This window comes from Zingiber officinale, chromosome 6B, assembly GCF_018446385.1.
Source record: "Zingiber officinale cultivar Zhangliang chromosome 6B, Zo_v1.1, whole genome shotgun sequence".
In the NCBI taxonomy this organism is placed as follows: domain Eukaryota; kingdom Viridiplantae; phylum Streptophyta; class Magnoliopsida; order Zingiberales; family Zingiberaceae; genus Zingiber; species Zingiber officinale.
The window spans coordinates 47,332,862-47,477,040 of record NC_055996.1 but is presented as its reverse complement, the minus strand read 5'-3'; the positions used below and the strand labels follow the sequence as shown (position 1 = coordinate 47,477,040).

Sequence of the window (144,179 nt, the reverse complement as noted above, 5' to 3'; positions counted from 1 at the left end):
AGTTGCCGGGCCCAAACAGCATGATTATGTATTTTCACTTATTATGTATTAGATTTCAAAAACTCAAAATCAATTATGCTAGTTGAGTTTGTTTCCAGTTACAGATTTAGTTTCAGTTAGTTTAGCCTATATTCAGTTCAGTGTTTATTTGGTTGCTTTGCCATGATTCAGTGCTTATGCCATACTTATATGTTATGCCTTACGAGTTCAGTATACCATGTCTTAGCAAGTTCAGCGCATATTTTCAAATAGCATGATTTAAAAGCATATTGCATCGAATGCATGATTTTGTGAGGTAGATGGTTTCTTACTAAGCTTTAAGCTTACAGATTCTACTTTTCCTTATACTACAGATAAAGGTAAAGGAAAGATGGACTAACAGAGGAAGCTGGAGGGCAATGCAAGGATGGTGTGTGTGGCAGGAACCGGAATCAAAGGTCCTTAGGGGACTTAGCAAGTTTAACCAATTAGAACTCTAGCAATTTTGACTTTTATACACTTTCAATTGTTAAATGTGTTTAGTGACTTAAAATGCCATGAACCAGTGAACCTTACTCTAGCTTAAGTCTAAAATTGTTATTACATGTTGTTAAAATAGTTATCATGCATGGGATAGTTGATAGGTGGAGTCTTGGCACAACCCAGGGGCTGAAATCAGAGTTCAGATTCGAAATCAGAACTCTGATCGGTCTCCAGACCGATCAGCCGACCGATCCAGACAGATACAGTATGCTACTGTATCCTCATGGATCGGTTAGCCGACCGATCCAGAGGCGAACAGAGACATGGGAGGTGAACTGATCAGTCTACCGACCGATCAGGGTGCTCCTGGATCGGTCGGTAGACCGATCCAGCTGCGCCCAACGCAGCAGACGCACGGAGGCTCACTGATCGATCAGTCCGACTGATCAGTGAGGTCCTGGATCGGTCGGCAGACCGATCCAGGTGCGTACAGAAGCGAAAGAAGAAGAGAAAGCTTTTGGATCGGTCTGCCGACCGATCCAGAGACTTCTACCGTGCCAGTATCAAGCTGGATCGATCCCGTGATCGATCCGACAGCCCAATCGATCTATGGATCGATTGAAATTCCTGATTACAGCTAGCAGGTCACCCGGGAGGCATAGGTTGTCTCCCCTAGCAAGTGTACGACTCCTAGGTACACCCAGAGCATTAAGTTTTGATCAGTTTAGTAGAAAAATTTTAATTAGCCTAGCTTTCCGCATAGTATAGTTTAGCAATAACTGTAGCGATTCGCCTTACAGCCTAGTACCCAGAAGGCGGGTCGTTACACAATCAGTCTATGGACTGAGGCAAAGCTTCAAGGTCTTAGAACATCCGGTCTATCAAAGTAATCCAAACCTATGGATTTATTTAGTAACCGGATAAGTCTTGTGTATATAGAAGGTGTGATGGAAACGTGGTGGTATTTCTTGTACTATACGTAGATAATATTTTTGGTAGTTGGAAACAATATCAAAATGTTGTCAGAAGTAAGGGTATGGTTATCCAAACAATTCGATATAAAGGACTTGGGAGAATGTATATATTTTTGAGATCAAAGTAATAAGGGATCGCAAGAAAAGAATATTTTACTTATCTCAAGCTTTATACATCGAAAAAAATCCTTGCTCGTTTTAAACATGCAAAACTCCAAGAAAGGTTTCTTACTTTTTTAGCATGGAGTAACTTTATCTAAAGATATGTCTCCGTAGACATCAAAGGAGATAAAGGAAATAAAGGCAGTTCTTTATGCTTCGGCTGTCGGAAGCCTAATGTATGCTATGCAGGAGATCAGAAATCTGTTTTGCCAAGGGCATAGTTAGTAGATATCAAAGTAACCCTGGACAAGGACATTAGACTGCAGTAAAGTATATATTAGTACCTTAGAGGAACTAGAGATTATATGCTAGCTTACAAGGCAGTTAATTTGGTCCCTGTGGGTTGTACGGATTTTGACTTCCAATAGGGACAATAATAAGTCAACCTCGGGGTTTTGTGTTTACTTTAAGAGGTAAAGTCATAACTATGGAAGAGTGATAATCATAGGTGTTTTTCTAGACTCCACCATAGAAGCTTAGTATATGGCAAGCCTCTGAGGTGGCCATAAAAGTTGAATGACTCAATAACCTCAAGATAGACTTAGATATGATTTCTGGTTTGACCAAAGATTATTACAATTTATTGTAATAATATTGGTGCAGTAGCAAACTCGAAGAAACCATAAGTCTATAAGGCAAGTAAACACAATAGAGCGCAAGTACCACCCAATACGAGAAATCATATAAACGAGGAAAAGTTGTTGCCGCCTAGATTGCATCAGGTGATGACCTATAGATCCTTTCACTAAGGTCCTTAAGGCAAGAGCTTTTGATGGGCATGTTGAAAGGTTGGGAATCAGATGTATGGCAGCAGATATAGCAGCTTAGTCTTTTAGTATAAGTGGGAGATTGTTAGGATGTATACTAAAAGCCTAGCTTTTGGTATAAACATTTATCTAGAAATAAGAATCACATTGTTCAAATGACTACATTTATGATAAATGTAGTTATTCAATTAATTTATATTGTAGATAATATGGTGTGTGGTGTCACACACAGAGGATCATGTTATCAGTACCTTATAAATTTTAAACAGTAGCTCACGACCATGATGGAAAGGAACAAACCATTGGAAGGTCGTAGTGTAATTAGGTGTTAGTTTATCTTAACTATATAATTACACTGGTACACTAAGAGTGTATTGAGTAGAACCATTAGAGGTCGTTTCTTTTATACTGACTTTTTAAAGGAACAAAGACATCAGTTATTATGGAAGTGTGTGCTCTTAATCCTAATATAATAATAAGCACATATATTTGATATTTATTTCTTTAATTTATCAATGGGTGAGATTTAGTTTGATGAATCAATAAACCCGATAAGTTGGGAAATGATATCACTTATAGTGTGTGTTGTTAATTATAGAAGGAAACTGTGTCCTAGTAATCTAGGTTGAGAATGTCCCCAAGAGGAGCTCAAAAGGATTGTCATGTTAAACCATGCAGGTGGACTTAGTCCGACATGATGATGAAGTTGAGTGGTACTACTCTTGGAGCTAGATATTAATTAAGTGAGTTGTCAGTAACTTACTAAATTAGTGGACATTTGTTATCTTAAACATAGGGAGACTTACACACTCATAATAAGAAGGAGACCAAAATGTAATTTGTGATTGGTGCGGTAGTTCAATAATAGTTCTTTAGTGGAATGAATTATTATTGATAAAATTAAGTTGTGTGTTTGGGGCGAACACGGGATGCTTAATTTTATTGGGAGACCAAAACTAATTCTTCCTCTCGGTCCCTATCGTAGCCTCTTAATTATAGAGTACTATATCCACCTATACCCACCTTCTTACCCATCCCATAAGGGGTCGGCCAAGCTAGCTTGGAGACCAAGCTAGGACCGGCCAAAGTTTGGTTCATGGGTGCTTCAAGGTGGCCGACCCTAGCATGGGTTCAAGCTTGGTGTGGCCGGCCCAAATTAAAATAAAAAGGATTTTTATTTTTTAAAATTTTTCTTATGTGGATAACATGTTTTAAAAGAGAGTTTAAAAATTTAAATCTTTCCTTTTATAAGATTCTACAAAAGATTAAGAGAAGAGCTAAATCTCTTTCCTTATTTGTAGATTAAAAGATTGATTTTAATTTTGGTAAAAACTTTCCTTTTTAACCATGTTCATGATTTAAAAATAAAGTTTAAAAAAAATTAATAATTCTCTTTTATTAGTTTCTACAAAAGATTAAGAAAAGATTTGATATCTTTCCTTATTTGTAGATTAAAAGAGATTTTAATTTTTAGAGATAATTTTCTTTTTATCCACATGTTTAAAAGAAAGATTTTAATTTATTAAATTTCTTTTTTATAAACCAATCATGAAGGGATTAAATTATTGGAGAAATTTTTATAAGTTTCCGGAAACAAATTAGGAAGGTTTTAATTCTTGATTGAATTAAATTTCTTTTGATTGGAGGTTTGTTGTGTGGCCGGCCATGTTGATTAAGAAGAGGAATTTGATTTTAATTAATTAAATTTTCTTTTTCATGACAAAGGAATTAAGGAAGTTTTTATTAAAGTTTCCTTATTTGCCAAAACCAAGGATTATAAAAGAGGAGGTAGAGGAGCCTTCATGAGATGAACTTCTATTCTTTTTCTTTCCTGTCCTCTTTGGTTTTGGTGGCCGGCCCTATTTCTCTCCTCTCCTCTTGTTGGCCGAAACTCATCTCTTGGTGGAGCTTTTGTTTGTGGCCGGATCAAGGAAGGAGAAGAAGGAGAGAAAGCAAGCCTCGTCTCTAACATCCCTTGGAGCATTGGTGGTGGCCGAAATTCTTCATCCTTGGAGGAGTTTATTGTGGCCGAAATCTAGAAGAAAGAAGGAAGGTGGAAAGGTGGTTCTCATCTCGGAAGATCGTTGCCCACACAACGTCCGAGGTTAGAAGAGGAAGACGGTAGAAGATCAAGAGGTCTTTCTAAAAGGTATAACTAGTATTTTTCCTTTCCGCATCATACTAGTTATTTTTGGAAATAATACCAAATACAAGAGGCATATGATTTTAATGTTTCGAATATGTTTTTCGATGTTGTGTTCTTTTGTTTTATTTTTTCTTGTGATTTGATTGTTCTTTTCGGTTAACCTAAAGTTATTTTAGGAAATTAAATATTAGCTTTCCATAAAAGGTTTTGTCTAGTCGGTGGTGGTTGCTCCCATATCTAAGAAGGACGTGTGCCTCGCCACGTCAGTACTGGGAACCAATTATGGAAAATAATATTTAATGGAATTAATAACTTAAGGTGATTTGGGTCGAATGTGTTAAGTTCCGCATGAGATTCAAGTCAAAACCTAAAAGAACAAATAGATTAAGTTTTGGATCAAACGTGTTAAGTTCCGCAGGCGATCCAAAATTTAATTTAGAAGAACACATGGTAGCTAGGAAAAGGTTCAGACCTTTATACAAAATTTTTGTACAGTGGAACCTCTAGGTTTTTCGGGTAACAACCAACAGGTGCCACTCGTGATCGTTCTATAATTAAGTAGTTAATTATGGATGACCATGATAAACCTAGAACTTGTTGGGCTAGACACACTAATGAGTCTCTAAAAGGCGTAAAACAAGTTAAAGAATAGGATTCTTAGATCAAGAGATAAATGTTTGGTTGGAACACACATAAGACAAATATGGAAATATTTGTCGCAATGGAACCATGCATGGGCCAAATCTCTTATGGAAGAGTTGGACCATATTTGGTTTAATCATGAATTAGTCATGAACTAACTTAGATTAGTTGTGAATCAAACCAAGGGTTTAATGGGCTAATTTTTGTTTAAGGGATAATGGGTTGTGGGCTTTGTAATCCAACTCATTAATAAGGGCTATATATTGATTTGGTTGAGAGAAAATTATACACATGAGGTCATTAATTGGCTTGTATGGGTTTTGGAAAACCTTAACTCAATTTCTCTTCTCCTCTCCCTCTCCCCTCTCTCTTTATCGCTACCAACAAGGGGAAGCCCTTCCCCTTGTTGTCGTGACCACCACAAGGGAGAAAACTCTTCTTGTGTGCTTCTCTTCCTCCTCCTCTTGATCCCTCTTCTTTGCTTGTAGCTAGTAACTTCTGAAGGAGAGGCTTGTACTCAAGGAGTTGTCTTGAGGAGTCAGCGTGGATACAAATAGAGGCGAGGTTCGACAACATTGCTACGGTTGATACCCTTCTTGTTACATGTTATTCGTAAGGTACACCTAGCGTAAATATACTTTCCATAAAAATTTAATATCCTTGTATGAGTGTGGTGCGTGTGATGTAATAATTTAGAAATTATTATTGTTTTATTTTTTGCCGTGCATGTTTACGAAGAGTGTTTTAGCACACACCACATCGAGCATATCCTAGCAGTGGTATCAAAGTCTGATCATGCTTCGACATAATCATAAAATTATTTTACAGTTCATAATTTGTGTTGTAATTAATTTTGAAATTTTTCTGGAATTATTAAGATTTTTCTATTTTTTTGGAAAGTTTCCTAAATTGTTAGGAAATTCTATCTTTAAAAAGTTTCTGATATAATTTCAGAAAATTAAATTTAGAAATATTCTGTTAATTTAGAAATATTCTGTAAATTTAGAAATTATCATTTTTGAAATTTTCTGAAATTTTATTAAATATTTTATTTTTTAAAAATATCATAATTTGTTAGGTAGTAGCAAATATGGAAAGATTCTGAATTTTTTTTAAAAAAAATCCAGATCTGAAATATTATAAATTAAATTATAGAATTAATTTTTTAGGAATTTTTGGATTTATTAAAATATTCTATTTTTAAAAAGTTTCCTAAATTGTTAGGAAATACCAAATTTAGAAAGATTTAAAAAATCATAAAAAATCTAGATTTGTGATATTCTAAATTAAATTATAGAAATAATATTTTTTAGAATTTTCAGATATATTAAACTATTCTATTTTTGGAAATTTTCCTAAATTGTGAGAAATACAAAATTTAGATTTGAATTATTATGTAATAAATTAAGAAATATTAATTATTTATTTCTTAAATGATTAGGAAATAAATTTAGAAATTTGTTTCCAAAATAATTGAAGATTCTTGATTGATAGAAAGATTCTAGATGAGATATGTTAATTAAATTTAGAAATTGGTTTTCTAATTTGATTAAATAAATCTTGATTTATTAAAATTATATTTATAATATATTTTTATTTTCAAAATAGAATTATATCATATGTAAATTTCTGCCATGAACATACCATATTGTATACCATGTAGATGCATTAATTATGACATTATTAGTTTTGTCATGTCTGTGATGTGATTAGATTTTACCATATGTTTGATGTTTCATACTATGAAATGCCATGCGTGTGATGTGTCGTATCATCATTTATGTCATGCGTGCGATGTCATCATTTATGCAATGCGTGTAATGTCATGTAGATAGAATTTTACACGATGTAGATGAGACTTAAATCCCTTATTCAATATTAAAACCTACATCTTCTGTAAATATGGTAAGAACCAGAGTTTAATTTCTTGTTTGACTTGTTGGCCAAAGTCAAGCTCAACTTGAAATTAAACATGTTCAAACTATAAAGATGCAATCTCATGATTAACGGTTTGGTTTTAAACTTAAAGTGTTGATTTGTTGTGCCAAAGCCTTGATCAATGTGGATAGAGGTGAAGTTGGGTGATGTGCATTTGATGTATACTTGTTAATGTGTTAACAACCCCATGTTTATGCGAAAATCAATTAGTTGCTAGCATAATGTGATAGTTTCATATAAGTGATATGCAATCGGTAAATATGTTATATACCGCTATAACTAAGAATGGCTTATTAGCCAAAGTCAAGATTATTCTTATCTATGGTGGATATCAACCCACTTGGAGAAAACCTACCATCTTCCGAATTTAAAATAAGGGTATTTGAATTTGATAAATAAGCAGGCTTTTATGTAAATTGTTTACATAAATAAAATCAAGTCTCTTATACATTCTGATTTTTGTATTTCTAGGTTAATCATTTAATTATGACTTCTGTTAATCTGCATTTAATTTTGGACTCGAATAAACTGTCTGGGCCAAACTTCTTGGACTGGTTTCAAAATTTGACAATTGTTCTCAAAGCTGAGAAGCTAGCTTATGTCCTTGATCAATATCTTCCCACCAGTCTTAATGTCGACGCAACTGCAGACCAACTATTGGCCCTTCAGAAATATAAAGATGATTCTGTACTTGCTAGTTGCATCATGCTAGCCGATATGACTCCTGAATTATAGAAATAGCATGAGTATTTGGATGCTTATGATATTATCTATCATCTTCATGAGCTATTTGATGAGCAAGCTAGATCCAAAAGGTTCGAAGTCTCTAAGCTTCTCTTTTGCTCAAAGATACAGTAGGGTTCGTCTGTAGTACAATGCGTATTAAAGATGAATGGCTACATAGAGCGTTTAACATCACTCAATTATACAATAGATCATGAGTTAAGTATTGACTTAATCCTACATAATTTACGAAAAAAGTCATTCACAATTTATGATGAACTATCAGATGAACAATTTGGAATCGACCATCCCCCAGATGATAAATATGCTCAAGACTGTGGAGCCTTCTGTTAAGGGTGAACAAAAAACTCTGATGTTAGTAAACTCCTCCAAGAAAGGTTATAAGAGGAAGCTAAAATATCAAGCTAAAGGGAAGAGCAAAAAGGCCAAGACAATAGAACTAGCACAAAAGGGCCTATGCCATCATTGTGGCAAGATGGGTAATGGTAAAGAAACTGCAAGATGTATCTTGAGTCCATGAATAAGAATAAAGCATTCGATTCCCCATCCTCTTCAGGTATTTTTCATTATTGATTATTATGCTATGTAACGCCCTGCCTTCTACTAACTAGGTTGTGAAGCCGATCGTTACATTATGTTGTACTAACTCATGTGCGGAAAGCTGATCTGATGAAAATTTTGCTGAACTAATGAATATGCTTCTGTTAATCGCTATACTATCTGAACTTAATGTTTAAACTATCCCTTGAATTGCTGTGGCTATGCTAGAAAGGGTGTTCTAGGTCTTTGCTGTCATCTGGAGCTGAACTAAAGTCTTTTCAGCTAGTACTAGGCCTCTGATCGATCCACGGATCGATCCAGCGTGCTACTGTGCACGGAGGCTAATTTGGATCGATCGGCTGATCAATCCTGGTAGGGCAATCGATCCAGTGATCGATTCAGGACCCTACTATACGCGGGAACTAACGTCTGGATCGATCGGCTGATTGATCCAATATGTCCAATCGATCCAGTGATCGATTCGACGACGCGCTGTACGCGGGTTCAACTCGGATCGATCGCCTGATTGATCCACAAACCTTCTATTCGCGACGAAACTCGGCTGGATCAATCGACTGATCGATCCAGACGCATTCTGTTCGCGGGATAAGCTGCCCAATCGATCAGCTGATCGATCGAGAAGCCTCCAATCGATCGGCTGATCAATTGGGGTTTCTGATTTCATATCAGAACCTGATTTCAGCCCTGGTTCAAGAAGAAATCTCATATACCAACTCTGAACTAACTAAAATGCATTCTAACAACAATAATCTAGCATTCTAAACATGGCATGGTGCATATTTCACTAGTTCATGACTTTTAAGAAAACTGAAATACGAAACTAAAAGTAACAAGGTTCTAATAGTTAGACTTGCTAAATCCCTAAGATCTTCATTCCAAACTCCTTTTTCACACACACATCTTCGTTGCATTGTCCTCCAGCCTCCGCTAGTCCATCTTTCCTTTACCTTTATCTGCAGTATAAGGAAAAGAGTATCTGTAAGCTTGAGAGCTTAGTAAGAAACCATCAACCTCACTAAAACATGCATACGATGCAATTTATGTTTTTAAAGCATGCTATTTGAAATATATATACTGAACATGTAAAAGCATAGCATGACGTACAAACAAACTAGTCATGGCAACAAGCGCTAACATATGCTATCATATGGTATCAATAGAAAACTAAACTGATACAAACAAACTGTACTGAGCTAATTCTAAACTAATGCTAAAGCTTTACTGAATTCACATAACTATTTGTGAAGTTTTGAAAACTATTTCATAAATAGATTAAAATAATAATCATGTTGCTGATGGGCCCGACATCTGTACGTGCTATGCGCGCATCCCTAACTAGACCTAGGTTAGCAAGTCCAGAATTTAGTGAGGTTACTAGGTTATCTGAACCTAGGGATGACTGTGGGAGCCCAACCCAATGGATATCTAATCCAGTACAATGCCACTGCTAAAATAAAATACTGATTATAGCTGAGTTCTTCTTATATTGATATTTCTAGGTTATCTGAACCTAGAGGCGACTGTGGGAGCCCACCCATTGGACCGTAGTCCCATATAAGCTGTACTAAAGCTAAACATACTGAATGAATGCTTCTATCGCATTTAGCTAAGCTAGTAAAATGCTTAAGTTGCATTTTAACCGTGCTAATAATTTAATCGAACACTTGGTATGCGCTAATTCGCATCCTTTGTGTCGAGAATCTACATACTACTAAAATGAAGCATAATATTCACACGGAAGCTACTTATACTGCAGGTGAGGGGTTTCTTACCTCCTGCTCTAGTTTTCTTATGAATCTAGTCGCTAATTTTCCGTTGGAGACGATCTTCTCGATGATTTTCTCGCGTCCACGCGTTCTTCTTGCGGAGAGAAATGTCCTCGTGTCGGAGTCATCGCCGGAAGGTGCTCCTGGAACCCTTGAGACGGAACCCTAGCCCTTGGGGCTTGGTGCGCCGAGAGAAGAAGAGGAGAAGGGGTCGGCGTGTAAGGGTTTTTGAGGGAGAGGAGAGTCACGTTAAAAATAACTCTTCACTTAATTCTTCCCTATTTATATTAAGTGGGTAATTCAGCCCAACTCAAATATAAATATAATTGTTCCCCTTTCCTTTCAGCACGGCCCTGTTGGGTTCACTTGGTTACTAGAGTTCACCTTAAGTCATAGAACCCAATAGGTCTCGGGTTCAATTCTCGCTTAAGCTGTTTTACGATTCTATTTATTTTTGCTACTTCTGCTATTCTAAAAATTTTGTAAAAAAATATCCTAAAATTTCAGAAAAATCATAGAATATTTCTAAAATAATTTCGAGAATTTTCGGGCGTTACAATCCCCCATACCTTATAAAAAGTTCATCCTCGAACTTAGAATAACTCTGGGTACTTCTGTCTCATACTAGCTTCTGTCTCCCAGGTTGCCTCTTCTGCTGTGTGATTTTGCCAAATGACTTTTACTAATGATACCTCCTTGTTCCGCAATTTCTTAACTGCTCGGTCTATTATCTGAATAGGCCGACTATAATAGCTGAGGTCTTCGCGGACTGGTACCGACTGGGGCTCAATCACCTGGGTGACATCTGGAATATGCTTCTTCAGCATAGAGACATGAAATACATTATGGATGGCTGACATCTCCTGTGGTAGCTCTAGCTCATATACTACTTTGCCAACTCTTCTAGTGATAAGGTATGGTCCCACATATCTGGGACTTAACTTACCCTTTTTCCTAAAACGCATTACCCCATTCATGGGAGCTACTCTGAGGAACACTGTATCCCCAACTGAAAACTCTAAGGGTCTACGCCGTGTATCAGCATAGCTTTTCTGGCGGCTCTGAGCTGTCTCTATCCTATGGCGGATCTGCTGTATAGCTGTTGTGGTATCTGCTACTAGATCTGTTTGAAGTTCTAGTTCTTTCTGTTCACCACTCTCACACCAGCAGATTGGAGATCTACACCTCCGCCCGTAGAGAGCCTCATAAGGTGCCATACCGATAGTGGCCTGATAGCTGTTGTTGTATGCAAATTCTGCTAAACTCAGATATTTGCACCAACTTCCTTTGAAGTCTAGGGCACATGCTCGGAGCATGTCTTCGAGTACCTGATTTACTCGCTCCGTCTGACCATCTGTCTGAGGATGGAAAGCTGTGCTGAACTTTAACTTAGTGCCCAATGCTATCTGTACACACTCCCAGAAGTGAAAGGTGAACCTATTATCTCTATCTGATATGATGGTCTGTGGGACTCCATGTAGTCTGACGATCTCCTTGAGATACAACTAAGCTAGCTGTTCCATGGAGTAGGATATCCTGATAGCTAAAAAGTGGGCTGATTTAGTTAACCTGTCGACTATTACCCAGATGGTATCAAAACCATTCGTGGTTCTGGGTAGTCCCACTATAAAATTCATAGAAATGTCTTCCCACTTCCATTCTGGGATCTGGATAGGCTGCAGAACTCCTCCTGGTCTCTGGTGTTCTGCGTTGACCCTCTGACAGGTCAGACAGGTGCTAACATATCTAGCGATGTCTCTTTTCATCACGGGCCACCAAAAATGTTTCTTCAAGTCCTGGTACATCTTGGTGGAACCTGGATGCATCGCATAAGGAGTCCTGTGAGCCTCATCTAAAATCTTCCTCTTTTGTTCCTCCTGATCTGGAACACAGAGTCTGTCACCGAAGTTTAACACCCCACTATCGGACACTCTGAATTCTCTACTTTCTGATTCTGCTAACCCTTGTTTGGTTTTCTGAATTTCAGGATCCTGTTCCTGAGCTGTCTGAATGTCACCAAGCAGGTTAGATGCTAATGTCATAGTAGAAAGCTGCCCCACTATAAGTTAGAGACCAAAATATGTAATCTCTTTCTGTAGGGGCGGTGACATGGCTGCTAGAAGGTAGCATCGGACTTTCTGCTAAGTGCATCTGCTACCTTATTGGCTTTTCCTGGGTGGTAGAGGATATCTATGTCATAATCATTGACCAGCTCTAGCCATCTACGCTGTCGCATATTCAGATCCTTCTGAGTGAAAAAGTACTTCAGACTCTGATGATCTGTATACACTCTGCACTGAGCTCCATACAAGTAATGTCTCCAAATTTTGAGAGCGAACACTACTGCTGCAAGCTCAAGGTCATGAGTAGGGTAATTCTTCTCATATTCCTTGGGTTGTCTGGAGGCATAGGCGATCACCTTACCTTCTTGCATCAGTACTGCTCCTAGTCCCAACTTAGAGGCGTCACTGTAAATGTCAAAGCTATCTGTGTTGGCTGGTAGAGTCAAAATGGGGGCACTGATCAATCTCCTCTTTAACTCGCTGAAGCTGTTCTCACAGTCCTCTGACCACTGAAATTTTCTGTTCTTTCTGGTAAGAGCTGTCAGTGGGGAGGCTATTCTGGAGAAGTCCTCTACAAACTTTCTGTAATAACCTGCTAGTCCCAAAAAGCTCCTGATCTCACTGGCGTTCTTGGGTCTTTTCCAGTTACTCACAACTTCTATCTTACTGGGGTCTACCATGATACCATCCTTTGAGATGATGTGACCCAGGAAGGACACCTGATCTAACCAAAATTCACATTTCGTAAACTTGGCGTGCAACTGGTTCTGCTGAAGGGTCTGCAATACTATTCTCAGGTGCTCTGCGTATTCTTCCTGAGTTCCTGAATAGATAAGAATGTCATCGATAAACACAATAACAAATCTATCTAGGTAGTCCCTGAATACTCTGTTCATGAGGTCCATGAAAGTAGCTGGAGCATTTGTCACGCCAAAGGGCATGACTACGAACTCGTAGTGTCCGTATCTAGTCCTGAATGCTGTCTTGGGTATATCCCCTTCTTTAACTTTCACCTGATGATAACCTAATCTGAGGTCTATCTTAGAGAACACTGCTGCTCCCTTTAGCTGATCGAACATGTCATCTATTCTGGGAAGAGGATACCTGTTCTTGATGGTGACTTGGTTCAGTGCCCGGTAGTCTATACACAGGCGCATGCTCCCGTCCTTCTTCTTCACGAACAATACAGGTGCTCCCCATGGTGAGTGACTAGGATGTATGAAGCCCTTGTCAAGCAGCTCCTGTAATTGCTCCTGAAGTTCTTTCAGTTCTGCTGGAGCCATGCGATAAGGTGCTTTGGAGATAGGATTTATACCGGGAATGAGTTCTATCTCAAATTCAATCTCCCTGTCTAGTGCTAGGCCTGGTAATTCCTCAGGGAAGACTGCTGGATAGTCACGTACGACTCGGACCTCTGCTAGCTGTTGGTCCATGTCCTGACTGGCATTGACTACATGCGCTAAAAATTCCGTGCATCCTGAATCTAACAATTTCTGTGCCTTCAGAGCTGAGAGAAATTTCTTGGTCTTTCTCTTTGGTTCTCCGATGTACTCGAATTGCACTCCTGCTTCAGGTTGGATTATGACTTTCTGTTTACGGCACTCGATAGAGGCACCGTATCTGATTAGGAAGTCCATTCCAAACATGGCATCGTAATCAGTTATATCTAGCACTATCAGATCACAAAAGAGTTCTCTGTCTGCTATAATGACTGGCACTGCTCTGAGCCAGTGCGTGGATGCCATAATTTCTCCTGAAGGTAGGGTCGTCAGAAACTGACTACTGAGTACCTCTAGGGGTATCGCTAACTTTTCAGCGAATGCCTGGATACTATGATGTAAAATACTAATCTGACCTGTAACAACTGTCGAGGCATTCGCTACGTCTTCTCTGGTTAAGGAGTAGATCCTTGCATTCGTCATAGCTGGAGGGGCTTCTAGTCTTCCCTGGCTGATGTGTGGACCATCTAACACGGCCTGCATCTGATGTAGCTGTGCTGGCTGTCCTCCATACTGTATCGGCTGTGGTTGAGGAAGACTTGTCTTGTTCGGGCATTGCTTAGCCATATGCCCTTCCTGTCCACATTCAAAGCATCCTCGTGTGCCCTTGCGACAAACTCCTGGGTGAAATTTCCCACAAGTAGCACATTTGTGATAACTAGGCTGTTTGCTGGCTGGTCCTCCCTTTGGGTAACTCCCTGGTTTGCGCTTGTTGCTGGAGTTCCTTTTCCAGTTAGAGCTGTGGCCCTGTTGTTTCTGAGTACCTGAGCCTCCTTGCCCTTTGAACTCTGAGAGGACTTGCTTCTGCTGCTTGATATTGTTCTGATTGTGCTCAGTGGTCAGAGCACTGCTGACTAGTTCTTCGGTGGTTTGCGGCCTATGCACGCCGCCAGCCACGTTCATCGCTATTTCCGGCCTCAGTATCTTGAGCATCAACCGGACTCGTTCTTTTTCTGTGCTGACTAGTTCAGGGCATAAACGAGCCAATCTATTGAATTTCTTCACGGCTTCCTCGACTGATAGGTTGCCCTGACGAAACTCAGTGAACTCGTCGTAGTGGCGGTTTGTGACCCGCATGTGAAAGAACTCTTCGAAGAATTCTTTCGCGAAGTCAGCCCATGTCATCTGGTTCACTGGGCGCTTCGCTCTAATTCTCTCCCACCACATACGTGCATCTCCTGTCAAGCAGAAGGAGCCGCACTTCACCTTTTCATGCTCTGGCCAGTCCAAAAGCTCCATCGTACTCTCCGGTGTTTTGAACCTGGCTTGAGCATCCCATGGTTCACTGGTGCCTGAGAAGTTCTCGGGCTTGACTCTCTGCCATTGGATCAGATAGGCTTCTCTCTTTGCCTCTGCTGCTGGGGCTACTGGTGCTGTAGGCTGGACTGGTGGAACCTCTATAACTACTTGGGTTGCTATGTTTGGTTCCGGGGTGACAGTGGGAGTATTCTGCTGATTAGCCTTTAAGGTGGCTATCTTCTGTCGCTGTTCTTCAAGCTGCTTCTGTAACTGAGCCACTACTGCTGTAAGGTCTTAGGGAGGCACTGAACTGCCTGCCTCATGCTGGGGCTCAGTAGCTGGTGCCCTTCTAGCTGGGCGTCCTCGTGCCATTTCTAAAGGAACAAAGGATGTACATAACTAAAGCATCATGTTTACATAGCTAATACTATCATGTTAGTTACTATCACCGATAAGCATACTCTAGTTATCTACAAACATGAAAGCAATAAACATAACAAAGTGAGAGGTATTCTTACTTGGAAGCTGCAGGTTCAATGCTGATGTGTGTGTAGGAAGTATGGAACTTTGCTCTGATACCACTCTGTAACGTCCCGCCTTCTACTAACTAGGTTGTGAGGCCGATCGTTATATTATGCTGTACTAACTCATGTGCGGAAAGCTGATCTGATGAAAATTTTGCTGAACTAATGAATATGCTTCTGTTAATCGCTATACAGTCTGAACTTAATGTTTAAACTACCCCTTGAATTGTTGTGGCTATGCTAGAAAGGGTGTTATAGGTCTTTGCTGTCATCTGGAGCTGAACTAAAGTGTTTTCAGCTAGTACTAGGCCTCTGATCGATCCATAGATCGATCCAGCATGCTACTGTGCACGAAAGCTAATTTGGATCGATCGGCTGATCGATCCCGGTAGGGAAATCGATCCAGTGATCGATTCAGGACCCTACTGTATGCGGGAACTAACGTCTGGATCGATCAGATGATCTATCCAATATGTCCAATTGATCCAGTGATCGATTCGACGATGCGCTGTACACGGGTTCAACTCGGATCGATCGGCTGATCGATCCACAAACCTTCTGTTCACGACGAAACTCGGCTGAATCGATCGACTGATCGATCCAGACGCATTCTGTTCTCGGGATAAGCTGCCTAATCGATCAGTTGATCGATCGAGAAGCCTCCAATCGATCGGCTGATCGATTGGGGTTTCTGATTTCATATCAGAACCTAATTTCAGCCCTGGTTCGAGCAGAAATCTCATATACCAACTCTGAACTAACTAAAATGCATTCTAACAACAATTATCTAGCATTCTAAACATGGCATGGTGAATATTTCACTAGTTCATGACTTTTAAGCAAACTGAAATATGAAACTAAAAGTAACAAGGTTCTAATAGTTAGACTTGCTAAATCCCTAAGATCTTCATTCCAAACTCCTTTTTCACACACACATCTTCATTGCATTGTCCTCTATACTCCGCTAGTCCATCTTTCCTTTACCTTTATCTGCAGTATAAGGAAAAGAGTATCTGTAAGCTTGAGAGCTTAGTAAGAAACCATCTACCTCACTAAAACATGCATACGATGCAATTTATGTTTTTAAAGCCTGCTATTTGAAATATATATACTGAACATGTAAAAGCATAGCATGACGTACAAACAAACTAGTCATGGCAACAAGCGCTAACATATGCTATCATATGGTATCAATAGAAAACTAAACTGATACAAACAAACTGTACTGAGCTAATTCTAAACTAATGCTAAAGCTGTACTGAATTCACATAACTATTTGTGAAGTTTTGAAAACTATTTCATAAATAGATTAAAATAATAATCATGTTGCTGATGGGCCCGACATCTGTACGTGCTATGCGCGCATCCCTAACTAGACCCGGGTTTGTAAGTCCAGAATTTAGTGAGGTTACTAGGTTATCTGAACCTAGGGACGACTATGGGAGCCCAACCCAATGGATATCTAATCCAGAACAGTGCCACTGCTAAAATAAAATACTGATTATAGCTGAGTTCTTCTTATATTGCTATTTCTAGGTTATCTGAACCTAGAGCTAGGTTATCTGAACTTAGAGGCGACTGTGGGAGCCCACCCATTGGACCGTAGTCCCATATAAGCTGTACTAAAGCTAAACATACTGAATGAATGCTTCTATCGCATTTTGCTAAGATAGTAAAATGCTTAAGTTGCATTTTAACCGTGCTAATAATTTAATCGAACACTTGGTATGCGCTAATTCGCATCCTTTGTGCCGAGAATCTACTGTTGGATCGAGACGCGCTAGAGGGGGGGTGAATAGCGCTCGTGGCTAAAATCGTTCTATTATCGGAATCGTAAAAACTATCGGAGAAGTAACGCAGCGGAAAGTAAACAAACACACAGAAAGACAAGAGAATTTACTTCGTTCGGAGCCTGTGACGACTCCTACTCGAAGGCCCGCGATCCTTGATCGCTTTCCGTGGGCAACAACTATAAGCTCGACAAGAGTACAAGTATTACAGTTAAGTATAATGAAAAAGTACAGTTATACCGACGACAATATCGTAATCTGAAGATTTCGGAGCTCCGGGTCGTCGGTGTCTCGTAGCAGCACTTCGGGATCGTCTCGTGAGCAGCTTGTAGCAGAAAGATTGCTTGGAAGTTGTTGTGGAGAGCTGCTGGTCGAAACCCCTTATAAAGGGTGTTCAAGGCGCCTTCTACTGTTCACCAAGGCGCCTTGAACAGCCGAGTCAGCCGGGGAGATGAGGAGCGAACTGGTCGAATCTTATCACAGACTCAAGGCGCCTTCCACTGTTCACAGGGCGCCTTCATCTGTTCAAGGCGCCTTCCACTGTTCATCGCAGCCAGCTCCAGCCTTGCATCCGAGGCGCCTCCAAGCTCCATGGAGGCGCCTTGGACACTGTTCATCCGAGGCTTTAAGTTGCTCCTTTGCACCTGCAAGATACGTTAGTCCCAAACACTACCCTACAGCACAAAGTTTAGCACATAATATAATAAATATTATAAATGAAGTATTTAACAATCTCCGGACTGTCCGAGTCTGACTTCAGGTTTCCAACCGGAAACCCTAGGTCGACCCGACGCCTATTGTTCCCTCTACGGGGAACGCGTCCTCACCTACTCCACTCAGGAGATTTACCTGTTGCCAGTGCGATCCTCCAGATCGACTGGACTTTTGCTCAGCACTCGACGCTTCCGGACTTTCTGCTGGACATCCGCTTCCTGGCTAGTCCAGACTTTCACCTAGTTCGCGACACCAGGACTTTCCACCTAGGGTTACCACCCCCTAGGATTTTTGCCTGAAGCCATCGACCTGCCAAGACTTTCCGCATAGGATTACCACCCCCTATGACCTAGGGTTACCACCCCCTAGGGTTTTCACCTGCCTAATCGCAGCTAGGACTTTTGCCTAAGTATCACTTAGGACTTTCCTGCAAGCTCCATGAACTTTGTTAGATAACACCACCACTTAACTTTGAGCCCTTTGCCATAATCAAAACTCAGGTTCGATCATCTGGTGCTCACTGCACCAACATCTACATACTACTAAACTGAATAATAAAATTCACACGGAAGCTATTTATACTGCAGGTGAGGGGTTTCTTACCTCTTGCTCTAGTTTTCTTATGAATCTAGTCGCTAATTTTCCGGTGGAGACGATCTTCTCGACGATTTTCTCGCGTCCACGCCTTCTTCTTGCGGAGAGAAACGTCCTCGTGTCGGAGTCGTTGCCGGAAGGTGCTCCTGGAACCCTTGAGACGGAACCCTAGCCCTTGGGGCTTGGTGCGCCGAGAGAAGAAGAGGAGAAGGGGTCGGCGTGTAAGGGTTTTTGAGGGAGAGGAGAGTTACGTTAAAAATAACTCTTCACTTAATTCTTCCCTATTTATATTAAGTGGGTAATTCATCCCAACTCAAATATAAATATAATTGTTCCCCTTTCCTTTCAGCACGGTCTTGCTGGGTTCACTTGGTTACTAGAGTTCACCTTAAGTCATAGAACCCAATAGGTCTCGGGTTCAATTCCCGCTTAAGCTGTTTTACGATTCTATTTATTTTTGCTACTTCTGCTATTCTAAAAATTTTGTAAAAAAATATCCTAAAATTTCAGAAAAATCATAGAATATTTCTAAAATAATTTCGAGAATTTTCGGGCGTTACATGCTATTTCCTCAGACACTTAGATATTGGATATTGGTTGTGCATCACATATATGACATACAGAGGTTAAGGAATAGCAGAAGATTCGTCAAGGGAGAAATAAGTCTGCGAGTTGAGAATGGAGCAAAATTTACTGCAATCGCCATCAGAACATACTTGTTAATGTTTTCTAGTGGACTTGTCTTAGAACTAGATAATTATTATTTTTTCCAGCATTAATAAAGAACATTGTTTTTATTTCTTCCTTAAATAAAAAAGGTTTCCATTTAACTTTTAGTAACAATTATTGTTATATAACCTTAAATGGTGTTCTTTATAGCACTAGAACTTTATGCAATGACATCTACGCGTTAGATATATCTAGTGGCGTACTCAATATCGAAAAGAGCAATAAACGTGCTTGAATCGATAATCAATTAACCTCTTACTCATGGTATTGTTGCCTTGGCCATATAAGCAAGAAATGTATATCCGAATTGCAAAAGATTGCAGTTCACGAATCATTTGAATTAGATACATTTAATACATGTGATTCATGTTTAAAAGGCAAGATGACAACTCATGCAGTAGGAGGTTATAGCTACTTCATTAGTTTCATTGATGATCACTCTCGTTATGGATATGTGTATCTAATGAAACACAAGTATAATAAAGCCTTTGAAAAGTTTAGAGAATTCAGAAGTGGAGTAGAGAAACAACTTGGTAAAAATATTAAGATATTTTGATTTAATCTAGGTGGTGAATATTTAAGCCAAGAGTTTCTAGATTATCTAAGCGATAATGGTATATTATCTCGATGGACTCTGCCTTATACGCCACAACATAATGGTGTATCGGAAAGGTGTAATCAAACCTTATTAGACATGGTTAGATCAATAATAGATCGTACAGATTTTCACAAGACCTTTTGGGATTATACACTCATGATAGCTGTTTACTTGCTAAACAGAGTCCCGACGAAGGCAATCTCAACTACTCCATATGAGGTATGGACCAGTAAGAAACCCCTCATATCTTATTTGAAGATATGGGGATGTCCTACTTATGTGGAGAGGACAATATCAGATATGTTTGATGCCAAGTCTGATAAGTGTTTATTTATTGGATACCCTAAGGAATCTAAGGGTTGTCAATTCTATCACCCCTTGGAATAAAAAGTATTTGTTTTAAGGCCTGCTTCCTTCCTAGAAAAATAATTTCTCTTACAGGAAGCAAGTGAGAGTATGGTTGAACTTGATGAAGTTAAAGAGACTCTAATAAACACTAATGAGATGCCTAGTCAAGAACTACAATCGATTATAACACAACCTCCTCGTAGATCAGGTAGGACATGCAATATTCCTGAGAGATATGAATCTCTTGTAAGAGAATCAAATGATGTGTTACTTATTGAGGATGAGGAACCTACTGATTACGAAGAGGCTCTGAATAGTTCAGAAAAGGACAAGTGACTTACAGCCATGAAGTCGGAAATGAATTCTATGTACGAAAACCAAGTTTGGAACTTAGTGGATCCACCTGAAGGCATTATGCCTATAGCGTGCAAATGGGTTTTCAAGAAGAAAACTAACATGGATGGTAATATTATTGCCTACAAGGCAAGGTTGGTAGCGAAAGGCTATCGTCAAAGGCAAGTCATGGACTATGTTGAAACTTTCTCACCTATGACCATACTTGAATCCATTCAGATACTCCTGACCATATCAGCTCATCATTATTATGAGATATGACAGATATATGTGAAAACAACTTTCTGTAATGGAAATCTGCTCGAAGATGTGTATATGACATAGCCCAAAGGCTTCACATCTATCAATAAGAATAAAGTATGCAAGATTCAATGGTTCATTTATGGACTAAAGCAAGCATCTAGGTGTTGGAATATCCATTTTGATCATGCGATCAAACAGTTTAATTTCTCACAAAATCCAGATGAACTTTGTGTGTATCAAAAGGTTAGTGGGAGTGTAGTCGTATTCCTAATATTATATGTTGATGACATATTGCTTATAGAAAATGATGTGCCAATTTTATAATCAGTTAAAGTTTGGTTATCCAATACGTTATCCATGAAAGATATGGGAGAAGCAACATACATCCTCGGGATAAAAATCTATAGAGATAAATCTATTGGGACTTTCGAGCCGTAAAACCCGCTTTTTGCATTGTGAAAACCTCGAAGTCTTGCCACGGATCCGTGCAAAAATAAATAAAATTCATGTACATGTTTGTTTATCCTAGATCTACCTTATATCTACATGATAAGAGTAGTTTTACCCTTGTAGCAATGCCCTTCGCTTCTCCTGCTCGTCCAAACGGTTGCCGGATCTCGTAGAGTGTCAAGTGTACACTCCTCTACACGTATCCACACGGACAAAAGGTGGAGAGAACCACTTAGAGTGTGCTAGCACCCTTGAGAGGTTTTGGCAATGGAGGAGAGGGAGAGAACAAGAGAAGAGAAGAGGAAGAAGAAGAAGTTACAACAAGCACAAATGCTTGCACTAATGTGGCCGACCACATAAAGGAGGGTTTTAAACCTCCATGTAATACCAAGAGTCATGGCTCTTGGTCTTCCTCATGAGGTGGCACACTATGATGTAGCCTTGATGATGTGGAACACCATCATTGGCCGGCCCCATGCCAAGTCACAATGAGGTGGCATTTGGTCAAGTCAAACTTGACCCTTCATCTCCCCTCTCAAGTCAAGTTAAACTTGACCTTTTTATTTCCCATGGTTGATTAAATCTAACCATTGATTCAAGTCAATTTAATTTAATAAATCTCTATTAATTGGTTTAAATTGACTCAATGAATCATAATCTAAATTAGACTAATTCTACACATGAATCATATTGAGTCCAACTCAATTAGTCTAATTTGGATTACCCTTAATCTAATTTGGTTCATCACATGAACCTAATCCTCTTGGTCCATCATATGAACCTAATCTCTATCTAATTGCCCTTTGTGTGTGACCCTATAGGTTCTTGTAATGTTGGCAATGCTACTAAACCCATTAAGAAATATAAGTAATGAGCGGTATCTAGCAACACATCATTACTACCCAAGTTACAAGAATGTTGAGATCCAACATCACCTTTGTGACTACTAATTGTGACTCTCACAATATGTGACAATGTCCTTCTATCCTTGACATCTAAATTGATCAATTGAGGCATAGATCGTGTCATCCTCTAATCAATTTATGTCTTGAACTCCAAGTAGACTCACTCTAATCAAATGAGCTCAATATCTCATATTGACTCATTTGGGCATGGCCATGCACTTAGTGGTCTCACTCTATCAAGAATCATGATGTCACTCCCGTCATATAGGAGGGATAGATCCCATATATATCACAAACATCCCTCCGCATAATTTGTTACATACCTAGTAGTCGCCTTTATAGTCCACCCATTTACGGGTAACGTTTGACGAAGCCAAAGTATACAACTCCTCATGTAGGGAACTATGGTGACTTCAGGTCCAAGGACTGATAGTCATACTAATAGTCACATGAGAAAGTATATGACACTCATATAACTGTTGGAGTGTATACTAAAAGCCTATCTTTTGTAAATATTTATTTTTGAAATAAAAGAATCACATTGGTCAATATCTGCATTTATTTGTTAAATGTAATTGTTCAATTAATTTATATAGTAGATAACATGGAGTGTGGTGTCACACTCAAAAGATCATGTTGTCGGTTCTCTATAAATTATAAACAGTTGCTCACGACTAAGATGGAAAGGAACAAACCATCAGAATAGTCGTAGTGTAATTAAGTATTAGTTTATCTTGATTAATAAATTACACTAATACACTTTAAGTGTATTGAGTAGGACCATTTAGGTAAGTTCTTTTTATACTGACTTAGTAAAAGAACTAGACCTTAGTTATTATGGAAGTGTGTGCTCTTAATCCCAATATAATAACAAGCACATATATTTAATATTTATTTCTTTGATTTATCAAAGGGTGAGGTTTAGCTCGATAAATCAATATGCACGATAAGTTGGGAAATGATATTACTTATAGTGTGTGTTGTTGATTATAGAAGGAATCTGTGTCCTAGTTATCTAGGTTGAGAATGCCCCCAAGAGGAGCTCATAAGGATTGCCATGTTAAACCCTGCAAGTGGACTTAGTCCGACATGACAATGAAGTTGAGTGGTACTACTCTTGGAGCTAGATATTAATTAAGTAAGTTGTCAGTAAATTACTTAATTAGTGGGCATTCATAATCTTAAACACAGGGAGACTAACACACTCATGATAAGATGGATCCCATAATGTAATTTGGGATTGGTGCGGTAGTGCGATAATAACTCTCTAGTGGAATGAGTTATTATCGATGAACTTGAGTTGTGTGTTCGGGGTGAACACGAGATACTCAAGCTCATCGGAAGGCCAAAACCAATTTCTCCTCTAGGTCCCTATCGTAGCCTCATTATAGCCTTAAGTCCATCCAAATATAAGGCTCTTCTTGGTGTCCAAGAAGTGGCCCGGTCCAATGCTTGGTGACCAAGCAAGGGCCGGCCACATCCTCTTATATAGGGGCCGGCCCTTTGCTTGGTGACCAAGCATGAAGGGGCCGGCCACAATATTCAAACATGGAGGGTTGTTTTTGAATTTTTTAAATCTTCTCTTTGTAGAAAAGTATAAGTTTTAAAAGAGAGATTTTAATTTTAAAAACTTTCCTTATTTGAATTTGGCCACATGTTTTAATAGAGAGTTTTAAAATTTTTTAAAACTTTCATTTTTTAACCATCCTCATGGTTTAAGAAAAAAAAGGAAGATAAGTTTTAAAATTAAAATTTTCTATCATCATGTTAAAAAAGGAAATTTTATAAGAGAAGTTTTAAATTTTAAAACATGGTTTTAATTTTTAGAACTTTTCTTTTTTAACTCCTACTTTAGGAAAGAGAGCTTGTAAATTTTATAAGAAGATTTCTTCTTGTAAAATTTTTAAAAAATATATTTCCTTTTCTCTTGATGAGGTGGCCGGCCTCCTTGCTTGGTGCCCAAGCAAGGGGCCGGCCATAATTAAAATAAATAAAATCATCATCAATCAAAATTGGTGATTAATTCAATTTGCCTTTGGCAAGTAAAGGAAAAATTAAAAGGGAAAAGGAAAAACTCTTGGATGATTTTATTTTTGTAAAAAGTTTTTCCTTATTTGCCTTGGGCAAGTAATATAAAAGAAGAGGTAAGGGGGCTTCATGAGACACAACTCTCATTCTTTTGCTTGGTGATCTCAAGTGGCCGGCCCCTCTCTCCCTTCTCTTTTCCCTTTTGCTCTCTTCTCCTTGGTGGTGTTGGTGGCCGGATTTTAGAAGAAGAGGAAGAAGCTTTTGGGTGGTGTTCATCTTGGAGGATCGTCGCCCACACGACGTCCAAGGTGAGACGAGGAATACGACAGAAGATCTTGAGGTCATTAGCTTACAAAGAGAAGGTATAACTAGTAGTTTTCTTCCGCATCATACTAGTTATTTTCTTTGTAAGAATTCTAAATACAAGAGGCAATTAGATCTAGTTTTTCGAATTTGTGTTTTCTTCTTTTTTGAATTTGTGATTCGATTGTTCTTTTTGGTTAACCTAGAGTTATTTAAGGAAATTAAATATTAGCTTTCCTTAAAAGGCTTTGCCTAGGCTGTGGTGGTTGCTCCCATATCCAAGAAGGCCATGTGCCTCGCCATGCAGTCCTGGAAGCCAATTTTGGAAATTAATATTTAATGGAATTAATAACTTAGGTAGATTTGTATCAATAGTGTTAAGTTCCGCTTGCGATTCAAATTTAAACCACTAAGAATAGATAAGTTAAATTTGGAATCAATGATGTTAAGTTCCGTCTGCGATTCCTAATTTAACTTCTAAAGAACACAATATGTTATTTAAGGAAAGGTTCGACACTTGTACAAAAAAATTTTGTACAGTGGAACCCGTATGTTTTCCTAGGACTAACCAACAATAACGATCCATGATACTTTCTCATGGCGGGTCATTCAATATACATTCTCCAATGCATACCCATGTGTCAACTTGATATCTCTATATCCATGACTTGTCACTACAACAAAAACCCTCATAGACATCGATTTTCCACCGATGTCTATTACATTTTCGACCGATGTCTATGAAGGCGATGTAAAAGGTCTGCCATTTTAGACATCGGGTTAAAACCGGTGTAGTATCACTTAACGACATCGGGTGTAAAACCGATGTAATATTATATGTTAATAACACCAGTTTTGGCAACGGTATACGGCCGATGTAATATTAGTTAATGACACCGATTTTGCAGCGGTGGAAAATTGATGTAATATCAGTATTGTTTAACGACACAAATTTGATTTCCGAAATAGTGAAAAACCAATATTATCACCAAGCAAATCATAAAATTAAGTTAATATTATTAATTCACTAAGAATATCACAAATAAAAATGCACCGATGTATCTAAACACACCAAGTCAATATCTATATAACCAACACATATATATTCTTCTTACAACATAAAAAGATAATAGATATTGTGCACATCAAGTCAGTATCCACAAATTACACATAACTATTCTTCCTGAGGGTGACAACTGATTGGTGATTCTTTGTAAAGGTGGCTTCCATCTTAAAGGAGCCACTGGAGGCTTTGGGAACTTTGCAACATCTTTCTTGGTTGTCCTCTCACCATTTAATTGATTCTCCAGTTCTCTTACCTGAATAAAATAAAACAAAATAATCTGTTATAAGGCATCTTAAAAGGTACCATGCCATTTGGTTAAACTCGCACCTTTGGTTCATCAGGAGGATCATATTGGCCAATCCAGTCCTATGGCCAATCAACAAGATGTGGCATTAAGATTAGACAATGCATGAATATAAAAGTAAAGTTTAACTTACCACAGCGGGAATATCAAGTCCATGAGCAGCAACATCAGTGCAGAGCAGTATATACCCTTTTCGGCTTTGCAGAACTCAAAGAATGTACTAGTTCGTTTCTGCTGCTTCTGCTTTCCATGGATATCGAGACAATTGACATGAATGTATCTGAGAAGCTCAAAATGGTACTTGACCGAATTGCATGAGGAGAAGAAGACCATTATCTTCTTCGAAAGGTTCCTCTTAAGAAAAGCATACAAGACCAGAAACCTTTTATTGCTAGGCACGACACAATAGCCCTGCTGCAACCCTTCGACAATCACCTGAGAAAGATGAATTCGTGTCAACCTTGCTATTGACGAAACAACAGAATAAAAACAATGATAAAATAAATCTGGAGATTACCTTCGACCTTCCATCATCAACACCTACATATACAAGCTTTTCCTTAAATGACAAGTTCGCAAAATCCTCAACCTGCAATTTTTTTTTATAAGTTAAAGAAAATGAAAACCAAAATGATTATGAATAGTAGTTAGAAAGAAATAGAAACCTGCTTAGTTTGGGTAGCTGTAAATAGAGCAGTTTGCCTTGTCTGCATATTAGGGAGTGAATGTGATAATTATAAAACATGATGCCGACTTTGCAACACTCCTGTAATAACTATAAACCGAAGGGAACTAAATAGCATACCTTTGGCAGCTGCTTAAATATTTGCTCCATGTCTTCCTCAAAGTTAGCCTCCAATATTCAGTCGGCTTCATCGATTATAAGAAACTACATTTGGTGCACCAACACCCAAAATTAGTATCTCAATGTCAAACAAAGGAACATATGAAAATAATTATTGATCTCGTGGTTAGGATTAAACATGTTAGCAAATAATCATTAGCATGGATATGCAATAAGATGAAACACGCAACTAGTTGGAGAACGTAAGTAGAGCTCATTAAAGCAAAAAAGAAAAGAAACAACAGATCATTTAGTAAAAGGAACTCAATGAGTACTAAGGGCATTCAATGGAAAGATATACAATTTCAGTATGCAACCACTTCAAACTACATCCAGTCACCTCCACTTTGCCATTCTAGTATCTTTCTCAATATGGCTAGCATGCTGTGCTGTGCTTAGTTACATTCAATTTCCAAAAACAAATTTCAATAGAACAATGATAAATGAGATTTTCAAAAAACTCTGCTGCCTAAAAATGCAATACTAGAGTTCTGTGTGCTAAAAGAAAGAACAATTCCTCAATCCAATAGTCAACGGTTAAGGTATTGTTTAAATCAGTTCCTCACTACTTTTTCTACTATCATTCCATATAATTGCATAATTTATCAAAACATAAATGACCAGGAACCAAAACACTGAAAACAAGAATAAGTCAATAATTTAGATACATGGGATCAAATGCTTTACAAAAATAAACCATTTACCATAATTTTACTTATTTGCTCAGCTTTTTTGATCTGCAAATTTGAAATAATCTGTTATACGGCAACTGATTTGAAAGAAGCTAAATATAGTGATGCATGGTGTATAGTAGATTATTATGATTTTTCTTGGAATATATAAAATAATTTATTCACACTATCTTCAAAAAGATTCTACTTATATTAACATAATAAATTTTCAAAAGAATAAAATGAAATATTCTTTCATCATTCTTAAACCTCAAATCTAAGCAGCATGGAGGAGGCATGATTATAATTAAACTTCCACATAATCAATAGATGTGAATTCACATTTTGTTATCCGAATACATTAACACTAATTTTTTGAAAGGTTCATTAAACATGAGATTGAAAAGGAACATGAATTCTTCCAAAAAAAAACAATGCTCTAGCTCAAAGGAGGTGCAAAATGTGGGCAAGAGAGCACCTAGAATGTTGGCCTGCATATTCCTTGACCTCTTAGATATAACTACAATCTTAGTAAAAATTAAACAGAATCAAAGCAAAAGGAATAATATTTATCCAACTCCAAGGCATCAAAAGAAAATCAGAATATCAATGGAAGAAGTAACAAATAACATTTGATCTTCATATACTTCAGAACAAATACTATGACAAATTGGCAAATAAAAACAAATGTCACATAATTGCACAAATAAAATTGAAAAAGAAAACCACCGTTTATACAGATAAGACATGTCAATTCCTCACCCAAGTAGAATCCTTTACCACACTTTACCCCAATATTAATAACCATTAAATTGATGGGATAAATGACCAAGATCCTGATACAGATAGTAAAGGGTAATAGCAAAGTGTATAAATACAACCTGATTTAGATTAGGAATACTGAGAGAATGACCAAAATATAGAGAAAATATCAGTGAAATTTGTAAGGTAATCAAGTATAGTATTTCAAGTTCTCTCTGCAATCTATCTAAAACTTACAAAAATTATATTAGTAATTTCTTGTTATCAAAGAGGTTGAGATGAGACATGCATAAGACTTACAGAAAACTAGGTGTTATGCAACTTGTATTAGAACAATCTGCCAGCAATGTGTCCTATTCTTCTACAAAATAAAATTGTTATTATCTTCTCAGAAAATGGGATAATATGAAAGAGTACCAAAGAATTAACAAGAGATTAATAGAAGTGAACTGATAAGAGTTAAGACTACTGATTTACGAAGGAAAACATACTTATACAGAGGATCCAAATGCAGAAAAATAGGAATAAGCATTACAATATAATTCTTACAAACACAGGAAAATAGGAACAATAATTAAAATTGAATTGTTAATCACATCAAAATGTCCAAACCAATTCAAGTTTATCCAGTACTGCATATAATACAAATAATCATTTAAGTAATCTTCATCGTGAAATCTTTGTAAACATGAATTGCTAAAATTCAATAACCACCTAAATAAAACCAATAGGGAGGAGCTTTAAAAAAAAGGCAAATCTACCAAAACAAAGGAAAATATCTTTGTTTATGTAAAGTAGATACTTTTAATTCCACATTTCTTGCATGTTTGGTTGCTTTCATCTACTGGAAATTGACAAAGCAGAATCAATCAAATGAGAAGGTAAGCAGAAAATATTTTGTAGCAAATAGTTGCTTACATGATCATGAAGTGGAGATATTGCACAAGCATTCACTGGATGTTCTATCACATACATCTGTAGAGACAATGAAGACAAGAGGGTGATTTTCAGTCCAGGGAGGTGAGAGTATTTATGTAATTAGCATAGCACACTACAAACAGACAAGACACTATGGTGTAATTTCTTATTTCACTTTCTCTTATGAAGTTATAGTCGAAACACATGAACTTATGTTCAATATCCTTAAAAGCATAGCAAAAATTCTACTCCTGGACAAAGAACCCTAATTGTCCCTCCAAAAAAAATGAAGCAGAAGCAAAACCAATCAAAGATTTCTACCTCTGACCTGAGAAGCGAAGTCAAAACAAAGAATAAAAGTAAATACTAAAAAATATTAATAGATCTACGCCATCGCCTTAATTTAACAAGCTTTAAACCCCTCAAAAGAAAGTCTAGCCATCAAAACAACCAGCGCGAAGAAATTCCATCAAGGAACTCAAAAATCCCAACAGATCTAGCCTAGAGCCAACCGATTTCCTCCAAGAAAACACTAAGAAACAAGCTAAGCATACAAGGATCAATGAGAGATCACCTCCACGTTTGATGAGAGCCGCCATGAGTGCAGACGATGAAGGAGCAGCCCCGAGAAGCCAAATCCGAGCACCAGCAGTGAAAACAGCAACGGAATCAAGATGATTTACGGGGAAAAGACCGCCGACGAATCAACGGAGAAACCAGAAAGCATGAGGAGAAGAAACCCTAAGAGATGGAGCAACCCGCGAGAGGGCAAAGACGGAAGGGAGAGGAGAAGAGAAGGGGAAAGAGGATATGGATGTGGTCGTTTGGGAAAGCGGGGCATTCCGCAGACCTCACAAGGGAGTTGTGTGTTGATCCTGATCGGGAGAGGAAGGGGCGTCGATCTAGGAAGGGGAAGGACGACGCGATCTAGGAAGAGGAAGGTTTAGGTTTGGAGGGAAGAGTGAAGTGTTGTAAATTTTGGCTAAGTATTGGTGGAAAAATTAAATTATTTTATTTATCATAGACACTGGGTTTTAAAAACCGCTGTTAAAATCGGTGTCTATTAATGAAAAAAAGCGCTCATAGACATCTGCTAAAAAACTGATATCTATGAGCGAAAATCTGCGATCACAGACATCGGTTTTTGGAAAAACTGGTGTAAAATACTTAAAGACATCGGTTTTTGCTTAAAATCGTTGTTGTTCCACCGATGTCTATGAGGGTTTTTCTTGTAGTGTGTGAGATCAAATCATCGAGTTGACCTACATGCTAGTCTCATCGTATTAACATTGTCCCTGAATGTTAATACTTGACTAGGAATAATTAAGAGTAGTATTCTCTATATCATCTCATTATCGATTCAACCAATCGATTGATATAGATAAGAACCTTCTACTCAAGGACGTTATTATACTTAGTTATTTGGCACCAATACAAGTAAGTATATTAACCAAAAAGAAATGCCTTTATAAATATATAGGAATATGATACATCGAGTCCATACAACAATCATCACATGATTGGCTCTAGGGCTCTCACTAAAAAGATCAAGAAGGTTGCTTGGTCTTTCACAGTCGACATATATAGACAGAGTGTTAAAATAGTTTAGCATGTCTGAATCTAAGAAAGGTTTCATACCTATGAGGCATGGAATTCAACTTTCGAAGTCTATGTGCCCACGCACAGAAGATGAGAGGATTTGCATGGATAAGATACCTTATGCGTTTGCAATAGGATCTATCAAGTATACTATGTTATGTACAAGACCCGATGTATCATATGCTCTAAGTGTTATGAGTAGATACTAGTCTAATCTAGGAATGGATCATTAGGTGGTTGTCAAGATGATCCTTAAGTACTTAAGAAGAACTATGGATATGTTCTTAGTTTATGGAGATAGTGATATGACCATACGCAGATATACAGATGCTAGTTTCTAGACGATCAAAGATGACTTCAAGTCCCAGTCTGGATTCATATTCATATTAAATGGAGGTGCAGTTAGTTGACAAAGTTCCAAGCAAGATACTATTGCAGATTCTACTTGTGAGGCAAAATACATTGCAGCTTCGGAAGCAGCAAAGGAAGCGGTTTAGATCAAAAAGTTCGTTATTGAACTTGGAGCGGTTCCATCTATTGTTGAAGCATTACCTGTTTACTATGATAACAATGGAGTCATTGCGCAAGCAAAGTAATTGAGGTCTCATCAGTGATTAAAACATGTGTTTCACCGTTATCATCTGATTAGGGAGATCGTTAGTAGGAAAGAAATACAACTTGAGAAAATTCCCACTGAAAGGAATCTAACGGATCCTTTGACAAATGCTTTACCATAAAGCAAGTTTGAGAGTCACATCTATGCTTACAGTTTAGGACACCGTGGTGATTAGCTTTAGGCCAAGTGGGAGTGTTACAATTTCAGGGATGTCCTAAGACAATCGCCTTTTGGTTTTTTTCTATTTATTTGATAAGTATAAATTCACTATTTGAATACATATTATATGTTTGATTGTCTTAAATGAATTTACTGAATATCTGTAATATAATTCAAACATGAGAGAATTTGTGATTGGATTGCAACTAGTGATTATATTACATGGGTAATTATAAATATATTGAAAATTTCCTAGTCGTCGAATTGATGCATTCGGAAATCATCAATTCTGTAAAACTAGCACGAGTTATACTCCTTGGTTCAACCAAGCAGGTATTTTCTCATTGGCTAGAGACATTGGGATGTCGAGAGTTAAATGTGGATGCTAGTTATGGTAACTAGTTCATTGGAGTGACTCGCTGTAAGACTTCATATGGTTCAATATATATATATATATATATATATATATATATATATATATATATATATATATATATATATATATATATGAAGTTTTTACTATAACACGAGTGCAAGTTTCCTTCAACTTGAGGTATACAAGTCATCTTGGTCATGGAAACTTATACTTTGACATCTTAAGTAAGCATCTCATTGATGTATGGACCCAGGTTGATTGGATATAAGTTGAAGTATCCAAAGGTGTTTGGATAGCCTACAAAGGATTCACCGCTCCTTGCGAGGAGACGTATAACCTATGGTCACTCGTTAGGATTATTACTCAAAGTCTTTGGCCAAAGCATCACATGTTAAGAGTGCAAGACTCTTATACACATGTATGAGTAATTTGAATCCATAGAACGAGGAAGTATTACTTGGGCTAGGTGTAACGTAGTTAGCCTAGTGGGTACAAGACACATAGACCATGTTCTGAACTAAGTGTCTATAAGACGAGTGAAAGGAACAAGACACGACTCACTGTTGTTGCTGAAGGGTTTAGAATTAATTCTAGAATCAACTATGATTTTTCATCTAATTGGGGATCATGATGTACTACTAGGTGTCACTCAGGATCGTTCTATAATTAAGTAGTTAATTATGGATAGCCAAGATAAACCAGGAACCTATTGGGTCACATGCACTAACGAGTCTCTAAAAGAAATAAAACAAGTTAAAGAATAGGATTCTTAGATCAAGAGATAAATATTTGGTTGGACGATACATAAGATAAATATGGAAATATTTGTCGCAATGGAAGCATGGATAGGCCACATCTCTTATGGAAGAGTTAGACTATATTTGGTTTAATCATGAATTAGTCATGAACCAACTTGTTTTAGTTATGAACCAAACCAAGGGGTTAATGGACTAATTTTTGGTTAAGGATAATGGGTTGAATTTGGTCTTTCTAATCCAACTCATTAATGAGGGCTATACATTAATTGGCTTGTAAGGTTTTTGGAAAACCTTAATCCAATTTCTCTTCTCCTCTCCCTCTCCCCTCTCTCATTGCCACCGCTAACAAGGGGAAGCCCTTCCCCTTGTTGCCATGACCACCACAAGAGAGACAACTCTCCTTGTGTGCTTCTCTTCCTCTTCCTCTTGATCCCTCTTCTTCGCTCGTGGCTAATAACTTCCGAATGAGAGGCGTGTACTCAAGGAGTTGTCTTGAGGAGCTCAGCGTGGATACAAATAGAGGTGAGATTTGACAACGTCACTACAGATGTTGCCCTTCTCGTTACAGGTCATCCATAAGGTACAAAAGGGCAGCCCGGTGCACGAAGCTCCCGCTATGCATGGTCCCAGGGAAATATTCATTGTACGCAGTCTTACCCTGCTTTTTGCAAGAGGATGTTTTCAGGATTCGAACCCGTGACCTTTTGGTCATACAGCAACAACTTTACCGTTGCACCAAAGCTCCCTTTCTCATCCGTTCCATAAAAAATTAATTTTACAATCTTGTTTGACATGTTGTATCCTTGTATGCGTGTGGTGTAATAATTTAGAAATTATTATTGTTTTATTTTCCGCTGCAGATGTTTACGAAACATGTTTTAGCACACACTGCATCGGGCATATCCCAACAAAATCTATACCATTACAACACAAATGTGCCCTTATAATATCAATATCTTTCTTTTTAGATTACCACATCTTGCCACTACAACAAAAACCCTCATAGACATCGGTTTTCCACCGGTGTCTATTACATTTTCGACCGATGTCAATGAAGCCGATGTAAAAGGTCTGCCATTTTAGACATCGGGTTAAAACCGATGTAGTATCACTTAACGACACCGGTGTTCGAATCAGTTATTAACCGGTGTAGTATCACTTAACGACACCGTTTTATCAACGGTGTAAAACCGATGTAATATTATATGTTAATAACACCAGTTTTGGCAGCGGTATACGACCGATGTAATATTAGTTAATAACATTGATTTTACAGCGGTGGAAAACCGATGTAATATGGGTATTTTTTAACAGCACAAATTTGATTTCCGAAACAATGAAAAACCGACAGTAACAAAAAAAATACACAAATATTCATAAATTATACAAATATTCTTCATTCAACAGTATCCATAAAATACGCAAATATTCACAAATTACATAATAATCTTCTTACAACAGTATCCATAAAATACCCAAACATTCTTTTTACATCAAAAGCTAATAGATATCAGAATCAAGGTAGAACATTCTTTTAACAACACATCAAGGTAGAACAGCACTTCAAATGTAATCTAGCATGCATTCAGCCCACTCGAACCGCACTTCATCAATTTCAACTCTGGAGTACTTGAGATTTGTAAACTGTAAAAACACATAAATAATATATTAGTAAAGATGCAATTTTGAAAGATGGAAATGGTAAAGATGCAATTTTGAAAGCTGGAAATGGTAAAGATGCAATTTTGATTTATTTATTTTTTTTTCAAATATCTGCTCTAGCTCTAACTAGGCCAGTCTAGTTTTTCTTATCTCTATCCTTCTAACACTTCAAATCAAGCATTTTGAAAGATTTTCAGTCTGATTTTACAATGAGAACTACCAATAAACTAAATTTGGAATGCAAAATATCTAAACCAAAGAAAGTCTCTTTCTAATTGATACTTGCAACAAAGATAATCTACAATACTTTATATAAAGTTAATTCATGATCAGGACCCAATAATCCATCATATGTCAAATAACTAAAACAAATGTGTACATGTATCAAATAAAATAGACTACTGAGTTTTTAAAGGCTGTTGTGGAAGACTATTGTTCATAATGCTTAATTCATTGAAGGATAATTGCGCGCATCCGCATACACACCGATGCACATATACATATGCAATTTAGCACAAAAAAATCATTGTAAAATCTAAAACTTTCATATATGACACTTAGTATATGCTGCTTAGAATATAACATAGATAATTTGCTCCTTCTAATTAAAGTGTAGAGATTGATAAGAACCGACAGCATCATACAACAAATTACTAGGCGTGATAATGGTTGAACAAAGAAATATGACTACACAACAAATCCAGTGAAGGAAGCATAGAAGAACAAAGAAAATGTTCATAGTTAACAAGAAAATGAAGAGATATACTATTTATTGTACTATCCTCTGATGCTATCTTCCAAATCTCATAAGCAAGAATGCAACTGTGCCCTTTGTATACACATGGCTAATAGACATAATACAATAAGGAGCAAAAGCTATAAAATTCACCATCACCACGCAATCAATGAAGCAGGCAAACACAAGGTGGGTTGATATGCAGTGAAAGTGTTAATTAAGTGGAACTGTAGCAAATTACCTGTTTCTATGTTGCATCATCAGTACAGTTAGCCATGTGCATGAATATGGAGGTCTAAATCTCTGTACAGGAGATTTGGATGGTTAAGTAGTTTCTATTACTGGCTTTTACTGTAACAGATCAACTGAAAAGTGTATATCTGGTTAATTTGCAAGTAATGAAGTATTCACAATCATGAAGATATTTAATGGTCTTCTTTCTTATCAAGAGCAAGGAATTTTCTTGATGCAAACTAGCCAATTACTGTAATCATAGGGCACTAGGTCACAAAACTCAAAAACATCGATTATGATAGGACGCTGAGATCCTAAGCAGCAATTTTACTTCAGAAAAACCTTGGAAACGATCCCAAATTCAAGAACATAAAGATCCTAACATGTCTCACTTACATCCGTCAACTTTGCCTTACAGCACAGCGGACAACAAGAGTGGTGCATGATCGCCAATTGCACTAGTGAAGGTTCTCCTCTCTTTTTCTCTCAAATTTGATTGGCTGACTATTTATCCTAAAAGCTAAGTTGTTAGGAAAGAGAGAAAGAGACTAATATATACATTGATATCCTTAATAATCTTCATCTCTTTCTCCAATTCTAATTCCCTCTTTTCGGCCACTCTAGTTACTTTTGAGGGTATTTTTACTAGACTTTGGTTGGCTATTACTGATCTTATTCTTCAGCCAAACCAGCTGATTAGATTGACAAATATTCATTTATGAATCTCTAGTAGCACAATCGAAATCTGATTAAAGACAACCTTAACAGATTGTCCACACTCCAGATTCTGCGAACCACCATATTGTCAATTGAAGCAAAAAAAGAAACATGATAGCATCTAATAAAGTAGGGTCATACTTGATGGTAGATGTACAAAAAAATATTGGTTCTCAAAATTCAGAAAATACACTTAAACAATAAAAAAAAACTTAGTTTCGAGTCACAAAATGAACCTTTTGCTATGAAATAGGAGCCCAACATTTAAACAATCAAATTAAGATTAGTATTGAGTCATGGCCTAGCCAAACTCTAAACAAACATGCTAAACAAATCTTTCCAAGAAACAACACTCTGCTATCTTTAATAAAGATGGTTCTTCTCATTAGTTGATACCAAAGAGGTTGCAGTGTTGAGTGAGCGAGAAAACAAGTGTGTTCGGTCAGTGGAAAACCATACCTCCTGACTTGGATGATGCTCTTCTCACAAGATGCACAAGTTAATCTGTAGTATGCAATCCCCCTTGTGCACGAGCTTCAACAATTTGATTCTGAATAAATTGCCAATTGCTTTCTTCTCCATATTCACGTAGTACCTTTCCCACTTCCGCAGCAGGCCAAGAATTCAATATCTCTTCAGCTGTCAAACTTGCCTGCATCAACACTCTTATTAAATGTTTCATTTTCATGACAGAGCACTAGAAGAAAGATACTTTCTTTGGAGAACAAAATGGCTTAAACTAGAGATGATTAATCACCTTTAATCGCTGATTTAGTTTTCCTACAGGCAAGTAGTAATTAGGCAAGTAACCTACTGAATAAATCACATTCATTCTACTTTATTGTAGGGGTGAAAAACTCACACTGCCTTATATCCTAATTCAATAATCAAAGTAAAATAGTTCATCTAAGAACTCCAACCTGAGGATTCATGCGCATATCCAAAGGTCCATCACCTTGCACACTAAATCCCCTTAGAGTCATCCACCTTTTAAATAGCTTACCAACTTATTAGATTCAAAGTAAGTTCTTTTCGACAATTCATCAAACATGAGAAGTGCAACTGAACAATAACCTGCATGGATGAGATTCCAAGGTCCATCAAGATGTCGTTCACCCCAACGTCAAGCAGGTTCTCATCGACGCCGCCAAGCACCGACTTGATGTACTTGAAGTTTCTGACATGAGTGTAAGCTTTCAACTTGCTGCCGCGCGAATCCACGGCCAAGAGCTTCTCTATCCGAGCCCGGGCCTGGTCATGGATTGAAGCATCCATATCCATTCCCACGAACAACTCCAACTCCGGATGGGCATCTACGATCTGCAGCAAAGAATGGCACGAAGCGAATCAGGGATGATGGGAGTGCTAAGGAAAAAGGTCAGAACTTGAGCGAAGAGCTTGGGATGGAGAAGGACGAACGGACAGCAATGGAGTGCCCGACGTTCAATTCGATGGAGGATCTCCAACTGCCGGAGCCACCGTCCAATGGCGGCGCGACCAAGCTGATTGATGTACTGGCCGCGCCTTTACCCGGTACCAAGCGGCAGTGTCGCCCTAGCGTGCGCCTTGGGGAGATTGGCGACCAGCCTGCTGCCATTCCCTCGGATCCCCTAATGCAGCGGCCTAAACAGTGGAAGCTTTCAGCTCCCGGATATCACGCCAAGCCCCATGTTTTCCACCATAGACTGCCTTCCAAGACTCGTCAAATTGCTGCCAAACTTGACTCTCGCGGTGATGACGGGCCGGGCACCCTCCCTCCTCTGCTTCCGACTCTGCCCAACGACGGAGTTCTCCTCTCTGTCAACGATAGCCTCGACTCGCTCGTGTCGGGAGTAATTAAGGTCCGGCATGATCCGAAGCCGTGGCGGGGTGCAAGGCGGGTTCGATCAAACTGGGTCTTGAAGGCGGATGAAGGCATGGAAGACGCAGATTTCAAAACTGGTGGCGGAGAGGATGCTGCAAATGATGGGTTTACGGAAGGGTCTGATAGCCCATCTCGCAGGAGGACCAGGGGAAGGGTTAGGGTTTCGGATAGTAGGGGCACTGGTCCTGTTGCGGAAGGGGAAGCCCCTTCAGATATGGATGGGGGTAGAATGGATTGACCCGAACGGGTTTTGCCATTCTGAAGAGGATGGCGGAGTGCGGTCATGGCTCAAGGAACTGAGACTGAGTAGGTATGCCCCTGTTTTTGAGATACATGAAGTGGATGACGAGGTGCTGCCATTGCTGACTCTGGACGATCTGAAAGATGAGATCCCCATCTATCATAACAGCGGCGGGCTCCTCGTGGATCCGTGTGGCTTCCCAGTAGGAGCGGCCAGGAAGTGAGGGCGAGAAGTGGAAGGACTGCCCCCATCCCCACTCATAGATGTCTGTGACGAGGTTGTAGAAGGTGTCGACGAAGGTAGGGACGTTATCGTCGTCGGACGCGGCGGGGGGCGATGCCCTCCTTGGAGCGGAGAAAGAAGGACCAATACTGCTTGTACTTGTCCTGCACCTTATCCCGCATGATCGATCTCATCTTAAGGTTCACTGTCCGCTTCCCTTTCACTTCCACCGAGCCCATCACCCACACGAACTAGTAGACCGCGACAACGCCGATGACTGCCGCCGTCCACATCGCCGTCGAGAGATCCATTGCTCGTCTTTCAAATGGTAACTCCTAAAAGGAGGGTGCGGAGGATTAGGGTTTCGATTTATGGTGGGCGAGCAGAAGCCCAAAAGAAAGCGCGCTAAGAAAGTCCGCCAGAATTTTGGTTCATAGACACCGGGTTTTAAATAACCGCGGTTAAAATCGGTGTCTATTAATGAACAAAAGGCGCTCATAGACATCGGCTAAAAAAACCGATGTCTATGAGCGAAAATTTGCGCTCATAGATACCTGTTTTTGGAAAAACCGGTATAAAATACTCAAAGACATCGGTTTTTGCTTAAAACTGTTGTTGTTCCACTAATGTCTATGAGGATTTTTGTTGTAGTGTACACATGGGAAAGGTATTGCATTCTGATCATTAGTGCTTTAAGTTGCAAAGTGCAAGAAAGACTCTACCCTAATCTCATATTCATGTGATAACCTATTCTTTGACATTCAATCTTTGTCCATATTTCGTACAACTAAACAACCAACAATGAGTCAAATCTTTCAAAATAGTTATAAAGATAGGATACATTAAATTAGTAGTACAACCAACAACACAAAATTATTCTAATCAATTATACTAGAATATATTTATCAATACGAGAAAAAACATAGTACCTCAAATGGGTCAATGTAACCGAGTATCTTAAAAATAATTTCAAATCATCCAAAATAAAGTTTCTTCATCTGAAATATGCTAATTTAACTCATAAAAAACTAACCCATGTAGCATTAAAGACACTAAAAAGAATGAAAAAGATATTTCAATTAATACTCCACTTAGATAACAAAGAGATGATTGCTTAAAGATAAAAGTATGAACTGAAAGCACCAGCAAGTCTTGGACGAATACCAAAAAGTTTTACTATAACCTTTACCAGCTAAAAATCCCCATACTATCATACAATTTTATAAATATCCCTTCATTAATAATTTGGTAATTCCTATCAATTCCTTGTCCACACTACATAAAAATTCTTTATTTACAGCATGTATTATGATTCACTAAATGGTATCTGCTGACTTACAGAATACAAACTATACTTTTGACCTACTGAAGTAATAAAGCACCGAGTGGCCACAATTGTTTTTCCAACCAAAGAAAAATAATCAACTAAGGGCCTGTTTGATATGGAGGATTAAAATAGGATTACAATTTAAATTCATATTTGACTGGTTTTTAAAAAAATCAATGATAACTACATAGCCTGATTAAAATACTGTAGTAGCTGGAAAATCAATCCCACTTCGAAGAAGGTATTAATAATCCCATATTGATCAGTAAACCTGATAACTAGTTAAAAGGATGTTTTTACCCTTGCTTTGGTGCTTTCCTTGCTCTAAAAATTATTAATACTAGGGATATTTTAGTCATATAATTAATAATCCGTAATTTTATCCTTACCATAAAAATCATACCAAACAAAAATAATTTTATCCTAGTTTACTAAATATCCTCATTAAAAGATTACTATCATGCAAATTTATAATCCCTCAGTAATCCTATCACACAACCAAACACTACCTAAAGAAAGAAAAAATGAAATCAAAAAGAGAAGATTAAGTGAACGCACGAACAGGGCTAAAACCACACTATATGCGTGTTAGGATTTTCGGGCCGCAAAAACTACTTTTTCACGTTGCGGAAACCCCGAATCTCCCATGCCACTGGATCCGTGCGAAGTTTATAAAACAAAATTTCATGTACGAGTTTACTAAAGCCTAGATCTACACTAGGAGAAGGAATTTTACCCTTGATGCAAAGCCCTTCGCAATCCCGCTAGTCCTCGGTTCGCCGGATCTCGAAAGTGTCAAAGTAGACACTTCTCTATATGTATCCACACAAGCAAGAGATGGAGAGGTCAAACAAAAGGTGTGCTTGCACCTATGAAGTGTTTGGCCAAGAGAGGAGAGGGAGAACAAAATTGAGAGCAAGAGGAAGAAGATGGAATAAATGTCTTGAATGAAAAAATCAATCTCATTCAACACTAAAAGTGGCCGGCCACTTCAAGGCTTGTAACCCCCATGGAATATCAAGAGTCAAGTCTCTTGATCTCCTCCATGAGGTGGCATTTGGTCAAGTCAAACTTGACCAAATGAAGAAGCCTTGATGATGTGGCATTGGTCAAGTCAAAGTCAAGTCAAAACTTGACTCTTCATCTTCCTACTTGAGTCAAGTCAAACTTGACCACTTCTCTCCCTTGGTTGATCTAATCTAACCATTGGTTCAAGTCAATTTTAATTTAATGAATCTCTATTCATTGAATTAAATTAATTAAATGAGTCTAAGTCCAAATTAGACTCACTTAACACATGAACCAAATTGAGTCCAACTCAATTAGCTCAATTTGGATTATTCTTAATCCAATTTGGTTCATCATATGAACCTAATCATTTAGGTTCATCAAATGAACCTAATCTCCATCTAATTACCCTTTGTGTGTGACCCTATAGGTTCTTGTAACGTTGGCAATGCTCCTAAACCTATTTAGAAGCATAAGTAATGAGCGGTATCTAGCAACACAACATTACTACCCAAGTTACAAGAATGTTGAGATCCAACATCACCTTGTGACTACTAATTGTGACTCCTCACAATATATGACAAGTGTCCTTCTATCCAAGACATCTAGATTGAGCAATGTGAGGCATAGACCGTGTAATCCTCTAATCAATCTAAATCTTGAACTCCAAGTAGACTCACTCAATCAAATAAGCTCAACATCTAATGTTGACTCATTTGGGCATGGCCATGCACTTAGTGGTCTCACTCTATCAAGAATACCGATGTCGCTCCCGTCATATGGGAGGGATAGATCCCATCTACATCACTCACATCCCTCTACATAATTCGTTATATACCTAGTAATCGCCTTTATAGTCCACCCAGTTACGGGTGACGTTTGACGAAACTAAAGTACATAACTCCTTATGTAGGGATCCATGGTGACTTCAGGTCTAAGGACTAATAGTCATACTAATAGCCACATGAGAAAGTATATGACACTCATATAACGATCCATGATACTTTCTCATGGCGGGTCATTCAGTATACATTCTCCAATGCATACCCATGTGTCAACTTGATATCTCTATATCCATGACTTGTGAGATCAAGTCATCGAGTTGACCTACATGCTAGTCTCGTCGCATTAACATTGTCCCTGAATGTTAATACTCGACTAGGAATGATTAAGAGTAGTGTTCCCTATATCATCTCACTATCGGTTCAACTAACCGATTGATATAGGCAAGAACCCTCTACTCAAGGACGCTATTATACTTAGTTTATTTGGCACCAATATAAGTAAGCATAATAACCAAAAACAACAAATGCCTTTTTATATAAGAATATGATACAATGAGTCCATACAACAATCATCAAATGATTGGCTCTAGGGCTCTAACTAACAATCTCCCACTAGCACTAGTGCCAATCAGTGTAGGCTTTAAGCCCCAATGACCTAGTGTGACCATCATGCTTCCTCTGTGTCAAAGCCTTGGTCAAGGGATCTACGATGTTAGCCTCTGTAGGTACTCTGCAAATCTTCACATCTCCTCTCTCGATAATCTCTCGAATGAGATGGAAGCGCCGTAGTATGCATTTGGTCCACTGGTATGAGCGAGGTTCCTTAGCCTGTGCTATAGCTCCATTGTTGTCACAATATAGCTCAATAGGGTCAGCGATACTAGGAGCCACCCCAAGTTCAGTGATGAACTTGTGGATCCAAACTGCCTCCTTTGCTATCTCTGATGCAGCAATGTACTCAGCCTCTGTCGTAGAATCTGCTACTGTGTCCTGCTTCGAACTCTTCCAACTCACAGCACCACCATTTATGCAAAACATGAACCCTGACTGCGATCGATAATCATCCTGGTCGGTCTGGAAGCTGGCATCACTGTAACCCTTTACAGCTAGCTCGTAATCGCCTCCATATATCAAGAAATATTCTTTAGTCCTTCTTAAGTACTTAAGAATATTCTTGACCGTTATCCAGTGACTTTCACTAGGATCTGACTGGTATCTGCTCATCATGCTCAAAGCATACGAGACATTAGGTCGAGTACATAGCATGGTGTACATGACAGATCCTATGGCTGAGGCATAAGGGATCTGATCCATGCGGTCTCTCTCCTCTCTAGAAGAGAGACCTTGAGTCTTCGAAAGACTCACACCATGTGACATCGGCAGAAATTCCTTCTTGGAGTTTTGCATGGAAAATCGAAGGAGTACCTTGTCAATATATGTACTCTGACTTAGGCTAAGTAATCTCTTAGATCTATCTCTATAGATCTGTATCCCTAGAATGTGGGATGCTTCACCTAAGTCTTTCATTGAGAAACATGTCCCTAGCCAAGTCTTGACAGACTGTAGCAAAGGGATGTCTTTCCCAATGAGTAGTATGTCATCCACATACAATATGAGGAAGACAACTATGTCCCCTACAACCTTCTTGTAGACACAAGGTTCATCTTCATTCTTGATAAACCAAACTATTTGATTGCATCATCGAATCGAAAATTCCAGCTCCGAGAAGCTTGCTTTAGTCCATAAATGGACCTATGCAGCTTGCATACTCTGCCAGTATGCTGTGAATCTACAAAACCCTCAGGTTGTGTCATGTACACATCCTCAAGTAGGTTTCCATTCAGAAACGCGGTTTTGACATCCATCTGCCATATCTCATAGTCATGGTATGCTGCAATAGCAAGCATGATCCGAATGGACTTAAACATCGCTACTGGAGAAAAGGTTTCATCATAGTCAATACCATGAATTTGCTTGAAACCTTTAGCTACCAAGCGACCCTTATAGATAAGTCCATCCATGTCAGTCTTTCTCTTAAAGACCCACTTACACCCTATGAGTTTTACCCCTTCAGGTGGATCAACCAAAGTCCATACTTGGTTAGTGTACATGGATTTCATCTCGGATCTCATGGCCTCTAGCCATTTCTCAGAATCTGGTCTCATCACAGCTTCCTGATAGGTGTTAGGCTCATCCTCTATGAGCACAACGTCATCATGGTCAGACAAGAGAAATGAGTATCTCTCAGGCTGATGACTTACCCTATCAGACCCGCGAAGAGGTATGTCTACTTGAACTGGTTGTTGTTCCTCAACTCTTCGTGGAACAACATCATCCACAACACTTTGTGGTTCCAGTTCAACTTCCATCGAGGCTTCAGTGCTATAGTCCACATCTTGAACTTCTTCAAGATCGAACGTACTCCCACTAGTCTTTCTAGAAACAAAGTCCCTTTCAAGAAAGACCCCAGTCTTTGCCACAACTACCTTGTGCTGACTGGGAATGTAGAAGTAATATCCCTTAGTTTCCGTGGAATATCCAATAAAGTAGCACTTGTCAGATTTGGGTCCTAATTTGTCTAAGACTTGACGTCGAACGTAAGCCTCACAACCCCAAATCCTCATAAAAGACACCTGGGCATCTCTCCCAGTCCATATTCTATATGGTGTCTTTATCACGACCTTGGATGGAACTCGGTTGAGTATAAAAGCTGCCGTGTCTAGAACATAGCCCCAAAGAAATATAGGAAGATATGTGTGACTCATCATAGACCATACCATATCTAATAGGGTACGATTCCTCCTTTCGGATACACCATTCCACTGTGGTGTTCCAGGAGGAGTGAGTTGGTATAGAATCCCACACTCAGCTAGATAGTCATGAAACTCATGGATAAGGTATTCTCCGCCTCGATCTGATCGAAGTATCTTAATACTTTTACCAAGCTGGTTCTGTACTTCATTCTTGAATTCTTTGAACTTTTCAAAGGATTCAGACTTATGTGTTATCAAGTACATATAACCATATCTACTGAAGTCATCAGTAAATGTGATGAAGTACCTATAACCACCTCTAGCAGTGACATTGAAAGGGCCACATACATCACTATTTAAAAGTCCTAACAAATCAGTTGCTCTTTCGTTGTGCCCACTAAAGGGAGTCTTGGTCATCTTGCCTAGTAGGCATGACTCGCACATCTCATAAGTTTCAAAATCAAATGAGTCCAGCAAACCATCCTTATGGAGCTGGGATAAGCGCTTGTCATTTATATGACCTAAGCGACAGTGCCAGAGATAGGTTTGGTTCATGTCAATTGACTTGAACCTCTTGGTATTTATGTTATAGATAGGACTTTCAACGTCTAGAATGTATAGTCCATTCATCAGAGGTGCACTACATTAGAACATATCTTTTAAATAAACTGAACAACATTTGTCCTTTATTATAAAAGAGAAACCTTTCTTGTCCAAACAAGAAACTGAAATTATGTTCTTAGTTAAAGCAGGCATATAACAACATTCATCTAATTCTAATACAAGCCTAGAGGGCAGAGATAGATGATAAGTTCCTACAGCAACAGCAGCAACCCTTGCTCCATTGCCTACTCGTAGGTCCACCTCGTCCTTCGCCAATGCCCTGCTATTTCTCAACGCCTGCACATTAGTACAAATGTGAGAAGCACATCCGGTATCTAATACCCATGATGAAGAAATAGATAGATTGACTTCTATAACATATATACCTGAAGTGGAAGTCTCACTTCGCTTCTTCTTAAGATCTTCCAGGTACACCTTGCAGTTCCTCTTCCAGTGCCCGGTCTGACCCAGTGGAAACAGGCAGCATCCTTGGTGACCCCTCCTTTAGGCTTCAGTGCCTTGCCTTTGCCCTTGGCTTGGGACTTTCCCTTGCCTTTGGGCTTTCCCTTGCCCTTGTGTTTCTGAACCATCAGAACAGAGTGGGGCTTAACCTTCTTAAGGTTTAGCTCAGCAGTTCTCAACATGCTAAGCAGCTCGGCAGTAGCTTGTCAATTTCGTTCATGTTGTAGTTTAGAACGAATTGACTATAGCTATCCGGCAAGGACTGCAAGATCAGGTCAGTGGCCAGCTCTTGGCCAAGTAGGAATCCCAACCTCTGTAGGTTTTCTATGTACCTAATCATTTTGAGTACATATGGGCCTACGGGAGCCCCATCTGACATCTTGCACTGAAATAGTGCCCTTGAGATCTCAAATCTCTCATGTCGCGCTTGTCCTTGATATAGTTGACGAAGATGTTCAACCATATCATAAGCGCCCATTAACTCGTGTTGCTTCTGAAGCTAGGAGTTCATGGTCGCGAGAATAAGACAGGGCACATCTAATGTGTCATCTTGATGCTTCTTGTAAGCATCTCGGTCAACTCGCGTGGAAGTGGCAGGAGGAGCCTTCGGAATGGGATGCTCCAGAACGTACAGTTTACGTTCTTGGGTGAGAATTATTCTCAGATTCCTGTACCAGTCCAGGAAATTTGCTCCGTTGAGCTTGTCCTTGTCAAGGACAGAACGCAGAGAGAAGGTGTTCGTGTTTGACGTCATGGTTATTTACAACAGAAAAATACAAAAAATAAATAAACATCATATTCTTTTAATCATTTAATTAGGTCTTTAACTAAATGATGCTCCCACTGAATTCTATAATTCAAGTGGGACAAGATCCACATCATACTATGCCTTGAGTTAGATTTGGCTAATACGCCCAAGATTTAGTATGATCGGTAGGTAACGATTTACCAATTACATTTTTATGCAACTCTTGTTTATAGGATCATTATCCGCAGTTATATTAAAACTTGAGTTAGCTTTCGCTAACACACCCAAGAATTAATATAAATGTGATTTATTACCTATCTTTCCAACCGTTGGAAGAATGCCTATAGTTAAACTCGATCTAATTGAGTTAACTAGTTACTCAATCTAATTGAGTTGTACTAACCCATGCGTTGATAGGCGGGACCAAGATTGTCCCTCCGTACCCTACCAAGATAATATGTGTTGCTCTGCTTTGGAAGATTCAATAACACATGTGATCGAGGTAGTGATAGGTATAACGACATGGTAGGCATTTTAGAGTTGACGCGATTGAGATCTAATCTAATCGTAGGGTGCATCTTGTACACGATTTAGATCTAATCTAATCGTTAAGGCGCTAATTAACTACTTTACTAGCATGCATCACACATACACACACAAGCAATTAATTAAATTATTTGTGATTAGTCATGGCCCTACTACGATCTTCTCAAGCCAATGAGAAGATCGGATGGTCAACAGCTTCTCAAGCTCCTCCCTTTGACCACCTTGTGTTGCTCGCACCCTCCTCGTAACGCCGTCTCGAGTGGACCTTCCACGGCTCTAATTTTGTACATTACAATTTTGAAACTCGAGTTACATTCGAGTTTAAACTAATTTACAACAAGAATAAATAGAGAAAAGCACGACGCACATGTCGCGTATCAAGTATACAGCACACAGAACACAAATGACGGCGCGCAGGCCATAATATGAATTACAACACAATTTTCAAATCCAATTAGGGTCTTTTGGGTCATGACTATCACAAAATAATACATAATTCTAAATTATGTATTTTCTATAATTTTTTGTAATTTTTACTACAATTTTTACGTGTAAAATTCCCGGCGGTCCCTTTTAGCGGGTTTTCGGGCGCAATCGAGGAACGAATCCCCTTGCGGGGCCAGGGGCAGTACCCCTACCCGCGATATAACCATCACGAGTGTTCCTTAGAGAACCTACAGTGCCTTAGCCCGCTGTCCCAAAACATTTTGGAGCGAAACCTTGCCGTTTCGAAAAAATCTTCTCGGTAGTCGAATCCTACAAGTGTCGAAACACTTGTGCTTCGCTTCTACGAGAAAAATTCCAATAAAAGCCATAAAAACCATAAAATCACAGAAAGTTACAGAACTGATATTTAGCTAAAAAATATAAATTAAACTCGTACAAGACTTCACACGTGGCTGTGATACCACTGTTGAGATTTTCGGGTCGCAAAAACCGCTTTTCGCGTTGCGGAAACCCCGAATCTCCCATGCCACCGGATCCGTGCGAAGTTTATAAAACAAAATTTCAAGTACGAGTTTACTAAAGCCTAGATCTACACTAGGAGAAGGAATTTTACCCTTGATGTGAAGCCCTTCGCAATCCCGCTAGTCCTTGGTTCGCCGGATCTCGAAAGTGTCAAAGTAGACACTTCTCTATATGTATCCACACAAGCAAGAGATGGAGAGGCCAAACAAAAAGTGTGCTAGCACCTATGAAGAGTTCAGCCAAGAGAGGAGAGGGAGAATTAAATTGAGAGCAAGAGAAAGAAGATGGAATGAATGCCTTGAATGAAAAAATCAATGTCATTCAACACTAAAAGTGGCCGACCACTTCAAGGCTTGTAACCCCCATGGAATATCAAGAGTCAAGTCTCTTGATCTCCTCCATGAGGAGGCATTTGGTCAAGTCAAACTTGACCAAATGAAGAAGCCTTGATGATGTGACATTGGTCAAGTCAAAGTCAAGTCAAAACTTGACTCTTCATCTTCCTACTTGAGTCAAGTCAAACATGACCACTTCTCTCCCTTGGTTGATCTAATCTAACTATTGGTTCAAGTCAATTTTAATTTAATGAATCTCTATTCATTGAATTAAATTAATTAAATGAGTCTAAGTCCAAATTAGACTCACTTAACACATGAACCAAATTGAGTCCAACTCAATTAGCTCAATTTGGATTATTCTTAATCCAATTTGGTTCATCATATGAACCTAATCATTTAGGTTCATCAAATGAACCTAATCTCCATCTAATTACCCTTTGTGTGTGACCCTATAGGTTCTTGTAACGTTGGCAATGCTCCTAAACTTATTTAGAAGCATAAGTAATGAGTGGTATCTAGCAACACATCATTACTACCCAAGTTACAAAAATGTTGAGATCTAACATCACCTTGTGACTACTAATTGTGACTCTTCACAATATATGACAAGTGTCCTTCTATCCTAGACATCTAGATTGATCAATGTGAGGCATAGACCGTGTCATCCTCTAATCAATCTAAATCTTGAACTTCAAGTAGACTCACTCGATCAAATGAGCTCAATATCTCATATTGACTCATTTGGGCATAGTCATGTACTTCGTGGTCTCACTATATCAAGAATATCGATGTCGCTCCCGTCATATTGGAGGGATTGATCTCATCTACATCCCTCGCATCCCTCTACATAATTCGTTACATACCCAGTAATCGCCTTTATAGTCCACCCAGTTACGGGTGACGTTTGACGAAGCCAAAGTACGTAACTCCTTATGTAGGGATCCATGGTGACTTCATGTCCAAGGACTAGTAGTTATACTAATAGCCACATGAGAAAGTATATGACACTCATATAACGATCCATGATACTTTCTCATGGCGGGTCATTCAGTATACATTCTCCAATGCATACCCATGTGTCAACGTGATATCTCTATATCCATGACTTGTGAGATCAAGTCATTGAGTTGACCTACATGCTAGTCTCGTCGCATTAACATTGTCCATGAATGTTAATACTCGACTAGGAATGATTAAGAGTAGTGTTCCCTATATCATCTCACTATCGGTTCAACTAACCGATTGATATAGGTAAGAACCCTCTACTCAAGGACGGTATTATACTTAGTTTATTTGGCACCAATACAAGTAAGCATAATAATAAAAAAAATAATAAATGTCTTTATATATAAGAATATGATACAATGAGTCCATATAATAATCATCAAATTATTAACTCTAGGGCTCTAACTAACAATGCGAAGATGCTAGGGATTGGACACAAGCTACCAAGGGCCTTAACTTTATGTTCCCAATGAAAATAACTCTTGGAGATAGCGAGAAGAATCTCAAAAATCGACCAGAAACCAGATCTCAAACTCATCTTAGAAGCATCACGCAGAAACAAGTAATGAACATCACATCTATACTCATGATTTTGGGTTTGATTTCTGTGATTCAACGCTTAAATGAAAGCTACAAGTCATGGGCTAGGTGAGGGGTGGCCGACCCATCCATTTCAAGCGGTGTAGAACGGCGACATCGTAGCTCAAACAGGAAGGGAGAAAGGGACAACGGGTTTTTGGGCTTTGGTTTTTTCTTTTATTCATTCTTTTCACAATCAAACCAGCGTAGCTCAAAGTGTATGTAAATTTGTTAATTTAATTAATTTTTAAAAAGAAATAAATAAATATAATGGTTTATTAAAATTATTATCTTTGACTATATAAAAAAATACAAAAATATAATGGTTTATTTATTATTTTTGGACAACAGCGTAGCTCAAAGTGTATGTAAATTTGTTAATTTAATTAATTTTTAAAAATAAATAAATAAATATAATGATTTATTAAAATTATTATCTTTGACTATATAAAAAAATACAAAAATATAATGGTTTAAAAAATTAATTGTCTTTGACCATATAAAACAATGCAAAGGGACAACAGTTTAAAATATTATTTTCTTTATCCAAAAATATGCATATCAACAATGGTTAACAAAACTGTTGTCATAGAAAAAAAATGACTCATAGACAACTATTTTTCACAAAGCTTTGTATTTAATTAAAAATATGCAAGACAACTATTACTGTTAAAATCGTTATAAAAATATAAAAAATAATAATTTTGGTATAAAATCTTTATCTTTCGAGTATTGTTAAATAAGAATTTTCTTATAGTAATTGTATTATAATTGTAATTCATGTAACAAGTGAGTGTCAACTTTTTATAATAGTCATGTCTTTGCATCTTTGTGCTAAAGTTCAAGTCATAATTAACTAACTAATTAATTAAAAAATCATGGAATACCTTTTATAAAGTTAATACTACAGTATTTATCAACTCCTTTCGAAAGCTTAATTAATTGCTGCTTTTAAATCTTTCTAAAGAAGACCAAAAGTTTGTTGCTCTCATTGAATAGGGCACATCCATCCCTTTGGAGTCTAATGTTCACTTTCAACTTTCACGATTAAGAAAGTGGAAATGCTTCTTTTACTTTTATCTAAACAAAAGGCTATGAGTTCCTTTACAGTCATAAGGGTGAAGGTAGAGTGAATCATCAATATTAGGGTGAAGGTAGAGTGAATCATCAATATTAGGGTGAAGGTAGAGTGAATCATCAATATTAGGGTGAAGGTAGAGTGAATCATCAATATTAGGCCATAGAAGCCACTACAACATAAAGCTGCCTTCCATATCTCTCAATTAATTTTAGTGGTGACAAAAGGTGAATACATTCGTCCTCAGTGTCCCCGTCAATTCATTCTAGGACTAATACGGAGGAGGTAAATCATGGACGACTATTAACTTTTGGAATAATGATTAACATATAAGGAAGCCTCAATTAACTCAAGTGATGTATATATGTATGGCTTGAACTATATAAGTTACCTGTTATGTCGAATAGATATTGATGGCATACACTATCACACATTCCCTTCCGACGTATCAAAAGTCATGTGATACCTTAGTTAGGCACCACTAGCAGTAACTTGTGTTGTCTCATCATCAAAAACCGAAGGGCACGTCAATTATCGAATATAAAACCTCTTAGATGAGTTCAAGATGCATGTGATCCCTTCCGACGTATCAAAACTTAAGGGGCATGCCAATTCAGATGCATGTAATTTGTCCCGCATCAAACTTATAAAGTAAATTTTTAAGGAAGGGAGCTTAACTGAAGAGGGAGTTTAAAAAGGTCAACAAGGGGAAATGAATTCCAAACCTAAATCTAAATTGTATAAATTAATTCATGATATCATTTTGCAACTATATGTGTCTAGGAGAATGATTAAACATTTAGAGGAAGAACTTAGGAAAGTTAAGACTATAAATAACTCAAAACCCATGCAAGGCAGGCATGAGAACTCTAGATTAATAATGTAGAATTAGGAAATCAAATTTTAAGCTCAAACTTTGATGGTATCAAAAAAAAAATAGATATATATGTTGGTGTAATCAACCTCAAGTCAAGGTTGACCGGATTGACCAAGTCCGGGTTAACTCGAGTTTAAATTTTGATATTTGATTAATATGTTAGTAAGAAGTTAAGTATGTCAAGGTGACCAGATACTTGACTACAAGAAAAAAAGTCTGAGTAGGTCAGGAGAATCAGACACTTGGTGATCGAATGTCCAAGAAATTGGCAAAAGAAAAGTCTAAGTGGGTCAGGAAAAACCAAACACTTGGTGATCGGAAGTCCAACAGGAAGTTAGTAAGAGAAAAGTCTAAGTGAGTTATGGAGGACCGGACACTTAGTGATCAAAAGTCCAACAGAAAGTTGGTAAGAGGTAAATCCATGTGGATCAATATCATGGAGGGTCAAACACTTAGTATGAGATGAAAAGTTCAGGTGGGTCGTAGAGGACCGAACACTTGGTATTGAAGAAAGTCTCGGCAGGTCATGATGGACCAAATATTGAGCAAAAGAAGTCCTGATAAGTTAAAGTCAATCAGATACTAGGCAAGAGATAGTCCTTACAAATGGTAAGGCTAGATGCAAGACAACAAAAGTCCAATAAAATCAATAACTAGATTCTTGGAGAGAGGTGAAAGCTCAAACCGATCGTTGGATCAGATGTAAGGGTGATAATGATCTAGAAGTAAATCAATTCAATTGGTTGGGAAAAATAGTTGAATCAATTTGATTCATAAGCAAATTGATTCAACTAATTGGGGCAATCAGTTAAATCGATTTGATCCAAAAGAAAATAGAAGCAAATTGACTCAACTGATCGGGAAAATAAGTCGAATCGATTTGATTAAGAAGCAAGCAGAAATAAATCAACTTGACTGATTTAGGAAATTAGTCAATTGATATGGCCAAATAGGTAAAAAAAAAAAAGTCATTCTCTAGATTTCAACAATCAAATTCATCATATTAGTTGACTGATTGGTAAAATCAATTGATTGATAGGAAAAATAAGCCTGAGGAGCAGCTTTTAAAAGGTGATTTTGAAGAGATTTGAAGGTGCCAATTCTTGGATGTTTGAGGGCGAAGTGATGTTGCATTTCCAGACCAACAAGAGACATTCCAAAGTTGTCAACAACGATCAAAGCGAAGTTTTCATCTTGTAAAGTTGTTTTTCTTTCTTTTGTAAGTTGTATTCACTTTCATTGTTGTATTGTTGTGAATTTGTTGTAAGAGGCTTCTCCGCCTCCATAAGATTTTTGAGAAGGAGGAAGTTCTTAATGAAAGTGAAGAGTTAGGAGTGGACTCTCATATTAGTCCCCTCAAGAAGGCGGATATCAAGTAAAATCCAAGTGTTGTGTATGTGGAGTAAATTTTTAAACAAAATTTTCATTGTGCATTCAAACGACATGCACAAGATTGAGATGGAATGATTGGAGCTATGCAACCCCCCACCCCCACCCCGCACGTCTGGCTCTCGTGGTCTTAATAAGTGGTATCAGAGTGAGGTTGCTTTACATCGGATGAACCACTGGAAGAAGCATGATCTAGAGGAAAGAAGAAGAAGGTATGATTTTGAGCTCTTTGATAGTAACAAGTTATTGGATTGACTACCGGAAGAAGCCAACACCAAAGGGAGCTTGGATTTTAGGATGGAACCTCGAGATGGATTCGAATATGACATCCGAGTACCTCCATCATTTGGATTGGGAGGATTCAAGCATTGGAAGTCAAGGATGAAATACTTCCTCATGAAGGATATAAGGCAATGGTTTACTTTAATAGAATGATTTAAAGCTCTGAGATATACAAAAGCAAAACTTGTTCGAAGGAGAAAATGGACTAAGGAGCAAGTTTAAAATTTCAAGGCAAATGAGAAGGTTACTAAATTATTATCAAATATTTACCTAATGATGTCTTGTGCGATATAGGTCAATATTGGGATGCAAAAGATCTATGGAACAAGATTGCAAAACTTTATGAAGATCCAACCTCAACGGAAAGTGAAGACGAGTCCAAGGAAGGAGACTCATTGACACTAGAGCAAGAGGACTCGGAGGTTGAGAGATGGTCAACATCTAAGATGGAAGATGAAGGAGCATCCACCTCAAGGATTGAGCGGGAGCATTGGTCATTGACATAGAACAAGAAGAACTCTCGACATCAAAAGCTAATGAGGATGATTGTGCCACCTTTACGAGTGGAGATAGTTCAACTCACGAAGGTATAACAATTCCTATTGTTAAAAATAGTTAAGATCATATCATTTCCTTCAAGTGTAGGGGAAAAGGATACTACAAGAGCAAGTGTCTTAAATTGATGAAGAAAAATACTAAGTTGGCATCTGATCCTGTCTGAAGGCTATGAGATGGTGCGCTAGCTCCGATGGGTGGTTGATTGACGAATAATAAACTTCTTGAGATCTGAATGAACTCCTCAACGATCCTGCGCACAATCAGATGAGCCAACAAAATATTAGTGACCTAAGATCGGGGTGAGAATCCCTGGCTAGACCCTCTGATTGTTGGTTGGTCCTAGGAAGATCGTACCGGCTCCACTGTAAAAAAATTTTGTACAAGTGTCGAACCTTTCCTAAACAATCTATTGTGTTCTTTAAAAATTAAATTAGGAATCACAAACGGAACTTAACATTATTGATTCCAAATTTAACTTATCTGTTCTTAATGGTTTAGATTTGGATCGCAAATGATGCTTAACATTATTGCTCCAAATCCACCTATGTTATAAATTTAATTAAATATTAATTTCCAAAATTGGCTTCCAGGACTGCATGGCGAGGCACTAGTCCTTCTTGGGTATGGGATCATCCACCACTGCCTAGACAAAGCCTTTTAAGGAAAGCTAATATTTAATTTCCTTATATAACTCTAGGTTTAACCAAAAAGAACAATCGAATCACAAATTTGAAAAAAAAAACACAAACTAGAATCACAAATTCGAAACTCTAGAATAATATGCCTCTTGTGTTTGGAATTCATACAAAGAAAAAAAACTAGCATGATGCGGAAAACAATTACTAATTATACCTTTTTTTGTATGCTAATAATCTCGAGATCTTCTGCCATATATTCCTCGCCTCCTCTTGGACATCCTGTGGGCGACGATCCTCCAAGATGAACACCACCCAAAAGCTTCTTCCTCCTTCTCTAAAATCCGGCCACCACCACCATAAAGAAATCAAAGAGAGCAAGAGGAAAGGCAAGAGGAGAGGGCCGACCACAAGAGGGAGCACAAGAAAGAGAATAAGAATTGATCTATCATGAGGCCACTCTTCCCCTTCTTTTATAATACTTGCCCAAGGCATACAAGGAAAGATTTTTTGTTGCTACTCGGAATACCATTCTAATTCCCCTGTACAAAAATTTGTACAAGTATAGAACTATCCTGGCTACCCATGTGCTCTACTGAAGTTAAATTTGGATTGCAAATGATGCTTAACATTATTAATCCAAATTATCCTTCAAAAGTTAAACTTGGATTTGAAACGATACTTAACATTTTTACTCCAAGTTTAATCGATGTGTTCTTCATAAGTTAAACCATATTACAGAAGTTAATTAAAATATCAATTTCAAAGATCAGCTTCCAGGTTAAACATGGTGAGGCACTAGGCCTTCTTGGGTATGAGATCATCCACCACTTCCTAGACAAAGCCTTTCAAAGAAATCAGATATTTAACTTCTTACAGTAAACTAGGTTTAACTACAGAGACCTCAATAGAAGCACAATAACGAAACATGAAATCAAAAAATAAAATCGATAATAAAACGATAACCTAAAATCGATAGCCTCTTGTGTTTGATTTTTCAAGATCCAACAAAAAAGATGAACTAGTTATGATACAGAAACAAATAAGTAGTTATACCTTTTTGTAGCTTATAGACCTCTTAATCTTCTGTTGTATTCCTCTCCTCATCTTGGACGTCGTGTGGGCGACGATCTACCAAGATGTAATCCTCCGAAGCTTCTTCCTTTGCTTCCAAGTTTCGGTCACCAACTAACCTCCAAGGGATGCTAGACAAGAGAGCTTCCTTCTCTTCTTCTTCTCCTTCAAGCAACCGGCCACCAAGAGAAAACCAAGCTTGATGCCGCTGGCCTCCAAGAAAGAAAACAAAAGGAGAAGAGAGAAGGAAGAGGGTCGACCACCAAGGGAATAGAAGAGAGGATTTCGGCCACAATAGAGAGGATGCAAGGCTTAGGTTGTTCTCAATGAGACACCCTCTCCCTCTCTTTTATAATCCTTGGTGAATTCAAAAAAAGGAAAGTTTTAAAACAAAAAATTAAAACTTCCTTTTATTCCTTTACATGGCTGGCCACATCATGTCCAAACAAGGAAAGATTTTAAACAAAAATTAAAATATCTCTTTTAAAATCCCTTTTGTGGTTAGCTATAAAAGACATGTTTTATAAAATTAAAATCTTCTCTTTTAAATCCTTTTGTGGATGTCTATAAAAGAAAAGATTAAAATAAAACTCCTTTTATATCATGGATACAAAAAAGGAATGTTTAAAATTAAAATCTTTCTTTTAAACATTATAAATAACTACAAATAAGGAAAGATTTCAAATCTCTCTTTCAATCCTTTGTAGAAAGCTATAAAAGGAAAAATTTTAAAATTTAAAACTCTCTTTTAAAACCATGTGGAAAGAATCATAAAAGGAAAGTTTTTAACTAAATAAAAACTCCCTTTTATTTCTTTTTGTGACCAATCTAAAAAAGGAAAGTTTTATAGTTAAAATCATCCTTTTAAATCCTTTAAATGGATCTCTATAAAAGGAAAGATTTTACAAAAAGATAAAACTTGGTTTTCTTTGTGTGGTTAGTTGGTCCCTTGCTTGGGCACCAAGCAAGGCTTCGCCGGCCCTAGCTTGGGCTCCAAGCTTGGCTTGGCTGACCCCTTGCTTGGGCTCCAAGCAAGGATGTGGTCGACCATTAAGCTTGGTTAAGAAGCTGGGCTTTGGGTAGATATAAGGTTTTATAAATAAGATGCTACAATAGGGATCGAGAGGAGGAATTGATTTTGGTCTCCCGATGAGCTTGAGCTTCCCGTTTCGCCCCTAACACCCAACTCAAGTTCATCAATAATAACTCATACCACTAAAGAGTTATTATTGAACTACCGTAGCAATCACATATTACAATATGGACTCCTTCTTATCATGAGTGCATTAGTCTCCCTGTGTTTAAGATATCGAATGTCCACTAATTAAATGAGTTACTGACAACTCACTTAATTAATATTTAGTACCAAGAGTAGTACCACTCAACCTTATTGTCATGTCATACTAAGTCCACCTGCAGGGTTTACATGACAATCATTATGAGCTCCCCAAGGGGACATCATCAACCTAGATCACTAGGACACATTTTCAGTCTATAATCAATAACACACCATATAAATAATATCATTTCCCAACTTATGGGGCCTATTGATTTAACAAATTAAATCTCACCCTTTGATAAATTAAAGAAATAAATATTAAGTATACGTGCTTGTTATTATATCATGATTAAGAGTACATACTTCCATAATAACAGAGATCCTGTTCTTTTTTACAGACAGTATAAAAAGAACAATCTCAAATAATTCTACTCAATACACTCAGAGTGTACTAGTGTAATTTTATAGTAAAGATAAACTAATACCAAATTACATTACAACCATTCCAATAGTTTTGTCCTATTCCATCTTGGTTGTGAGCAACTATTTATAATTTATAAGGAACTGATAACATGATCTTCTGTGTGATACCACACACAATGTTATCTTTAATATAAATTAAATGCACAATTATATTTCGTATATAAATATAGACATTTGTCTAATGTGATTCTTATTTCAAAATAAATGTTTATACAAAAAGCTAGACTTTTAGTATACATTGTAACAAATTCACCCCTCCCCTCTTGCCGACCTCCAAGGGACCAACAAGTGGTATCAGAGCAAGGACGCTTCATAAGGACTAACCTTCGACCGAAGCTAAGAAACCAATGGCTGGACCAAGTATCGTTCCACCAAAATTTGAGAGAGAATTCGCACACTAGAAATGCCTAATGGAGGTATTTCTAAAAACTGACTTTGAGATTCATTTAATAATCAAGTATGGTTTTGTAATTTCTATGAATCAAAATGGAGAGGAGAAGGAGGAGAGAGTCTTTGGAAGAAGAAAGAACAAAATGATTCCATGGCAAATAACAGAGCAGAATATCACTTGCTGAGTGTATTGCCACCTCAAAAAGTCAACCACATAGGGAGCTACTCGTCGGCTAAAGAATTTGGGAAAAATTCCTGGAACTCCACGAAGACACATCCGAAGCCAAGCTCACAAGATAAGACATACTTCGGAACAAACTGACAAGTATACGTCTGGAAAGAGGTGAGAAGGTAGTCGATCTACACGCGAAGGTCAAAGAATTAATCATCGAACTCGAAAACCTCGGTGAAACGGTAACCAACCGGGACTCGATATGCAACGCACTCAATGCCTTTCCCAAGACTCCAAAATGGACCTCGATAATTGATGCCTACTACATCTCAAAGGACCTGGAGGTAAGTACCCTAGAGGAATTCTTTTCTACTTTAGAATTACATGAAACTAGATGTGTAGGTACAAAAAAAGAGTCAAGCCAAATTATGGCACTAAATACAGCAAAGAATGATGAACCCGAGTGAGACTCAGAAGAAGAACAAGAAGCTTACATGGTAAGTAAATTCAAAAAATTCTTTAGATCTAACAAATTTAAAGAAATGTAGAACAGGAAAAACCAAGAAATAAAAGAAGGGTTCATTGCTACCAGTGTCAAAAGGAAGGACACATAAAAGAGGACGACCCAGAACTCAAAAAGGAAAAAAGGGAAGATCCCCAAACAAAACAAGTACAAGACTCTAAAGGCTACTTGGGATGACAGCTCATCATCTGAGTTAGAAATAGAAGAATATGTCGGACTAGCACTGATGCCGAGCCATGAAGAGAAAATCACCTCAGAAGCCAACATTGATGAAGGGGGAGCAACTTCAAATGAATGCATCGAAGCAAAGGGAGAGTCAGAGTTCAAGTATGATATGGTAAGCTCTATTTTGGTATTAAATCTATGGAAAAATCAATGTACAAGTTAAAAAGTAAAAATGATAAATTAAAAATTGAAAACTTAGAAATAAAAAGTTTTTTAGCAAAATCATGCCTAATAGAAGATTTTGAAAAAAGTAAAACTTGAAAATGCAAAATTAAAGGAAAAAATAGAAAACTTAAAAAATTCTTCATGTTCAAATGTTTCTGATTTAAAGATTAGAAACTATAAAGGATTGAACTGGTACTATAGATTTCACAAAGGTCAGATCAGAAAAGTAACAAAATCTTATATTCCTAGCAATACCTGATTAACCCGGTAGGAAGGAACCTATATTGGGTTCCAAAAATAATTAAAAGTGAAATTAGACTTAGGGCTTTCATATATAAGATTAAATATTTGATTTCATTAAAAGGTTTTGTCTAGAAGTGGTTGATGATCCAATAACCAAGAAGGCCTAGTGCCTCGCCACAATCTAGAAGTCAATTTCTGAATTTAATATTTAATTGGCAAACTGATAAGCATGAAATAGTTAATTAAATTAAATGTTTTCAATATTTGTCAATGGTTTAATAGTTTTTAAAATATTTTACTTGTAAACTTCGCTTAGAATTTTTTTTTTCAAATCTCACTTAGAAATATTTTATTTAGTACTCCTCTTTTTAATGTGATCAAAGGGGGAGAATTAGAAGTTAAGTTTAAGGGGGAGGTGTTGGTTGCTACTCTGAATACCGTTCTAGTTCCCCTATACAAAAATTTGTATAAGCAAAGAACTATCCTAGCTACCCATGTGCTCTACTGAAGTTAAATTTGGATTGCAAACGATGCTTAACATTATTAATCCAAATTGTCCTTCAGAAGTTAAACTTGGATTGGAAACGATACTTAACATTTTTACTCCAAGTTTAACCGATGTGTTCTTCATAAATTAAACCATATTACAGAAGTTAATTAAATATCTATTTCAAAAATCGGCTTCTAGGTTAAACATGGCGAGGCACTAGGCCTTCTTGGGAATGAGATCATCCACCACTTCCTAGACAAAGCCTTTCAAAGAAATTGGATATTTAACTTCTTACAATAAACTAGGTTTAACTACAAAGACCTCAATAGAAGCACAATATCAAAACATGAAATCAAAAAATAAAATCGATAACAAAACGATAACCTAAAAATGATAGCCTCTTGTGTTTGGTTTTTCAACATCTATACAAAAGGATGAACTAGTTATGATGTGGAAACAAATAACTAGTTATACTTTTTTGTAGCTTATAGACCTCTTGATCTTCTATTGTATTCCTCTCCTTCTCTTGGATGTCGTGTGGGCGACGATCTACCAAGATGAAATCCACCCAAGCCTTCTTCTTCCTTCCAAGCTTTCAGCCACCAAAGGATGTCACGACTAGAGAGCTTCCTTTCTCTTCTTCTTCACCTCCAAGTATCCGGCCACCAAAAGAGCTCCATGCTTGATCCCACCGGCCACAAGGAAGAAGAAGAGAAGAAGATGATGAAGGGGCCGGCCACCAAGGAAGAGAAGAGGAATAGAAGATGTGTTACACCATAAGGCACCACCTCCTCTTCTTTTATAATCCTTGGTGAATGCAAAAAAAGGAAAGTTTTAAAACAAAATTAAAACTTTCTTTAATTCCTTTATCATGGCCTGCCATAACCTTCTTCATCAAACAAGGAAAAATTTTAAACAAAAATTAAAATCTCTCTTTTAAAATCCCTTTTGTGAATAGCTATAAAAAGAATGTTTTATAAAATTAAAATCTCTCTTTAAAATCCTTTTGTGGATGTCTATAAAAGAAAAGATTTCAATAATTAAAATCTCTCTTTTAAATCCCTTTTATGGATCTCTATAAAAAAAAAGATTTAACAAGATAAAAACTCCTTTTATTTCCTTTTGTGACCAATCTAAAAAAGGAAAGTTTTATAATTAAAATAATCCTTTTAAATCCTTTTAATGGATCTCTATAAAAGGAAAGATTTTATAAAATAAAAAATCCTTTTATTTCCTTTTGTGACCTATCTAAAAAAGGAAAGTTTTATAATTAAAATAATCCTTTTAATGGATCTCTATAAAAGGAAGATTTTATAAAAAAATAAAACTGCCTTTTCCAAGTGTGTGGCCGGCCCCTTGCTTGGGCACCAAGCAAGGCTTGGCCGGCCCTAGCTTGGGATCCAAGCTTGGCTTGGCCGGCCCCTTGCTTGGACACCAAGCAATGCTTGGCTAGCCCTAGCTTAGGCTTTAAGAAGCTAGGCTTCGGGTGGATATAAGGCTCTATATGAGAGGCTACAATAGGGACCTAGAGGAGGAATTGACTTTGGTCTCCCGATGAGCTTGAGCTTCCTGTGTTCGCCCCGAACACCCAACTAAAGTTCATCAATAATAACTCATACCACTAAAGAGTTATTATTGCACTACCGCACCAATCCCATATTACAATATGGGTTCCTTCTTATCATGAGTGTGTTAGTCTCCCTGTGTTTAAGATATCGAATGTCCACTAATTAAATGAGTTACTGACAACTCACTTAATTAATATTTAGTTCCAAGAGTAGTACCACTCAACCTTATTAGCATGTCGGACTAAGTCCACCTGCAGGGTTTACATGACAATCCTTATGAGCTACTCAAGGGGGCATCACCATCCTAGATCACTAGGACACAGTTTTATTCTATAATCAACAACACACCATATAAATAATATCATTTCCTAACTTATTGGGCCTTTTGATTTAACAACTAAATCTCACCCTTTGATAAATTAAAGAAATAAATATTAAGTATACGTGCTTCTTATTATATCATGATTAAGAGTACACACTTCCATAATAACAGAGGTCCTGTTATGTTTTACAGTCAGTATAAAAAGAACAACATTAAATTCCTACTCAATACACTCAGAGTGTACTAGTGTAATTTTATAGTCAAGATAATCTAATACCAAATTACATTACAACCATTCCAATGGTTTGTCCCATTCCATCTTGGTTGCGAGCAACTATTTATAATTTATAAGGAACTGATAACATAATCTTCTGTGTGACACCACACACCATGTAATCTTCAATACAAACTAAATGAACAACTACATTTTGTTAGTTAGAGCCCTAGAGCCAATCATTTTGATGATTGTATGGACTCATGTATATCATATTCTTGTATATTAATAAAGGCATTTGTTTGGTTATTATACTTATTTATATTAGTGCCAAATAGACTAAGTATAATAGCGTCCTTGAGTAGAAGGTTCATACCTATATCAATCGATTAGTTGAATCGATAGTGAGATGATATAGGGAACACTACTCTAAATCATTCCTAGTCGAGTATTAACATTCAGGGACAATGTTAATGCAATAAGACTAGCATGTAGGTCAGTTCGATGACTTGATCTCACAAGTCATGGATATAGAGATATCAAGCTGACACATGGGTATACATTGGAGAATGTATACTGAATGACCCGCCATGAGAAAGTATCATGGATCGTTATATGAGTGTCATATACTTTCTCATGTGGCTATTAGTATGACTATTAGTCCTTGGACCTGAAGTCACCATGGATCCCTACATAAGGAGTTATGTACTTTGGTTTCGTCAAACATCACCCGTAACTGGGTGGACTATAAAGGCGATTACTGGGTATGTAACGAATTATGCAGAGGGATGTGAGTGATGTAGATGTGATCTATCCCTCCCATATGACGGGAGCGACATCGCTATTCTTGATAGAGTGAGACCACTAAGTGCATGGCCATGCCCAAATGAGTCAACATTAGATGTTGAGCTCATTTGATCGAGTGAGTCTACTTGGAGTTCAAGATTTAGATTGATTAGAGGATGACACGGTCTATGCCTCACATTGATAAATCTAGATGTCTAGGATAGAAGGACAATGTCATATATTTTGTGAGGAGTCACAATTGGTAGTCACAAGGTGATGTCGGATCTCGACATTCTTGTAACTTGGGTAGTAATGATGTGTTGCTAGATACCGCTCATTACTTATGCTCCTAAATGGGTTTAGGGCATTGCCAACATTACAAGAACCTATAGGGTAACACACTAAGGACAATTAGATGGAGATTTGGTTCATATGATGAACCAAGAGGATTAGATTCATTTGATGAATCATATTGGATTAAGAGTAATCCAAATTGGGCTAATTGAGTTGGACTCAAGTTGATTCATGTATTTAATGAGTCTAATTTAGATTATGACTCATTAAATCAACTTAATTTAATAAATTAGATTCATTATATTAAGTTGGCTTGAATCATATGGTTGGATTAGATCAACCATGAGAGAGATTTGATCAAGTTTGACTTGATTTGAGAGGAAGAGAAAAGTCATGTTTGACTTGACTTTTTGCCACATCACTAGTGAGTTGGCAAGATGTGGACCAATAGGATTGCTCCACATCATCAATGCGTGCCACCTCATGGAGGTTACAAGCCTCCATAGCATTTAATGTGGCCGGCCCACATTAAATGAGGAGGTTACACTTATTGCCATGTCATTTAGTGAGGTGACAAGATGTGGACCAATAGTGTTGATCCACATCATCCTAGAGTGCTACCTCATGGGGGTTACAACTCTTAATGGTCTCCACATTAATTGGAATTAATGTGGAGAGTTACATCTCCAAGATGTGGCCGGCCACTCTAGTGGGGAATGAAAATATTCATTTTTCATTCAAGTGTGATTAAGTCATCTTCTTCCTCTAGAGCTCTCTCTTCTCCCTCTCCTCCTCTCTTGGCCGAACAAGACAAGGTGCTAGCACACCTTTGTTTGGTCTTCTCCATCAAGGATTGTTCGTGTGGATACTTCTAGAGGACCGTACACTTGACGGTCTAGAGATCCGGCACCTTGGACGAGCGGGAACGCGAAGGGCTTCGCTACAAGGGTAATGATCTTAACTTTAGTGTAGATCTAAAGTTTTACAAACTCGTACAAGAAAAAGGTTTTTCGAAAAGTTTTGTTTACGAATCTTTGCACGAGATCCATGGCTTTGGGTGACTCGGGGTTTCCGCGACGCGAAAAAGCGGTTTTCGCGGCCCGATGAACCCAACAGTGGTATCAGAGCCACGTGCAAAGACTTGTACGAGTTCGTTTGTATTTTTATGAAAAATATACCTTCTGTGATTTTCTGTAAAAATTGAGTTTTTAGAGTTTTTATGAGTAATTTTTCCGTAGAAGCGAAGCACAAGTGTCTCGGCACTTGTAGGCTTCGGCTACCGGAAAGTTTTCTTTTAAACGGCTTCGTTTTGCCCCAAATTCGTTTGGGACAGCGGGGTCGGGTGCCATTAGATCACAAAGGAGCAACTCACGATGGTTAGATCGTGGGTAGGGGCATTGCCCCTAACCCCGCAAGGGAATTTGCTCCGCGATTGCACCCGAAATCGCTAAAAACGAACCCGCCGGGAAGATTTTTCCGAAACGGCAATGTCTCGACCCAAATCATTTTGGGACAGCGGGTTTAGGCACTGTTGGATCGCAAAGGAACCCTCGCGATGGTTAGATCGCGGGTAGGGGCGCTGCCCCTGGGCCCCGCAAGGGGATCCGTTCCGCGATTGCGCCCGACACCGCTAAACGGGACCGCTGGGAAATTTTACTTATAAAAATTGTAAAAAATTATTTTTAAAATTACAGAAAAATTATAAAAATATATAATTTTGAATTATATATTAATTTGTGATAGTCATGGCCCAAAATACCCAATAAGATTAGATTTGTGTTGTAATTCATAATACGGCCTGCGTGCCGTCATATGATTGTGTGTGCTGTATTTTTATTTTTTTTCCACGGCCTACGCGTCATGCCTTTCTCTTATTCTGGTTGTAAATTAGATTTACACTCTAATGTAACTCGAGTTTCAAATTGTAATGTACAAATTGGAGCGGTGGAGGGTCCACACGAGACGGAGTTCCGAGGCGGGCACGAGCAACACAAGGTGGTCAAAGGGAGGAGCTTGGAGAAGCTGTTGACCCTAGGTTGACCAATTGATCTTCTCATTGGCTTGAGAAGATCGTAGTAGGGCCATGACTAAATCACAAATAGATTAATTAATTAATTGTTATGTATCTGATGCATGTTTAATAATTAATTAATTAATTAGTGCCTTAACGATTAGATTAGATCTAAGTCGTGCACATGATGCACCCTTGCGATTAGATTAGATCTAAGTCGTGCACAAGATGCATCCTTCTCGATTAGATTAGATCTAGATCAAACCAACTCTAAATGCCTAACCGTGCCGTGATACCTATCACTACCTCGATCACATGTATTGTTGAATCTGCCAAAGCAGAGCAATACATATTATCTTGGTAGGGTACGGAGGGACAATCTTGGTCCCGCCTATCAACGCATGGGTGAATACAAACTCAATTAGATTGAGTATTCCTAGTTACTCGGTTGGATCGAGTCAACTATAGGCATTATTCCAACGGTTGGAAAAGATAGGCCAAAATCACATCTATATTAACTCTCGGGCGTATTAGCCAAAGCTAACTCGAGTTTTAATATAAATGCAGATATTGATTCTATAAACAAGAGTTGCATAGAGATGTAATTGGTAATCGTTACCTACCGATCATACTAAGCCTTGGGCGTATTAGCCAAAGCTAACTCAAGGGTTAGTATAATGTGGATCTTGTCCCACAAGAATTATAGAATTCAGTGGGAGCATCATTTAATTAAAGGCCTAATTAAATGATTTTTAAAAGAATATGATATTTATTTCTGCAAATTTTCTGTTGTAGATAACCATGACGTCGAATACGAACTCTTTCTCCCTGCGTTCTGTCCTTAAGAAGGACAAGCTCAACGGAGCAAATTTCCTGGACTGGTACAGGAACCTGAGAATAGTTCTCACTCAGGAACGTAAACTGTACATTCTGGAGCAGCCCATTCCGGAGGCTCCTCCTGCCACTGCCACGCGAGCTGACCGGGATGCTTACAAGAAGCATCAAGATGACGCATTAGATGTGTCCTGTCTTATGCTCGCAACCATGAACTCTGAGCTTCAGAAGAAACATGAGTTGATGAGCGCTTACGATATGGTTGAACATCTTTGTCACCTATATCAAGGACAAGCAAGGCACTGGAAGAGGAACTCCAAAGAATACCTGGAAGATCTTACGAAGAAGAGAAATAAGATTTCTACTTTAGGTATACATGTTATAGAAGTCAACCTCTCTATTTCTTCATCGTGGGTATTAGATACCGGATGTGCTTCGCACATTTGTACTAATGTACAAGCGCTGAGAAATAGTAGGGCATTGACTAAGGGTGAGATAGACCTACGAGTAGGCAATGGAGCACGAGTTGCTGCTATTGCTGTAGGAACTTATCATCTATCTCTTCCCTCAGGGCTTGTACTAGAATTAGATGATTGTTGTTATGTGCCTGCCTTGACTCAGAACATAATTTTAGTTTCTTGTTTGGACAAGAGAGGATACTCGTTTATAATAAAGAACAAATGTTGTTCCGTCTTTTTAAACGATATGTTCTATTGTAGTGCACCTCTGATAAACGGACTCTACATTCTAGACCTAGAGAGCCCTGTCTATAACATAAATACCAAGAGGATCAAGTCGAATGACTTGAACCAAACTTACCTCTGGCACTGTCGCTTAGGTCATATAAATGACAAGCGCTTATCCCAGCTCCATAAGGATGGTTTGCTGGACTCATTTGATTTAGAATCATATGAGATATGCGAGTCATGCCTACGAGGCAAGATGACCAAGACCCCCTTTAGTGGGCATAGCGAGAGAGCAACTGATTTGTTAGGACTCATACATAGTGATGTATGTGGCCCTTTCAATGTTGCTGCTAGAGGCGGTTATAGATACTTCATCACATTTACTGATGACTTCAGTAGATATGGTTATGTGTACTTGATGACACATAAGTCCGAATCCTTTGAAAAGTTCAAAGAATTCAAGAATGAAGTACAGAACCAGCTTGGCAAGAGTATTAAAATACTTCGATCAGATCGAGGTGGTGAATACTTAAGCCATGAGTTTCGTGACTACCTAGCTAAGTGTGGGATTCTATCCCAACTCACTCCTCCTGGAACACCACAGTGGAATGGTGTATCCGAAAGGAGGAATCGTACCCTATTAGATATGGTACGATCTATGATGAGTCACACAGATCTTCCGACATATCTATGGGGATATGCTCTAGACACGGCAGCTTTCATTCTCAACCGAGTTCCATCCAAGGCCATGATAAAGACACCATATAGGATATGGACTGGGAGAGATGCCCAGGTGTCTTTCATGAGGATTTGGGGTTGTGAGGCTTACGTACGACGTCAAGTCTCAGACAAATTAGGACCCAAATCCGACAAGTGCTATTTCATTGGATATCACAAGGAAACTAAGGGATATTACTTCTACATTCCCAGTCAGCACAAGATAGTTGTGGCAAAGACTGGGGTCTTTCTAGAAAGGGACTTTGTTTCTAGAAAGACTAGTGGGAGCGCGTTCGATCTTGAAGAAGTTCAAGATGCGAACAATAGCACTGATGCCTCGATGAAAATTGAACTGGAACCACAAAGTGTTGTGGATGATGTTGTTCCACAAGAAGTTGAGGAACAACAACCGGTTCAAGTAGACATACCTCTTCGCAGGTCTGATAGGGTACGTCGTCAGCCTGAGAGATACTCATTTCTCTTGTCTGACCATGATGACGTTGTACTCATAGAGGATGAGCCTACCACCTATCAGGAAGCTGTGACGAGACCAGATTCCGAGAAATGGCTAGAGGCCATGAGATCCGAGATGGAATCCATGTACACCAACCAAGTATGGACTTTGGTTGATCCACCTGAAGGGGTAAAACCCATAGGGTGTAAGTGGGTCTTTAAGAGAAAGACTGACATGGATGGACTTATCTATAAGGGTCGCTTGGTAGCTAAAGGTTTCAAGCAGATTCATGGTATTGACTATGATGAGACCTTTTCTCTAGTAGCGATGTTTAAGTCCATTCGGATTGTGCTTGCTATTGCAGCCTACCATGACTATGAGATATGGCAGATGGATGTCAAAACCGCGTTTCTGAATGGAAACCTACTCGAGGATGTGTACATGACACAACCTGAGGATTTTGTAGATCCACAGCATACTAGTAGAGTATGCAAGCTGCATAGGTCCATTTATGGACTAAAGCAAGCTTCTCGGAGCTGGAATCTTCGATTCGATGATGCAATCAAACAGTTTGGTTTCATCAAGAACGAAGATGAACCTTGTGTCTACAAGAAGGTTGTAGGGGATATAGTTGTCTTCCTCATATTGTATGTGGATGACATACTACTCATTGGGAAGGACATCCCTATGCTTCAGTCTGTCAAGACCTGTCTAGGGAGTTGCTTCTCAATGAAGGACTTAGGTGAGGCATCCCGCATTCTAGGGATATAGATCTATAGAGATAGATCTAAGAGATTGCTTGGCCTAAGTCAGAGTACATACATTGACAAGGTACTCCTTCGGTTTGCCATGCAGAACTCCAAGAAGGGATTTCTGCCGATGTCACATGGCGTGAGTCTTTCGAAGACTCAAAGTCCCTCTTCTAGAGAGGAGAGAGACCGCATGGATCAGATCCCTTATGCCTCAGCCATAGGATCGATCATGTACGCCATGCTATGTACTCGACCTGATGTCTCGTATGCTTTGAGCATGACGAGCAGATACCAGTCAGATCCAGGTGAAAGTCACTGGATAGCGGTCAAGAATATTCTTAAGTACTTAAGAAGGACTAAAGAATATTTCTTGATATATGGAGGCAATGATGAGCTAACTGTAAAGGGTTACAGTGATGCTAGCTTCCAGACCGATCAGGATGATTACCGATCGCAGTCAGGGTTCGTGTTTTGCTTAAATGGTGGTGCTGTGAGCTGGAAGAGTTCGAAGCAGGACACAGTAGCTGATTCTACAACAGAGGCCGAGTATATTGCTGCATCAGAGGCAGCAAAGGAGGCAGTTTGGATCCGCAAGTTCATCACTGAACTTGGGGTGGTTCCTAGCATCGCTGACCCAGTTGAGCTCTATTGTGACAACAATGGAGCTATAGCACAGGCAAAGGAACCTCGCTCACACCAGCGGACCAAGCACATACTACGGCGCTTCCATCTCATTCGAGAGATTATCGATAGAGGAGATGTGAAGATTTGTAGAGTACCTACAGAGGCTAACATCGTAGATCCCTTGACCAAGGCTTTGGCACAGAGGAAGCATGATGGTCACACTAGGTCTTTAGGCCTTAGAGCCTATACTGATTGGCACTAGTGCTAGTGGGAGATTGTTAGTTAGAGCCCTAGAGCCAATCATTTTGATGATTGTATGGACTCATGTATATCATATTCTTGTATATTAATAAAGACATTTGTTTGGTTATTATACTTATTTATATTAGTGTCAAATAGACTAAGTATAATAGCGTCCTTGGGTAGAAGGTTCATACCTATATCAATCGATTAGTTGAATCGATAGTGAGATGATATAGGGAACACTACTCTAACTCATTCCTAGTCGAGTATTAACATTCAGGGACAATGTTAATGCAATAAGACTAGCATGTCGGTCAGTTCGATGACTTGATCTCACAAGTCATGGATATAGAGATATCAAGTTGACACATGGGTATACATTGGAGAATGTATACTGAATGACCCGCCATGAGAAAGTATCATGGATCGTTATATGAGTGTCATATACTTTCTCATGTGGCTATTAGTATGACTATTAGTCCTTGGACCTGAAGTCACCATTGATCCCTACATAAGGAGTTATGTACTTTGGTTTCGTCAAACGTCACTCGTAACTGGGTGGACTATAAAGGTGATTACTGGGTATGTAACGAATTATGCAGAGGGATGTGAGTGATGTAGATGTGATCTATCCCTCCCATATGACGGGAGCGACATCGCTATTCTTGATAGAGTGAGACCACTAAGTGCATGGCCATGCCCAAATGAGTCAACATTAGATGTTGAGCTCATTTGATCGAGTGAGTCTACTTGGAGTTCAAGATTTAGATTGATTAGAGGATGACACGGTCTATGCCTCACATTGATCAATCTAGATGTCTAGGATAGAAGGACATTTGTCACATATTTTGTGAGGAGTCACAATTGGTAGTCACAAGGTGATGTCGGATCTCGACATTCTTGTAACTTGGGTAGTAATGATGTGTTGCTAGATACCGCTCATTACTTATGCTCCTAAATGGGTTTAGGGCATTGCCAACGTTACAAGAACCTATAGGGTCACACACTAAGGACAATTAGATGGAGATTTGGTTCATATGATGAACCAAGAGGATTAGATTCATTTGATGAATCATATTGGATTAAGAGTAATCCAAATTGGGCTAATTGAGTTGGACTCAAGTTGATTCATGTATTTAATGAGTCTAATTTAGATTATGACTCATTAAATCAACTTAATTTAATAAATTAGATTCATTATATTAAGTTGGCTTGAATCATATGGTTGGATTAGATCAACCATGAGAGAGATTTGATCAAGTTTGACTTGATTTGAGAGGAAGAGAAAAGTCATGTTTGACTTGACTTTTTACCACATCACTAGTGAGTTGGCAAGATGTGGACCAATAGGATTGCTCCACATCATCAATGTGTGCCACCTCATGGAGGTTACAAGCCTCCATAGCATTTAATGTGGCCGGCCCACATTAAATGAGGAGGTTACACTTGTTGCCATGTCATTTAGTGAGGTGGCAAGATGTGGACCAATAGTGTTGATCCACATCATCCTAGAGTGCCACCTCATGGGGGTTACAACTCTTAATGGTCTCCACATTAATTGGAATTAATGTGGAGAGTTACATCTCCAAGATGTGGCCGGCCACTCTAGTGGGGAATGAAAATATTCATTTTTCATTCAAGTGTGATTAAGTCATCTTCTTCCTCTAGAGCTCTCTCTTCTCCCTCTCCTCCTCTCTTGGCCGAACAAGACAAGGTGCTAGCACACCTTTGTTTGGTCTTCTCCATCAAGGATTGTTCGTGTGGATACTTCTAGAGGACCGTACACTTGACGGTCTAGAGATCCGGCACCTTGGACGAGCGGGAACGCGAAGGGCTTCGCTACAAGGGTAATGATCTTAACTTCAGTGTAGATCTAAATTTTTTACAAACTCGTACAAGAAAAAGGTTTTTCGAAAAGTTTTGTTTACGAATCTTTGCACGAGATCCATGGCTTTGGGTGACTCGGGGTTTCCGCGACGCGAAAAAGTGGTTTTCGCGGCCCGATGAACCCAACACATTTAGCATATAAATGTATACATTTGGCCAATGTGATTCTTATTTCAAAATAAATGTTTATACAAAAAGCTAGACTTTCAGTATACATTCTAACAGGAGGTATATTTGTCAATCTTCAATCTATTATATAATATTTCATTTCTTTAATTTCATATTTTTTTAACCTAACTTAACTTGGGTTGATTCACATCAAAAACGAGGATATTGTTGGACCCTGTGGTTGTTTTGATGTGATCAACCAAGTTAGGTTATGTCCTGTTTGATTTAATCCATGTGTCTAATTATACAGAAGCTTAGGAGTACAGGAAGTCGGATGGAAGACGCAGCTAGCGAGAAGACGTCATGGGAGAGAGCCGACGGGCTTAGTGGATCCGAGAGACGAGGTGCCATGAAAGATTACACCGGTGGATGAGAAGAATGTACGCGACATTCGAGGGACAAGAAGCTGGGGAGGAAGGCTGCTCAAGGAGAAGGTCGAAAATTGGGTTCGGGTGAACCTTATTCCGGATGGCCGAAATAACCAAAGCGAGTGGAGCCGGAGCGGAAGACCCGGACTGAGGCGATTAGAGGGCCTGGACCGAAAAAGTCAACATTGTTGCCTTTGGTGGTCCTGCAACACCCACGAAATGATAAGTTATACCTATGAGTATTTTTCCTTTAGAATAAAAGAAAAAGAGAAATGGAAATAGAAACCAAAATAAAATAAAAAGGAAGTGAGGTTAAGGTTTGAACCTTGAACCTCCCACAAATAATAGAGTTAAATTGGTGTATGGCAACCACTAGGGTAATGAATAATAGATGAATAGAAAAGAATGGAAATTGTAGTTAAAAGTAAGAAGATAGTTAAGTAAAGGAACAAGAGAAAACCAAGTAGCTTACCTCCTCTTCCTCTTGGTTAAGGAAAGAAGCAAGCAAAAGCCAAGTTGCTTTCCTTCCTTTCTTTTCCTCTAATTTCGTGGGAATTAAGAGAGGGTAGAGATAGAGGGGTTAAGGGGATGAATGAAGACATGTTTCATTTACATGAGAAATAAATAGGATTGAGAGAAGAAAAGAAAGTTGTTAATTCTTCCTCCTTCTTCTTCCTCCTCCTTCTTTCTCCTTCTTCCTTCTCCACCGAGACATAGAGCCCTCTCTCCCTCATTTCTAAAAACCAAGCTAAGGTTTTCTCTCCAAGGAAACTAATTCCTAAGAAGGAGTCTCAAGGTTTACTCCTTACAAGAAAGAGAAAACAAAAAGGGAGAACTAGGAAGAGAAGCTCCTTCTTCCTCCTCACAAGAGTACCACTCTCTTTAAGATCAACAAGCGAAAGGATGTAAGTATCCCCTCACCTGTGGTACAAGTTGTTTATGTTTTCCATAAGAGGAGAATGCTTAAAACCTAGGGTCACAAGGTTGAACTTTCGGCCAAGTGTAGATGAAGGACCTAGGAAAGCTTAAGACCTAAACTAACCATGTTCACTATGTCCTTATGATATGTATGCTATGATAAGAGATTAGTTTGGTGTTCTTAGGCTTGTATGTTGCTTAAAACTTAATTTCATGTTCCTATGGCGTTCGTCCAAGTCATGAATAAAAGGATTAGGGAAGTTCAAGACCTGAATAAGCATGTTCATTATGTCCTTATAATAAGTACCCTAGTATAAGAAGCTAGTTAATGTTCTTATGTTGTATGTTTACTTAAAACCTAGATCTATAATTGTGAACTTTCGGCCAAGTATAGATGAAGGACCTAGGAAAGCCTAAGACCTAAACTAATCATGTTCACTATGTCCTTATGATATGTATGCTATAAAAAAGAGATTGGTTTGGTGTCCTTATGCTTGTATGTTGCTTGAAACTTAATGCCATACTCATAAAGTGTTCGGCCAAGACTTGAAATAATGGATTATGAGAGGTTAAAAATTTAGGTTATCATGCTCATGATCTTCTTTATGAAATGGTATGAAAGATTCTAAGTGTTTGCATGCTTGTATGTGTTGGAACCTAGTGGTATTACACTATAGGGTTTCGGCCATGATGTGAATGAAAGACCTAGGAGAGCTTAAAACTTAGTCTAACATGTTCATGACTCTCCTTAGGACAAGATATAAAGCTAACTTAGGGTTATCATGTTTTGATGTCGCTTGAAATCTAGACACATGCTTCTTTATGGTTCGGCCATGGAGAATTTTAGTGCCTAAGGAAGCTTTAAACTAAATCTAGCATGCTCATGATTTCCTTTATGATATGATATGGAGTTAGCTTGATATTCATGCTTGTATGTTGTTTAGAGTTTATTTTCCTCTTCATGAAAGTTTCGGCCATGAACAAATTTTGGGTTTAAGGAAGCTTAAAATTAAATCTAGCATGCTCATGAATCTCCTTATGATATGATATGATATGAATTTAGCTAGGTAATTATGTTTGCATGTTGCTTAGAGCTTGGTTTCCTCTTCATGAAGGTTTCGGCCATTATCCAAGTTTAGGGTTCAAGGAAGCTAAAATTTTAACCTAGCATGCTCATGAATCTCCTTATGATATGATATGAATTTAGCTAGATAATTATGCTTGCATGTTGCTTAGAGCTTGGTTTCCTCTTCATGAAGGTTTCGGCCATTATCCAAATTTAGGGTTCAAGGAAGCTAAAATTTTAACCTAGCATGCTCATGAATCTCCTTATGATATGATATGAATTTAGCTAGATATTTATGCTTGCATGTTGCTTAGAGCTTGGTTTCCTCTTCATGAAGGTTTCGGCCATGAACAAATTTTAGGGTTCAAGGAAGCTAAAAATTTAACCTAGCATGCTCATGAATCTCCTTATGATATAATATGAAGTTAGCTTGATATTCATGCTTGTAAGTTATTTGGAATTTATTTTCCTTCTTCATGAACCTTCGGCCATGATAAGGATAAAAACCTAGGAAAGCTTAGAAATTTGATCAACTTGTTTATGACCTTCCTTGTGATATCATATGAAGTTAACATGAGATTCTTATGCTTGTATGTTGTTTAGAGTTTAAGTTCATACTCTTGAACTTTCGGCCATAATGGGTTTAGGAGCCTAGATGTGCCTCACATTCTACGTTATGAATTAAGAGATGTTATTTAGTGATTCCATGCATGATTATGTCTTTTCTATGATAGGTGATGTGTTCATTTATGTATACCTATGAACCATGCATGATAATGTCTCTTATGATGTGCTATGTGCTCAAGTATGCATGCTTTATGATATGACAAATAATATGCTCAGTTATGTATGCTTATGATCCATGCATAATAATGTCTCTTATGATGTGCTATGTGCCCTAATATGCATGCTTTATGATATGATAAGCAAAGGCCAAAGAGTTGCTTCCCTTCTTGTTGGGATTAAAAGCACTTTTTATGATATGATAAGTGAAGGCCTAAGAGTTGCTTCCCTTTGGGGACTAAGAGCACTCTTCATGATATGATAAGATATGATATGCTATGTTATAACATGAACCATGATATACTATTTTACTTTGTATGGCTTGTACCAAGGGTGGGCTCCATAAGCGCCCCTAGGCCGACGGACTATGAACGGGTCTAGTAAAGGGATGAGCTCCTTAGTACGCCCCTAGGTCGACGGTCGTAGTACGGACCTAGATCCCTACTAGGTTCAGGGCTAGCTACCCTGTCCTAAGGATTGTGCGCATTTTTGTATGTATGTGGTAAAAGCCGGACCCTCATGATGATATTATGTTCAAGTACTATATGATATGTTTTAAGACATCTTGCATATGACATGACACATGTTTTAAAAGACATCTTGCATGATATGATTTATGATATGATATAGCATGATGTTCTTTATGAGATGATATTATTTATGATATGACATTCTATGCCCTTATGATTTATATGACATGATGATTTATGATATGATATAGTATGATGTTCTTTATGAGATGATATGATTTATGATATGACATGATTTATGATATGACATGCTATGCCCTTATGATTTATATGACATGATGATTTATGATATGATATAGCATGATGTTCTTTATGAGATGATATGATTTATGATATGACATGATTTATGATATGACATGCTATGCCCTTATGATTTATATGACATGATGATTTATGATATGATATAGCATGATATTCTTTATGAGATGATATGATTTATGATATGACATGCTATGCCCTTATGATTTATATGACATGATGATTTATGAAATGATATAGCATGATGTTCTTTATGAGATAATATGTTATGATGCTATGTATTCACCATATGATGTTAAATGATCATATTTCCTTGGTTATATGCTTATGTGTTTATGCTTTGATATATGGTTTTTGTGAGTAGGAAAGGATCTTACTAAGCCTGTGTGCTTATAGCTTACTTTCCTTGTATCACAGATAAAGGCAAAGAATGGATGACCTAGGGGAGCTGCAGGAGAGGCAAGGAGATGTGTGTGGTGGTGGCTCGGCTAAGACAAATAAAAGACCTGCTTATGTTATTTTGTTATGTTGACATGAACTAAGTTATTATGTTATTATTCCGCATGACTTCATGAGAAAGAAATTTTAATATGCATGTATGTTCCGCAAATAGTAATGGTTAAGTAAAGTAATCCCGCCCTACTAGCAGGAGGGGCGGGCATCACAGGTTGGTATCAGAGCCAAGTTAGCCTTCCCGCTACACACACATCAAGCCTCCATCCTGCCGCTCCAAGTAAGACTTTATGTACTTACTCTATTTCTATTTATGTATGATAGGAAATGTTTTAGTATCCATGAACCTAAGTATGACTGATATGGATTTTCCTTTATGTATGATAAGCGATATTTAATGTGCATGAATATAAGTAGAGATGACTCTAGACTTATGCTAGCCTTATTGCTATTTATGAAAATAGATATGGCTAGAAGACACGGTAACAGGGCCGATGAGACAGTGACCCCACCGGATCTGACCCAGGTAGTCACAGATCTCCTGCGTCAGATCACGGAACAACAGCAAGTAATCACTGCTCTGATGAATCAGCAAGGAAACCCTGTCACCCCACCAGCAAATCAGAATGTAGTGCCCATCATACCAATAGTTGCACCAGTACCACCGGTAGCCCCTGCCCCAGTGGTCCGACAGGAGACCTACTTGATACAGTGGCTAAGGCTGAAGCCGGAGAACTTCTCGGGTACTTGTGAGCCATGGGATGCCCAAGCCTGGTTCAAGATAGTGGAAAGTATTGTGGAATTGCTAGACTGGCCTATATCGGAAAAGATCAAATGCGTGTCATTCTGTTTTTCCAGAGACGCAAGAATGTGGTGGGAAAGAGTTAAGGCTAAGAGACAAATTAATCTGATGAACTGGACGGACTTCGAGACAGAGTTCTTCGAGGAATTCTTCCATATGCAAGTAACGAACCGACTTTACGACGAGTCCACCGAGTTCCGGCAAGGTGACTTATCAGTGAACGAAGCAGTGAAGCGCTTCAACCGTCTTGCACGCCTCTGCCCAGAGTTAGTCAGCACGGAAAGAGAAAGGGTTAGACTGATGCTGAAAATGCTTCGACCCGAGAGAGCATTGAATGTGGCCGGCGGAATTAATAGACTGCAGACTACATAAGAACTGGTCAGCAGTGCCCTGATCACTGAACATTATCAGAAGGCGATGAACGAGAATAAGAATCAGGCACAGACGCAAGGACAGAAATCTCAGGGTACCAAAACTAGCTGGAAAGGAAACTCTAATGGAAAAAGGAAGCAATGGAATAACACTAAAGGAGGACCAGGAAATAAGCAACATAAGTACCCTCAGTGTACCATTTGTGGGAAGAAGCATTCCGGAGTATGCCACAAGGGTACGAGGAAGTGTTACAGCTGCGGACGGGAAGGACATATGGCCAGAGACTGCCCTACCCAGTCCCAGACACCATCCCAGCAGTATAACCAGAACAGGAGTGCGCCCTCACAGCTACACCTGATGCAGGTTGCCATTGAAGGAACTCCGATTAGCCAAGGGAGATTGGAAGCCCCGCCTGCTACGACGAACGCCAGGGTTTTTCTCTTACCAAAGATGATGTGACAAGTGCCTCTACTGTTGTTACAGGTCAGCTGCCTATTTTCAGTCAAAATTCTAATGTGTTATTTGATACTGGGGTGACGCACTCGTTCGTCTCTACACCTTTCATGGAGAAGTTAGAGATACCACCACAAGCCTTAAATGACAAATTCTTAACAACCCTACCTTCGGGAGAAGTAATGCCATCTACTCATATGCTGCGAGCCGCACCCATCAGAATTGCAGACAGAGAACTCTACTGTGATCTGATAGTGGTTGACATGCAAGATTATGATGGTATATTGGGCATGGATTTCCTGAGCAAGTACGACGCTTCAATCGAGTGCCGTCAAAGAAAAGTGGTCTTCCGACCTGAAGAAGAACCAATGTTCGAATTTGTTGGAGAACCAAGGAAAGAAATTGGGAGATTCTTATCAGCCATAAAAGCACAAAAGATGTTAAATAAGGGATGTACTGGGTTTCTAGCACAAGTGATTGATACAAGTCATGCTGAGGACCAGAAACTAGAAAATGTCAGAGTGGTGTGCAACTATCCAGAAGTGTTCCCTGATGAACTACCAGGGTTAGCCCCCGATAGAGACATAGAATTTGAGATCGAACTGATTCCTGGTACTAAACTGATCTCTAAAGCACCTTATCGTATGGCGCCGGCTGAGTTGAAGGAACTTCAGGAACAACTACTAGAGTTACTTGACAAGGGACTTATTCGCCCAAGTCACTCTCCATGGGGAGCTCCGGTACTGTTCGTGAAAAAGAACGATGGGTCAATGCGAATGTATATAGACTACCGAGCGCTGAATAATGTGACAATAAAAAATAGGTACCCTCTTCCACGGATCGACGACCTGTTCGACCAACTAAAGGGTGCAACCATTTTCTCAAAGATTGACCTAAGGTCTGGCTATCATTAAGTGAAAGTGAGCAGGATGATATACCAAAGACGACATTTCGAACGAGATTCAGACACTATGAGTTCATTGTTATGCCTTTCGGAGTGACAAATGCTCCGGTTGTATTTATGGATATGATGAATCGGGTGTTTACGGCATATCTCGACAAATTTGTCATCGTCTTCATTGACTATATTCTCATCTATTCGAGAACCCAGGAAGAGCATGTTGAACACCTGAATACCGTACTACAGATTCTTCGAGAGAGACAACTATATGCAAAGTTCTCCAAATGCAAGTTTTGGCTCGATCGAATATCATTCTTGGGTCATGTCATCTCCAAGGACGGAGTAATGGTAGATCCAAACAAGATCGAAGCTGTAAGTAACTGGAACAGGCCAAAGAATGTCAGTGAAATCAGAAGTTTTCTCGGGCTAGCAGGCTACTACCGGAAGTTCGTAGAGGACTTCTCTAAAATTGTAGCCCCTATGGAAGTTCTCACCAAGAAGAACAAAAAGTATGAATGGGCGGATGAATGCGAGAAGAGTTTCACGGAATTAAAAAGGAGACTGACCAGTGCTCCAATCCTTACTCTTCCGGAAAGTAACAAAGGCTTCGATATGTATAGCGACGCTTCCAAATTAGGACTTGGAGCTGTACTCATGCAAGACGGCAAGGTTATTGCATACGCCTCTAGACAACTCAAAGAGCACGAAAAGAACTACCCCACTCATAACCTAGAGCTAGCAGCCGTGGTCTTAGCTCTCAAAACATGGAGACATTATTTATATGGAGTCCGGTGTAAGATTTAAACCGACCACCAGAGTCTGAAATATTTCTTCACCCACAAGGATCTGAATATGAGACAACGCAGATGGCTTGAGTTAGTTAAAGACTATGACTATGAGATCTTTTATCATCCTGGAAAAGCGAACAAGGTGGCCGATGCACTCAGCAGGAAGATCTGTGCCACTTGATGTAGCTATTTTAAGTTCGAGGATGAACTTTCTATGAGGTATGGGGTACTGTAATACCCACGAAATGATAAGCTATACCTATGAGTATTTTTCCTTTAGAATAAAAGAAAAAGAGAAATGGAAATAGAAACCAAAATAAAATAAAAAGGAAGTGAGGTTAAGGTTTGAACCTTGAACCTCCCACAAATAATAGAGTTAAATTGGTGTATGACAACCACTAGGGTAATGAATAATAGATGAATAGAAAAGAATGGAAATTGCAGTTAAAAGTAAGAAGATAGTTAAGTAAAGGAACAAGAGAAAACCAAGTAGCTTACCTCCTCTTCCTCTTGGTTAAGGAAAGAAGCAAGCAAAAGCCAAGTTGCTTTCCTTCCTTTCTTTTCCTCTAATTTCGTGGGAATTAAGAGAGGGTAGAGATAGAGGGGTTAAGGGGATGAATGAAGACATGTTTCATTTACATGAGAAATAAATAGGATTGAGAGAAGAAAAGAAAGTTGTTAATTCTTCCTCCTTCTTCTTCCTCCTCCTTCTTTCTCCTTCTTCCTTCTCCACCGAGACATAGAGCCCTCTCTCCCTCATTTCTAAAAACCAAGCTAAGGTTTTCTCTCCAAGGAAACTAATTCCTAAGAAGGAGTCTCAAGGTTTACTCCTTACAAGAAAGAGAAAACAAAAAGGGAGAACTAGGAAGAGAAGCTCCTTCTTCCTCCTCACAAGAGTACCACTCTCTTTAGGATCAACAAGCGAAAGGATGTAAGTATCCCCTCACCTGTGGTACAAGTTGTTTATGTTGTCCATAAGATGAGAATGCTTAAAACCTAGGGTCACAAGGGTGAACTTTCGGCCAAGTGTAGATGAAGGACCTAGGAAAGCTTAAGACCTAAACTAACCATGTTCACTATGTCCTTATGATATGTATGCTATGATAAGAGATTAGTTTGGTGTTCTTAGGCTTGTATGTTGCTTAAAACTTAATTTCATGTTCCTATGGCGTTCGGCCAAGTCATGAATAAAAGGATTAGGGAAGTTCAAGACCTGAATAAGCATGTTCATTATGTCCTTATGATAAGTACCCTAGTATAAGAAGCTAGTTAATGTTCTTATGATGTATGTTTACTTAAAACCTAGATCTATAATTGTGAACTTTCGGCCAAGTATAGATGAAGGACCTAGGAAAGCCTAAGACCTAAACTAATCATGTTCACTATGTCCTTATGATATGTATGCTATAAAAAAGAGATTGGTTTGGTGTCCTTATGCTTGTATGTTGCTTGAAACTTAATGCCATACTCATAAAGTGTTCGGCCAAGACTTGAAATAATGGATTAGGAGAGGTTAAAAATTTAGGTTATCATGCTCATGATCTTCTTTATGAAATGGTATGAAAGATTCTAAGTGTTTGCATGCTTGTATGTGTTGGAACCTAGTGGTATTACACTATAGGGTTTCGGCCATGATGTGAATGAAAGACCTAGGAGAGCTTAAAACTTAGTCTAACATGTTCATGACTCTCCTTAGGATATGATATAAAGCAAACTTAGGGTTATCATGTTTTGATGTCGCTTGAAATCTAGACACATGCTTCTTTATGGTTCGACCATGGAGAATTATAGTGCCTAAGGAAGCTTTAAACTAAATCTAGCATGCTCATGATTTCCTTTATGATATGATATGGAGTTAGCTTGATATTCATGCTTGTATGTTGTTTAGAGTTTATTTTCCTCTTCATGAAAGTTTCGGCCATGAACAAATTTAGGGTTTAAGGAAGCTTAAAATTAAATCTAGCATGCTCATGAATCTCCTTATGATATGATATGATATGAATTTAGCTAGATAATTATGCTTGCATGTTGCTTAGAGCTTGGTTTCCTCTTCATGAAGGTTTCGGCCATTATCCAAGTTTAGGGTTCAAGGAAGCTAAAATTTTAACCTAGCATGCTCATGAATCTCCTTATGATATGATATGAATTTAGCTAGATAATTATGCTTGCATGTTGCTTAGAGCTTGGTTTCCTCTTCATGAAGGTTTCGGCCATTATCCAAATTTAGGGTTCAAGGAAGCTAAAATTTTAACCTAGCATGCTCATGAATCTCCTTATGATATGATATTAATTTAGCTAGATATTTATGCTTGCATGTTGCTTAGAGCTTGGTTTCCTCTTCATGAAGGTTTCGGCCATGAACAAATTTTAGGGTTCAAGGAAGCTAAAAATTTAACCTAGCATGCTCATGAATCTCCTTATGATATAATATGAAGTAAGCTTGATATTCATGCTTGTAAGTTATTTGGAATTTATTTTCCTTCTTCATGAAACTTCGGCCATGATAAGGATAAAAACCTAGGAAAGCTTTGAAATTTGATTAACATGTTTATGACCTTCCTTGTGATATCATATGAAGTTAACATGAGATTCTTATGCTTGTATGTTGTTTAGAGTTTAAGTTCAGACTCTTGAACTTTCGGCCATAATGGGTTTAGGAGCCTAGATGTGCCTCACATTCTACGTTATGAATTAAGAGATGTTATTTAATGATTCCATGCATGATTATGTCTTTTCTATGATAGGTGATGTGTTCATTTATGTATACCTATGAACCATGCATGATAATGTCTCTTATGATGTGTTATGTGCTCAAGTATGCATGCTTTATGATATGACAAATAATATGCTCAGTTATGTATGCTTATGATCCATGCATAATAATGTCTCTTATGATGTGCGATGTGCCCAAATATGCATGCTTTATGATATGATAAGCAAAGACCTAAGAGTTGCTTCCCTTCTTGTTGGAATTAAGAGCACTCTTTATGACATGATAAGTGAAGGCCTAAGAGTTGCTTCCCTTTGGGGAATAAGAGCACTCTTCATGATATGATAAGATATGATATGCTATGTTATGACATTAACCATGATATTTAATTTTACTTTGTATGGCTTGAACCAAGGGTGGGCTCCATAAGCGCCCCTAGGCCGACGGACTATGAACGGGTCTAGTAAAGGGATGGGCTCCTTAGTACGCCCCTAGGTCGACGGTTGTAGTACGGACCTAGATCCCTAGTAGGTTCAGGGCTAGCTACCCTGTCCTAGGGATTGCGCGTATTTATGTATGTATGTGGTACAAGCCGGGCCCTCATGATGATATTATGTTCAAGTACTATATGATATGTTTTAAGACATCTTGCATATGACATGACACATGTAAAATACGACACTAAATAATAATTATAAAATAAGGTTGTTGGAGAAATAGCTTTATAGAATTTTTCTGGAATTTTTAGAAATTTTCTGGGAATTTTTCGGAGGTCGTACGACGGATTTTGCGGGGACGAATTTATGGGTTCGGATAAAGCCTGTTTGGGATACCCCGTTTAAGTGAGGAAATGTTGGATTTATTTATATTTCCTTTTCTTTTTATTTTCCCAAACGCCGATCCCTAACCCTCTTTCCTTCCTCCTCCGACACCGATACTCTCTTCTTCCCCAAAAGTCACCGACGACCGGCGATTCTCCTCTCTTCCCCTCTCGGCGTCGCCGGCGCAGGGCATTCACCAGAGCAGCTGCCTGAGGAGGGAAGCTACAACCCATTTTCCTCTCTCTCTCGGCTTCTCTCACGCGAGCGACCCGACGCCGACGGAGGCGATCCTGCTCCGATTAACTCGGTCTCATCGCATCACTCGAGTGTCGTCGGACCGTCGTCGGATTCTTGAAGGTGTTGATGCTATCCAAGCCTTTTCCAGTGGAGAGATCTCTTGATTGGCCGATTCTTGCGTGCGTCCAAGGAGATCCGAACTAGGGCACGGTGAGAAGCTTGATTCGCGACCCCAGCTCCTCAATTTGTTCCTCCTCATCAACTTGTTAACCGGAGGGTGGTCTGTTGCTTCACAATTGGTGAACTGGAACATGCGACATCATTTGGAGGTGAATGATTCGAGGTAGGTTTCTTTTAGGACATCATGGATTAAAAAAAAATCTTCTTTGATTGATCTTCTTGGTGATGTTATTTCTGTTTTAGGCTAGGGCAAGTTTTGGATCAACCTAGTGATGGACCTTCCCTGAGCAAAGCTTCATCTTCTTCAGTTCTTACAACTGTTAAGGTTCCGGTGTAGAGGTGGAGGCCTATTTGAGGTAAGTAAGACTCTATATTTTGGGGTTTAGTAGACTAATTGCTCTACAGCTAGGTTGTAGATTGATTTTGGGAGGAATTGGTGTGGGGGCTTCTTGGGTAGCTGCCGGCAGAGGTCTTGTTGGGCTGTGAGATTGGATGCTGCTACATCTTAAGGTAAGTGATGTCTAGTAGGGTAATTTTTTTGGTTTTATTAGTATGTTGCTAAAATAAGTTTCTAAATGATGGTAGGGTTGTGCTTGATTAGATTTTTGAGTGGAGTGATGTAGATTGGATTGAATTGGATTAATTCATGAGGAGATTTGATTTTGTGATAGATTGTTGTGGGTTGACATCATTATATAGTGGATTGGTAATATTAAGGGATGAATATCATGATTTCATGTTTGGCATTGGGATCATTAGATTGATTATTAGATGTGGGGTGTTTAGTTTATGATTGGAAGGATTTATGATGAGTTGGATTAGTGTTTGATTGATGATGAATTATGTGAGTTGGATTTAAGATGTGTTGATTAATGAGTTTTGGATTGATTAATAGATTATGGATTATGTTGGGATCTAGAAGGAGTGTGATCAAGGATTATTTGGAGGATCAATCAGAGATCAGATTTGGTTGGAGTGATCCTGATCGGGTTAGGTCTTTTATTTAGCTATTTAATTCATGTGGACTTAGCTAAATAAAATATATTTATTGATTGATCGCAGGACCTTGATATGGGACGATTATCACGACGTGAGATTTATATTGGACACGATCTACATATAAAGGCGGGTATTTCTTCCTTGGCCTCTTTATAGTTTCATTGAAACTTAGTGCATGGTAATTATCGGATGAATTAGGTTGCTTTATCTTATATCATGATCGGTTGTGGTTTTCCCTGCTTGATACTTTGCTTGAGCTTAGAGATGATCTAGTTTTATCATATACAGTCTCAACTTTTGATATCTATTCTGCTGGGATTACGCGTGTAGAGTATGTATAGTAGGGATTGTCGAGTTGTTGGATTTATCATGCTGATTTATGCATATAATGTTGATTGTATATAGCTTGGTATGTATTTTAGGAGTCATCATATTGACCCTACATTTGCATGTTGTATGTACGCACGTGTTTGGTTATGTATTTTTGGAGGAGTTGTGTTGATTGTATGTTTATGATTTATACATGTGCCTGATGTGGTTATTATTGGAGGATACACGTTGATTGTACTTACGTTCGATGCATATGTGTCCAGTGGATTATTGGAGATTTTTGGTTGATTATACGCGTATAGTTGTGTACATATGTTTGGTGGGATGTATGGATTTATCATGACGATTATATTCATGTTGTGGAGTGCTTGTGTGGAGTTAGAGTTTGCATGGATGATATATAAATATTCCGGCCGCATGTGGCTGATGTATTTTGCTTGTATTGATGCTTCAGATTGTCACCGGTACAGGGGAGATTTTGCCGGATTTTTGTCTGGTAGAGACTCCTTTGGGGGCGTGACAATTTAGTGGTATCAGAGCAGGTTCGATGCCTGTTATTCGTGTTTTGAATTTCGTGATTCAGTTTTCTTAATGTGACTTTTCGGGTTTTGGGACCAGGCAGCAGCAGGACATCTCCAGGCTATAGGAGGTATGTTTGCATATTGTTATCATGCATTTCTGTTGGTGTATGTATTGTTGCCCATATAGTTATGATGTGCGTTAGTGTTCTCTTGTTAGTACTGCCTATTTGTTTGTACCATACATTTCATGTGTTGGGTCAATCACTGATCACGGTTGACTTACTGGAGATCAAGGATTTACAGTCTCAGGGGATTTCCTCATATCATACTACTAGTAGTCTTGGTGTCTGTTACTACTAGTTGGTTGAGAGTTAGAGTCCCATACTGGACTTGGTTACTATTAGTTGGATAGTGGATAGTATTTGTATACTCATGTTGACTCTGTTGGTAGAGTATCAGTTTACTCCTGTTTAGGATTGATTTACTTGGTCGACTTGTCTGGTTTCGATTTGACTTATCACCCTTGTTGACTTAGGTAGTTGTGTATCGATTTACCTCAGTTAGTTTCATCAGTGGATGATGGATTTACTTTTGCTGGATCAGATAGTAGTGGATCAATTCATTTTGTTGGTCCGACCAGTAGGACTGACTTACTCTATTTTAGAGATTCTGATCTTTGGGATTACTTGTGCTTGGTTAGATATTTGGGAGATACATTTGAGTACATGACTTGTACCATCGTGGAAAAGACTGAATTAGCCGTATACCATTGTCGGCTGGGTCAGCCTGTAGAGGATTATCGTATCTTATACCATGGGGACTTTGACCATGGACTGTCTGTACCTGGTAGGATGACTTAGAAGGTACATTCAGATAGGATACCGTACGGTGTGGAAAAGTGTAAAGCTACCTGCTTAACACTTATGAGATACATCCATTACTAGGGTGTATAAGTTGGAGAGTACATTTGGATATATGATTTGTACTAGCGTAGGAGAGTTGAAGTTAGCTGCTTAACCTTTACGTGACCCGGTACCACGTGAAGTAAGAAGTAGAGAATGTTTTTGGAGATCAGGTCATCACTTAGTGATTTCCTTGAGGTGTTTGGAGAGAGAGTAGTTCTCTACTTCTTCGTTAGCATGATGGTTTATAAGGCGATGATCAGTCGACTCGCCTAACGTTGTTCCAGGGGAGATCCTGACTCATGGAACTATTGGATATGATTAGATATCCTTGATGTACCTAGTGAACTACGACCTGTAATGATACGGAGGTAGTGGTATTAGTTGAGTAATACCTAGAAGTTCTGATCATAACTAGGTATAATTTCAGATGACGATCTTCGAGGGGTAGAGCGTCGATTGACAGATATTTTGATCAGTTGTTTAGTTGTAGCGTTCCGCTATCTTTGTGTTCATGGCTCGATAGTGAAGGTTGCTGAGCCTCAGGGTGGAGCATGTTGGTGCAACCTTAGGTCAAGGTTGACCTGGTTGACCCGACTCGAGTTGACCTGACTCGAGTTGTATTTTGATGTTTGACGAGAACATGATGGGAGATTGTTGGTGCAACCTTAGGTCAAGGTTGACCTGGTTGACCAGACTCGAGTTGACTTGACTCGAGTTGTATTTTGATGTTTGACGAGAACAAGCTTGGGAGATTGTGGGTGCAACCCGTGGTCAAGGTTGGCCTGGTTGACCGGAGGTGAGTTGACCTGACTCGGAAAAGTCCAAGCAGGGAGCTTGGCATGGGAAAAGTCCAAGCAGGGAGTTTGGCATGGTGAAAAGTCCAAGAAGGGAGCTTGCCACGGGAAAAGTCTAAGTATGGAGACTTGGCACGGAGAAGTCCAAGTATGGAAGCTTGGCACATGGGAAGTCGGAGAGGGCTCGGTAGCTCGTTCTCCGGACTGTGGTCAGAGAGGGCTCGGGAGCTCGTTCTCTGGACCGGATGGAAGTCGGAGAGGGCTCGGTAGCTCGTTCTCTGAACTGTGGTCAGAGAGGGCTCGGGAGCTCGTTCTCTGGACCGGATGGAAGTCGGAGAGGGCTCGGTAGCATGTTCTCCGAACTGTGGTCAGAGAGGGCTCGGTAGCTCGTTCTCTGGACCGGATGTGGAAAGTCCTGGTGAGTATAGCCAGGCAGACGTGAAAGTCCTGGTGAGTGAAGCCAGGCAGTTGGAAAGTCCTGGTAAGTGAAGCCAGGCAGTTGGAAAGTCCTGGTGAGTGAAGCCAGGCAGTTGGAAAGTCCTGGTGAGTGAAGCCGGGCAGATTGGAAATCCCGGTGAGTGAAGCCAGGTGAAAACCCTAGTGAGTGAAGCTAGGTGAAAGTCCTGGTGAGTGAAGCCGGGCAAGGGAAAATCCAGATGGATCAAGGGTGATCGGACATCTGGTGTTGAGAAGGTCAAGTAGGTCAAGGGAGTGACCGGATACTTGACACGAAGAGAAAAGTCCAAGTGGGTCAAAGGGATTGACCGGACACTTGGTGGGAAGTCTTAGCAGGTCAAGGGAGTGACCGGATGCTAAGCATGATGTACCAACAGGTCAAGGTTGACCGGATGTTGGTGTGGGAGACTTGGGAAAAACCAAGCTCTGGATCGATCTGGGGACCGATCCAGTGATACGGTTGATCGGTCTGGTGACCGATCAGTAATCAAACAGAATGCTTCTGTGGATTATCTGATCGGTCTGAAGACCGATCAGGAAGCAAACAGAAGAGAAGAAGGAGAAAGGCTGATCGGTCCAAAGGACCGATCAGACTCCTCCTGGACCGATCAAAGGCTGATCGGTCCCCAAGACCGATCAGGGACAGTGTGGACCGATCAGGTTGGAGCCTGATAGGTCCAGGACTAGCCGTTGTCACTCAACGGCTAGGTTATTTCGGGCTTCTGTGTTCTGTTCTTTTTGCTTGCAGGTTCGCAGGTTGGCTCAGGATATCAGAGGTTATAAGAAGAGATCGAGGGCTGCTGACTGGAACCCTTCTTCTTCCTCTCCGCTTCTTCTTGCTTCTTGCAAGTTCTTCCTGGTTCCTTCTGCGAGCTTTGCTGAGCTCTCACTGCCGAAGCTTCGGGTGAGCTTCCTGCTGGTTTTCTAGCTGAGCTTGGATCCGAGAAGTTGCTGCTTCATCAGGATTCCAGTCGACAACGAGAAGGCTTCGTCCACCTTACGGACACGCCGAGGAGTAGGAGTTTCATCTCCGAACCTCGTTGCATCGTCGAGTTCGAGTTTGAGGTTTGATCTTTCCTTTTTATGTTTCTATTTAGTTATTTCCGCTGCGCTAACCCTAATCGTAGGAAGAAACGGGAAGAATTTGGGTTGGCTATTCACACCCCCCTCTCTAGCCGCGATCATCGATCCTAACAAGTGGTATCAGAGCGAGGTCGCTCTTCGCCGGATTAACACCCGAGGGAGCACAAGCTAGAGATGGATCGTCTTGGGGAGGACATCACGATTCCACCCTTCTACGATCGCGACGACTTCGCGTTTTGGAAGGTAAGAATGAGGTATTTTCTTATGACTAAACTTGAAAATTGGAGTAGTGTTCAATTAGGGTTCAAGCCTCCGATGGACAAGAAAGGAGAAACCCTAGAGAAGAAGGAGTGGACCAAGGAACAACTCCACCAATCCCTCGTCAACGATGAGGTATTGAAAATTTTTGAATTTTCTTTACCTAATGATGTTTTGTGTAGGATAGGTGGATATAACAATGCCAAGGAGTTGTGGAACAACTTGGCTAAGTTCCATGAGGGGAACTCCACTTCAAGCCATGAAGAGGAGTCAAGTGAGCCAAGGAGTTCACTTCATGGAGGAATGGATTTAGAAGTTGAGGGCCACTCAACATCTAAAGAAGAAGAGGAGGAGAGTTCTTCTTCAAGTTCGGAGCAAGAAGAAGAAGCTTCTACCTCCGGAAGGGATGAAGGAGAGAGCGTTCATCCATCCTCAACCCTAGGTAACTCAAGCCATTTAATTTCAAACAAATTACACATAATGTGCTTTGAGTGTAGGGAATTTGGACATTACAAGAGTAAATGTCCAAAGAGGGTTAGGAAGACTCCACCGGCGCCAAAGATCAAGGAAGCCGGAGTCCCGATACGCAAGAGCAAGGAGCACGTGGTGTGCTTCCAATGCAAGCGAAGGGGACATTATCGGAGCCAATGTCCGAGGGGGAGGCAACCTCACAAGGACAAGAAGACGAGCACATCGATAGGGGGAGCTAAGGCAAACCCTAAGGTAATCTCTAAGGTTCATTTTTGCAATTCAAATAGAACACATGCTAGTAGCCTTATTGCTATTGTTAATAATGGTAAGCATGATAACATTAGAAATCGATACACATGCTTAGGTGCCAAACATGTGAGCCTAGATAAGGATAACACTAGGAAAGCCAACCCTAGAATTAACCCATCTAAGGCTAAGGAAAACCTAGGTAGGAATCCCAAAACAACTAGACACATGCCTAGGAATACCTCAAAGAAAAATGAAAAATTAAAAATTGAGGTATTAGAGAAGGAGAATCAAGTCTTGAGGTCAAGACTTGATACTTTGGAAAAGGCTCTTAAGAACTTGGAGAAGTCATCTCTAGGGTTTAAGGGTCAAAAACCAATGTCCAAGGACAAGAAAGGTTTGGGTCACAAACCTAAGTCCCAAGTGGTCAAGCCCACTTATCACAATGTTCCATTCGATTATGGAACAAAATCTAGGGCTAGGAAGACCATCACCAAGGTCACAAGGGGACTCACCCCTAGAGTTGATCTTGATGAGTCCCAAATGACCAAGGCTTCAAAGCCTAGGAGGGTCATTAGAAGGGTTGCTAGGGAAGTCATCCCTAGTGAATACTTAGTGAACCCAATGAGCTCCAATAGGTATTGGGTTCCTAAGAGCATGATTCCATCACGCTAGATGGATTAGAGTGTGCCAACCTTACTTGAATAGGTAGTTAACCTAATCATGGCAAAAGGTGGCACTTTGAGAATTTTCAAGGTGTAATCAAGCCTTGAAAATGAAATGGAAAATTATTCCTAAGGTGATTAGAATGTGTCAATCAAATTTGAGGAGTTGTCTAGAGTAAATCTAATTGGCACATAGTGATCTAAACATCTTTGGTATATGATTTGAGGTCTATCACACTTAGGAATATAGAATTTATGGCACAATGATCGAAATTATCAAAAATAGCAACTAAGGCTAGAATTAGGTATTTTCTATACCTTTATGTGCTATTTGCCATATATTGTTTGCCATATGCCATGTCATGACATCATATTTATTTTATGATAATTTAAAATGTCATGATAATGCTTAGGTTAGTTAAATGTCATGCTTTATTTAAGTTTCATACTTTATGCCATGACATCATGACATTGGCACATGTTTCCATTTATGATACAATTATATGCCATATCATCATCTTGTGCATTAATGATCAATTAACTTGATTTAAGGATAAGAAACACAATTTGATATGGAGATCAAATTGTTGTTTAGAAAAATGCATGAGAACTTAGAATAAGATAACCTAAACCCATATCTCACATCAAAATTGACTTGAATGTGTTTGATACACCTTAGATGTGTGTGAGATATTAGGATGATGAGTTAGGATCAAGGTGCATGGTTCTTGTACCTAGATGAACCTAATTCGAAATTGGGGATCATAAGGAAAGCTTATGTACAAGTCATGTACATCTAGCCCAAAGATTATGGTCCTAAATTGAATTGTTTTAAAATCATTTCAAAATTGATTTGAAAAACCTTGATGAAGCTTTTCTAGTGATAGCATTCATCATTAAGCAAAGTGATACAAAGATGAGTTAGCTTTGAGCTATTTCAAAGACTTTTGAACTTTGTATCAAGATTGAAAAATGGAAGTTATTTTCATAGAAAACTATTTTTCCTTGATAGTATATGTTATGAGGAATGTATCCTCAAAATTTCATAATTTTTGGAATTTTCTATAATTTTCTAGAGGTTTCTGAATTTCGGGAGAAGAAAAATTCAGAAATCAGAAATCAGAGTTGTGGACCGATCAGAGGGGATTTTGATCGGTCAAGGGGTGCCTGGATCGGTCACCGTGACCGATCCAGGGAATCCCTGATCGGTCTGGTGACCGATCAGGGCGTGCCAAGTTGCTGAATTTCGACTGTTTGTCTGAAATTACAGCTATGGAAGTGGTGTTTGAGAGTTCTAAAGGTTTGAAACTCTCCAAGACATTGTTGGTGCAATGGTCAAGGGGGAGTTGACCTTTAGGGGGAGTTTTACCTATTAGTCAAGGGGGAGTTGACTTTTAGGGGGAGTTTTTACTCCTAAAGACTTGAGTGATATGGGATTATCACTAAGTTAATTGTTGACCTTAGTATCAAGTGGGAAATTAAGAGTTTCAATGAAAGGTATGGGACTTTCATTAGAAAGAAACTCTTGACCTTGATTCACTCTTTTTGATGTGTGTCAAAAAGGGGGAGAGTGTAGGTTTGAGGAGAATAGAGAATGTTCAGGGAAGAACATTAGAAAACCTAAGTTAGGTTATTGGGTTAACCTAACTTGATTATGGGTTTGATTATGGGTTTTATCAAACATCAAAAAGGGGGAGATTGTTGGTGCAACCTTAGGTCAAGGTTGACCTGGTTGACCTGACTCGAGTTGACCTGACTCGAGTTGTATTTTGATGTTTGACGAGAACATGATGGGAGATTGTTGGTGCAACCTTAGGTCAAGGTTGACCTGGTTGACCAGACTCGAGTTGACTTGACTCGAGTTGTATTTTGATGTTTGACGAGAACAAGCTTGGGAGATTGTGGGTGCAACCCGTGGTCAAGGTTGACCTGGTTGACCCGAGGTGAGTTGACCTGACTCAGAAAAGTCCAAGCAGGGAGCTTGGCATGGGAAAAGTCCAAGCAGGGAGTTTAGCATGGTGAAAAGTCCAAGCAGGGAGCTTGACACGGGAAAAGTCTAAGTATGGAGACTTGGCACGGAGAAGTCCAAGTATGGAAGCTTGGCACATGGGAAGTCGGAGAGGGCTCGGTAGCTCGTTCTCCGGACTGTGGTCAGAGAGGGCTCGGGAGCTTGTTCTCTGGACCGGATGAAAGTCGGAGAGGGCTCGGTAGCTCGTTCTCCGAACTGTGGTCAGAGAGGGCTCGGGAGCTCGTTCTCTGGACCGGATGGAAGTCGGAGAGGGCTCGGTAGCTCGTTCTCCGAACTATGGTCAGAGAGGGTTCAGTAGCTCGTTCTCTGGACCGGATGTGGAAAGTCCTGGTGAGTGAAGCCAGGCAGACGTGAAAGTCCTGGTGAGTGAAGCCAGGCAGTTGGAAAGTCCTGGTGAGTGAAGCCAGGCAGTTGGAAAGTCCTGGTGAGTGAAGCCGGGCAGATTGGAAATCCTGGTGAGTGAAGCCAGGTGAAAACCCTAGTGAGTGAAGCTAGGTGAAAGTCCTGGTGAGTGAAGCCGGGCAAGGGAAAATCCAGATGGATCAAGGGTGATCGGACATCTGGTGTTGAGAAGGTCAAGTAGGTCAAGGGAGTGACCTGATACTTGACACGAAGAGAAAAGTCCAAGTGGGTCAAAGGGATTAACCGGACACTTGGTGGGGAGTTTAGTAGGTCAAGGGAGTGACCGGATGCTAAGCATGATGTACCAACAGGTCAAGGTTGACCGGATGTTGGTGTGGGAGACTTGGGAAAAACCAAGCTCTGGATCGATCTGGGGAACGATCCAGTGATACGGCTGATCGGTCTGGTGACCGATCAGTAATCAAACAGAATGCTTCTGTGGATTATCTGATCGGTCTGAAGACCGATCAGGAAGCAAAAAGAAGAGAAGAAGGAGAAAGGCTGATCGGTCCAAGGGACCGATCAGACTCCTCCTGGACCGATCAGGACATAGCCTAATCGGTCCAGGCTTAGCCTGATCGGTCCCCAAGACTGATCAAGGACAGTGTGGACCGATCAGGTTGGAGCCTGATCGGTCCAGGACTAGCCATTGTCACTCAACGGCTAGGTTATTTCGGGCTTCTGTGTTCTGTTTTTTTTGCTTGCAGGTTCGCAGGTTGGCTCAGGATATCAGAGGTTATAAGAAGAGATCGAGGGCTGCTGACTGGAACCCTTCTTCTTCCTCTCCGCTTCTTCTTGATTCTTGCAAGTTCTTCCTGGTTCCTTCTGCGAGCTTTGCTGAGCTCTCACTGCCGAAGCTTCGGGTGAGCTTCCTGCTGGTTTTCTAGCTGAGCTTGGATCCGAGAAGTTGCTGCTTCATCAGGATTCCAGTCGACAACGAGAAGGCTTCGTCCACCTTACAGACACGCCGAGGAGTAGGAGTTTCATCTCCGAACCTCGTTACATCGTCGAGTTCGAGTTTGAGGTTTAATCTTTCCTTTTTACGTTTCTATTTAGTTATTTCCGCTGCGCTAACCCTAATCGTAGGAAGAAACAGGAAGAATTTGGGTCGGCTATTCACACCCCCCTCTCTAGCCTTGATCATCGATCCTAATAGAGCAACCACAGTATAATGGGGTACAAGACAATGGTTAGACGACTCAGCTAACATTGTCTCTATCAGGTGGCTCAAGACCTTGACCACGTGATCATTTTACCAGATCTTGTAGTCTATATCTTAGATTAGAGGGTTTGACCTTTTATCGATATTTATCGAGGGACATATATGGGATGATTATGAGAGTTGTGGAGATACTTTCTAGATGGGTAGACTTTTAGTCAGAAGGTTGTGTGACCCTTTGATTTTGGATTGATCTTCTTTTACTATGGATATATGAGTATCTAAGAGGATGAGATGATGAGATTTGGCAGACCTTTTGGATACATTTAGTATGTTGGTAGTGGGTGTTGAAGGTTGGATGCTTTCCTTTTTCTCTATCTTTGTTTAGGGGGTTATCTGGTAGGATTGATTGATGTTGAGGATGATTTGGGATTAATAAATATTGGGAGATCAGGTGTGGTGATATGTTGTCTTTTGATGATTTATTGGTGGATGTTTAGTTTGATGATCTATTATTTGGCGTTTGATGTTGATTAGTGACATGGAGTGTGGTATGTCTGTGATATTTATGGATTTGACGATTTGTGGTTGGTGATTCGATCATAGGTTTGCTGTGGGAGATCTTACGATTGAGTGTACTTGTTGTACGGATATTATGAGTCTATGGTTTTATCGTTTAGGCTTATAGTACCCTAGACATCATATTTTCATGGACTCGATGTATTTGGAATTATTAGGGTGTTTAGATCAGTTTTCATTGTCTCCATTGATGATGTTGTGATCTATTTTCGATCCGAGTTGGATCACGTACATTAGCTTCGCATAGTGCTAGAGATGTTTCGACGGAAACATCTATATGTGAAGTTAGTAGTACGTATTGTGATTGTCTTTTACGAGTTTTTGGGACACGTTGTGTTTAGTAGAGGGATATTAGTGGATGTACATGAAATATAGGCTATTACCAGTTGAGAGTAGGCGTAGTCTATACCGGAGATTCGCTGTTCCTTTCGTGGTCTGGCTGGATATTATCGGAGATTAGTTGAGGGTTTATTCAGCATTATGTCGTTGACCGGACTGTTTAGTATGAGTATGGAATTTTCCTGGATAAATGTTTGTGAGATCAGTTTAGATAGTTACACCTGTCTTAGTTATGCTTTCTGGTGTAGACGGATTTGTACTCTACACAGATGTATCATACCCGAGGTTTGGTGTAGTTTCGATGTAGCATGGGCGGAGCAGTCTCATGCCAGTATACCGAATGAGCATGGAATGGGAATGAGATTCTTTGATTTCTGTGGAAGATTATGTGTGTTTTCGCGTCACTTCTTATCCGCGATGAGTTACTGCAGGAAACGCATTGATCTGGATTTGTGATACATTCGGTTGACACCTGATGTGTAGAGATTTGGAGCGTTCTTATTGGAGGATTGACATGAAGGGAGACATCGCGGATTTTTTAGCTTGATGTCTAGAATGTCAGCAAATGGAGGCTGAGCATCGTAGATCAGTAGGATTGTTTCATTAGACCCCTATTTTACAGTGGAGTGGGGATCATGTTATGATGGGTTTTGTTGCAGGATTACCCAAGACATGGAGAGGATATGATGGTTTGACAGTCATTGTTGGCGACGACTTGCTCCCTAGTTATCGATTTGTAGGGCAGATTCTTTTGGATTGAGTAGCAGGATTATACTCTAGAGGGATTTTCGGATTGGATGATGTATCTCTGAGTATAGTATTGGATGGAGATCAGTGATTTCACATCATGGTTTGACTGTGGTGATAGCAGACTTTGGATTAGGAGATTTGCTTTAGTATAGATTTTTACCCTCAGACTGATGGATATTTCGAGTGCCTTATACAGATGTTTGGGAATCTGGTGATAGTGGATTTTAGATTTTCGAGGTAGTTGATTTATCCCGCAGTTGGCTAGGTAGCAGTTTGGGAGTAGCAGATGTAGGGTGAGCTTATAACCCACATAGTCATTCTTTATGGTTGGAGATTTGTTCATTATACTTGGATGGAGTGGTATGTGAGTATGTTGATTAGTTGTTACCCTTGGATGAGGATCCTTGAGTTGACTAGTAAATTTGGGAACCAAATTTTTATTAGTGGGGGAGAATGTAAAATACGACACTAAATAATAATTATAAAATAAGGTTGTTGGAGAAATAGCTTTATAGAATTTTTCCAGAATTTTTAGAAATTTTCTGGGAATTTTTCGGAGCTCGTATGACGGGTATTGCGGGGACGAATTTATGGGTTCGGATAAAGCCTGTTTGGGATACCCCGTTTAAGTGAGGAAATGTTGGATTTATTTATATTTCCTTTTCTTTTTATTTTCCCAAACGCCGATCCCTAACCCTCTTTCCTTCCTCCTCCGACGCCGATACTCTCTTCTTCCCCAAAAGTCACCGATGACCGGCGATTCTCCTCTCTTCCCCTCTCGGCGTCGCCGGCACAGGGCATTCACCAGAGCAGCTGCTTGAGGAGGGAAGCTACAACCCCTTTTCCTCTCTCTCTCGGCTTCTCTCACGCGAGCGACCCGACGCCGACGGAGGCGATCCTGCTCCGATTAACTCGGTCTCATCGCATCACTCGAGTGTCGTCGGACCGTCGTCGGATTCTTGAAGGTGTTGATGCTATCCAAGCCTTTTCCAGTGGAGAGATGTCTTGATTGGCCGATTCTTGCGTGCGTCCAAGGAGATCCGAACTAGGGCACGGTGAGAAGCTTGATTCGCGACCCCAGCTCCTCAATTTGTTCCTCATCAACTTGTTAACTGGAGGGTGGTCTGTTGCTTCACAATTGGTGAACTGGAACATGCGACATCATTTGGAGGTGAATGATTCGAGGTAGGTTTCTTTTAGGACATCATGGATTCAAAAAAAAATCTTCTTTGATTGATCTTCTTGGTGATGTTATTTCTGTTTTAGGCTAGGGGAAGTTTCGGATCAACCTAGTGATGGACCTTCCCTGAGCAAAGCTTCATCTTCTTCAATTCTTGCAACTGTTAAGGTTCCGGTGTAGAGGTGGAGGCCTATTTGAGGTAAGTAAGACTCTGTATTTTGGGGTTTAGCAGACTAATTGCTCTACAGCTAGGTTGTGGATTGATTTTGGGAGGAATTGGTGTGGGGGCTTCTTGGGTAGCTGCCGGCAGAGGTCTTGTTGGGCTGTGATATTGGATGCTGCTACATCTTAAGGTAAGTGATGTCTAGTAGGGTAATTTTGTTGGTTTTATTAGTATGTTGCTAAAATAAGTTTCTAAATGATGGTAGGGTTGTGCTTGATTAGATTTTTGAGTGGAGTGATGTAGATTGGATTGAATTGGATTAATTCATGAGGAGATTTGATTTTGTGATAGATTGTTGTGGGTTGACATCATTATATAGTGGATTGGTAATATTAAGGGATGAATATCATGATTTCATGTTTGGCATTGGGATCATTAGATTGATTATTAGATGTGGGGTGTTTAGTTTATGATTGGAAGGATTTATGATGAGTTGGATTAGTGTTTGATTGATGATGAATTATGTGAGTTGGATTTAAGATGTGTTGATTAATGAGTTTTGGATTGATTAATAGATTATGGATTATGTTGGGATCTAGAAGGAGTGTGATCAAGGATTATTTGGAGGATCAATCAGAGATCAGATTTGGTTGGAGTGATCCTGATCGGGTTAGGGCTTTTATTTAGCTATTTAATTCATGTGGACTTAGCTAAATAAAATATATTTATTGATTGATCGCAGGACCTTGATATGGGACGATTATCACGACGTGAGATTTATATTGGACACGATCTACAGATAAAGGCGGATATTTCTTCCTTGGCCTCTTTATAGTTTCTTTGAAACTTAGTGCATGGTTATTATCGGATGAATTAGGTTGCTTTATCTTATATCATGATCGGTTGTGGTTTTCCCTGCTTGATACTTTGCTTGAGCTTAGAGATGATCTAGTTTTATCATATACAGTCTCAACTTTTGATATCTACTCTGCTGGGATTACGCGTGTAGAGTATGTATAGTAGGGATTGTCGAGTTGTTGGATTTATCATGCTGATTTATGCATATAATGTTGATTGTATGTAGCTTGGTATGTATTTTAGGAGTCATCATGTTGACCCTACATTTGTATGTTGTATGTACGCACGTGTTTGGTTATGTATTTTTGGAGGAGTTGTGTTGATTGTATGTTTATGATTTATACATGTGTCTGATGTGGTTATTATTGGAGGATACACGTTGATTGTACTTACGTTCGGTGCATATGTGTCCAGTGGATTATTGGAGATTTTTGGTTGATTATACGCGTATAGTTTTGTACATGTGTTTGGTGGGATGTATGGATTTATCATGACGATTATATTCATGTTGTGGAGTGCTTGTGTGGAGTTAGAGTTTGCATGGATGATGACGGTGTCTGTATCATGATTATATATATATATATATATATCATGTTCATCATTCATTGCATACTGACAACTATCGTCTCCTTTGTAGTTGAGAGAGTTGTCAGTCTTTTATAGTTGTCCACTCTACCACTGATGGAGGGTGGTAGCTGGGAGTGGAGCTATGTCCTGTCGCGTTCATTCAGCCGCTCGTTGTTCTGTCAGCCTCGACCACTATGGAGTAGTGGGTCTTGAGGGTACAGTAGTCAGAGGGTTTGAGTTATGAGTGGTCAGGGACCCTTAGCTATGTAGTTATATAACTACTTAGCTGACCGTCCGCTTCGGCCGCCTATAGCGGTGCATGTACTGGAGGCTAGTACGGTTTGTCACGGACCCAAGCCTCTCTGCCATACAGGGGTCGTGGTGTCTAGAGAGGTGGCGGGGGTGACCATGGAGCATGCATGCACATTTGCATTTGATGCGCGGTGCATCTTTGGAGATATATTTACATACATGCCTAGTAGATACTAGTTGCATGTGTTTGTGGTATGTTGCATTTGTTTGCGATATGATTGTTGCATATGGTTGTCATGCTGCATACATGTCATTTATTTTACATGTATTTGCAGTCGTATTTATATTGCATAGGTGTCACGAGTAGGTCTGTTGCAGATCTGGTGAGTATACTGACCATTATACCAGGTGTCGATTCCAGATTGGGTATGTGTTTATCATCTTAACAGTTGTGGTATGTGTAGTTTTGTATGTCAGTTTTGAGCATTATATCATGTGAGATAGACTGATATTGGTAGTTGTGTTTATTGGATATGGTAGTATGGTCATGTTCTTTATTTTCCTACTGAGACTATATACCTTTGATCTCTATGTTTATGTATAGATCATGCACTATCTTTTCTATTACCCGCTGAGTTACCTATACTCACCACCGCATGTATATCTTTATGTTTTCAGGTAGATGGTTGGAGTGTCGCTCGGAGTATCCTGTCTGCCAGGTCCTACGTCACATCCGAAGATCGTGTTTGTTTTCTTTTGTATATTCTTTTCTTATTTTTGGCATTGTATTTGTGTATAGCCATGTGGCTATCTTATGGTTTTGGTGTTGTATTTGTTGTATAAAGCCTAGCCGGCTAGCAGTGTGTTGATTGTGTTGTATTGGGCTTTCCGTTTTCGTTTTTTCCGCTGTGTTTGTTTTTAGTAAAGCCGTGTGGGCGGTTTTATATATAACTGCGTGGTTGTGATTGTTTCATTCCAGCCGTATAGGCTGTTATTATAACTGCGTGGTTGTGTATATAAATATTCTGGCCGCATGTGGCTGATGTATTTTGCTTATATTGCTGCTTCAGATTGTCACCGGTACAGGGGAGATGCTGCCGAATTTTTGTCTGGTAGAGACTCCTTTGGGGGCGTGACAACACATGTTTTAAAAGACATCTTGCATGATATGATTTATGATATGATATAGCATGATGTTCTTTATGAGATGATATTATTTATGATATGACATGCTATGCCCTTATGATTTATATGACATGATGATTTATGATATGATATAGCATGATGTTCTTTATGAGATGATATGATTTATGATATGACATGCTATGCCCTTATGATTTATATGACATAATGATTTATGATATGATATAGCATGATGTTCTTTATGAGATGATATGATTTATGATATGACATGCTATGCCCTTATGATTTATATGACATGATGATTTATGATATGATATAGCATGATGTTCTTTATGAGATAATATGTTATGATGCTATGTATTCACCATATGATGTTAATTGATCATATTTCCATGGTTATATGCTTATGTGTTTATGCTTTGATATATGGTTTTTGTGAGTAGGAAAGGATCTTACTAAGCCTGTGTGCATATAGCTTACTTTCCTTGTACCACATATAAAGGCAAAGAATGGATGACCTAAGGGAGCTGCAGGAGAGGCAAGGAGATGTGTGTGGTGGTGGCTCGGCTAAGACAAATAAAAGACCTGCTTATGTTATTTTGTTATGTTGACATGAACTAAGTTATTATGTTATTATTCCGCATCACTTCATGAGAAAGAAATTTTAATATGCATGTATGTTCCGCAAATAGTAATGGTTAAGTAAAGTAACCCCGCCCTACTAGCAGGAGGGGCGGGCGTTACAGTCCGGGCGCCCGGAACTCATCTTTTATCAAGTTCAACATGTACGTTGACCGATGTGTCGGGGATAGAATTCTATCCCACTCCAAGCGCCCGGAACCCTTCCAAGCGCCCGGTATAATGCTATTAATATAGCTATGATTTCAATAGTTCAAACAACAACTTGTAATTCCTTTCTTTCTGTTCTACTATTAGTTATGAGCTGTTAATGTTGTAAGAAGCTACTCCGTCTGAAGGAGATCTTTATAAAGTGTGCTTCATTTTCCTTGGATTAACAATGTTCTTATTGCAAACCAAGTAATTCTCCTTGTGTCTTTGTCTTTTTAACTTTTATTACAAGTGTTCTTAATTAAGCTATATGTCGAGAAAGAGTTGAGTTTATTTTTGTAGTGCAATTCACCCCTCCCCTCTTGCCAATCACCAAGGGACCAACACCATATAGCTATAGAATTAACCTAAGGTATAGGATTCAAGTCAAGGTTACAAGAGAAGTTATCCCTAGTATTGACTTTAAGGAAACTAGCATGACTAAGGCTACTTGAAAGAAACCTAGAAAAGTCATTAGGAATGTATCTATAGAAGTTATCCTTAGTGAGTATCCAGTGCACCCAAGGAGCTTCAATACGTATTAGGTTCCTAAGAGTGTAACCTCTTCACACTAGATAGATAAACGGTATGGCAACCCTAATTGGAAGGATAGTTAACTCAACCATAGTGAAGTTGACATTTTTGGATCATGTTCAAGGTATTGTGACATCTTAAAAATAAAAAGTTGATTTTTATCCTTGAAGATTTTATGATGTTCCAATAAAAAAACTGAGGTATTGAGATTAATCAAATTGGCACGAATATGATAGAATTCAAAAGTGTGTCGAGTTGAGGGTTTTAACACATTCGAGGGAGATAGGGTTGCCTATGTCAAATTGTGAATTTGGCAGTCATTAGTTGATGACACTTAGATGAAAATCTAGGTATTTTCTTATGAGTCATAACTACCATGCTTGTGTGCCCTATTACATGTCATGACATCATATTATACATTCATCTTGCCATAAAAAATAATACATGTCCTGTTATACATGCATCATTAAGTTTGTTAGATTTCCTTATGAAATTATACATTTGATTAATGTCATAATCATTTACATGCATAAGCTTTAATTTTTTGAAATTAAAGATAATGGCATTAGTTGACATCCTAGGTAGGATGATTAAGTTTAAAATGCTTAATTAGAGATGCATGACCCCTTAGTTTAGGGAAAACCTATTTTACATCTCACAAAGATAATATGATGACTTATGTGTGTGTTGAGACACATTAAACATAAGTGATTTATTATGATGATGAATTAAGTTCAAGATGCAATTTAATGTATAATATGGGCTTTAGTTTCATCAAATCCAAATGGATTTAATATTAATCAATCATAGAGAAAGCCAATGTGTAAGTCATATGCATTTAGCTCATAAGTCATGGTTGAAAATTGTGGTTGAAAACTATTTTAAAATTATTTTAGAAAACCTTGGTGATGTCTATTTATTGATAGGAATCACCAATGATTAATGATACAAAGTTAGAGTATAATATTAAAATTTTCAATGATTTTCAATTTTGTACCATTCTTAGAAAGTAAGACGTTTTTTCATAGAAAACTGACTTTCCTTGATAGTAATTGATATAAGTAGTGTTTATATGAAATTTCATGATTTTTTGAAAAACATAGATTTACTTATATATTTTTAAAATTCGATCTGAAAATTGAAATTGTAGTTTTCATATTATCAATCAATCATAAAAAATCGGGGGTGAATCATGTGATTTTGAAAATTAAGTTCATAGCGGAAATATAAAAAAAAGAAAGCAAGATAGAAATAAAACAATAGCTAACATAGGTTCAGTTTACTTGGTTCAGAGTCTTTGATGACTCCTATTCCAAGGTCAGTACTCGTTGAGTGTTTTTGTTTGGTTGTTACTATAAGCTCATAAAGATTACAAAAGTTAAGTGCAAATGCAAGAATAATAAAAGAGTATCAACAATAGAAGGAAAAAAACTTGATTGCTGGCTGTTGAAGTAGCTTTTTATTATCATAGAAGCCTTTATGGAGTAGAGCGCAAGAGCGAAAGTTGGAGTGAATGGTGTGTTGAAGCTTATAGCCAAAGGCCTTTAATTAGGTCATCTCCAAGAACCTAGACCACCCTTGGGTGCCTCCAACAGGGCTTAATATGTCGCTGACTTATCCTCTTTCGGGCACCCATACCACCCCCGGGGGATTGGGTTGCTAACGTGGTAGCTCCTTGGTGAAACTTCATCTCTAAAAATTTATCCTTCTCAAGGCACCCCTGAGTGACCGGTCCGGGTGCCTAGACTGTGACATGTGGCGGCCAATCTGCATGCACCACCTTAGCACACGCATCCTTGAATACGTTTCGTAAACATACACAGCGAAAAATAAAATAATAATTCCTAATTATTACATCACACATACCACACGCATACAAGGATACAACATGCCAAATATGTTCGCAAAATTAAAATTTTACAAAAAGTAATTTATACTAGGTATACCTTACGGATAACCTATAATGAGAAGGGCATCAACTGTAGCGATGTTGTCAAATCTCACCTCTATTCATATCCACGTCGAGCTCCTCGAGACAACTCCTTGAGTACAAGCCTCTCCTTCGGAAGTTACTAGCCACAAGTGAAGAAGAGGGATCAAGAAGAAGAAGAAGAGAAGCACACAAGAGAGAGTTTTTCTCCCTTGTGGTGGTCATGGCAACAAAAGGGAGCACCCTCTTGTTGGCGCCGGGAGAGAGAGGAGAGGGACAAGAGTATTGAGTTTTCAAAAGCCAATCAGACAAATAATGAAACTTATGTCTAATTCTTTCCTAATTATATCTATATATAAAATCTTCTTTAATGAGTTGGATTAGAAAGGTCAAATCCAACCCATTATCCCTTAACAAAAAATTAGCCCATTAACCCCTTAGTTTGGTTCATAATTAAATCAAGTTGGTTCTGTTGGAACCCCAAGGTGTTTTGATGTGATCAAACAAGTTTAGTTAGGTCCTGTTTGGATTCACCCTTCTGTCTAAGTGTGCAGGAGCTTAGGAGCACAAGAAGTCTAGCGGAATACGAGGCTAGCAAGAAGGATGACACGGGGAGAGAGCCGACGGGCTTGGTGCGTCCGAGGGACGAAGTGCCGTAAAAGAGTTCACCGGCGGATGAGAAGAACATACACGACGTTTGAGGGACGAGAAACCGAGGAGGAAGGCTGCTCGAGGAGAAGGCCGGAACTTAGGTTCGGGTGAGCCCTATTCCGGATGGTCGAGATCACCCAAGCTAATGGAGTCGGAGCGGAAGACCTGGACCAAGACGAGCTAAACCGGAGTAGAGGAACCGAAATGCAAAAAGTCAACTTGATTGACTTATGTGGTCTGGGCGCCCAGAACCATTCCAGGCGCCCAGAGTCTTTAATGTGGTCCGAGCGCCTGGAACCCTTCCGGGCTCCCAGAACCTAAATTATATCAGCGATGATGTGGATGCTGATTAAAGCATCGGGGATAAAGTTTTATCCCCTCCCTGGCGCCCGAAACCCTTCCAGGCGCCCGAAACAGTGCTATAAATATAGAAATGATTTCAACAGTTAGAGCAATTCACTTGTAATCCATTTCTCTGTGCTATACTTTTCTTTCATTCTGTTAATGTTGTAAGAGGCTACTACACCCGAAGGAGATCTTCAGATAGTGCGCTACATTCTCCTTGGATTAACAATCTTCGGATTGCAAATCAAGTAACTCCTTTGTGTCTGCTTTCTATTAATTTGTCTCTTTCTTTTTAATTACAAGTATTCTTTATTTAGTTGATAGTCCGAGAAAGGGTAGATTTATTTTTTCTCAGCGCAATCCACCCCTCCCCTCTTGTCGGCCTCCAAAGGGACCAACAAGTGGTATCAGAGCGAGGACGCTTCAGAAGGACTAACTACCAACTGAATCAAAGCAACCAATGGTCGGACCAAGCATCATTCCACCAAAATTTGAGGGCGACTTCGTACTCTGAAAAAGTCGTATGGAGGTATTTCTGAAAACCGATTTTGAACTTTGTTTAATAATAAAATATGGTTTTGTAGCTCCTACGAATCAAAATGGAGAAGAAAAAGAAGAGAGTCTTTGGATGAAGAAGGAGCAAAATGATTTCGTAGTGAATAACCAAGCAGAGTATCACTTGCTGAGCGTGCTACCGCCTAAAAAAGTCAACCGCATCGGAAGCTACTCATCGGCCAAAGAACTCTAGGAAAAATTCTTGGAACTTTACGATGGCACATCCGAAGCCAAACTCGCTAGAAGAGATATACTTCGGAATAAGCTGACAAATATCAGTCTTGAAAAAGGTGAGAAGGTAGCTGATCTATACGCAAAGGTAAAAGAACTAATTATTAGAGTATATACTAAAAGCCTAGCTTTTGTAAACATTTATTTTTGAAATAAAAGAATCAAATTGGTCAAATGTCTACATTTATTTGTTAAGTGTAGTTGTTCAATTAATTTATATTGTAGATAACATGGTGTGTGTTGTCACACACAGAAGATCATGTTATCAGTTCTTTATAAATTATAAAAAGTTGCTCATGACTAAGATGGAAAGGAACAAACCATTGGAATAGTCGTAGTGTAATTATGTATTAGTTTATTTTGACTAATAAATTACACTAGTACACTTTAAGTGTATTGAGTATGCCCATTATAGGTAAGTTCTTTTTATACTGACTTAATAAAAGAACTAGACCTTAGTTATTATGGAAGTGTGTGCTCTTAATCCTAATATAATAACAAGCATATATATTTAGTATTTATTTCTTTAACTTATCAAAGGGTGAGATTTAGCTCGATAAATCAATAGGCCCGATAAGTAGGGAAATGATATTACTTATAGTGTGTGTTGTTGATTATAGAAGGAAACTGTGTCCTAGTCATCTAGGTTGAGAATATCCCCAAGAGAAGCTCATAAGGATTGTCATGTTAAACCCTGTAGGTGGACTTAGTCTGACATGACAATGAGGTTGAGTGGTACTACTCTTGGACTAAGAAATTAATTAAAATGAGTTGTCAGTAACTCAATTAATTAGTGGGCATTCGATATCTTAAACACAGGGAGACTACCACACTCATGATGAGAAGGAGCCCATAATATAATTTGGGATTGGTGCGGTAGTGCGATAATAACTCTCTACTCGAATGAGTTATTGTTGATGAACTTGAGTTGTGTGTTCGGGGCGAACATGGGATACTCAAGCTCGTCGGAAGGCCAAAACTAATTTCTCCTCTAGGTCCCTGTCGTAGTATCATTAAAACCTCAAGTCCATCCAAATAAAAGCTCATCTTGGTGTCCAGGAAGGGGGCCGCCCCAAGGCTTGGTGACCACGCCAAGGGTCAGCCCTATGCTTGGTGCCCAAGCAATGGAGGGGTCGGCCACTATATTTCAAATTAGGAGAGTTGTTTTGAATTTTTAAAATCTTCTCTTTGTAAATAACTACAAGTTTAAAAGAGATATTTTAAAATTTAAAACTTTCCTTATTTGAATTAGGCCACATGGTTTAAAAGAGTGTTTTAAAAGTTTTAAAACTTTCCTTATTTAACCTTCCTCATGGTTCTTTTTTTAAAAAAGAAAGTTTTAAATTTAAAACTTCCCTTTTTTATAACCATGTTAAAAAAGGAAATTTTAGAAGAGAAGTTTTAAATTTTAAAACTTGGTTTTAATTTTTTAAAACATTCCTTTTTTAACATCCACATAAGGAAAGAGAGCTTGTAAAATTTTATAAGAGGATTTATTAATTATTTCTCTTGATGATGATGTGGCCGGCCACCCTTGCTTGGTGTCCAAGCAAGGAGCCGACCATTAAAAGCATCCAATCGTCCATGATTCAATCAATTGAATCAATCAAGAGGAAAGAAAAGGAAAAATAAAAGGGGAAAAGGAAAAACAAGAGGAATATTTTAATTTTTGTAAAAAGTCTTTCCTTATTTGCGTTGGACAAGTAATATAAAAGAAGGGGAGAGGAGGCCTCATGCTGTAACGCCCGCCCTTCCAGGTAGCACTAAGGCCACCCCGGAGGGACGGACGTCACTGAAACATAGACATCAATTTCTAATGCATATGGATTCATGGCAGCGGAAGACTTATTTAAATTTTTATTTCTTTTATCATATGCATTTAGTTTACTTATCATGGCATGTGAATCAAAGCATACTGAACATTTCATCATATCATCATCATTCTAACATGAGTAAAATATCATAAGTGTATGAAATACTAGCTGAAATCATCATCATAAGCATAGGGTCCAACTTAGTTCACATGCACAACTTAACTAATTATAAGTTCCAAAACTTAAGTAGATCTATCCACCGAGCACTTCCACACACATCCATCACCTTTCCTGCTACGCCCCTTAATTGATCCATTCCTTGCCTTTATCTGCAGTACAAGGAAAACGTGTAGCTATAAGCCAAAGGCTTAGTGAGGTCCTTGCCTACCCATAAATCAGAAAAAACACATAACATAACATGTAGAAATCATAGCATAGCATAGCATAGCATGGAGAATCATAACATAGAACATATATTATCATGTAAAAAAAAACCATAACATCTCATAACATAACATGAGAGAAAACAGAACATAATATATCATATCACATAAGGAGCATAACATATCAAAGTATATCATGTGAGTGTATATCATGATTCATATCACATTCTGTAAGCACATATCATGAAGTCTATCATATCATGTAAACATGTATCATAACTCATACCTGTTCATAAGGGTGCATAAACATAATTTCATAAATATGTGCATGTAGATGCAATATGTATATTTTTAAAACATGTATCATGGAATGCACATATGCATCATGCTTCTTTCAAAACATATAGTATACATACTTGAATATCATATCATCATCATGAGAAGGGCCCTGACTTGTACCACATGTAAACATAAATGCGCGCAATCCCTAGGACAGGGTAGCTAGCCCCGAACCTACTAGGGATCTAGGTCCGTTCATAGTCCGTCGACCTAGGGGCGTACTGAGGAGCCCATCCCTTAACGAGGTCCGTTCATAGTCCGTCGACCCCGGGGCGCTTATGGAGCCCACCCTTGGTACAAGCCATACAAAGTAAAATATCATGCATATCATATCTCATCATATCATACATGTCATAATTCTTGTCATATCATTAAGAGAGCTCTTGATCCCAACTTAAGGGAAGCATCTCTTTACCATAGCATGAAGAGTGCTCTTGATCCCAACTTAAGGGAAGCAACTCTTTTCCATAACATGAAGAGTGCTCTTGGTCCCAGTTTAAGGGAAGCAACTCTTTAGGCTTTTCTTCTTACATAAGCCATTCATACATGCATTATGAAACATAACATGTTCTTATCATAACATAAAGTATAACATGTCATTTTCATATCATCAAACATGGCATATCATCTCATGAACTTAGCATACATATCATGAACATGGCATATCATATCATGAGTCTAGCATATCATATCATTAACATGGCATATCATGTCATAAGTCTATGATATCATATCATGAACATGGCATATCATATCATAAGACATAGCAATGCAACATATCATACGACATATTTTCATCATATCATGAAGCATGAAAGCTTAACCTACTCATATATCAAAGGCTACATATCATGAGAATACATAACATGTTTAGTTAGGTTTAAACTCTTTCCTAACCCAATTAATCCATCTTGGCCGAACCACATCAGTAGGTTTCATCCTCATTTCATTCCATATTAAGCATTGAACTTACCCACATAACATGTAAACTTGATCTAAACACATACAAGGCATTATACTTCATGAATAAGCATGTTTGAGTTCAAAACTCTAACCTAAATCCATTTATCTCAATTTGGCCGAAACATATCAGTAGGGTTCTTATATCATTTGGTTCCATATGAAGCATAAAACTTATCCACATAATATGTAAACTTGACCTAAGCACATACAAGGCATTATACTTCATGAATAAGCATGTTTGAGTTCAAAACTCTAACTCTAACCCATTTATTTCAATTTGGCCGAAACATATCAGTAGGGTTCTTATATCATTTGGTTCCATATGAAGCATAAAACTTATCCACATAACATGTAAACTTGACCTAAGCACATACAAGGCATTATACTTCATGAATAAGCATGTTTGAGTTCAAAACTCTAACCCTAACCCATTTATTTCAATTTGGCCGAAACATATCAGTAGGGTTTCATATCATTTTATTCCATATGAAGCATAAAACTTAAACATATGACATGCAAATTGGATATAAGTATATACAAGGCACTATACAAGCATATACAAGGCACTATACTTCATGAATAAGCCTATTAGAGTTCAAAACTTTAACCTTAACCTATTTATCTCAATTTGGCCGAAACATATCAGTAGGGTTTCATATCATTTTATTCCATATGAAGCATACAACTTAAACATATAACATGCAAATTTGATCTAAGCATATACAAGGCACTATACAAGCATATACAAGGCATTATACTTCATGAATAAGCCTATTTGAGTTCAAAACTTTAACCCTAACCTATTTATCTCAACTTGGCCGAAACATATCAGTAGGGTTTCATATCATTTTATTCCATATGAAGCATAAAACTTAACCATATAACATGCAAACTTAATCTAAGTATATACAAGGCATTGTACAAGCACATACAAGTCACCATACTTCATGAATGAGACTATTTGAATTCAAAATTCTAACCCTAACTTATTTATCTAAATTTGGCCGAAACATATCAGTAGGGTTTCATGATTTTTCATTCCATATCAAGCATAAAAAATTAAGTTATCCACATATAAAATTTCCTACATCATAAAAGAGTACAACTACTATGGTTTCTATGCAAAATTCTTGACCTAAGGCCTATAAGTCATGTTGGCCGAAACATATGTATAGAAATCTCCTTGTTTTTGTCACAACATGAAGAATGAGAACTTAACTATCAACACATAAAATTCACATATCATATAAGTATGAAATCAAGCATGTTCTCACAAGAAAAAGAACCTAGCCTTAACCCTCTTTTGTCTCTTGGCCGAAATATTCATAGTGAGGGTTTAGATTTTTTTTTTTTTTTATAAAACATAAATTGAAACTTGTTGACCCTAAAAGATCATCCATCAAAACCCACAAGAAAATTTTATGGTTTTGAAAACTCTTGAAAAAACTTAACGATCGATTCGACAACAACTTGTACTGCAGTGAGGGGAATACTCACATCCTTCGCTAAATTCTCTAAGGAGGGAACCTTGCTTGTGAATCCTTCCTAGAGGAGAGCTTCCTTGCTCCTTGGTCTCGACAAGAGGATGAGAGGGAGAGAGAGAGGTCACGGTGAGGGAGAGTAGGAGGAGAATGAGAGCAAATGACAACTCATCTTTAATTTCCTCCTTTTATTCATTATGAGAGGAGGAAGGAAAATATATTTTTCTTCCTCCTTTCTTTTACTCTCTTCATAATTAAGAGAAAAGTCTAGATACATCCCTTCTTGGTGAGTAAGAAAGGAATATTCTAGAGCATCTCTTCATTAGAGAGGGAGAAGACAACTCTTACTTCTCCTTCTAAGAGAAGAGTCTTTTCTTCTTACATTTAATTATGGTTTCCCTCTCTTTTCTAATAATAATTTCTCTTGGTCTAGTGGTTATCTTATTCAGGCATCTAATGAGAGATCTAGAGTTGAAGTCCTAGATCTTATGTATTTTTATTTCTATTTTATTTGTTTAAGTGTTCGGCTAGGAGCAAAATTCAACTAAAGCATATATATTTTTCTTTATTCATGATAGAATATTCTAGAATTTTGCTAAGGACCCTATGGGTGTTACACATGCATTATCAATTCTTATTCTCAAGTTGGTGCTCCCTCTTATGGCCAGCCCTCTCCCTCTTCTTTCCCCCTTGCTCTCTTTTGTTCTCTTGTGATGGTGGCCGGATTTTAGAGAAGGAGAAAGAAGACTTTTGGGTGGTGTTCATCTTGGAGGATCGTCACTCACACGACGTCCAAGGCGAGGCGAGTAATACGGCAGAAGATCTCGAGGTTATTAGCATACATAGAAAAGGTATAACTAGTAATTGTTTTTATTTCTATTTTATTTGTTTAAGTGTTCGGCTAGGAGCAAAATTCAACTAAAGCATATATATTTTTCTTTATTCATGATAGAATATTCTAGAATTTTGCTAAGGACCCTATGGGTGTTACACATGCATTATCAATTCTTATTCTCAAGTTGGTGCTCCCTCTTGTGGCCAGCCCTCTCCCTCTTCTTTTCCCCTTGCTCTCTTTTGTTCTCTTGTGATGGTGGCCGGATTTTAGAGAAGGAGAAAGAAGGCTTTTGGGTGGTGTTCATCTTGGAGGATCGTCACCCACACGACGTCCAATGCGAGGCGAGTAATACGGCAGAAGATCTCGAGGTTATTAGCATACATAGAAAAGGTATAACTAGTAATTATTTTCCGCATCATGCTAGTTGTAACACCCCACCCTCCTCCCTACTAGTCTATGAGGGTGGAGCGCTACTGGACTACTAACTATACTTAACTAGAGTTGCTCACATGAAATTAAGATTACTTGAAACTCTCAGAACTCAAAGCATACAATATGTAACAGCGGAAAACATACTACTCAAGCATACGTTCACAACTAAAACTATACATAAATCTGAACATGCTAGAAACTATATATATAAATCTACACAAGTATGCAACAATGATACAACTCAGATAATAAACCAATGTGCATAGTAATTAAAAGAAAGAGTTCTAAACATAAAATATCCACTGAGCAATTCTAACAACATGAAAGAATAGTTTCAACATTCTGAATACAAAATCTTAATAAATTTTTAAGCTAAGTCCCAAGGCTTACATAGTTCAAACATCACACATCCATCCACACCTCCTTGTCGCCTTCCTTCGCTATAGCTTTTCCCACTACAACAAAAACCCTCATAGACATTGGTTTTCCACCGGTGTCTATTATATTTTCGACCGATGTCTATGAAGGCGATGTAAAAGGTCTGTCATTTTAGACATCGGGTTAAAACCGGTGTAGTATCACTTAACGACACCGGTGTTCGAATCGATTATTAACTGGTGTAGTATCACTTAACGACATCGTTTCCTCAACGGTGTAAAATCGATGTAATATTATATGTTAATAACACCAGTTTTGGTAGCGGTATACGACCAATGTAATAATAATTAATGACACCGGTTTTGTAGCTGTGGAAAATCGATGTAATATCAGTATTTTTTAACAGCACAAATTTGATTTTCGAAACAGTGAAAAACCGACAGTAACAAAAAAAATACACAAATATTCACAAATTACACAAATATTCTTCATTCAACAGTATCCATAAAATACACAAATATTCACAAATTATATAAATATTCTTCTTACAACAGTATCCATAAAATACAAAAAAATTCTTTTTACATCAAAAGCTAATAGATATCAGAATCAAGTTAGAACATTCTTTTAACAACACATCAAGGTAGAACATCATGAGTCAAAAATCAAGCTGAGGCTACATTAAATTATGAGAATCAGAATCTGTTCAACTTGCTATACTACTCCATTCTTCTTGCGCCTTTCATTTCCCTAATCTCACCGCTTTTCACCTTCAAATGCCTAGTTTTCTGAGTTAAAACATCCACTGTTCTAATCTGTCAAACAAAAGTATCATTTGGTCTACTTAACTACAACAAAGAACAAAAACAGAAGAATTATACATGCTGCAGAAGTCTTAGAATATCACCATTAGAAAGAAATTGACATGGGACAATATACGCAATTTACATTCCATGCAAATGCATGCATCATCCAAAGTTTTCAAAAATCAAATACATTTCCTACTCAAATGTAATCTAGCATGCATTCGGCCCACTCGAACCGTACTTCATCAATTTCAACTCTGGAGTACTTGAGATTTGTAAACTGTAAAAACACATAAATAATATATTAGTAAACCAAGACCAAAAATAATAGTTGAAAATGCAATAAGAGCACCAGGTAACAAGATGACTAATTGGAATGCTTAAAAAGATAAACATTCATCAATTATCTCAACCACATCATATAGTGATAGATCTATCATTCCTGGGAACTTAATATAATCCAAACAAGAAATTATTGCAACGAAGTTAATCATAACCTGGTTTCCTATTGCATTTTTAAATTTTTTTATAAGATAGTGGGCATGCTAAAAGATTAACCTGGTTTCCTATTGCACTTGTAATGCAATGAGAGCGGAAATGGTAAAGATTCAATTTTGATTTATTTATTTATTTTCAAATATCTGCTCTAGCTCTAACGAGGCCAGTCTAGTTTTTCTGATCTCTATCCTTCTAACACTTCAAATCAAGCATTTTGAAACCAATGAGAACGACCAACAAACTAAATTTGGAATGCAAAATATCTAAACCAAAGAAAGTCCCTTTCTAATTGATCCTTAAAAGGAGAGCAGTGTGATATACAAATTGAAATAATTTCTGGATGTCTAAAGCAATCTTTTAGAGCATGATTTGATAAATTTAGCTTTGCTCTCCTTCAGCTTAAAATGATCAGAAATGTCTTCGAACATTCACTATTTTATCTTATCTCTCTTGCTGGAAAAGGGTATTCACCTTATTGTTGTGTAAGCTATCATCAAACTAGTGATGATTGATCACGAGGCTAAAAGCCTATTTTCATCTATACTTCCAACCCAGGTTATAAGTAAATTGAGATATTTTCTTAGCATATAGGTAGGAAGATATTTACCTCTCCCTGCAAAATTATGTATCTGATGTGCTCAAGGAACTGAGATATTGGAAGTTAAGCCAATTGATATCCTTACAGATTCAAATGTCAAATTAATCTATAGACATAAGGAGCCATTGATTGATAGAAAGGTGCAAAAGACTTGCTGAAAATTGAACTACCTCACACTATACTCTTCAAGAGCAGGGACATCAATTCTTTAAGGCTTCAAGTCATGATGATTTGAAGGCAAAGAATTGTGTGTATCTAAAGAGTGCTCTAATAAAAAAAATCTTGTTTGGAAATCAATGTAACATTCAAATTATGGGCAGGTTCTCCTATAAATAGCAGGTTTACATCTCACCCATGCATCCTTTTGGGAGGCAATCTAATTTGATAAACGAGCAAAAAGAGATACTATAGTCAGATTGAATGTAAAGGCAAAGAACACTATTAATACATACTGCATGTAAGCTTCTCTAGGTTAAGCAGAAAGTGATCGAGTTCAGATGTGCTCCTAAAGGACCAACAAAGCTATATAATGTCAAAAGAGTTACCATAAACAACCTCCATCTCTTTTCTACAAGAGGAAAAATCATATAGAGATCAATTGTTGCTTAGTTAGAGTGAAAGCTATATATAATGGGTACTTTCCTAAGCGACAACTTGGTAACATGAAAAAAAAAAACAAGATGATGCATAGAGCAATCATACACAACTCTAAGTTGATGTGGACGAGTGACAATCAAATAATGATCTGTATTATAAATAGTCTAGTATTTATGAACACACTAAACATATTGAAGATCATAGCCACCACCCGTGCCACAATTATGTTCAAAAAGATCAGCTAGTCTAATTCCCAAATTTTAAATTAGTTAGTTTTTCTAGAATTTGTAATTACACATTTACATGGATTGTATTCTTATTTCATATAACAAACAAACAAAAAAAAATCCAGATTTTCACTTAGATGATGAAAAACTTGGTAATTTTTTTAGGTTATGTGAAAAAAATAGAATTCTCGAGTGGGAACTCTCTTTTACCGCTGTGCCAGTCACTAGTATGTAAAAGTCTATAGGCGCTTCATTCTGCAAGATCACATCTTCCCTGGGTGGATAATACTCGGTTTTCATCTCAGATACCTTCAAATATACAAAAGATGAGATACTGAGGTGAGAGCACTATGTTGTGATATTCTGTCTGGCAAAATCTGGAGTTAGAAAATTCTAATAATTACCAATTGGAATAGCAGGTCATTAGATACTCCATGGAACAAGTAGACACTTTGAACCAGTGAGTAAAATAGATAGTGAGTAATGCTGGATCTGATGGCTTTGGGAAGAGCATCCAGTGTCTCTTGCTGTTGGAGGCCTTCTGAGTCAGTCCTGAACTTCAAACTGAGATGTGAGATCATTTGTTCTTGTAAGCATTCTAGAAGCTGATTTCTTTGTGCAAACCCCGTGGCTGCTTGGATTGAATCCCTCTGCAATGATCAGTACATATCTTTAATGCTATAAAAGTAAAACAAGAGTAAATATTGGTTGCAAGTACAACTTGCTGCCATCTGAATGGATTGATCAAGTTTTGCATTACGAAACTTACATATCTTCTAGTTCTGCTAGTTCCATGAACTACCAAATTGGTCATATTTCCGATTAAATAGGCTATTAGACCAAGGTTAAAGAGCATGTAGAAAATGTCAAAAATCATCTCTCCTATATTTTCAGCATGCAAGTCTCTATAACCAACGGTTGTAAGGGTGGTGATTGACCAATACATCGAGGTCACATAGCGGATACACAAGCCTCGCTCGTGGAAATCTGGCATAGAAGCATCGATCCAAGTACTGCTTGGATTATGATACCTTGCAGAGAAGATAATAGAAGCACCCAGCACAGTGCACAGCAAATAGAGTCACCTATAAGATTGTTATGAAATGACAGTATCAGCCGAAGTATCAACTGCAAAAGGTAAGTGAATGCACGAATTGATGGTAAAGAATAAAGATCCTTACACAAATAAGTTTTGCACATCGAACCCAAAAGTAGTTGAAGTGCCTATCTTTCTCTAGTCTGGTAAATGAAAAATGAAGCGTGTGGAATTAGTTGGAAGGCAATAATATCTTCCCTCAGGGAACACAAAAAGCATTCACATAGTTATTTAAGATGCATACCTTGCAAATAGTGCACTAACTCTTCTGAGATGCCAGAGATGGAGCATGTTGAAGAATCCATAAGAGCGGAGCTTATGAGGCAACAATTTGTGTGCAAGTTTGGAAGGGAGTGGAAGCAACATCAAGAACAAACCAACTGGTCAAATATTTCCATGCTATTAGCTTAGGATCGTCAACGAGCAGATAAGTTGTTCTATCAAGGTAGGCCAAAAAGAAGGTTAAAATGATGTCAATGGCAAACAAGGCGTTGACGATATTGTCCACCAGGGCAAGAGTTCCCTTCGCATGCCCAAGGAATCCAAATTCGAATGGAGAAACCCAAGCAGAATAGACAACGAGAACAATCAAGAAAATCTCCCACGCCCTGTGACAGAAATTCAAACATCAGAAATGTCTGCAATACAAAAGTCTCCAATCAATTATCTCTTGGATGTAGTATTCATGAATAGGACGGCTGAGGTTTTCTTATTTCCAGACAAGGATAATAAATTGTCACGAAAGAAAGAAAAGTAAAAGCAAAATTACCCCAACAAAAGATTTAGACAACGTAAACCCTGATGCTTTTATATATGAAAAACAAAAAAAGCCTTTTAGAATCGAGAAAAAACATAGAGACGGGGATTAAAGAAGTTTATATGCAATGGAAGAGTAGAAAATCAATATTTACGCATCTGAAAAATTGCACCTTGAAGACTAGGATCCTTAGCTCGAAGTCCTAAATCTTTCTCACAATATCTTCACTAAATTATACAGATTAGGAGTTAGGAGAGAATACAACTCTTTTCAAAAAAATAATAATCATAATAATAATAAAGGGTAAAAAGTTATTCAAAGAGAATCCCACATCAAATCTGTCACCGAAGTTCCACAAGGAATATCGATCTAGAAGAAAGTTTGGATTTTTCAAGCGTTCATGACCAAAAAAAAAGGGTTTACATGCAAGAGGGAAAAAATCTGAACAAAAAGAAGGCAAAGAACAAGAGAAAAAACCCCACAAGCTTTCCATCCAGAGCAAATCCCACAGCTCACAATCTCCAACGGAAAAAAAGGAGTTCGCCCTAGTAACGGCAGAGGGAATAGAACACCAGACCTGTATCGCCAATCGTAAGGGGAAACGATGAACCTCCGGAGCTTGACCTTGCGGTTGCTCCTTGCCCCGAGGGAGGGGAGAATCCCGGTGGAGAGGCTGTAATGGCTGTCGTCCCGTGAGATCTCCTTCTCCGCCTCGATACCGCACATCATTGCCAATGACATGTTGAACACCTTCGCCGTATCCGCCATAGTCGCCAATTCACGTTATCTACACCCACACTCCCTCTCTCCAACCGCTCCCTTTCCGGATTCAAAGCATCATAGCTCACAAGAATCTCAATTGGTGATGGCGGCCGCCGAGGCGTGAGCAAGAGCGGAGAAAGTGGCAACAGCAAGACGGCCCGTTGTAAAAGGGAGGAGTTGGAGGAGATGCGGTGTTGTAAAAGGGAGGAGTTGGAGGAGATGTGGTGTGGTTGGACAGAGAAGCAAGGGCATCATGTCTTGATCCTAATCGGGAGAGGAAGGGGCGTCGATCTAGGAAGGAGAAGAGGGAGATGAGGTTGAGAGAGATGGTCGGAGGTTTAGGTTTAGGTTTAGGCTCGGAGGAAGGGGCGCGATATAAGTTTAGGTTTGAAGGGAACTTCACAGTTTTGTAAATTTTGGCTGGTGGAATATTAAAATATTTTATTTTGGTTTATTAACACCGAGTTTTAAAAATCGCTGTTAAAATCGGTGTCTATTAACAAAAAAAGTCGCTCATAGACATCGCCTAAAAAATCGATGTCTATGAGCGAAAATCTGCTCTCATAGACATCGATTTTTGGAAAAACCGGTGTAAAATACTCAAAGACAATGATTTTTGCTTAAAATCGTTGTTGTTCCACTGATGTCTATGAGGGTTTTTGTTGTAGTGTCCTTTCCTTTATCTGTAGTAAGAGGAAATGCAACTATAAGTAAAATTACTTAGTAAGCGCTATCTAACTCACAAAACTCGAATATGCATGTGAATATACTGAAATGCTAAACATGTAAAGATACTTATCTAATAGCAAATAACAGCAAGAAAATTCTAAATAACATGCTAGCCTAAAAGAAACTAAACTTGCTAAATTTTAAACTTATGTGAAGCTTATTTCACATGTTTAAAATTTATACTTTTATACTTCAAAATAATAATAAACTCTCTCTTGGGCCCAGGCTTAGTACCATTTGCGCACTCCATAATAGAAACTGAGATAGCGAGCCACCAGTCCTACAAGGGTAAAGACCTTGGTCTTACCAGGACCGAGACCTCAGAATCGGTCACCTGGATTTGTTTAATGACAACCTCGGAAGTCGGGTACTAGCCTCTTCAAGTAAAATACTTGTTCTTGTTAATACTACTAATAAAAGAATGCCTCATACAAAACTGAATCTGCAGTGCTGAAACAAATCTAAAACTACAATGCTTGAATAAAATCTAAAAAATGCAGCGCTTAACAAATTAATAAAAAACTAAAATGCTTGAATAAAACCCAAGACTGCAGTGCTCGGATAGAAGATCTAAAATTGCAAGGGAAAAACCTAGTAACCAAAAAGGTCTACTGATTAATCCCAAACTAAGGCCGTTCATGTCAAATGCATAGTACAAACAACACTGAAACCTGTTGAAGCTTAAAATCTATGTAAACTTGTTCAAGGCTTAACTTTTATAGAGCAACAGAAATCTTTAGGCATGCTACAACAGAAATGCAAAGGAGAAAGCTACTCCTAAACCTCTAACAAACCATTTCTGTACAGCATATTTTGAAAGCCAAAAAGGAAAAAACTAAATCCCTAGCAACCACAATTCTTTACAACATAATCCGAAAGCCAAAAGGAAGACTAAATCTCAGCAATCACAAATTCTGTACAGCACAAACCCATCACTGTACAACAAGGCTAAAGAAGGTTGTTCGTGCCCATTTCATGGCACCAAATCTAAACTACACCGTATCTCCAAAGGAGGCTATTCGTGCCCCTCTATGGCACCAATCCGATCTGCACTTGTTGAATTGGAGTTGTTCATGTTCAGAATTTACAAAGGAATCTGTAACTGAGATGCAATACTACGCAAACAATGGATTTAAAACTGCATGTATAAAAAACTAATAACAAAAGAAATCTATACCGAAATCTCTACAAGCTGAATGCTAAACTACATGCCCAATCTAACAATTTGTTCATTTTCCAAACCTAAACAAATTTGAAATTAAGATTCACGGAAGCAAGCCTCAAGAACAACGCTCCTACAGCATACTTCGGCTAAACAAGAAGGAAAACAGAATCCGATAGCTACTCTTACCGCAGGTGAGAAGCACATACAGTCGTTCTTAGACTCACAACCGAAATCAACCTCTAGGGTTTCGGATAGCTCGTATTTCCGACGACTCCTCGCGCCTACGCGTCCTCCTCGCCGAGATAATCGCGAGGATGTGAAGAAAACTTCGAATTGATCCTTGGCCGGCCGCTGGAGACGAAGCCTAGCTTCTTCTTTGTTTCCGCCCAAGCAGGGACGCCGCTCGAAAGAAATGAGAGAAAGGTTTTGGTCACGGGAAAAACCTAAGTTCTCTCTTTATAACTAGGGTATTCTGTTATCTAACTATTGCTTATATTATTTCCGCCCCTTCTTTGATCAGCACGGCCCGCTTGGGCACTTGGCTATCGCGCTTCGCTTAAGTCTTGGACCGGGTCGGAGGTCGCGGGTTCAAACCTCGGCCGAACCTCTTTATTTTTTTGAAACTTATTTCTTTTGGTAAAAATACCAAACGAACTCCGAAAATTGCATAAAATACTCTAAAAATTTCTAAAAATCTCTAGAATATTTCTAAAGCATTTCTAAATATTTTTAAGTACTATTAGAAGTCATAATGAGGAAATTTGGATTGTTACAATTCCCCATACCTTATAAAAAGTTCATCCTCGAACTTAGAATAATTCTGGATATTTCTGTCTCATACTGCCCTCACGCTCCCACGTAGTTTCCTCGTGTTTCTGATTTTGACAGATGACCTTCACTATTGGTACTTCTTTGTTCCTTAGTCTCTTAAATTCTCTGTCCACTATCTGTGTAGGTGTGCTCTCATAGCTAAGATCCTCCTGGATCTGCACTAACTGAGGCTGAATCACTTGGCTAGGGTTGTGAAGGCACTTCTTTAGCATAGAGACATGAAATACATTATGTATTGCTGACATGTCTTGTGGTAAGTCCAGCTTGTAAGCTACTTTCCCAATCCTTTATGTGATCAGGTATGACCCTACGTAGCGGGGACTTAACTTTCCCTTTTTGCCAAATCTCATCACTCCCTTCATAGGAGCAACTTTGAGAAAGACTGAATCCCCTACTTGGAATTCAAGTGGCCTATCGCGAGTGTCAGTATAACTTTTCTATTTGATCTGGGCAGTCTCAATCCTCCGTCTAATCTTCTGGATAGTCTGTGTGGTTTCTTCTATCATCTCAGTCTGCCTGCCCAATTCTGATTCCATCTCTTTTCTTTCTCTAGCCTCCAACAAGCATATAGGTGATCTACACTTTCGGCCATACAGTGCTTCGTATGGTGCCATCTTGATGGTGGCCTGGTAGCTATTGTTGTAGGCGAATTCAGCTAAATACAGATACTTGCACCAACTGCCTTTAAAATCTAATGCACAAGCCCTGAGCATGTCTTCTAAAATCTGATTTACTCGTTCTGTCTGTCCATCCGTCTGTGGGTGGAAGGCTATGCTAAACTTGAGTTTGGTGCCTAGTGCATTCTAGACACACTCCCAAAAACTGAGAGGTGAAGCGCCCATCCCTATCGGAAACAATCGACTTCGGGACTCCATGAAGTCTAATCACTTCCTTAACATATAGCTATGCCAACTGCTCTATAGAGTGAGACACCTTGATGGCTAGAAAATGGGCAGACTTGGTCAATCTGTCCACTATCACCCATATCGCATCATATCCATTAGTAGTTCTTGGAAGACCTGTTATAAAGTCCATGGATATTTCTTCCCACTTCCTCTCTGGTATTGGGAGAGGCTGTAGAACTCCTCCTGGTCTCTGGTGCTCTGCTTTGACCCTCTGACATGTTAGACAGGTACTGACATATTTTGCTACATCTCTCTTGAGTCCGGACCACCAGAATCTCTGCTTCAAATCTTGATACATCTTGGTGGAACTAGGATGCATGGAGTACGGTGTACTATGAGCTTCTTCTAAAATCTTCCTTCTCAATTCCTCATCATTGGGAACACAAAGGCGGCTCCCCTGATAAAGAATTCCACTATCTGATACCTAAAACTCTGAATTTTCTTCTTTTTGTATCCTTTGCCTGATCTTCTGGATATCTGGATCTTCACTTTGCTTTCTCTGTATATCCTCAAGCAAGGTTGAGTCTAAGGTCAATGCAGAGAGTTGCCCATAAACAATTTTGACTCCAAAATCTGACAATTCCTTCTGCAGTGGCAGTGCTAATGATAACAAGGACATCAGAGTTGCACTGGACTTTCGACTTAGTGCATCCGCCACTTTGGTAGCTTTACCCGGGTGGTAGAGGATTTCACAGTCATAATCTTTAACCAACTCTAGCCACCTGCGCTGTCTCATGTTTAAGTCTTTCTGAGTAATGAAATACTTCAAGCTCTGATGGTCGGTGAAGATTCTGCACTGGACTCCATACAAATAATGTTGCCAGAGTTTTAGTGCAAAGACCATAGCTGCCAGCTCAAGATCATGAGTGGGGTAGTTCTTCTCATAATCTTTGAGTTGTCTGGAAGCATAAGCTATAACCTTTTCTTCTTGCATGAGAACAGCTCCAAGGCCCATTTTGGAAGCATCACTGTAGATGTCAAAACTCTTGTCACTCTCTGGAACAGTCAGAATAGGAGCACTAGTCAATCTCTTCTTCAATGCTTGGAAACTTTACTCACATTTGTCTGACCATTCAAACTTCTTGTTCTTCCTAGTTAGGGTTGTTAGTGGAAGAGGCTATCCTAGAAAAGTCCTCCACGAATTTCCTATAGTACCCAGCTAAACCAAGAAAGCTTCTGATTTCCCTGGCATTCTTGGGTCTACACCAGTTGTTAACCGCTTCTATTTTGGTAGGATCCACTTTGATACCTTCTTTAGAAATGATGTGACCTAGAAACGCCACCTGCTCTAACCAGAACTCGCACTTCGAGAATTTAGCATAAAGCTGCTTTTGCTGAAGGAGCTGCAGTACTATTCTCAAGTGCGTGTCATGCTCCTCTAGGGTTCTTGAATAGATCAGAATGTCGTCGATGAACACGATGACAAACTTATCAAGGTATTCTCTGAACACTCTGTTCATTAACTCCATGAAGACCGCAGGTGCATTAGTCACTCTAAAAGGCATGACTATAAACTCGTAGTGTCCGTATATGGTCCTGAAAGATGTTCTGGGTATATCACTTTCTTTCACTTTCAACTGATGGTACACAGAGCACAGATCTATCTTAGAGAACACTGTTGCCCCATTTAACTGATCAAATAGATCATCTATTCTGGGAAGAGGGTACTTGTTCTTAATTGTCACTTTGTTCAGCGCTCTATAATCGATGCACATCGGCATAGATTCGTCTTTCTTCTTAACGAACAACACCAGAGCTCCCCATGGTGAATGACTAGGGCGAATGAAACCCTTGTCAAGCAGCTCCTGGAGTTGTTCTTGTAGCTCTTTCAGTTCTGCTGGAGACATTCGGTACGGAGCTTTTGAAATTAGACCAGTACCAGGAACTAATTCAATTTCAAACTCCACTTCTCTGTTAGGAGGTAGTCCAGGTAGCTCTTCTGGGAATACCTCTGGATACTCACAGACTACTCGAACATCTTCCTGCTTAGGTCTTTCTTGTTCTTCTGCATTCACAATGTACGCAAGAAAACTAGTACACCCTTTAGCTAACATCTGGTGAGCTGTGAGGGAAGAGAGGAATTTCTGGGTCTTCCTCTTCGGCACTCCCGTGAACTCAAAGGATGGTTCACCTTCTGGGCTGAAAATCACTTCCCTTCTACGGCAGTCCACCGAAGCACTGTACTTGCTGAGGAAATCCATACCCAGAATAACGTCGAAATCCTGCATCGTAAGGACTACTAAATTAACATATAGCTTTCGATCTGAAATTTTGACTGGTACAGCCCGAAGCCACTGGTTGGACTCCATGACTTCCCCAGAAGGTAGGGTTGTCAAGAACTTGGAGTTCATGCTCTCTGTTATGACCGTGGAGGCACTAGCAACTTCCTCTTTAGTGAGGGAGAATACTCTGGCACTGGTTGGAACTGGTGGGACTTTTAACCTTCCTTGACTGAGCTGAGGTCCATCCAGAGTTGCAGGCATGTAATGTAAGTGAGGCTTGTTCCCGTATTGTGCCGCCTGTTGCTGAGGTGCTTTGAGCTTGTTAGGACACGCCTTAGCCAGGTGTCCTTCTTGACCACACGAATAACATCCAGTCATACCCACGAGACAGGCTCCTGGATGTAGTCTCCCACATTTAGGGCAGGGAGGGAACTTGGCCTGCTTGTCTACTAGACCTCCCTTTTGGCTGCCTCCTGTATTCCATCGTTTCCTTTTTGTTATCTTTGCCCTTCCAGTTCTGCTTACTTGCTTGGGGCTTCTGACTCCCTGCTGTCTTGTCCTCTATCTTGACTGGCTTGAGTTGCGTTTGTTGTGCCTTGATGCTGTTCAGATAGTGCTCAGCGACTAATGCCCTGCTGACCAGCTCTTCACCAGTCTGTGGCCGGTGAGTTCCACTACTCACATTAAGTGCTATTTTTGGCCTTTCAGAGTAAAATATCTTAATTACTTCTTCTTTAAATGCCTTGGCATTTTAACAAACACCTTGTGTGCCAAAATCCCTAAAGTCTTAACTTTGGGATCTACTTAAGGCCTTGACCTTTTTTCTTTCTTTTCTTTATCTTTCTTATACTTTTCTTAAACTCAAAATATTGATAGGGTATTTTTCTATATGCATCTATAAGTGAAACTAACTAGGTAACATACAATCATGCATAGAACACAAAAGAAATCTGCACATACAATATTTCTACGACGAGAAATCAAAAGGAAAACATCTCTTACTACAGGTGAGCAGTACTTCTAAACATTTCTCTATACCGCACATAAATAATAAAGGAAAACATTTATAGAAACTATAAATACATTCTTACTTGAAGACGGCAAGGCTGATGCTGATGTGTGTGTGATGCTGGAGAATGGGAACTGCTCTGATACTAACTTGTAACACCCCATCCTCCTCACTACTAGTCTGTGAGGGTGGAGCGCTACTGGACTACTAACTATACTTAACTAAAGTTGTTCACATGAAAATATCTATACTTAAAACTCCCAAAACTCAAAGCAAACAATATGTAACAGCGGAAAACATAAATAACTCAATTTATGGAACTAATGTGACTAGCAATTAAAAGGAAGAGCTCTAAACATAAAATATCCAATGAGCAAATCTAACAACATGAAGGAATAGTTTCAACATTCTGAATACAAATTCTTAATAAATTTTTAAGCTAAGTCCCAAGGCTTCCATAATCCAAACATCACACATCCATCTGCACCTCCTTGTCGCCTTCCTTCGCTATATCTTTTCCTTTCCTTTATCTGCAGTAAGAGGAAATGCAACTATAAGCAAAATTGCTTAATAAGCGCTATCTAACTCACAAAACTCGAATATGCATGTGAATATACTGAAATGCTAAACATGTAAAGCTGCTCATCTAATAACAAATAATAGCAAGAAAATTCTAAATAACATGCTAGCCTAAAAGAAACTAAACTTGCTGAATTTTAAACTTATGTGAAGCTTATTTCACTTGTTTAAAATTTATACTTTTATACTTCAAAATAATAATAAACTCTCTCTTGGGCCCAGGCTTAGTACCATTTGCGCGCTCCCTAATAGAAACTGAGATAGCGAGCCACCAGTCCTACAAGGGTAAAGACCTTGGTCTTACCAGGGCCGAGACCTCGAAACCGGTCACCTGGATTTGTTTAACGACAACCTCGGAAGTCGGGTACTAGCCTCTTCAAGTAAAATACTTGTTCTTGTTAATACTACTAATAAAAGAATGCCTCGTACAAAACTGAATCTGCAATGCTGAAACAAATCTAAAACTGCAATACACGAATAAAATCTAAAACATGCAGCGCTTAACAAATTAATAAAAAACTAAAATGCTTGAATAAAACCAAAGACTGCAGTGCTCGGATAGAAGATCTAAAACTGCAAGGGAAAAACCTAGTAACCAAAAAGGTCTACTGATTACTCCCAAACTAAGGTCGTTCATGTCAAATGCATAGTACAAACAACACTGAAACCTTCTGAAGCTTAAAATCTATATAAACTTGTTCAAGGCTTACACTTTTATAGAGCAACAGAAATCTTTAGGCATGCTACAATAGAAATGCAAAGGAGAAAGCTAGCTACTCCTAAACCTCTAACAAACCAATTCTGTACAGCATATTTTGAAAGCCAAAAAGGAAAAACTAAATCCCTAGCAACCACAATTCTTTACAACATAATCCGAAAGCCAAAAGGAAGACTAAATCCTCAGCAATCATAAATTCTGTACAACACAAACCCATCACTGTACAGCAAGGCTAAAGAAGGCTGTTTGTGTAACGACACGGCCCTTGTAACACCCCACCCTCCTCACTACTGGTCTGTGAGGGTGGAGCGTTACAGGACTACTAATTTTTCTTAACTAACATTGCACACATGTAATTGTCAATACATAAACTCTCTAAACATGCAACTGATAGCAGCGGAAAATATAAACAACTTATCTCTACATTCTACTCCAGCATGTGAACACAACTAAAATTATACATCAATCTAATCATGCTGAAATATATTATTAATCTGATCATGCATGCAACCATTATACAACTCAGATAATAGGTCTAATGTGCAAAAAAATCTTAATAAATTGTTATGCTAAATCCCAAGGCTTCTATAGTCAAGGCATCACACATCCATCCGCACCTCCTTGTCGCCTTCCTTTGCTTTATCTGCAGTAAGAGGAAAAGCACATCTAACAGTCAAGGCATCACACATCCTTTCCTTTATCTGCAGTAAGAGGACAATGCAACTATAAGCAAAATTTACTTAGTAAGCGCTATCTAACTCACAAAACTCGAATATGCATTTGATGGAAGAAATCTAGAAACTGAATGCTCAAAAGAAGATACTACTCATGCTCATCTAACAGCAAAAGAAACATAGCATACTGAAATACTAAACATGTAAGCAAATCTAAACAACATGTTATCATACAAGAAAACTAAACTTGCTGAATTTTAAACTTATGTGAAGCTTATTTTACTTGTTTAAAAACTTATACTTTAATACTTCAAAATAATAATCAATCTCTTCTTGGGCCCAGGCTTAGTACCAAAGCGCGCTCCCTAATAGAAACTGAGGTAGCGAGCCACCAGTCCTACGAGGGTAAAGACCTCGGAATTAGTCACCTGGATTTGTTAAACGACAACCTCGGAAGTCGGGTACTAGCCTTTCAAAGTAAAATATCTTAATTACTTCATCTTTAAATGCCTTGGTATTTTAACAAGCACCTTGTGTGCCAAAATCCATAAAGTCTTGACTTTGGAATCTACTTAAGGCCTTGGCCTTTTTCTTTCTTTCCTTTATCTTTCTTATAAAACTCAAAATACTGATAGAGAACTCAAAATCTGGAACTGAAATGCTTAATGAAAAATCTGCATTGCAATGCATATTAAAAATCTGTAATGCATATTAAAAATCTTCACTAATGCTTAACAAAAATCTGCACTAATGCTTAACAGAAATCTGCACTAATGCTTAACAAAATCTGCACTAAAGCTTAAGCACTAAAATTCTGCACTAATGCTAAAGCACGAGTTACTTAAAGAAACTGCACTAAAATTCTGCACTACAAGGAGATCTATACTGCACTAAAATTCTGTACTACAAGGAGATCTAAACTGCACTAAAATTCTGCACTACAAGGAGATCTAAACTACATTAAAACTTCCAAATTGATTTCAATTATTTCAGTTTCCCCACTCATCTAGTATCAACAACTGCTTTCTAAACTTTCTGTTTCATCATCAACTTGATCCATTTATAATTAGAAGAATATTTATTCCAATTTATTAGTATGAATAAATACTAAAATCTCTTATTCCAATTGTTAGAAGAAAATTGTTAACTTCTCTTGAATACCTTAGTTATCCAAATCGTACATATATTTTAAACCGTTCAAAAAGTAATAGCGATAACTTCAATACTTACACTCCTAAAAGCTTCTGTAACCTAAATGTTATGAATAACTCTTTCCTCAATGTTATATTTTTGAAAGTGTTAATTAAATAATCTGAAAGTAAAGTTTCCATCCTTAATTTACGTCATCAACATTTTATCATCATCTTTTCTGAATCTAATATTCCCTTAAATTTATGCATTCTCTTCCCATAAATAAATCAATATGATATCTGTCTCAATTCATAGTTTCAAGGTTATTATAGAAATTACTATATGCTTAAAAACTTGTTATACTTACAACCTTTTTGACCAATTGAACAAACTTATTCAGTTCTAAATCTCTGTTATTTAAACAACTTTGAATATCTTTAAAAACACGTCCTCAGAACACAGCTTATGAACCATCACAACCGAAACTAACAGTAAGGCTGTTCGTGCCCACATCATAGCACAAGTAAACTATACAGCAGCTCCAAATCAACCGTAAGGGAGAAAGCATTAAGGTAACAACATGAAGGAAACGACATGCTAATCAACAAATCTATGCTTCCTCATGTTCAGCAAGATAGCCGAATTGCACAGCAACCCCAAGGGATCTACTCGTGCCCCTTTTCTTTGCATAAGAACAAGTTAAGCTTGCTGTAAAATTAAAACAAAACATATGTAAACAAATTCACAGCTTAAACTTTTGTAAAGCAACCAAAAATCTCTACAACCAAAATCTGAAAGCCAAAGAAGCAATTCCTCCTGGAACAGTGGTATGACAGGAAACTAAAAAGGAATGAAATGCTCCACACACTTAATCTTTTTCCATGTTCTTCCTTTCAACCTCACGGCAAAAACCTTTAAATTCATCTATCTTCACGGCATACTCAAAAAACAAACAAAGGAGACACCAAATCAAACTCGAAACTACCCTTACCGCAGGTGAGTAGCAACTTACCTTCGTGTTCTTGGACTACAACCGAACGAAAGGCAACTTGGGCTTCGGGAAAACTTAAGCTCTCGGCAACTTCTTCACACCCACTTGTTCTCCTCGACAAGGCGATTGCAGTGGTGGAGAAACCCCTCGGAGATCACCCTTCACCGGTCACCGGAGAGAAGCCCTAACTTCTCTTTGATTTTTGCCCAACAAAAACGCCGTTGCACGAAGAAGAGGAGAGGAGAAGAAGTTAGGTCACGGGAAAACACAACATCAACTTATCCCTCTTTATAACTTAGTATTTCTGTTATGGCTTAAGACCAATTCGCTATTAATTTGTTCACAAAACCTAGATTCATAAACTCTAGTACTTAAGCCTGGAGGTTTAGAGTTCGAATTCTGGGGGAGGCAAAAATCTACTGCCAGGGGTGGAAAGTCCTAGTGAGTAACAGCACGGCCAAGGGTCGTCGGTCGACGACATTAGAGGTGGCCAAATGGGCCGACGACATAAGGGCTGCCAGTGGTCAAAGGCGCCTTTTTATTGTAACGACCCGGCCCTTTGGCCTCTTGGGCGGCCCTTGCGGCGGCCCACTGGCGACCCTTATATCGTCGGCCCATTTGGCGACCTCTAATGTCGTCGACTGACGACCCTTGGCCGTGCCGTTACTCACTAGGACTTTCCACCCCTGGCAGTGGATTTTTGCCTCCCTCAGGATTCAAACTCTAAACCTCCAGGCTTAACAATTAGAGGATTTCTCTTCTAAGAAGAGCTTGTAAAATTTAAAATTTCCTCAGGATTTTTATAAAGCTCTCTTTTTACAAGCTTTCCTGAGTAAAATTTAAAATTTTAAATTTAAAATCCTGAGTAAAATTTAAAATTTTAACCGACGACCTTTGTAAAGCTCTCTTTTTACAAGCTTTCCTTTTTTTAGAAGAGCTTGTAAAATTTTATAAGAGGATTTCTTCTTTTATAAAATTTTATAAAAAATTATTTCTCTTAATGATGATGTGGTCGACCACCCTTGCTTGGTGTCCAAGCAAGGGGCTAGCCATTAAAAGCATCCAATCATCCATGATTCAATCATTTGAATCAATGATTGATGATTGAATTAATCAAGAGGAAAGAAAAGGAAAAATAAAAGGGGAAAAGGAAAAACAAGTGGAAGATTTTAATTTTTGTAAAAAGTGTTTCCTTATTTGCCTTGGGCAAGTAATATAAAAGAAGGAGAGATGAGGCCTCATGCATTATCAATTCTTATTCTCAAGTTGGTGCTCCCTCTTGTGGTCGTCCCTCTCCCTCTTCTTTTCCCCTTGCTCTCTTTTGTTCTCTTATGGTGGTGGCCGGATTTTAGAGAAGGAGAAAGAAGGCTTTTGGGTGGTGTTCATCTTGGAGGATCATCGCCCACACGACGTCCAAGGCGAGGTGAGGAATACGGCAGAAGATCTTGAGGTTATTAGCATACAAACAAAAAGTATAACTAGTAATTATTTTCCGCATTATGCTAGTTATTTTTATTTGTATGAATTCCAAACACAAGAGGCATAAGATTCTAGTTTTTCGAATTTGTAATTCGAGTTATGTTTTTTTTTTGTTTTTTGAATTTGTGATTCGATTGTTATTTTTGGTTAAACATAATGTTATTTTAGGAAATTAAATATTGAATTTCTATTAAAGGCTTTGTCGAGGCAGTGGTGGATGATCTCATACCCAAGAAGGCCTAATGCCTCGCCATGTTTGACCTGGGAGCCGATTTTAGAAATAAATATTTAATTAACTTTATAACATAGGTTGATTTGGATCAATAGTGTTAAGTTTCACTTACGATCCAAATCTAAACCATTAAGAATAGATAAGTTAAATTTGGAATCAATCATGTTAAGTTTCGCTTGTGATTCCAAATTTAACTTCTAAAGAACACAATAGGTTGTTTAGGAAAGGTTCGACACTTGTACAAAATTTTTTGTACAGTGGAACCGGTACGATCTTCCTAGGACCAACCAACACTAATTACCAGACTCGAGAACCTCGATGAAACGGTAACCAACCGAGACATGATACGCTACTCACTCAACGCTTTTCCCATAACTCCAGAATAGACCTCAATCATCGATGCCTACTATATCTCAAAGGACCTGGAGGTAAGTATCTTAGAGGAATTATTTTCTACTCTTGAATTACATGAAACCAGATGTGCAGGGACATCAAAAGACTCAAGCCATATTATGGCACTAAATGTAACGAAGAAGGATGAACCCGAGTTAGATTCAGAAGAAGATCAAGAAGCTTATAAGGTAAGAAATTTCAAAAAGTTCTTTAGATCTAATAAATTGAAAGAAATGTAGAATAAGGAAAACCCAAGAAATAGAAGAAGGTTTTGTTGCTACCAGTGTCAAAAGGAAGGACACTTAAAAAAAGATTTCCCAGAACTCAAGAAGGATAACGTCAAGTTACCCAAGAAGCACAAGAACCTAAAATTAACTTGGGACGACAGTTCATCATCTGAGTCTGAAATACAAGAATATGTCATACTGGCACTGATTGTGAGCTATGAAGGGCAAAGTACATCAGAAGCCAGCATCGATGAAGGGGGAGCGACTTCAGATGAAAGCAGCGAAGCAGGGGGAGAGTCACGCTTCAAGTCTGATATGCTAAGTGAGGTATGCCTCTTACCTCCTGATCAACTTTATTATGGTAATAAGTCTATGGCAAAATCCACGTACAAATTAAAAGTAAAAATAATAAATTAAAAATGAAAACTTATAAATAAAAATAATTTAACGAAAATCATGTTTGTTAGAAGATTTTGTTAGTTAGAGCCCTAGAGCCAATCATTTGATGATTGTATGGACTCATGTATATCATATTCTTGTTTATTAATAAAGGCATTTGTTTGGTTACTATACTTATTTATATTAGTGCCAAATAGACTAAGTATAATAGCGTCCTTGAGTAGAAGGTTCATACCTATATCAATCGATTAGTTGAATCGATAGTGAGATGATATAGGGAACACTACTCTAAATCATTCCTAGTCGAGTATTAGCATTCAGGGACAATGTTAATACAATAAGACTAGCATGTAGGTCAGCTCGATGACTTGATCTCACAAGTCATGGATATAGAGATATCAAGCTGACACATGGGTATGCATTAGAGAATGTATACTGAATGACCCGCCATGAGAAAGTATCATGGATCGTTATATGAGTGTCATATACTTTCTCATGTGGCTATTAGTATGACTATTAGTCCTTAGACCTGAAGTCACCATGGATCCCTACATAAGGAGTTATGTACTTTAGTTTCGTCAAACGTCACCCGTAACTGGGTGGACTATAAAGGCGATTACTAGGTATATAACGAATTATGTAGAGGGATGTGAGTGATGTAGATGGGATCTATCCCTCCCATATGACGGGAGCGACATCGGTATTCTTGATAGAGTGAGACCACTAAGTGCATGGCCATGCCCAAATGAGTCAACATTAGATGTTGAGCTTATTTGATCGAGTGAGTCTACTTGGAGTTCAAGATTTAGATTGATTAGAGGATGACATGGTCTATGCCTCACATTGATCAATCTAGATGTCTAGGATAGAAGGACACTTGTCATTATTTTGTGAGTAGTCACAATTGGTAGTCACGAGGTGATGTCGGATCTCGACATTCTTGTAACTTGGGTAGTAATGATGTGTTGCTAGATACCGCTCATTACTTATGCTCCTAAATGGGTTTAGGGCATTGCCAACGTTACAAGAACCTATAGGGTCACACACTTAAGACAATTAGGTGGAGATTAGGTTCATATGATGAACCAAGAGGATTAGATTCATTTGATGAATCAAATTGGATTAAGAGTAATCCTAATTGAGCTAACTTGAGTTCGACTCAAGTTGATTCATGTGTTAAATGAGTCTAATTTAGATTTTGACTCATTGAATCAATTTAATTTAATGAATTAGATTCATTATATTAAGTTGGCTCGAATCAAATGGTTGGATTAGATCCACCATGGTAGAGATTGAGTCAAGTTTGACTTGACTTGAGAAGGAAGACCAAAGGTCAATTTTGACTTGACCTTTTGCCACCTCATTGGTGAGTTGGCATTAGGTGGACCAATAATGATGTTCCACATCATCATGGGTGCCACCTCATGGAAGTGACAAAGCCACTCTCTTAATGGTTTCATATTAATTGCAATTAATGCAATTAATGTGATTTTATGGTTTCATATTAATTGTAATTAATGCAATTAATGTGAATTTTGAAATGTGGCCGGCCACTTTGTTTTGGGTGAAGAAATTCATTTTTCATTCACGTGTGTGCCTCTTCCTCCTTCTCCCTCTCAAGCTCTCCCTCTCCCTCTCCTCCCTTGGCCGAACCACATAGGTGCTAGCACACCTTGGTTTTGGTCATCTCCATCTAGTGTGTCCGTGTGGATACTTCTAGAGGACCGGCGCTTGACGGTCTTGAGATCCGGCATCATTTGGACGAGCGGGAACGCGAAGGGCATCGCATCAAAGGTATAAATGGTTTATCCTTATGTAGATCTACTGTAGATTAAAGTTTTCAAACTCGTACTCGTATTTTCGTTCGGTTTTACCTTGCACGAGATCCGTGGCTTGGGCGATTCGGGGTTTCCGCGACGCGAAAAGCGGTTTTCGCGGCCCGAAAAACCCAACAGTGGTATCAGAGCCACGTGCAAGGCTTGTACGAGTTTGTTTTTATTTTTATGAAAAATAAAACCTTCTGTGATTTTCTGTAAAAATTAGTTTTTTATGATTTTATGGGTATTTTTTCCGTAGAAGCGAAGCACAAGTGTCTCGGCACTTGTAGGCTTCGGCTACCGGAAAGATCTTTCAAAACCGGCTTCGTTTTGCCCCAAATCCTTTTGGGACAGCGAGCTTGGGTGCCATTAGATCGCAAAGGAGCAACTCACGATGGTTAGATCGTGGGTAGGGGAACTTCCCTTAACCCCGCAAGGGGATTTGCTCCGCGATCGCACCCGAAATCGCTAAAAATGAACCCGCCGGGAAGATTTTTCCGAAACGGCAATGTCTCGACCCAAATCGTTTTGGGATAGCGGGTTTAGGCGCTGTTGGATCGCAAAGGAACCCTCGCGATGGTTAGATCGTGGGTAGGGGCAATGCCCCTGGGCCCCGCAAGGGGATCCGTTCCGCGATTGCGCCCGAAACCGCTAAACGGGACCGCCGGGAAATTTTACTCGTAAAATTGTAAAAATTAATTTTAAAATTATAGAAAATTGTGAAAAATATATAATTTTGAATTATATATATTAATTTGTGATAGTCATGGCCCAAAGCCCAATATGATTGGTTGTGTTGTAATTCATAATACGGCCTGCGTGCCGTGATGTGTTTTCGCGTGTTGTATTTATTTTATTATTCGCGACCTGCGCGTCGTGCCTCGTCTTTTATTCTTGTTGTAAATTAGATTTAGACTCGAATGTAACTCGAGTTTCAAATTGTAATGTACAAATTGGAGCGGTGGAGGGTCCACATGAGACGGAGTTCCGAGGCGGGCACGAGCAACACAAGGTGGTCAAAGGGAGGCGCTTGGAGAAGCTGTTGACCCTAGGTTGACCAATCGATCTTCTCATTGGCTTGAGAATATCGTAGTAGGGCCATGACTAAATCACAAATAGATTAATTAATTAATTATTATGTATTTGATGCATGTTTAATAATTAATTAATTAATTAGTGACTTAACGATTAGATTAGATCTAAGTCGTGCACATGATGCACCCTTGCGATTAGATTAGATCTAAGTCGTGCACAAGATGCATTCTTCTCGATTAGATTAGATCTAGATCGAACCAACTCTAAAATGCCTAACCGTGCCGTGATACCTATCACTACCTCGATCACATGTATTGTTGAATCTGCCAAAGCAGAGCGATACATATTATCTTGGTAGGGTACGGAGGGACAATCTTGGTCCCGTCTATCAACGCATGGGTGAATACAAACTCAATTAGATTGAGTATTCCTAGTTACTCGATTGGATCGAGTCAACTATAGGCATTCTTCCAATAGTTGGAAAGATAGGTCAATATCACATCTATATTAACTCTCGGGCGTATTAGCCAAAGCTAACTCGAGTTTTAATATAAATGCGGATATTGATTCTATAAACAAGAGTTGCATAGAGATGTAATTGGTAATCGTTACCTACCGATCATACTAAGCCTTGGGCGTATTAGCCAAAGCTAACTCAAGGGTTAGTATGATGTGGATCTTGTCCCACAAGAATTATAGAATTCAGTGGGAGCATCGTTTAATTAAAGGCCTAATTAAATGATTTTTAAAGAATATGATATTTATTTCTGCAAATTTTCTGTTGTAGATAACCATGACGTCAAATACGAACATTTTCTCTCTGCGATCTGTCCTTAAGAAGGACAAGCTCAACGGAGCAAATTTCCTGGACTGGTACAGGAATCTGAGAATAGTTCTCACCCAAGAACGTAAACTGTACGTTCTGGAGCAGCCCATTCCGGAGGCCCTTCCTTCCAATGCCACGCGAGCAGACCGAGATGCTTACAAGAAGCATCGAGATGATGCATTAGATGTGTCTTGTCTTATGCTCGCAACCATGAACTTTGAGCTTCAGAAGCAACATGAGTTTATGAGCACTTACGATATGGTTGAACATCTTTGTCACCTATATCAAGGACAAGCAAGGCACTGGAAGAGGAACTCCAAAGAATACCCGGAAGATCTTAAGAAGAAGAGAAATAAGATTTCTACTTCAGGTATAAATGTTATAGAAGTCAACCTCTCTATTTCTTCATCGTGGGTATTAGATACCGGATGTGCTTCGCACATTTGTACTAATGTACAAGCGCTGAGGAATAGCAGAGCATTGACGAAGGGTGAGATAGACCTACGAGTAGGCAATGGAGCACGAGTTGCTGCTATTGCTGTAGAAACTTATCATCTATCTCTGCCCTCTGGGCTAGTACTAGAATTAGACGATTGTTGTTATGTGCCTGCCTTGACAAAGAACATAATATCAGTTTCTTGTTTGGACAAGAGAGGATACTCGTTTATAATAAAGAACAAATGTTGTTCCGTCTTTTTAAACGATATGTTCTATTGTAGTGCACCTCTGATAAACGGACTCTACATTCTAGACCTAGAGAGCCCTGTCTATAACATAAATACCAAGAGGATCAAGTCGAATGACTTGAACCAAACTTACCTCTGGCACTGTCGCTTAGGTCATATAAATGACAAGCGCTTATCCCAGCTCCATAAGGATGGTTTGCTGGACTCATTTGATTTAGAATCATATGAGATATGCGAGTCATGCCTACGAGGCAAGATGACCAAGACCCCCTTTAGTGGGCATAGCGAGAGAGCAACTGATTTGTTAGGACTCATACATAGTGATGTATGTGGCCCTTTCAATGTTGCTGCTAGAGGCGGTTATAGGTACTTCATCACATTTACTGATGATTTTAGTAGATACGGTTATGTGTACCTGATGACACATAAATCTGAATCCTTTGAAAAGTTCAAAGAATTCAAGAATGAAGTATAGAACCAGCTTGGCAAGAGTATTAAAATACTTCGATCCGATCGAGGTGGAGAATACTTAAGCCATGAGTTTCGTGACTATTTAGCTGAGTGTGAGATTCTATCCCAACTCACTCCTCCTGGAACACCACAGTGGAATGGTGTATCCGAAAAGAGGAATCGTACCCTATTAGATATGGTACGATCTATGATGAGTCACACAGATCTTCCGACATATCTATGGGGATATGCTCTAGACACGGCAGCTTTCATACTCAACCGAGTTCCATCAAAGGCCGTGATAAAGACACCATATAGGATATGGACTGGGAGAGATGCCCAGGTGTCTTTCATGAGGATTTGGGGTTGTGAGGCTTACGTTCGACGTCAAGTCTCAGACAAGTTAGGACCCAAATCCGACAAGTGCTATTTCATCGGATATCCCAAGGAAACTAAGGAATATTACTTCTACATTCCTAGTCAGCACAAGGTAGTTGTGGCAAAGACTGGGGTCTTTCCAGAAAGGGACTTTGTTTCTAGAAAGACTAGTGGGAGTACGTTCGATCTTGAAGAAGTTCAAGATGTGGACCATAGCACTGAAGCCTCGATGGAAATTGAACTGGAACAACAAAGTGTTGTGGATGATGTTGTTCCACAAGGAGTTGAGGAACAACAACTAGTTCAAGTAGACATACCTCTTCGCAGGTCTGATAGGGTACGTCGTCAGCCTGAGAGATACTCATTTCTCTTGTCTGACCATGATGACATTGTGCTCATAGAGGATGAGCCTACCACCTATCAAGAAGCTGTGATGAGACCAGATTTCGAGAAATGGCTAGAAGCCATGAGATCCGAGATAGAATCCATGTACACCAACCAAGTATGGACTTTGGTTGATCCACCTGAAGGGGTAAAACCCATTGGGTGCAAGTGGGTCTTTAAGAGAAAGACTGACATGGATGGACTTATTTATAAGGGTCGCTTGGAAGCTAAAGGTTTCAAGCAGATTCATGGTATTGACTATGATGAAACCTTTTCTCCAGTGGCGATGTTTAAGTCCATTCGGATCATGCTTGCTATTGCAGCCTACCATGACTATGAGATATGGCAGATGGATGTCAAAACCGCGTTTCTGAATGGAAACCTACTCGAGGATGTGTACATGACACAACCTGAGGATTTTGTAGATCCACAGCATACTAGCAGAGTATGCAAGCTGCATAGGTCCATTTATGGACTAAAGCAAGCTTCTCGGAGCTGGAATCTTCGATTTGATGATGCGATCAAACAGTTTGGTTTCATCAAGAACGAAGATGAGCCTTGTGTCTACAAGAAGGTTGTAGGGGACATAGTTATCTTCCTTATATTATATGTGGATGACATACTACTCATTGGGAAGGATATCCCTATGCTTAAGTCTGTCAAGACTTGGCTAGGGAGTTGCTTCTCAATGAAGGACTTAGGTGAGGCATCCCACATTCTAGGGATACAGATCTATAGAGATAGATCTAAGAGATTGCTTGGCCTAAGTCAGAGTGCATATATTGACAAGGTACTCCTTCGGTTTTCCATGCAGAACTCCAAGAAGGGATTTTTGCCTATGTCACATGGCGTGAGTCTTTCGAAGACTCAAGGTCCCTCTTCTAGAGAGGAGAGAGACCGCATGGATCAGATCCCTTATGCCTCAGCCATAGGATCGATCATGTACGCCATGCTGTGTACTCGACCTGATGTCTCGTATGCTTTGAGTATGACGAGCAGATACCAGTCAGATCCAGGTGAAAGTCACTGGATAGCGGTCAAGAATATTCTTAAGTACTTACGAAGGACTAAAGAATATTTCTTGATATATGGAGGTAATGATGAGCTAACTGTAAAGGGTTACAGTGATGCCAGCTTTCAGACCGATCAGGATGATTACCGATCGCAGTCAGGGTTCGTATTTTGCATTAATGGTGGTGCTGTCAGCTGGAAGAGTTCGAAGCAGGATACAGTAGCTGATTCTACAACAGAAGCCGAGTATATTGCTGCATCAGAGGCAGCAAAGGAGGCAGTTTGGATCCGCAAGTTCATCACTGAACTTGGGGTGGTTCCTAGCATCGCTGACCCAGTTGAGCTCTATTGTGACAACAATGGAGCTATAGCGCAGGCGAAGGAACCTCGCTCACACCAGCGGACCAAGCACATACTACGGCGCTTCCATCTCATTCGAGAGATTATCGAGAGAGGAGATGTGAAGATTTGCAGAGTACCTACAGAGGCTAACATCGCAGATCCCTTGACCAAGGCTTTGGCACAGAGGAAGCATGATGGTCACACTAGGTCTTTAGGCCTTAGAGCCTATACTGATTGGCACTAGTGCTAGTGGGAGATTGTTAGTTAGAGCCCTAGAGCCAATCATTTGATATTTGTATGGACTCATGTATATCATATTCTTGTTTATTAAAAAAGGCATTTGTTTGGTTATTATACTTATTTATATTAGTGCCAAATAGACTAAGTATAATAGCGTCCTTGAGTAGAAGGTTCATACCTATATCAATCGATTAGTTGAATCGATAGTGAGATGATATAGGGAACACTACTCTAAATCATTCCTAGTCGAGTATTAGCATTCAGGGACAATGTTAATACAATAAGACTAGCATGTAGGTCAGCTCAATGAATTGATCTCACAAGTCATAGATATAGAGATATCAAGCTGACACATGGGTATGCATTAGAGAATGTATACTGAATGACCCGCCATGAGAAAGTATCATGGATCGTTATATGAGTGTCATATACTTTCTCATGTGGCTATTAGTATGACTATTAGTCCTTAGACCTGAAGTCACCATGGATCCCTACATAAGGAGTTATGTACTTTAGTTTCGTCAAACGTCACCCGTAACTGGGTGGACTATAAAGGCGATTACTGGGTATATAACGAATTATGTAGAGGGATGTGAGTGATGTAGATGGGATCTATCCCTCCCATATGACGGGAGCGACATCGGTATTCTTGATAGAGTGAGACCACTAAGTGCATGACCATGCCCAAATGAGTCAACATTAGATGTTGAGCTCATTTGATCGAGTGAGTCTACTTGGAGTTCAAGATTTAGATTGATTAGAGGATGACACGGTCTATGCCTCACATTGATCAATCTAGATGTCTAGAATAGAAGGACACTTGTCATTATTTTGTGAGTAGTCACAATTGGTAGTCACGAGGTGATGTCGGATCTCGACATTCTTGTAACTTGGGTAGTAATGATGTGTTGCTAGATACCGCTCATTACTTATGCTCCTAAATAGGTTTAGGGCATTGCCAACGTTACAAGAACCTATAGGGTCACACACTTAGGACAATTTGGTGGAGATTAGGTTCATATGATGAACCAAGAGGATTAGATTCATTTGATGAATCAAATTGGATTAAGAGTAATCCTAATTGGGCTAACTTGAGTTCGACTCAAGTTGATTCATGTGTTAAATGAGTCTAATTTAGATTTTGACTCATTGAATCAATTTAATTTAATGAATTAGATTCATTATATTAAGTTGGCTCGAATCAAATGGTTGGATTAGATCCACCATGGTAGAGATTGAGTCAAGTTTGACTTGACTTGAGAAGGAAGACCAAAGGTCAATTTTGACTTGACCTTTTGCCACCTCATTGGTGAGTTGGCATTAGGTGGACCAATAATGATGTTCCACATCATCATGGGTGCCACCTCATGGAAGTGACAAAGCCACTCTCTTAATGGTTTCATATTAATTGCAATTAATGCAATTAATGTGATTTTATGATTTCATATTAATTGCAATTAATGCAAATAATGTGAATTTTGAAATGTGGCCGGCCACTTTGTTTTGGGTGAAGAAATTCATTTTTCATTCACGTGTGTGCCTCTTCCTCCTTCTCCCTCTCAAGCTCTCCCTCTCCCTCTCCTCCCTTGGTCGAACCACATAGGTGCTAGCACACCTTGGTTTTGGTCATCTCCATCTAGTGTGTCCGTGTGGATACTTCTAGAGTACCGGCGCTTGACGGTCTTGAGATCCGGCATCATTTGGACGAGCGGGAACGCGAAGGGCATCGCATCAAAGGTATAAATGGTTTATCCTTATGTAGATCTACTGTAGATTAAAGTTTTCAAACTCGTACTCGTATTTTCGTTCGGTTTTACCTTGCACGAGATCCGTGGCTTGGGCGATTCGGGGTTTCCGCGACGCGAAAAGTGGTTTTCGCGGCCCGAAAAACCCAACAGATTTTGATAAAGTAAGACTTGAAAATGAAAAATTAAAAAAAGAAATAGGAAACTTGAAAAATTCTAATTGTTCAATTATTTCTTCTTTTAGAAATTATAGAGGATTAAACTGGTACTATAGGTTTCACAAAAGTCATATCAAAAAAATATCAAGATCCTATATACCTAGAAAATATATGATTAACCATGTTGGAATGAACCTCTATTGGGTTCCAAAAACTTGTTTAATTTAAAAGTAAAATTAGACTTAGTACTTTTAGCGAGGAAATTAAACATTTAATTTTTTTATGAGGCTTTGTCTAGAAAGTGGTTGTTGCTCCAATAACCAAGAGGGTCTAGTGCCTAGCCACTGCTTGGAAGCCAAGTATTGAAATAAAAAGTTTAATTAACTAATTGAAAAAGCATTGAATTGAAATTACTTAATGCTTTTAAGGGTTATTCAATTTGTTTTAGAAAATTTTCAAAAATATTCATGTTTACAAAAACATAGAAAATTAAATATTTTTTGAGGTTATTTATTCCATTGCACACAAATTTTTAACTTAGTAAATTAATTTTTTTTTTAGAAATTTTCTTACTTAGAAATTTTTCTGCTTGAAAATTTTGTCACTTAGAATTTTTTACACTTAAAATATTCTAATTTATTACATTTAAAGTAAATCTTAGATGTGTTAAGAACCCCATATTTTTATATGATCAAAGGGGGAGAAGAATGTTAAGTCTAGGGGGAGGTATAATCAAACTTTTTTCATTGAAAAATCTTATTTGCACTTATTTTCAAAATTATTTGTCTTTACATTATGTTTGTTTTACCCTACCTTAACTTGGGTTGCTCTCATCAAAAAGGAGGAGATTGTTGGAACCCCAAGGTGTTTTGATGTGATCAAACAAGTTAAGTTAGGTCCTATTTGGTTTAACCTTGGTGTGTAAGTGTGCAGGAGCTTAGGAGCACAAGAAGTCGAGCGGAAGACGGGGCTAGCGAGAAGGACGACATGGGGAGGGAGCCCACAGGCTCGGTGCGTTTGAGGGACGAGGAGCCGCAGAAGAGTACACCGGTGGACGAGAAGAACGTACACGACGTTCAAGGGATGAGAAACCGAGGAGGAAGACTTCTCGAGGAGAAGGTCGGAACTTGGGTTCGGGTGAGCCCTATTCCGGATGGCCTAGATCACTCAAGCTAACGGAGCCGGAGTGGAAGACCCAGACCGAGATGAGCTAAACCGGAGCAGAGGAACCGGACCGTAAAAAGTCAACTTGATTGACTTATGTGGTCCGGGCGCCTGGAACCATTCCGAGCTCCCGGAGCCTTTAATTTGGTCCGGGCGCCCGAAACCATTCCGAGCTCCCGGAGCCTTTAATTTGGTCCAGGCACCTGGAACCTAAATTCTATCAGCAATAATGTGGACACTTACCGAAATGTCGGGGATAAAGTTTTATCCCCTCCCAGGCGCCCGGAACCCTTCCAGGCGCCCGAAATAGTGCTATAAATATAGCACTGATTTCAAATGTTAGCGCAATTCAATTGTAATCCATTTCTCTGTGGTATACTTTTCTTTTGTGCTGTTAACATTGTAAGAGGCTAATCTACTCGATGGAGATCTTCAGATAGTGCGCTACATTCTCCTTGGATTAGAAATCTTCTGATTGCAAACCAAGTAACTCCTTTGTGTCTACTTTCTTTTAATTAGTCTCTGTCTTTTTAATTACAAGTATTCTTTATTTATTTGATAGTCCGAGAAAGGGTATATTTATTTTTTTCCAAGGCAATCTACCCCTCCCCTCTTGTCGGCCTCCTAAGGGACCTACATGTGGTATCAGAGCGAGGACGCTTCAGAAGGACTAACCGCCGACCGAAGTAAAGCAGCCAATGGCCAGACCAAGCATCATTCCACCAAAATTCGAGGGAGACTTCACACACTGGAAACGTCATATGCAGGTATTTTTGAAAACTAATTTTGAACTTCGTTTAATAATAAAATATGGTTTTGTAGCTCCTATAAATCAAAATGGAGAAGAAAAAGAAGAGAGTCTTTGGATGAAGAAGGAGAAAATTGATTCCGTAGCGAATAACCAAGCAGAGTATCATTTGCTGAGCGTGCTGCCACCTCAAGAAATCAACATCATCAGAAGCTACTCGTCGGCCAAAGAACTCTGGGAAAAATTCTTGGAACTTCACGAAGTCACGTCCGAAGCCAAGCTCGCTAGAAGAGATATACTTTGGAACAAGCTGACAAATATCTATCTGGAAAAAGGTGAGAAGGTAGCCGATCTACACACAAAGGAAAAAGAACTAATTACCAGACTCAAGAACCTCAGTGAAACGAAAACCAACCTGGACATGATACGCTACGCACTCAACTCCTTTCCCAGAACTTCAGAATGGACCTCTATCATCGATGCCTACTACATCTCAAAGAACCTGGAGGTAAGTACCTTAAAGGAATTATTTTCTACCCTTGAATTACATGCAACCAGGTGTGTAGGGACATCAAAAGACTCAAGCCAGATTATGGCGCTAAATGCAATAAATATGGATGAACCTGAGTCAGATTCAAAAGAAGATCAAGAAGCATATATGGTAAGAAATTTCAAAAAGTTCTTTAGATCTAATAAATTTAAAGAAATGCAGAATAAGAAAAATCCAAGAAATAGAACAAGGGTTTGTTGCTACCAGTGTCAAAAGGAAAGACACTTAAAAAAAGATTTCCTAGAACTCAAGAAGGATAACGTCAAGTTACCCAAGAAGCACAAGAACCTAAAAGCAACTTGGGACGACAGTTCATCATCTGAGTCTGCAATACAAGAATATGTCATTCTAGCACTGATGGTGAGCTATGAAGGGCAAAGTACATCAGAAGCCAGCATTGATGAAGGGGGAACGACTTCATATGAAAGCAGCGAAGCAGGGGGAGAGTCAGGCTTCAAGTCTGATATGGTAAGTGAGGTATGCCTCTTACCTCCTGATCATCTTTATTATGGTATTAAGTCTATGGAAAAATCCATGTACAAATTAAAAAGTAAAAATAATAAATTAAAAAAAGAAAACTTAGAAATAAAAATAATTTTAGAAAAATCATGTTTGTTAGAAGATCTTGATAAAGTAAGATTTGAAAATGATATATTAAAAGAAGAAATAGAAAACTTGAAAATTTCTACTTGTTCAAATATTTGTTCTTTTAGAAATTATAGAGGATTAAACTAGTACTATAGGTTTCACAGAAGTCAGTTCAGAAAAATATCAAAAGCCTATATACATAGAAAATATCTGATTAACCCTGTAGAAAGGAACCTCTATTGGATTCCAAAGACTTGTTTAATTTAAAAGTAAAATTAGACTTAGCACTTTTAGTGAGGTAATTAAACATTCAATTTCTTTATGAGGCTTTGTCTAGAAAGTGGTTGTTGCTCCAATAACCATGAAGGCCTAGTGGGTCACCACTGCCTAGAAGCCAAGTATTGAAATAAAAGGTTTAATTGACTAACTGAAAAAGCATTGAATTGAAATTACTTAATGCTTTTAAGGGTTATTCAATTTGTTTTAGAAAATTTTCAAAAATATTCATGTTTACAAAAACTTAGAAAATTTGTTAAAATATTTTTTTAAGGTTATTTATTACATAGCACAAAAATTTTTAACTTAGAAAATTAAATTTTTTTTGAAATTGTTCTGCCTGAAAATTTTGTCACCTAGAATTTTTTACACTTAAAATATTCTAATTTATTACATTTAAAGTAAACCTTAGACGTGTTAAGAACCCCATATTTTTATGTGATCAAAGGGGGAGAAGAATGTTAAGTCTAGGGGGAGGTATAGTCAAAATTTTTGCATTGAAAAATCTTATTTGGACTTATTTTCAAAATTATTTATCTTTACATTATGTTTGTTTTATCCTAGCTTAATTTGGGTTGCTCACATCAAAAAGGGGAGATTGTTGGAACTCCAAGGTGTTTTGGTGTGATCAAACAAGTTAAGGTAGGTCTCGTTTGGTTTAACCCTTGTGTCTATGTGTGCAGGAGCTTAGGAGCACAAGAAGTTGAGCGAAAGATGTGGCTAGGGATGTGCGTAGATTTTATACACTTGTTTAGCATGTTTTGACACACATTCTTATGTTTTATACATGCTTTATCTATGCACTTTCATGTTCCTTGCTTTGCTTTTAGCATAAATATTTTTCTTTGTCCGGAGATCTGCTTTTGTGTGTTTTATGCTTTCAGGAGTCGAATTTGGAGAAGAATTGATGTCCGTGGCTGATTCTACAACCAAACGGAGGAAAAACAACTTTGGCAATGAGTGCCACATGACCTTGCAAAGGGGAATGTGTTGGGATTTTCGAGCCGCAAAAATCGCTTTTTGCGTTGCGGAAACCCCGAAATCCCATGCCACCGGATCCGTGCGAAGATAAAATTTTACATGTATAAGTTTTTCTACCCTAGATCTACATTGGATCTACATGGTTAAGAGATTACCCTTGTAGCGAAGCCCTTCGCGAATCCTGCTCGTCCAAAAGTTGTCGGATCTCGAGTGTGTTCAAGTGGACACACCTCTATACGTATCCACACGAACAATAGAGATGGAGAAAACACTTAGAGTGTGCTAGCACTCTAATGGTGTTCGGCCAAGGAGGAGGAGAGGGAGAGCAAGAAGAGAGGAGGAAGAAGATGAAGTTAAGGTTGCCTTGAATAAGCACACAAATGCACTAATTCCTCCTTTTAAGTGGCCGGCCACACAAGGAAGACCAAGAGTGATGGCTCTTGGTTTTCCCTCATGAGGTGGCACACACATGTGCTAACCTTGATGATGTGGAACATAATCATTGGCCCACTTAATGCCAACTCACAAATGAGGTGCCAATGGTCAAGTCAAACTTGACCTTTCATCTTCCCTCTCAAGTCAAGTCACACTTGACTTAAATTCTCCCATGGTTAATCAAATCCAACCTTTGGTTCAAGTCAATTTTAATTTAATGAATCTTATTCATCGAATTAAATTGACTCAATGAATCCAAGTCCAAATTAGACTCATTTAACACATGAACCAAATTGTGTCCAACTCAATTAGTTTAATTTATATTACTCTTAATCTAATTTGGTTCATCATATGAACCTAATCCTCTAGGTACATCAAATGAACTTAATCTCCATCTAATTGCCCTTTGTGTGTGACCCTATAGGTTCTTGTAATGTTGGCAATGCTCCTAAACTCATTTAGAAGCATAAGTAATGAGCAGTATCTAGCAACACATCATTACTACCCAAGTTACAAGAATGTTGAGATCCAACATCACCTTGTGACTACTAATTGTGACTCTTCATAATATATGACAAGTGTCCTTCTATCCTTGACACCTAGATTGATCAATGTGAGGCATAGACCGTGTCATCCTCTAATCAATCTAAATCTTGAACTCAAAGTAGACTCACTATAATCAAATGAGCTCAATATCTCATATTGACTCACTTGGGCATGACCATGCTCTTAGTGGTCTCACTCTATCAAGAATAATAATGTCACTCCCGTTATATAGGAAGGATAGATCCCATCTACATCACTCACATCCCTCCGCATAATTTGTTACATGCCTAGTAATCGCCTTTATAGTCCACCCAGTTACGAGTGACGTTTGACGAAGCCAAAGTATGCAACTCATTATGTAGGGAACCATGGTGACTTCAGGTCCAAGGACTAATAGTCATACTGATAGCCACATGAGAAAGTATATGGCACTCATATAACGATCCATGATACTTTCTCATAGCGGGT

At 38.8% G+C, this 144,179-nt stretch overlaps 1 protein-coding gene, 1 long non-coding RNA gene and 1 pseudogene across 2 annotated transcripts; 1 reads left to right on the top strand and 2 right to left on the bottom strand.

Annotated features, from left to right (window-relative positions):
• Positions 1-26,467: 26,467 nt before the first annotated feature.
• LOC121990129 lies at positions 26,468-26,728 on the bottom strand. The gene is made up of 3 exons (XR_006114467.1): positions 26,719-26,728; positions 26,579-26,620; positions 26,468-26,502 (listed from the first exon to the last, which is right to left on the bottom strand). It is a non-coding gene; the product is annotated as an uncharacterized LOC121990129 (long non-coding RNA).
• Positions 26,729-37,368: 10,640 nt separating this feature from the next.
• LOC121990955 lies at positions 37,369-38,067 on the top strand. The gene has a single exon (XM_042544996.1). The coding sequence runs from the start codon at positions 37,369-37,371 to the stop codon at positions 38,065-38,067; it is 699 nt and encodes a 232-aa protein (XP_042400930.1).
• Positions 38,068-38,816: 749 nt separating this feature from the next.
• LOC121990954 lies at positions 38,817-115,649 on the bottom strand (annotated as a pseudogene).
• Positions 115,650-144,179: the final 28,530 nt, after the last annotated feature.

Coding starts and splice junctions, on each gene's coding strand:
- LOC121990955 (XM_042544996.1), top strand. CDS start 37,369: ATGGAGAAGGACGAACGGACAGCAATGGAGTGCCCGACGTTCAATTCG.